General features: G+C 57.4%; 4 protein-coding genes across 7 annotated transcripts in view; 2 read left to right on the forward strand and 2 right to left on the reverse strand.

Annotated features, from left to right (window-relative positions):
- The window catches only part of EIF1 (eukaryotic translation initiation factor 1), a 2,639-nt gene extending 2,603 nt beyond the window's left edge, over positions 1-36 (forward strand). Inside the window, exon 4 of the mRNA XM_050935247.1 lies at positions 1-36. This exon is cut by the window's left edge and continues 802 nt beyond it. The gene's annotated coding sequence lies outside the window, so the exon portion shown is untranslated.
- A 9,823-nt stretch (positions 37-9,859) lies between these two features.
- Positions 9,860-11,699, forward strand: LOC127040718 (gastrin/cholecystokinin-like peptide). The gene is made up of 3 exons (XM_050935248.1): positions 9,860-9,960; positions 10,883-11,104; positions 11,495-11,699. The coding sequence occupies exons 2-3, from the start codon at positions 10,885-10,887 to the stop codon at positions 11,617-11,619; spliced, it is 345 nt and encodes a 114-aa protein (XP_050791205.1). The 5' UTR covers positions 9,860-9,960; positions 10,883-10,884; the 3' UTR covers positions 11,620-11,699.
- A 1,531-nt stretch (positions 11,700-13,230) lies between these two features.
- Positions 13,231-47,632, reverse strand: HAP1 (huntingtin associated protein 1). Of its 3 annotated transcripts, XM_050935218.1 has the most exons (20): positions 47,415-47,632; positions 46,778-46,867; positions 43,060-43,254; positions 38,963-38,968; positions 37,349-37,626; positions 34,737-34,931; positions 24,779-24,855; positions 24,333-24,449; positions 23,890-23,990; positions 23,317-23,425; positions 22,495-22,573; positions 22,167-22,297; positions 21,983-22,057; positions 21,632-21,760; positions 21,197-21,267; positions 20,728-20,934; positions 19,838-20,151; positions 17,619-17,837; positions 16,863-16,968; positions 13,231-15,306 (listed from the first exon to the last, which is right to left on the reverse strand). In XM_050935218.1, the coding sequence occupies exons 1-20, from the start codon at positions 47,564-47,566 to the stop codon at positions 14,832-14,834; spliced, it is 3,126 nt and encodes a 1,041-aa protein (XP_050791175.1). In that variant the 5' UTR covers positions 47,567-47,632; the 3' UTR covers positions 13,231-14,831. The 3 variants fall into 3 exon arrangements, with proteins under 3 accessions (XP_050791175.1, XP_050791173.1, XP_050791174.1); XM_050935217.1 differs by lacking the exons at positions 34,737-34,931; positions 37,349-37,626; positions 38,963-38,968; ... (1 more) ...; positions 46,778-46,867; positions 47,415-47,632 and adding exons at positions 16,671-16,735; positions 30,123-30,373 and having other exon boundaries at positions 15,243-15,306; XM_050935216.1 differs by lacking the exons at positions 34,737-34,931; positions 37,349-37,626; positions 38,963-38,968; ... (1 more) ...; positions 46,778-46,867; positions 47,415-47,632 and adding an exon at positions 30,123-30,373.
- Positions 47,633-62,286: 14,654 nt separating this feature from the next.
- JUP (junction plakoglobin) lies at positions 62,287-112,277 on the reverse strand. Of its 2 annotated transcripts, none has more exons than XM_050935219.1 (15): positions 112,214-112,277; positions 80,596-80,819; positions 78,849-79,105; positions 77,755-77,993; positions 76,787-76,988; positions 74,263-74,407; positions 72,883-72,986; positions 68,636-68,974; positions 67,915-68,070; positions 67,240-67,359; positions 66,823-66,973; positions 66,089-66,210; positions 65,087-65,126; positions 64,150-64,308; positions 62,287-63,145 (listed from the first exon to the last, which is right to left on the reverse strand). In XM_050935219.1, the coding sequence occupies exons 2-14, from the start codon at positions 80,810-80,812 to the stop codon at positions 64,175-64,177; spliced, it is 2,226 nt and encodes a 741-aa protein (XP_050791176.1). In that variant the 5' UTR covers positions 80,813-80,819; positions 112,214-112,277; the 3' UTR covers positions 62,287-63,145; positions 64,150-64,174. The 2 variants fall into 2 exon arrangements, with proteins under 2 accessions (XP_050791176.1, XP_050791177.1); XM_050935220.1 differs by lacking the exon at positions 112,214-112,277 and adding an exon at positions 81,509-81,595.
- Positions 112,278-121,896: the final 9,619 nt, after the last annotated feature.

Raw genomic sequence — 121,896 nt, forward strand, 5'->3', positions numbered from 1 at the left:
AAACCCTTATTTAAATAAAAATGGTTTTCAAAAACATCTGTCTGGTGGATTCAATTTCCTGTTTGAGCCAGAGGGTCTCTAGTTGCTGCTGTCTACATTGGGGCCATATGTACTGGATGCTAGTCAAGCAAATTGGCTTGTTCTGCTGGGGGTGGGAAATCACCTTCAAGAGGTGAGTCGCCAAAATGTAGGTGGCTTCCTTTGTTGCATCAGCTCCCATAGCACTCCACAGCCATCCAACAACCTCCCATTGCTAGGACTGGCAGGAACAGACCTTGACAGTGCACACAAGGTGGATCTTCAATTGGCCCGGCTTCTGTTCACTTTGCATTAGGGGTGACACCAAGTACCTTTCCCAGACCTGAGAGAGCCTCTTTGTAAGTGCAAAACTTTTTGCCCACAGAAGTTAATCCAATAACAATTTCTCACCTGTTTTATAGTCCTGAGACCAACAGTTAAAACAACGCTCTAAACTGACCTTAGGTCAGACAGGAGCTGTGAAGTAGTGAGTAGGGGAGGTCATGTGCCTAAATGACAAGCAAACAAGGGCTTTGCTGTACTGAGCCAGGTTGTTCCTGTGATCTTGCACTGCTGCAAATAGGTCTCTGCAGGCAGACGCCCTGGACATACAGGTGTAGTGTAGCACATCCTTGTGGAGGAAACATGCATTGAACCAGTGATCACGAGCTGCCGTATGGGCATTGCCTTGTTTCTGTAGGTTGGTGTTCACCAACTTCATGCTGATTTAGCACAAAGCAATTATTTCCTTTCCTAATTTGCCTGCCAAAGTGGCAAACAGTGACTCAGCCTGTTGTGTTGGCCTCACTTGTTAGAATAGCAAATCCCACCCACTATTAAAGAATTGAGGCAGCAGCTTGTTAGGGATGTAAAGGATGTTTACACCCACACGAGTACCACAAAGTATCATCCTCTCGTACAGGCCGTGCGTTGGGACTTCATGCCATTCCTGCTTTAATGACCCTGGCCCCTCTGTGGTCTAGTTCTATGTGGTTCTTCTGACTGTTAAATAGCATTACAAAATGATCTTCCTCCAGCTTTGCCCTGTGAGCAATTGATAGTCCCCAGCTGTTGCTATGCAAACATCTGGACAACCCTTCCCAGGGATCAGAGTAGCAGCTGTTAGTCTGTATCTGCAAAAAAGAGTATTTGTGGCACCTTAGACTTGAACAGATTTATTTCAGCATAAGCTTTCGTGAGCTACAGCTCACTGGATTCATAGAATGGAACACAGGGAGTTGCTCGGGTTGGATTTCTATGAAAAGCAAGTGAGCCCTGCTGGGGGCAGTGCCTCAGCCCTTATGGGATTGAGTGGGAATTTCCTCCCACTGTTACCTCACAATACCGTAGCTAAGTCACAATGTGGCAGCCATGTTTGCAGTGTTGAATTGGTGTGGACAGAGGCCTGAGTTGTTAGCCTGACCCTGTAGTGTGATATGCAGTGTAACTAGCCATGTTGGGCCCTTTCCCAGACCCGAAGAGGAGCTGTGTGGCTTGAAAGCCTCTCACCAACAGTCCAATAAAGGAACTTGCCCAACTTTGTTGTAAGCATCCAAAATGTTGGAGTTGGGTAGTGGTGGCTTGTGGGTGCGTCTCTAATACAGATACTCAGGAATGTGGCTTGAAGTGTAGCTGGAGCACGACACGTTTTTATCTAGGGTGAGAGGCTCTTTTGAGTGGAGGAAGAAGTGTTCCAGGGTTTGACATCTGCCAACAGAGTTCAGAAGCTACAGAGGTTTTACCATAATAGATCAGACACTGCCTGGCTTGGCTTGGCAGTTTCCTCACACCACTGAGGGGGGATGTAACCTGAAAGGAGAGAAAGATGGAGGTTGTGTTGGGGGTGGTGCTGAATCAGCTCCACTTCCATGGAACAGGTATGACTGAAGGCAGAGCTGGGAGCTGCGTGCTTTTAGCCTGACTTTCTTGTTAAATTACAGCCAGGTCTGACTGGCTTCCCTGAAACAGCCTTTGATGTCAGATCTATTTCCCCAGTGGAGGCTCTGCCTGCTTTGCAAACCTCTCCTGAGAGCTTGGCTACAGTTACACAGCAGCAGGGAATCTCTTACTAAAGCAGTGAGTTAAACAATGACTTTCTGTTCCTAGGGGAATGACTAAACGGTGTGTGCTTGGGCAGGATTGAAATCGGGGAGGAGGTGTTCATTGTTCATTGATGGAAGGGCTGCACTCACTCAGCTGCACCTGTGCACAAAATCAGTGTGATGCAATAGCCACCTCTATGACCTGTGCTCTAATTAGTGGAACAGAAGAAAAATATTCTCATGCTAAAGTGGAGAGAGGTTGGGAGCGTCTGAAGTGGCAAGGACTAGCCTTCGCACAGGGTGGCTACCATGCAAATGAGCTTTTATGGAGTAAATTACTTCTAGAGCACCCGTCGTGCGGCTGAGTGGTGACTGCTCAGTCCGTACCCTGCTGATGCCTGGCAGCTTTGTTGCTTGTCCTTCTGTGTGAGCTCCCTGCAAGGCAGAGCCTAGTGAGCAGTGAGAGGCTCAAAGCCTCCTGGAGTCTGGGATCAGGACGCTCAGCCAAATTTAACTGTTACGTATTAAAATAGATCTAGGACCATTGCCAGTGTTAAGCTGCAGCTGAAAGTGTGGTGGAATGATGGACACAGCCCTGGTTCCCTTCCCTCTGCCGCTTGGCGTCTGATGAAAACTCAGTGTAAGCTCAATGGCTTGTCTTGCCAATGGAAAGTGGTCCAAGAAAAGCTATGACCTCCCTGGGACTCACAAGGCTACAACAATGTCTCTCTTAACCTTCGTCCCTCAGTGGCGCTGCCAGGGGCTGGAGGGGGAGACCTGCCTTGGGGAGCTGTAAGGCTCTGTCTGCCACAAAGGGTGGGAGCCATTTTCCTGCGGTTGGGAAATGGGATGGTCCATATGGTGGAAACTTGACTGCACAGGTGTGAAATCAGATCTCTGAGACCTGACCCCCAACCTCAATCCGAGATTCTCATGTGAGAGTAATGTGTGGCTGCAAGACACGAACGTCAGGCAAATGGCTAATTGTTACAGGGTTAAAAACCACTGGGCTAAGGCCCTTGTTAACATGGCTCTCTGATTTATAAAGAAAGCATAGAAGGTCTTTTCACCTTTAGAAATTCTGGTCTTTCATGAGGTGGAGAGGAGTGAGTTTAACCTGGGCTGCTTAAAACTCTGGCTCAGATCCTGGCCTTATTTAAGTCAATGAGAGTTTTGCCATTGATCCCCGTGGGACCAGGATTTCAATCTATTTTAACCACTAATGGATTTATGGCAAGGAAAAAAAGTCTTTTGTTGGAGATTTGATGGCCTTCAGTTAATGAGCAAACTCTCAATTAACATCCCTGTGCTTACCGAGGGAGTTGCCAGCAAACGAGAGGAGGGCTGACTTGATATTTTAAAGTTAAAGACCCAATCAAGAAGAAAATCTCTTTCCAGGCCTCCCATGACTTATAAATATACCAGAACATGCATCATCCCAATTTTAATTATTTCCAAACAAGCCCCACAAACCCCCTTTGCAGATTTTAAGAATTTGCTAGCCGTGCTGGCTGAAACGGACGCTGCTCAGTGCTCATAAAAGCCTGTTCTCCACCTGCGCTGCCCTAGCCGCGATGCCGTCTGCTAATGCTGGTGGAACCGGTGACCTGACTTTACACGGTCTGTGGCAGCCTGACACAATGAGATCCTGTTTCTGCTGCTGGGCTTCCCTGCTGCAAAAGTCAGATCCATCAGGTAGGGCTTAGCTAGGTGGGAAGGTTATTCCAGTTATAGCCGTGAAGTTAAACAGGTAGCAATACACTGGTCTGACTCCCATGAGGACGCTCTTATTCCTGTATAAGGGACTTTTGATTGTTTTTGGTTTAGTTTGAACCCCTTCCCAAGGGACATTAGACAGGGCCCTTGTCATTGGCTGCAGTACTGCTATTCGAACAGAAGAGGGAGCCGCTTGCACCCCAGAAGAGAGTAACTGGGACGTGATTTTCACGTCCATTCTGAACCCTGCACCTGGGTCTGTGATCTGTCCACCTGTCTGGGGAGAGGGCCCGGCTGGCTGCTTTCGCCACCAAGGGCCTCTGGGAACTCATCAAATGGGGACAGTGCAGGTGGCCAAATATTTACTTACCTGCTGATGAGCCAAAGGGAAATGAGCAGCGCACGCCCGTGGGTCACTCCTCAGATGCAGCCAGTATCACAGGGACTTTCCAGTGAAAATTGACAGAGTCGGTGGCAACAGCACTTGACTCAGATCAGCAGAAAGGCTCATTTAGCCTGGAGCGGCGGCATTAGGGGCCGATAATGGCAGAACAATTTGTTTGTGTTGCCTGTAGGAAGTGCTCCAGGGAGCCAGCCATCGATTGGGGCGAAGCATTAGCACTTGATACCTTCCCGGTCAGTCAGAGCCTGTTTGGCCTGGGAGCCAGATGGGAAGGATTTTGTCCAAAGAACGTGTGCGCTGCTTGGAGCCTGTTTTGAGTTGGAGGCAAGCTCCCAGAATGCACCTAAGCCAACGCCGTATCCTTGGCCGCTAGCTACCCAGCGATACCTCAGTTAGCGTGGCACATCAGAAGATTTTCCTCCTGGCCTTAGCTATGGGTCAGTACATGTCTTAATGCACAGGCAGAGCCAGAGGCTGGGAGACCAGCTTCAGTTCCCAGGTCTTTGTCTCACCCTGGAAAAGAGGCTTCATCTCCTTTTGCTCTTCTGGGAGGATAATGCTCCCGCCCCACCTCAGAGGGGTTGGGTGACGTCTTTCATTCTTCCCCTGTATCTTAGCCTGATCCCTTTCCACAGCACCTGGCTCTGGCTGCACCCAGCTGTGTTTCTAGCACAGCAGCTGGAGCTGTCTCCAGTCTTTAGTTTAAAACACCATGGAAATGGAGAAAGAGCCCTGAGAATTGGTGACATGTCATCCTGGGAGCAGAGCAGAGACGTGCACCAAGACAAATGCCCCATTCAGAATATTGCCTCCTGTGTCCTGAGTCTGCCTGGAGCTTTTCTCCCTACCCCCGCCAATTAACACCCCCCATCCTGATCCCAGGTGTCCCTAGGGTGACCAGACAGCAAGTGAGAAAAATCAGGATGGGGGTGGGGGGTAATAGGAGCCTGTATAAAAAAAAGACCCTAAAATCGGGACATCTGGTCACCCTAGGTGTCCCAGACAAGTTCTACCAGCCTCATCCTGGCCTTTTCAGTGCCACATGGGAATTGGTGGGGTGGGTGGGATGTGTGTGCTGGGGGCCAGCTAGTCTGGGATCCTGTCTCCAGAGAGAGCTGCTGCCAGAGGCTGGCTCGTCCGAGGAGGAAAGTCTCTGCACAGCATGAGACCTGCTGGCTGAAGTCCCACTGATGGGATGTGACAGATCCTGGAGGGGCACGAGACCGAGGTTTAGGGGCAAACGAGTCAACAGGAGAATGTCAAGAAACAGAGGATCAAGGGAAATCAGGGAAAAACTCCAGCCATCCAAAGGGTGCAACAGCTCCTCCTCCAGCAGGAGAACGGCCTTGGCTCCCACATGGTGGATGCGCTGCCATCGGACCCTGCAGGAGGGATTGGAATAGCAGCTCGGCAGCGAGCGTCCCAGCAGTAATCCCTAGCTCTGAGCAGCCGAGCTCAGGGCAGGGCCGCCCAGAGGATTCAGGGGGCCTGCGGCAAAGTGGGGGAGCTGTGGCGCTTGTACTCATCTGGGGGCTGTATGGGTCTTCGGCGGCGGGGGGCCCTTCAGTCGCTCCGAGTCTTTGGCAGCACTGAAGGCCCCCCCCCCGCTACCGAAATGCTGCCGAAGACCTGGACCGCGGCCTGGCCGGGGTTCACAGGCACCTGCAGGGCCTGGGGCAAATTGCCCTACTTGCCCCCCCCCCCAGGTGGCCCTGGCTCAGGGCACAGAGCAAAGGTGCTCAGCAGCGTAAGAACCAGACTGATGGGCCGCTTAGCCCAGTGTCCTGTCTTCCAGCAGTGGCCAAGGCCAGGTGCCCCAGAGGGAATGAGCAGAGCAGGGCAACTGGCATGTGATCCAGGCCCTGTTCAGTCCCACATCCCCATTTAGCACAGGGAAGACGTGACTCTCAGCCGGGAGTAGGACAGTTCTCCTGGGTCCCCACCCATTGGCCGACCCTTTGAGGCTAGGTGTGGGGAACGACAGCAGTTCACGCACATGGGCAGGGCTGCCAGCTGCAACCACTCGGCTCTGTAACTTCTCCAGAGTCCCAGACAAGCCCTGGTCTCTGGCCACGTCCCTCAGAAGTGGGGGAGGAGGCCCTCAAAGAGGCTAAACCCGGCCAATATTTTTCTCCTCATATGTGCGCCAGCGAGGGGCCCTGGCCCAGCAAAGTGCCCCACTTAGGGCTCAAGGATCAGAGGGGTAGCCATGTTAGTCTGGATCTGTAACAGCAGCAAAGAATCCTGTGGCACCTTATAGACTAACAGACATTTTGGAGCATGAGCTTTCGTGGGTGAATACCCACTGTGACACGCATCCGACAAAGGGGGTATTCACCCACGAAAGCTCATGCTTCAAAACGTCTGTTAGTCTATAAGGTGCCACAGGATTCTTTGCGACTTAGGGCTGTGTGCGAACATGGGATGAGCCCGGAGCTGAAGAGGAGAGTTGCGTGGCCCTGGCCTTCGGGCTGAGAACGAGCCCCGAGGCCTGGCATGCAGGCTCTGAAAGGCCTTACTGGCTCCTCCAGCTGCAGCTGGCATCTAGGGTTGAGCTGTTTCTGGTGGCAAGGGGGCTGAGGGATGCGTCTCCGCAGAGGACAGGGGAGGAATTCAGGCTAAACAAAGGCTTGTGGCAAAAAACAAAATCCAGCTCTGGTTGCGCAGCTGTGGGTGAAATCCTGCCCCACCGACTTCAAAGGGGCTTTGCACTGAGTGGCTCCAGCTTTGGCCGAGTGATCGGCTCACTCCTGCTCCCAGCGCAGCTCAGCTTTCCTGTAAGCCTGCCAGGCCCGCTCCAAAGGAGAGGCAGGCCCAGCGGCTGGCTGAAATCTTGGCCTGGACCCTGGCCCATGGGCGCAGCGAGCGTCAGCCCAGGGTGGCGCAAAGGGCCGGGCGCAGGTGAGCACGGGACAACCAGGCAGCCTGTGTCCCTTTAGCAGGTTGTTTCAGGGCAGCCAGGCAGCGAGCCACTCCCGGCTTTCGGAGGCAGGTTCATCCTGCGTGTGAGCCTGGTGCCTGGCAGGGCTGGCTCGGGAACGGAGCTCCCCCCGTTTCACGCCCAGGCCACTGACTGGGCACAATGCAGGCCCAGCTGACACCCCGTGGGGCAATCACAGGCCATTTTGTCATGGGGCCGGTGCCCACATCCCACTGGCCCCACTTTCCCGGCAGCCTCAGCAGCGAGGCCGCGGAGTGACGGGGTCCCAGAACGGGCGGGAGGAAGGGAGCTGGGGAGCGTGCCACGCGGCCCGTGCAGTCACACTGGGTCCCTCCCTCCCCAGCTGCTCCATTGGTGATTAAGTGGACGGGGGCAGCTGCTGCACTGACCCGCGGGTGCTGTGCGGTTAGTGGGCTCCTGGGAACAGCTCCATGGGCTTCGCTTCGCGTCGATTCTCCAAACAGCTGCAGGCATGTGAGCGTGTGTCTCGCCCCATTGATTGCCAGAGTCAACAGGCCCCCGGTGACAGCCTAGGGGCAGGGCCGCCTCGAGCCCTTAAAAACTGCCATTTGAAAAGGTCGCTGGGGAATTAAAAACTCATCTAGGGCTGAGCCCCCCCATCGGCTCCCAAGGATGCTCTGCGTCACAGGGAGGTGAGACAAGAGGGTGCCTCATCCTGCAGCCTCCTTGCCGGCTGCCCGGTGTGGTGCTGGGGCGATGCAGCAGCTCCAGCGTGGGTGGGCGGGGAGGTCACACCCAGCACGGACTGAAATCACTGGGGGCCGATGGGTTTGTCCCTGTGGGCAGGGTCCTGCAGCTGGGATCCATCCTGCATGTCACCTCTCCCGCTCCGCGGAGCATGCACGCCGGCGGGACCCATTGCTGCTGCCCTTGAACAACGCGCCCGCGAGGGGGGGGGCTGCAGTAACGAACCCAGCAAAGCAGCCAGGGATGGGCATGAGACTGCCACGTGCACACTCCCCTGTGCCCGAGTGGCGCTCGCTGCCATTCCAGCCCCAATGGCGCTTGGCATGAAAACAACGGGACGTGCAAGCGCCCCATCTCCCCCCATTGTGTAACCCCTCCCTCGTGTGTGAGCCCAGGCCCCCCCCGCCCTGCACACGCCATGAAGGAGCGAGCTCACCGCAGGGGCCCTCAGCCTAGTGCGCCCATCGCCGCGCCGCCCTGGGGCCCAAGCCAGACTGACGTGAGCCCGGCGGGGGGCACAAGGGATCTGGTGCAATGCCTGGTCCCTCCCGTGACCCCTGACCCACTGCTTCCTGCTGTGCCCAGTGGGTGGGGGCGTCGCCTCGCCCGCTCTGCAACGCGCCGTTCACCGGGCGGGGGCTGGAGATCGGTGCCCGTGGACATGCTGCCTGGCCAGGACGCCTGGGTCCATGCTGCTGAGTGGACATGTCACTGCACCGAGACAGACAGGGAACCCGCTGACGGGCGTCCTGCCGCCCCGCCTAAGGGCCCCGCCTTGAGCCTGGCTCAGCTGGGGAGGGCCAGGGCCCTGGGGTGGGTCCCTGTTTGGGGGAGTGGGGTGGGGGGACCCTGCACCTCTGACTGCCCCAATTCCCTGGCCCAGCCCTGGGGTGTCGGATGGCTCAAGGGGTGGGGGGGGGAGAGTTCACCTGCCCAGGTGCCCCCTTGTGAAGAAGTGGAGGGGGGTTCTTGGTTTGGCTTTGTTTTCCAGGGGGTTGCACACAGAGGGGTGGGACTCGGTGTTACTGGTTTAATGAGGGGAGGGGAGAGGGAGTTCGTTGGGACACAGGATCAGAGAGGGAACTTGGGACCCTGGCGATGGCCTGGAGGATGGAGACCCCAGCGACTGGGGTCACGGAGACCCAGCCAGTTTTGGCCAGTGGGAGGACAATGGGCTGCGAAGACAGGATCCCGGTGACCTGGCCAGCCAGGGGCCAGAGTGGAGGGCTGAGAGGAGAGGAGACACTGTTTACGACCCTGTTTCCCTGGCGAGAATGGACAGAGGCAGGGCCTGGGGTTAGGGGTATCAGGTGCCCAGCTGGGAAGCAGGGGGGCGAGGCCGACCAGGATGCAGCAAGAATGGGATGTGCTGGGCTGGGGGAGGCCAGGCCTGAGACCCTGAGAGTTTCCTGTGCTGGGTTCAACCCTCAATAAACCTCGAGAGAGAGGGGACCCCCAAGAAGGGCTGTGGCACTGAAAGGGGCCCCCCCCCCCCCAGACCACACGGGGCCATGACTGGGCACGAGCTGTGAGTCCATGACACTCATTTGTCGGGGAAACTGAGGCGCGCTGACTGGGGCACTGCCTTTGCCTTTAGCTGGAAAGGCAGTAGAGTGGCTCGTACGTGGGATTAGCCATCGGGCCACTTCTGGCTCGGCTCCCCCCCACACACACACACACACAACTGACTGGGTGGCCTTTGACTGCTCGCGCTGCCTCTTTTCTCAGCCATGGCTTGGCTGCTTTGCTGGCCAGCAATTTGGGGTGGGGGAAGGGGAAGCATCTAGCACAATTCCACCCCCCACCCACCCTGCAAAAAAAAAAAAAACAAAACCACACGCACACACACAAACAATAGCCTGGCCACAGCCTGCCGGGCCTTTCGGGCTGGCCCAGCCCAGCTGACTGACGCCCCCTTCCATGCAGCAGGCCACATGGCCTGTGACGCAGGGTACAGCCAGAGGGGGCGGGGCTGGGGAGACAGGAGGCGGGGCTTCGCCCCATGGGGGTGGAGCCTAGGCCCCTGCACCTTTAAAAAGCAGGGGCTGGGCCCCTGGCAAGACAGAGGTGAAAATTGACCCCGAGGTGACACCTGATTCCTTCGTCTGCGCCTTGCCGCCGGAGTCCAGCAGGTGAGAACACTGGGGCGCCCTGTGCACGATGGGGAGGGGGCTGCTAATGACGGGGGGGGGGGCTCACAGACCTGGGGCTCGCCTACAGCTGGGCACCTTTGTGCCACACGCCACCTCTAGGGTCCCCCTTAGCTCACGTCCCACGAGTGCGTTCCTGCCCCAACCCAGCTTTTTGTGTCACTGGCTCCACTGTCAGCTGGCCGGGTCCCTCGTTCTCCGGCCGGGTTAAAATCCTGCTGACGGGGCACAGGGAGGGGGCTGAGCACAGCTCCCCTCCCTCGCATGCCAGGGGCTGGCTGCTTAGCACCCAGTGCCTGGCCCGAGCTTTGGTAGGGCTGAACCCGGCACCAGCATAGGCCTTTAGGTGCCAAGGGCAAGACAGGCCTGGCAGCTCATTCGCCAGGGAGCAGGGCAGGCTCAGCTGTGGGCACCACATACCCCCCCCCGCGCCCCGTGCTAGGGTGGGGGTGGGGGTGGGACAGACCCAATGGGACTGCGTGTTTCACGCCTGGCACGATGTCGTTTGTTCTCACTCTGAAAGCTCCTGGTGCTGATCGCGGGGCTGGGGGTGGGGGCCTGCCCTGACCCTGGCGGGGGGCGGAGGTGGGGACTCAATGCCTGGGGCAAACTCACCCCACTCTGCACGCCCCTCCCCCCCATCAGGAATGCATGAGATCTGCTGTGTTTGACCCACATAGCACCAAGTGGGGGAGGCGGAGGCTCTGTCTGCACTGGTGCGGGCGGGGGGGGCGAGGAGCAGGTTAAGGGGCCATCTTAGGGCTTTGCCAGCTGTGAGGCACAAAGCACAGGCTGGGGGGAGCCTTGTGCTGGGCCCAAAGTTACCAGCGCCCCCCCCCAGCCACGTGCTGCGCGTGCCCTCAGCACCAGCACCCCCCCAACAGCCCCATCTCCTCCCTTGCAGCCATGAAGCGGGAGCTGTGCCTGTGCCTGCTGCTCGTCGGCCTTGCAACCTCCTGCCTCTCCAGGCCAGACGCCCACCAGCTGGGCAGAGCGCCGGGCCCCGAGGAGCGCAGGAGCAGCGGGACTGACCCTGGCCCTGTCCCTGTCCGGAGAGACTTGCTCGGGGCCCTGTCTCAGGACCAGAAGCTCCTCATGGCCAAATTCCTGCCCCACATCTACGCAGGTAGGAGCTGCAGTGGGGCCAGCGCCAGGCAGATGCCAATCCTGGGCCTTCAAGCCCTTTTGTAACTGCATGCCAGGGGGGCAACGTGCGCGCGCACACACACACACACACACTCTCTCTCTCTCTCTCTCTCTCGCTTTTAAATCCACGTTTCTCTCGCACCGTCCAGCCTCCACTGATGGGCAACCACCTCTGGGGGTGGGTGGGACATGGCTGCTGTTCACGCAGCCCAGGATAGTTAGGGGGAATTCACCCAACTGGATTGGTGCTGCGGGTGGGTGTGGGGGAGGTTGGCTGCCCCAACCCAATGCTGCCGGGCTGCTCAGGGGGTGCCGCCAGCAGGCTCTGGCCAGGGGGGTTAATCGGTGTCTCTGCTCCCACTCCTGGTAGAGCTGGCAAACCGGGAGGGCCACTGGCACGAGGACGATGCCCTGCGCTCCCCACACGACCACGACTATCCCGGCTGGATGGATTTCGGGCGCAGGAGCCTGCCCGAGTCAGACGAGGCCGCCTAGGAGCAGCATCCCGCGTGGCTCAGCTCCGCCCTGCGGGGAAGGGGGGGGGGCAGGAGCTGCAGGCTCCACCCCCAGGACCTATTTTTAAGCGTGTCCCACTTGACCTTGTCTTCAAAGCCCTTTGCTGTTGCTCCCCAATAAAATCTGCTCAGCACAACCCCTGTGGTGTCTGTTCTCGCTGTGCCGTGATGGGGGCCTGGGCACCTGGGTTCTGCCCCATGTCCCCTCCCAGGGCCTCACTCCCCCCCCCCAGGTGGATGGGGCTGGACGAGTGGTTTTAGGGGCTGAGGGCACAGCTGGAGAAGGCAGCCAGCTGCTGGAACTCAGGGCAGGCTGCTGCAAAGGCCCTGGGCCTCCTCCGGTCCATGGCACCATCCCGTTGCCAACACCCCATAATTTATGTTAATTTATTCTGCTGAAGCCAGTGCTTCCTTTCACCACCACCCCCCCCCACTCACTTTAAAAATAAAGAAGGAGGGGGGAGCTACAGCTAGGGAATCTCCCCCCAGCCCCACCCTAAATTAAAAAGCCAAGGCCCAGCCTGGGGCTCCAGTCCCTTCTATGGCCACAGGGGGGCAGCCTGCAGTGGGGCGGGGGCTGGTGCCCTAGGGAACAGGTAATGCTGGGGGTGGGTGGAGTGAAGATGAGGTGGGGAAGTCGAGGGGGCATCAGAGGTTCCCGGCTCCGGAGCGAGGGCAGGAAGAGCAGCAGCAGGTGGAGCTGGCAGCAGGGTGAGGTCTGGTCATGCTGCAGCTCCCTAGACAGCAAGGCCTGAAGTGGAGGGGGAGGGTTGCTTCCCCCCCAGGCGTAGGGATCCTCCCCCGCAGCAGCTGCCCCCACCCCTGCCCCATTGCTTTTAATGGCCACTAGCCCTGCATGTTCAGGACTCACTGGTCAAGCTCTGAGGCACCAGAAGAGCTCCCAAAGAGCAGAGCGCATGGTGAGAAAGCCCAGCAATCCCCTGACTCCAGGAGCTGGAGCTGGAGGACAACAGTTGCAAGACTGGTAATAAAATTGCCAGCGCTGGCCCTAGACATGTGGAGGATGCCCGAGCTCAGCTGCTGGGCCAAGTCCTGTCAGGGTAATTGCAGCTGCTCAGAAGAGCTTTGAGCTCAGGCCCAAGCAGCTGCAGAGCACAGGGGTGTAGGTGTCTGTGTCTCTGTGTCATGCTGGCAGGGGGGCTTCAATCAATCCCTCCAAGCAGCCACCCTCACTGCAGGATGGGTCAGCAGCAGGAGCTGCTTTAGTCCAGGCCCCGGGGGGGGGAGGGGTGGGTGATACAAGCACCATCCTGCCCCCCACCCGCAGGTGCCTGCAGCCAGGGCAGGTTCAGCTTTGCACCCTACGCACAGGGCAAGAGGGAAACGAGGGCCCAGCCTTTGAAAAGCAGCAGCCAAGCAGCTGACCCTGCTGACCCCCTGCCTCACCCCGGCTTTGCTGAGCCCGTGGGGGCAGTTCCAGAGACCACCCCACTGCTGGGCTCTTGTCATGGCCAGGCCCATCAGCCTCAGCAAACCCGGTGCTTGAGGTGTCAGGAGCCCCGGGCCCCGCCCTGCTCTGATGGCGCCGCAAACACCAGGCTGGAGCCAGTTCTGATCACGTCGTGTTTATTTCACCAGAAAGACACAGCTAGGGGGGAGTCATTGGGGGGGGGGGGGACGGACGACCCCAGCTAGCGCAGAGACGTATCGAGAACAGCGGGACTTTGGGAGCAGCAGATGTGCATGCAACAGCCACTACCCCCCAGCAGCATGCAGGCCCCGCCCCCCGCAGGGAAGGGGCGGAGCCTTCTCAGTAGCTTAGTTTATTGGTACAAGACAAAACAGTTGTTTAAAAATCTCAGTGTTTTAAAACGACAGGTCGGTCCTGGCCCGGGGCCACGTCCCGCTGGGGGGCAGGAAATCACACAGCCCAGCCCTGCCCTGCCCACCCGGGGATTCGAGCAGAGCCCAGTCCAGGGCCTCAGGCCAGAATTGCTTGGACAGGGCGGGGCAGTTCTGCTATTGTCCAATATTAACAGCTGAGCAGAACATCCTGCATTGACTCCCTCCCTGCCCTCCAGGGGAGCAGATTTCCTCCCCCTGCAGCCAGGTCCGGCCCTCAGTCTGTTCCAAGGGCCTGGCCTGTCCCTAAGAGTGTCACTGCCCCCTCCCTGGCTGGAACAACACTGCCTGTTTCTCATCTAGGTCCTAAGCCCCCCTCCCCTGGACAGGCAACGCCACAGGACCCGGCCTTCCCCCCCACCCCGCGTTCGGCTACGAGCGAGTGTGGGGAGGGGGCTCAGGCAGTGACAGGAGCCACCGGTACCACCTCACATAAACCACAGATCTGAGCCACTTCCCTGCCTGCAGTTCCAAGGGCAGACACCACCACCCCCCAAATCTGTGCCCACCAGCTTCTGCTGAAGGCAAAGTTCAGGGCTTGGGGAGGTGGCTAGAGCCCCTAGGAGCAGGGGCTGTGCAACACTTCCCTCTCCAGCGCCGCTGGCCTTCAGCCCGAGCTTCCAGACCCAGTTTTGTGATCCTGACCCCCCCACAGCCCCTCAGGAGCAGTGGAGGCTGAGAGGCTGCTGTCCTGCAGAGGGAGGACAGGCCAGTGGATCACTCTGAGACAGGATGGGCAGCACTAGCTGCACCCAGGCCCCCCCGGCAGGCAAGGCCCTCTGCTACTGCTGGGGAAACAGCCCGGCTCCAAGAGACCAGAGCCAACGTTACAGGCCAAGGCTGAGTTCCAGCTCAGCAGTGTCCCCACCCTCACCCCCTTAGCACAGGGCATGCGGGAGACCTACTGCACTGGGGGGGGGGGTGCTATGGGGCAGCCTGAGCCCCAGGGGACACGTCCCCTACTCCCAGCTCAGTGGCAGAGATCCCAGGTGCCTATTAAACTGCAGCAACTGATGCACCTGTTATCACAGCCACTCAGAAAACAGTCACCTCACCCCCATCACCTGTGGCCCCCCCATCACCTGTGGCTGGAAATAAATTAAGACAACAGAGCAGACCCCTCTGCTGAGCCCAGCTCCCGCCAGCAGCCAAGACCCAGACAGATCACTGCTCTCACCCCCCACCACACGCACACCCCTCTGCCAGCTCCTGGCTGGCTGGAAAGGGCTCTGGGGAGGCCCAGGTGGGAGCCACGTTGTTCTGCAGGGCGTCATGTCCCAGCCAAGAGGCTCACGAGCTCCCAGTCGGGGCAGAGTCCCAAGAACCAGCTCATGGCTGTGTGGTGGGGGCCAGAGCCCCGGCGGGCTGTCTGCCCTCCCCTGCGCCCTGGAAGGAAGCCTCTCCTCTGGCCACCACTTTGTCCAGCCTGAGTCTCTTCAGCTTCTCCACCAGGTTCCAGCTGAAGATGTTGCTCTTGTTCTGGGCTCCGCTGGGCTCAGCAGCGCTGCCGTCATCCAGCTCGGGGGCCCTTGGGAAGGGCTGAGCCAAGCCTGAGCTGCCCTGAGACCTTCCCCCCAGGCTGTCCCACTGCTCCCTCAAGGGGGAGAGCCAGGAGGGGGGCTCTGGCGCCCGCAGCGCAGCCAGGGCATTGCCAGCCCACACCGAGGCCGAGATGCCATGTTCCAGCAGCAGCGTGACGAGTCCGAGAGGTGCTCGGGGGCCAGGCTCCAGCGCCTGGGGCATGGGGTCGGCGGCTCTCAGCCTCTCAAAGGGCCCACAAGAGGGCACGACTGTATTATAAAGACTGGGAGAGGAGAGAGGGGACAGAGCTGGTCAGTACAAGGAGGTGGCAGCCCCACAGGCGGAGCCGGGGCCAGGAAAGAGGAGCTGACTCTAGGGTGACTTTCCCCAAAGTGCCCTGACCTGGCGTGCCCCATGCCCCATTCTCTCCCCTACACACCTGACTCTGTGCCAAGCTCTGGACTCCTGGCTCTGTCCCCGACTCACTCTGGGCCCTGACTGTCCAGGTGCCACCGGCTCCCTGCCCGGCGCAGTGTGAACAGTTTGCTCCAGCCAAGCCCCCTGCAGCCCTTGCAAACACCCACTGCCAGCACTGAAGGGATTTGCCCCGGTGCAGCCCTGGGTGAGAACTGGTCTGTTCAGAGTCCCTGATCCACCCCCCACCCACAGCTAGCTCTGCCCTGGGCAAGAAGCTCCTCTCTCCAGGCACCGGTCCCGTTAGCTCGTATGCTTAACGAATCCTTTACCATTAACCTGCAGCAGCCAACACCCCCCACCCTTTAGCCAAGTCACAAGGTGCCGAGAGTCCACAGCGAGTTTGGGACCCCCTTGCCCAGGCTGGGGGCAGCACCTCCCGCCTGGTGCCAGCCATGTTAGTCTCTTTAGGCCTAGAGAGAAAAGGGAGGGTGGGTTAATGGCACATCCTGTGTCCAGGCAGCTACTGGTTAGTGGGTTAGTTGGTGCTCCCCAGAGGCAGAGGCTGGACCCCCAGGCTGCTCCTGCCACGTGCAGGAGGGGCACGACCTACACACTGCATGGCACTGCCAGGGCCCCTGGCATGTTGGGAATCTCAGCCCGGGGGGGCCTGGCTCCTGCTGTCCAATCACTCATTCATGTCACAGCCAGTGCCAGGTCTCTGCAGAGATCTGACTCCTGGGCTGCACAGAACTCCCTTCACCTCATGGGAGGCAGCAGCTGCCCGTTCCCAGCTCCAACAGGCTCGTCGGTCGGCCAAGAGCAGCCGACGGCTGGTTCCTTAGGGAGCAGGGTTTCTTAGCACCTACCCACGTGACAGGGACACCCAGGTGTGCCAGTTCCCGAATCCCCATGCAGCCATGGGGCAACGCAATGGGGCATGTGGGGAGGAGCAGCCTGGCCCAGCCTCTGCAGTCCAGTCCAGCGGTAACCCCACTCACACCTCGCAGCCTGCAGGGGGGCAGACTTGGGGGACAGCGTAGTTCTGACCCAGAGCAGGGGCCAGCTGACAATAGCCCTCTTGGTCACCCTCCAGGAGCTGCCCCCTGGGATCCCACCCAGACAGCCAGCTAGGGGGGATCCCTCCTGCAATGTGCACGCGCCCTGCTCCCGTGCTCGGTGTCTGTGGGGCTGCCGCGCCCGGCTCTGCCAGCGTGATACAGGGACTCTTACGTTCGCACTGAGCGCCTCAGAGCGTCAGGGATTGCAGGAGGCGCCTGCCCCAGGAGTGTCGCTGCCTAGAACCAGGAGCCATAGAGCAGCCCGAGGCGGGGGCGGGGGGGAGAAAATGAGACCGTTAGAGAGGGGGTGATTGGTTCGCAGGGAGGCGATGGGGGTGGGAGGGCAGGGCCCTGGCTGCCTTACCTGGGCGTCACCATGGTGATCTCCTTGCTGGGGTGTAAGATGCGGCAGGTGGTGATGGTGAATGTAGATGGAGTCTGGGGAAGGTTGTTAATGGAGGAGTGGAACACTGGCATGGACAGGAGACACGGGGTTAATGTATGGGGGGAACGGACAGACAGACCTGGGCACAAAGACAAAACCCAGGGGCCCAGGGCTCTGCCTGCAGCACGGCACAGGCCCCCAGTGCGTCGACACGGAACAGGGAGGCAGAAGCAGGCCGGTGCAGGGACCCTGGCTGGCTCAGAGAGCCACGGGCTCTGTAGGGCTCCACCGGGACCCCAGCTGGGGGCAGAGATTCGAGGACCAAGGCTGATGTTTCCGCACAGCCCATTTCCTGCAGCACCAGGCACACGAGAGTAGCTCCCTGGGTAAGAGAACAAAGGCGTCTGGGGAGCCAGAGTGCCCCATGGGGACTGGGGGGGAGAGTCTCTCGGGCCCTGGCACGGCTGCCCAGCAAGAGACTGGAGAGACAGCCAGGTGCAGCATCCACATGGGGATGACCGAGACAAGCTGGACGTGCAGACAGACACGGGAAGGAGACACAGTGGCAGGGGTTGGGGGGATGGGGCAAGTCACCCAGATGGGTTGGAGCAAAAGACCAGCCTTGTCGCATCCCAGCAGGGGACAGGGCGAGTCCCACTAGCCGGGCAGGGCCAGGCCAATACCCACCAGCTGCTGGCTCAGGGTCCCCTCCCCTCCCCATTGGCCCCCGCTCACCACTGGAGCAGCCCTTGGCTTTGGATGGTGTGGAGGCAGCGAGTGCTGGGAAGGCGCTCAGGTCCACCTCGTCCTCCTCCAGGTCGTTCAGGTTGTAGACCTCCTCCAGGTCCACGTCCAGCTGCCGGAAGTCTTTGGTGAGCACGCCGGGCCGGGGGTCCAGGATCCCGCCCAGGTTGGGCTTTGCCAGCTGCTGCCAGTGGTGGAGAGTCACCGAGCCTGGGGACAGACCAGCCATGCAGATCTCCAGCCCTCAGCTCTGCCCCATGCCGCCAGGGGCCCCAGTGCAGAACCCTCCCCAAGCCCCCTCCTGCGGCAGGGGAATGTCCCAGGCTTGCAACACAGGAGCGATGACACAGCCCTGCCCAGCCCAGCCCTTGGAGGGCAGCAGTGTTCACAGCACCCAGCTGGCTCCCGGGGAAGGGGAGTGGGGGGGACGACACCAGGGGGAGAATTTGGGTCTTAAACTGACTCAAATGGTGAGCTCGGCTGGGAGTGAAAGTTCACCTAGTGTCACAGTAACTGAGGCTGCTGACTGGTGACAGGAGAAGGCCACAGACAGACAGACCGCCTGGCCTGCAGACAGACCGGACTGGCCTCCGGACAGACCGGCCTGCAGACTGACCTCAAGGACTGCATTGAAACTGGTCTCATTAAAAACAGAAGATGGTGGAACCAGAAATGAAGGACCCAAAACGGGGCGCTGGGTATTAGGCATAAGTGTGGGACAAATAAGGGGACAGGCTGTTCCCCTCCCCTCCCCGATACCCTTTTGGGGCCTCAAGGAAATAATTTTGGGGGAAAGACATGAGAAGAAAGGGGCTCCTGACGCTAGTTTCACCATTACGGCTGCTATCCCCCCCACACACACACACCCCTCTCCAGGGACCCTGGGCCATCTGCATCCTAATGCAGAGACCGCCTGAGCAGACTGGGCCAGAGACACCACCACCTTTCCTGGCTCCAGCTGAATCCCAGAGCTCCTGGGATGAAACAGTGTTGGACTTTCACAGCAGCCACAAGGAAAGCTCCAGCTCCTTGCTGCGGACTTCCTTCCCTGCTGGACAGGTGTTACCCACTGAGACCCTGCCACACTAGAGGGGGTCCCTGCTAGAACTCCCCAGCCAAAGGGAGAGAACAAAAATTGTTCCACTGAACACCTCACTGACCCCTTCCATGTCAGAGGCTTTAACCGGTTTGCCACCTCCTGTAGTGGGAGGATTTTTATGTTTGTATTTTGTATAATTTAGAATAAAGGCTAAAGAATAATGTAGCGTGCATTAAATGTATTTATGTATGATCTGATCATATCCTGCCAGCCACCCTTCCTGAAAGCAGAAAGAAATGACGGAGGGTGGCCATTGGTAAAGATGCATCAGCCAGAATCTGAGCCGATTTCAAGGCAGTAACAGACCTTTCAGGGTCACCACTTTGTTGTAGGTTTAGCATTTTAAAATACATAAAACAACGCAATGATTGATGTTCCTGTCTGAATGCTCTGTGTGAACCAAGCCTGAGTTGTGTGAATGAGGAACGTGGGTGTTGGAAGATAAGTGTAAAGGCATCACCAGGCCAGAGGTTCGGGAGGAACCGAAGACAAATGTAAGGGCACCAGGAGATTGCAACACGTCCCTATGGAAATGTCAGAGGACGACAAATTAACAACTCTAAAAATAAGACCGGCATCTACCAATGGGGACAAAATAGCTGTGATCGAAGCCAGCCTGGAGTAACTCCCTAAACAACTTCATAAAGAAAGTTTAAAAACAAGCACTCGTCAAACAATTAATTACAGCATAACAGTGCAAAACTCATTAGTCCCAATAAAAAAAATTAAAAAGAAAAAAATCACTAAACAGGGTGTGTGTGTGTGTGTGTTTCCCTCTCCCTCTCCCTCCCTTTCTCATAAATGCGGCACGTTGCCTTTTCCCCTGAAGAAGATCCTGCCTGCTGTTATAAGCACGACACTCATCTGTCCCTTCGCAGGCTGCGGGCTCTGGATGTCCAGCCCCGGACCTCATTCAAGGCTGTTTAATGCTGTCCAGTGACTGGCTTATGCAACACCGTTGGCCCAGTTAGTCCATCTCAGTTAACACAGCAGACAACTCTCAAGGCTGATGCAGGGGGCTCTGCCAAGCTGCTCCCCTTGGGCCCGAGCCCAAATCTGGCCTGTTCCCTCTGCGCGAGGTGCCCCAGGCCCACTTGCTCCCCTCACTCACCTTCCAGGGGCTTGACGATCTGCAGCTTGTCCGGCAGATAGGAGAGGGAGCCGAGGGAGAAGCTGGAGGCCCCGGTGTGCTCCGAGCTGCCCGAGTAGTTGGTACCGGTGGACAGGATGCTGTCATTGGGCGTGAGGAAGCCGCTGGAGCTCTCCACGTCCCCAGCCAGTTGGTTCAGCTTCTGCTCACGCTCTGTCTCGAAGAAGGAGCGCTCCGAGGCGTGGCTCTCCTGGCGGGCGGACAGACGCTGCAGTGCTGCCTCCAGGTCATGCCTGCCTGGGGTGCCCGGGGTGCCCCGCAGCTTCTCCTCACCCCTGCCGCAGGGAAGCAGGAGATAGTTGGGATGGGCCCCGAAAGCTCAGCCCTGCAGCCGGGTGTGCCCTGAGGAGGGCCAAACAGTGCCCTGGCTGGAGCACCCACACTGTGCCCCTGGGCACCACCCCAGTGCAAGGGGCACTCACACCATGGCCCAGGGGGTGAGAAGCTGCCTCAGCTGACTAGTGCAGTCATCATCTATGAGATAGACCCTTCCTCTCCATTAGCCCCTCGCTGGGTTGGGTCCTGGCACCAGAGCCAAAGGGGCCACCTGCAACGATCTCACATGCCAGCGACACCCCACTGGGGCACAGCCAGACCCAGCCAGGCTGCTCCAGTCCCCTGTCGGGGGTCCTGCTCCTGACACACCAGTACATCATCAGCTAGGGGACCCAGGAGAGCACCTCTCCGGAGAGCCCAGCAGGGGTTAGGTATGGGGTGGGTGTGGATGTTTGCACCCCCGCCGTCCCTCCCCAGCACAGACTTTTCGGGGGGAAGCATGGAAGCTTCAACTGACCCCAGCCCACCGGTGCACGGCACCCACCCTCCCAGCTGCCGGGGGGGGGGACACTTACAGGCCGCTTTCCAGGTTCTCCAGGGCCAGGCTGGCGCTGTCTGACCCGTAGTAGCTGGTGCGGGGCGTGCTGACCCGGCTGCACCCTGCCGAGGGGAGAGCTGAGGACGGCTTGGAGCTGGGCAGGTTTTGGGGTGACTCCGCACGCGACTTGGCTTTGACTGCCTGGTTCACGACCTTCACCGTCTCGAAGACCCGCTTGTAGCTCCTGGGAGGGGACAGTGCCCGTCAGTGGGATTCCCTGGCCCGGGCCTCTGGCCCTTCCCCCCACACCAGACAGCATCAATGGGGGGCTTGGCCACCCCAGGCCTCATCTGGGCCCAGGGGACACCCCCTCAGCCCCCATCCATCACATGGATCCACTCACGTCAGGTTCACTGCGTCCATAAGTTGCAGCTAAGCCTGTACCCTGGGAGACAGCTGGCTCCCCCGCCCCACGGGCCCAGCCCCACAGCGCGGAGGAGACTCACTGGTACTCCGAGGACGACGAGCTGTCGGCTCCTTTCCTCATGATCCCTTTGATCTCCGCGGCCAGCGAGTCCTGCGGGCAGAGAGCACATGGCGTCCCAATGGGGCCGGCGAGGGGAAATGCCAGCTGCCAGGCAGCCCGGAGCCAACCACCCCTGGGCACCAGGACCCAGAGCTCAGCACAGATGTGCCCAACATGCCACACTCGTGCATCCCTCTCATCCCTGCAAGGCAGGGCCATGCCGGCTTCCCCTGGGGCTGGTGCAACAGGCCCGGGCAGTTCAGTCACGCACGTGGCACAACGCCCGGCTCACCCTGGGGCAGCAGCCCCCAGGAGCACAGCTCCAACGCGCCCAGCACTGCCAGACCCACATGCGGGACCCAGGATGGGAGTCTCCCCGTGGCGGTGCAGCCCAGTGCCCCACGGCTGTACTCACCAGGGGCAGCAGGCTGTAGCGATTCAGGCTGCTGCTGGGGAGGTTCCGGGTGCGCAGGCCTTTGATCTCCTCCTGGGCCTCGTGCAGCATGCCCTCGCACTCGGCGTATTTCTCCTGCAGGTCCTGCATCTGCGCGGGCACAGGATGGGGGTCAGGGCGGGGGGAGCAGGGCCTGGCAGCCCACCACCCTCAGCATGGCAGCTGTGCCCACATACCACGCTTTGTGCTCCCCCACCCGCAGCGCTTAGAGAGCGAGTCTGGGCCTGCCCAGAGATCAGGCTGGTGGATGGAGCAGCAGCGGCTGAGCGCTGAGCTCTGGGGACTCAGCACCGCCCTGCCCAAGGGACTCACCTCAGTGCGCAGGTTCTGCTGAGACGCCTTCGTCGCGGCCAGATGCTGCTGCAGCTCCTCCAGCTCCACGCCGTACTGGGGGAGACACAGCAGGTCAGGGCGGCCGCCACCCCCACACTCCAGGGAGAGGCCCCAGCAGCCAGCCAGACACAGGGCGCTGCCCGGCCCCGGGTCAGGCACTCACCGTGCGGCACTTCTGCTGCAGGTCCACGATCTGGGCCAGGAGCTGGCTGATCTCCTCCTGCTGCCGGGCCGTGTCCTCGGTCTTGCGGGCCAGCTCCTCGGAGAGAGAGGCCACATGCCGGCTGGCTTCAGCTGGAGGGAGGGGGCAGGAGATTAGCTACTGAGCAGGGATCCAGGCCCATGGGGGCACCTACCCAGCCTGGCCATGCCCCATGGAGACCTGGGGTGTCTGAGCTGGGGAGAGCTCACAGCCATGCATGGACTGGCCCCTGAAGGAAGGCCACTGCAGCCCCTCCCCAAAGAGCCCCCCCGACCCGGCGCCGACGTACAGAACTGTTCCACACAGTCCAGCATCAGCTGCTGCTCCTGGTCCTCGTACTGGCAGGTTTCTGTGGCGATGCTGGTGGCCTGGGGGAGAGATAAGGAGCGTTAGCCACACTGTGACCAGCCCACGCCCACGCCGGCTCCACAACACGTCCCGGCTCTGCAGGGCTTCCAATGGGGAACAGCCCCCGGCTCACCTGCAGCACCAGGGCGGGAGCAAGGGGGCTCAGCTGCCAGCTAGGGGTGGGCAGGGAGGGCGGCTGGGACAGAGCTCCCTTGGGGCCAAGGATCCCCCACCCGCCAGGTCACCGGCTGCCTGTTCCTATGAGCCACAACCACCTGCCTCGGCCATCGCGAGCCCAGCCTGGCCCAGAGCACCACCATCACCACCCCTTGCCAGCCCAGCCCGGCCCAGAGCACAACCACCACCACCACCCCTCCTTGCCAGCCCAGCCCAGCCCAGAGCACCCCCGGCCATCGCCAGCCCAGCCTGGCCCAGAGCACCACCACTACCACCCCTCCTTTCCAGCCCAGCCCAGCACAGAGCACCCCCCCACCCGCCTCGGCCATCGCCAGCCCAGCCTGACCCAGAGCACCACCACCACCACCCCTCCTTGCCAGCCCAGCCCAGAGCACCCCCGGCCATCGCTAGCCCAGCCCGGCCCAGAGCACCACACCACCCCCGCCCCCCACCAGCCCAGCCCGGCCCGGAGCATCCCCCCACCAGTCCAGCACAGCACAGCCCACCGTGGCACAGAGCACACACCACCCCACCCCAGCCAGCCCAGCCCAGCTCGGTACAGAGCACCCCGTCCCCCAGCTCTCACCTCCGAGCGCAGCTTCTGGTTCTCTTCCTCCAGGCCCCTGAGTTTCTGCTGCAGGACGTCGTACTGGATGTGCTGCTGCAGGGACAGGGAGGATTCGTTCCGCCGCAGCCTGGGGGGCAGAGGGGTCGTGAGCAGCCACAGCCCAGGCACCCAGCCCCCTCTGTCACTGGGCAAGGAGGCAGCCCGTACAGCTCCACAACCCCTGCCCCCGGGAGGGGGCAGCATCCCGGAGAGGGGCCCACAAACCCCCAACACCACTCGGAGATGGGCCAGGCCCCATGCGGGAGGAAACGGGACCCAAGGCCCTTCCTGTACCCAGCTGATGGGAGAAGGCGGCAGAGCCGCTCCGGTCTAAGGAGCTTCCCCTCAGGGCAGGTCCCAGCTGAGGGCAGCTCCAGGGCCAGAGGCTTTAGGGTTCAGTCACTGAGCCCGGGAGATGGGGGCCCAGCTGCAGGCCAGGCAGGACGTGGCTCTGTGGAGCGAGCAAGGCACGAGCCGTCCTGCAATGAGCTAGCTAAGGACAGTCTCCCCCCCAGCCCCAGCCATAGGAGCAGGGCCCCCCGGGTCACTCACGGCGTGGCAGTGACTGTGGCCGGCTCGCTGTCCTCCACGGTGTTGGTGTAGAGATGGAGCAGGTCATCCCGCATGGAGACCTCGTGCCGCAGTTGGGCAACCTGGGAGGAGATGAGAGGGGAAACTGGGCACATCAGGCGGTGAGGCATGCTGGGCAGGGTCCCCGGGGGGCTCCCACTCATGTGGGGGAAGCAGCTGGGCCAGGTCACCAGCCTGACCTCAGCCCAGGGTGGTACCAATACATGGGGCCCCTGCACTGCGCCCCTCTAAACTCTCCTATCACATACAGTTGCCCCCACACTGGGGACACTGCAGATGGGATGGGCCCCAGGGGGCAGGGCTGGGACAGGCTTGCAGGGCAGCCTGGGGGAAGCTGGCTCACTGGCTGGTACGTGGAGCATGGGGGCCCTGCTTCCCACCCGAGCCTGTGGGGGGGCCTTTACCTCCTCCTTGGCCAGCTCCAGCTGCTCCTCCAGGAGCTCATTTCGCTCTGTCAGGCTCCGGTTCTGCTTCAGCAGGGACTGCCCGATCCGGGCCGCGAGCTCCAGGTCCCGCTCCTTCTGTGGGGACGGGGGGAGGGGACAGGCTGCTGTTAACTGGGGCAGGCAAGCAGGTTCCCATCCCACCCCTAGACTGGCCCCTCTCCACCTTACCCAACCCCCTACCCCTTACACACTTCCTCCCTCCCCACCCACATCTGACCCCTCCCTGCCCACTGACCAGTCTCCAGCCCATCCTCCCAGAACTGCTGCCCCATGCCCACGGCCCTCTTATCCCAAGCCAGGAGCCTCATGGCATTTCTGACCCAGCAGGGCACCATATGGGTTTGCCATCACCTCTGGGGACGAGCAGAGACCTCAGCCAAAGAGGAGGAAGCAGCTCCACCTACCTCCTCCAGCAGGCTGGTCACCGCGTCAAGATCATGGTAGGTTTTTGTGATCCTGCCGACCCGCTCGGAACAGAGAACTATGAAACAGCAAGAAAGAAAGAGGGTTGGTTCCCCATCACATCAGCTCCACCAGCCCTCTTCATCTAAGGATCACCAAGCCTCCTAGCTCCCCTGGAACCTCCCACTGAAATGCAGCCATCTCTGGGGTGAAGCTATCAGCTGCCCAGCCACTGCAAACTACAGCTTCAGGACAGGATGTGCAAGAGCAGGAGTGCCCAGGGAGGCAGGAAGGCGATCCCTGGGGTGCATCTTGGAACAAGGAGAGGGAAGCCAGTGCTCCCCCACAGCACGCTAGAAGCAGGTGGTGTTCAGTGAAACAGAGGGAGGAAGGGTGGTGCAGTGGTTAGGGCACTGATTGGGGACCAGGTTCGAGTCCCTGCTCTGCCACAGGGCCGTGTGTGCTTGGTCCAGACACTTCACCTCTCTGTGCCTCAGTTCCCCATCTGTACAATGTGGATAACAGGGCAGGGTCTGAGAGGATAAATGCAATGAAGATTGTGCTGTGCTCACACACCATGGGGATGGGGGCCAGAGTCCATTTGTAACTGAAGAGAGGGAGCATGTTATTTGTGCAATGCACAGTTTGCCTGTGGAACTCACTGCTGCAAGGGAGACCAAGAGCTTGGCAGGGAACAGATGTTAGATGTGGCTACTAGGAACCTCCGTCGCAGATTAAGACAGATGCTTGTACAAGGATCTAACCCCTCACACCCTGATGCCGCTGACTTGGGGTGGGGGGGGGTGTTAAGGAGATGGGTCCCCCATGGGCAGGTAGCTGAGCAGAGGGGTCATGGCAGGAGCCACCTGCCAAGGCCTCAGCAAAGCCCAAAGTTAAATAGAACCTCCTGCCCCCCTCAATGTTCTTCCCCTACACACACTTCACTGGTGGAGCTTGGTTGGTTCCCCCCGCCATCCACACACACACTCCGGATGCTGCGCTCAGCTGGGGTGTCAGGCCCCCCTGCGGGACATCGGTCAGACCGAGCTCAGTGGGGCTGGAGGGAATGGAAAAATCCAGGCCGCGGAGACGGGATTGGAAGCGACATCCCGGCACAGGGCCAGGCCGGAAACTGCTCGGCTCCACTAGCCTCTATTTATAGCACTGCCAGGCTCCCCAGGCCACGCCACTTCCCATCCGTCTCCCGCCTGCCCCATCCCCCAGGAGATCAGTCGCCCTCGTTTCTCCCCGGACGGAGCCAGGGGCAGGGGCAGCCAGGAGACCTCACCTGGGTTCCAACCCGGCTCAGCTCTCTAGTGCAATGAGCTTTGGCAGGTCTCAGGCCAGCTCCATTGCCAGACCAGTGGGATGGGTGCAAATGGACACAGACAGCCAGTTCCCAGCCAACGGCCCAGCTCCCCCACCCCAGAGGGCCCCTGCAGCTAGAGGGATGCTCGCTGCTCTGTGCCAGCCCCATGGGCGCTCACCCGGCCTGCTCTGCCAGTAGGGGGACCAGGCGTCCCGATAAAATCAGGACCATCCCGATATTCAGGAGTTTGTCCCACATCACCCCATCTGCCAGGCAAGCCGGGAACGCCAGGCAGGACTCTACACGCCCAGCTGCTTGCAAAGCTCCCACTGCCTGGCCTGCAGAGGGTCCCAACTCTCGAGGGAGTGCCAGGCTCACAGAGAGGCTGGAGCAGAGGCCAAAGGGTAACTGAGGCAGGGAGCAGGCCCCACAGCCTCCCCTCAACCGCACGGGACACAAACCTGTTCCCCAGCAAGCACCTCCCCCAGCTCTGCTCCAGCGCCAGCCATCATGGGATCTCCCAGACCTCACACAGAGTTCGGGAGGCTCCTCTCTCTGGGGGCTGGGTCAGGATTGTCCCTGCTCTGTGCATGGAGAAACTGAGGCACCAAGCAGGGAATTGGACTTGCCCAAGGGAACAGAATCAGCAGCCAGGAGTTGAACCCAGGAGTCCTGGCTCCCAGTCCCCAGCTCTCCCCACCCTCCCTACCCAGAGATCCACCTCTCCCTATCCTGCAGCACCACAGAACGGCCCAATCTCCCAGCCAGCCAGACCAATTCCTGGCATAGCCCCCCATTAGAGACCCCCTCGGCTACACCCCGCTGGATCTCAGCACGAGCCAGCCAGGCCGATCGGCCCCTTTCTGGCCTGTGCTTGCCGCCATCCCTGACACCTGCTGCCCTGAGCCCCCAGCCCCCCAAGCTGCTGCAGAGCAGAGAGGTGCCAGCCGAGCACCAGCCCTGCAAGCTGCCACGGGCCCAGGCAGACGTGGGCAGGTTGCCTAAGCAACAGTCACTGCCTGCCATGCTGACATTAAGTGGAGCCAACGTGTCCTCAGGACCTTCCTAAGCAGCAGCAAGGAGGCTGGACACAGCCAGGCGCAGGGGAGAGACGCCCCAGAGAGGCAGGCAAGCAGAAGGGGCCTGCACCATGGCGAGGGGCCGGGGGCTCTGACCCACCAGCACTAGCTCTGCTGACACCGCCAGGAAAACCTGCCAGGGCGCATGTTGGGCTCCTGAGGGAGGAGCTAGAGAAACAGGAGGCGCCCCACCAAGGGGCATTGGAGCCAGGACTCCTGGGTTCTATCCCCGGCTCTGAAAGGGATGTGGGCTCTAGTGGTTCCAGGAGGGGCGCTGGGAGCCAGGACTCCTGGGTTCTATCTCCGGCTCTGAAAGGAACATGGGGACTCTAGTGGTTCCAGGAGGGGCGCTGGGAGCCAGGACTCCTGGGTTCTATCCCCGGCTCTGAAAGGAACATGGGGGCTCTAGTGGTTCCAGGAGGGGCGCTGGGAGCCAGGACTCCTGGGTTCTATCTCCGGCTCTGAAAGGGATGTGGGCTCTAGTGGTTCCAGGAGGGGCGCTGGGAGCCAGGACTCTTGGGTTCTATCCCTGGCTCTGAAAGGGACATGGGGGCTCTAGTGGTTCCAGGAGGGGCGCTGGGAGCCAGGACTCCTGGGTTCTATCTCCGGCTCTGAAAGGAACATGGGGGCTCTAGTGGTTCCAGGAGGGGCGCTGGGAGCCAGGACTCTTGGGTTCTATCCCTGGCTCTGAAAGGGGCATGGGGGCTCTAGTGGTTCCAGAAGGGGCACTGGGAGCCAGGACTCCTGGGTTCCATTTGAAAGGTTATCACTGACTTGCCAAGCAGACCGTGGAGACAAAGCATCCCAGCTGCGTGCCTCGGTTTCCCCACCTGTTGAGCAGGGACTCTGCCTGGGAGGGGTGAGAGGATCAGCAAGCAATCTCTCCGCCCAGAGCACTAAACCCAGCTAAGCCCGGCTGACACAGGGCCCGGGGTGCCTCTAAAATGGGTTAGCAGGAGAAGCTCAGAGATCCCACAAATCCCATTACGTTGCCCTGGTCAGCGGTGACGTAATGACGGCGCGTTGCCATAGCAATGCCCCCACACCCCCTGATGCCCACCCCCGCTGACCCTCAGAAAAGCCTGTCTCATTCCACCCAGCTGCTGTCTTGTCAACAACCTGGCTAATCCCGCAACGCGGCGCCCCCATCCCCGCCCCCGCGGGCACCGCGCCCTGCTCCCGACACCCGGCCCGCGTGCAGGCTGGCACGTCCGCATGGCGGGCGGGGGCAGGATCCAAGAGGGCGGCCCCCTCGCCCAACAGGGCCTCAGTCTCTGCAGCAGACCCCCCAGCACCTTGTCAGGCTGCTGAACCATAATTGGAAATAATTAGAGCATGAACTTCGTTAAGGCATAAGTGACGGGCCATGGGCTGCTGCTGGGGTCTGCAGGCTGTGTGGCAAGATACAGACCCACCCCCCAGATCGGGAATGGGCCAGGCATAGGGTGGGTGCCTGCCCCAGCAGTGGGAGCCCCAGGGGACCCAGCCCCTGGGGATAGATTCGCTTGTCAGCCATTATTTGGCAAGAGAAAACCATCAGGCTTGGGAATGCGAAAAGTCGGATACCGAGCCCCATCCCCTGGCTGCACCCTGCCCCCCCAACTCCAGCCCTGCCCCCGCAGCCATGTCAAGATCAGCTGCTCTCTCCCCCACTGCTCCTCCAGCTCTCAGCCAATCCACACCCCCAAGGAGCCCCTGGGCCTGCGCTCTTGGGGGAAGGACGATCTTCCTCCTTGGGGTCATGGAGATACCACTGTAGCCCCCCAGCCAAGGGTCTAGGGCGCCAGCTCAGAGCTCTGCATTCACCGCGTCATCCTGACAGCACATTTCCCCCCACTCACCCCACCCCTGAGCCCCTCAGCAGTCGGGACCCAGGGGCCTTCCACCCCAGGCCCCGTGACCCCCCAACAGCCACCCTGCAGTGAGCCAGAGGGGGGACCAGGGCAGCGGCTGGGCCCCACATGATGCCAGCCTCCCAGCCAGGTGGCTGGAGTGGGAATGTGAGTGCATCCTGCATCCCCCCCAACATTTCCAGCTGGGCTGCCAGTGCCAGCACCAGGAAGGGGCCCCCCAGCCTTATCGGAGAAGGGTCTGGGAAAACCTGGCACTCCCCGGGAGGGGGAGCCTTCGGCTGGAGGGCGGCCCACAGCCCCTGCTACTCTCTAGGGCCAGTCGGTGCCACACACACCTCGCCCGGACGACACGGTGCCCACCCTGCAGCCAGCAGCCCTGGACAGATGCAGGGGGCACTGCCCAGGCATCACTGCCAGCCCAAACCCTTGGGGAAGCAGCAGCTAGGCCGGATGGACCCCACTTGCCACCCACCTCTACCAGAAGAAAGAGCCCAATAGCATCCGGCGGAAGACGAGGCGACAACGAACCGGAGCAGCCTCCTGCCTGGGGAGGGCAGACGCCCAGAGCAGTTCAGAGGCTCTCAGACCCGCTCCATGCCTGCAGCACCTGCTCTATGAGAGATGGCTCCAGCCCAGGAAGCTGCCCCACAAGGGGAGAGCAACAGGGGGCACCCCACCCCGAGGGGCTCTGGCACGGCACAGCTGAGCCACCGAGGCGCTTCCCTCCAGGCGAGGCTGGAAGCCAATAGTGGCGGGCGAGCAGCGGGCAGCCACCCCGTGAACACACTGCCCATGGGGCCAGGCGCACCAGGGCCACCGCAAACTCACAGCGGGAGAAATCCAGGCACCAGACAAACCATCCACGCAGCACGACCAGGCACTCACCCCAGCACATCACCCGGGCAGGCCCAGCCACGCCGGAGGGGCAAGCTGCAGCCACCCTGGCCAGGGCAAAGCACACGGCACAGCCCCCGGGATGGGGCCTGGGGGATTTAACTGTAGCCAAGCTGGGGGGTTACATACAGCAGGGCAGGATCACCGCAGAGCACGACGGGGGCTCTGAAGGTCAATGCTCCCACCACCCCCAACTCGCCCCGGCTCCCACCTTCCTCCAGCTCGTTAGCGATCAGATCCACGGGGCTGTCCAGAGCCGGGCTCCCGGGCACCTCATCGTAGGCTGCAGGGCTGCTCCAGAACTCCATGGCCTGGGGCCCGCGGAGCCCCCCACCCTCGCACAGCGCAGGGGGAAACATGCAGCCAAGCCCCAGCTCCCGGAGCAAAGGGGTGCAGCAGCCTGTTAGCAAGAGCAGCTGTGCAAGGGGGGGCTGGGGGTGTGTGTCAGCCAGCCCAGCCCAGCCCAGCCCAGCCCAGCTCCCTGCCCCTGCCCCTGCCCCTGCCCCTGCTCCTGCTCCTGCTCCTGCTCCCTGGCAATGGTCCCCCCACTGCTCTGCCTACCCCTATTTATAGGGTCTCCCTTGTTTCTGCACCTGGCTGGGCACATCTCATTCAAGCCGAAAGGGGGGGGAGCACAGACTAGACCATCTACATGGAAAGGGAGGGTGTCCTGTTTAGAGAGACACAGGCACTGCTGGGGATAAAAGGCTCACGGATGGGGGGGCAATGCTGGGGTTAAGCCTGCATCTGTGGGAGTGGCTATGGGGGGGCCAGTAGGAGCTCCCCCCCCTTCCCTGCAGAATGGATCAGCTCTGACAGAAGCCCGTTGTTCTGCAGCTGCATCCTTCTGCAGTGACACCTGGCTCGGAGCAGCCCCTCTTTGGGGGGGGCAGGAGCTGGCCCCCCCCCCCATATGCCGACTGGACAAGGATCCCCTGCTGCAGCGCCAGCCCCTGGAGGCCAGTGCAGCCGCAGGCGTCCCCTGGGAGCCAGGGGCAGGGAGGGGGCAGGGGCTGCCCTCCCCAAGGCCAGGCTGTGAAAGGTCCCCAGATTGGAGGGCTCTGCGGACTGAGGGATCGGCCTGGAGCTGTTTGAAAATCTGACCCTGACCGGACTCCTCTTCTGGCCCCACAGGAGGGACCAGGGGCTCAGGGGGTCCTGCTTCCTGGATGGTTCCCCAGTGCTCAGGGATGTCTGCTGAGCCCACCCCTACTCCATGCCAAGAGGAGGGGGAATCCCGGGCCAGACCCTGCAGGTGGGTCCCTGTGCAGGTGGGGGCTCCGAGTTGTTGCTTTGGCGGGACACAGACAGAAGCTGACGGCTGGTGTCAGAAAGGGGGAAGCATGGCCCTGTGGGGCTGACAGTCCTGCTGCCCGGCATCTGCACCCCCCCACCGCCTGGAGCTGCATGACAGCAGCTCCCCCATCCCTGCCCAGTACGCACCTAATGAACCAGGGCACTTGGGGCTGATTCTCAGCCCACCTGCCGCATCGGCTGCACCCCGGGAGCAGAGCTCCTCACCTGCCCAAACCTGCAGCCTTGAGGTGGGACGGGGAAGCCTGTGAGGGTGGGAGGTGCTGGGGGAGTCTGGGGCCCGTGCACAGGTCTCCAGCCAGTACTTGGAGCATAGGGGTCTCTCCCCACAAAGGGAGGTGGGTGGGGAACTCTAGTCCAGGGGCTGGCAACCTTTCAGAAGTGCTGTGCCAAGTCTTCATTTATTCACTCTGATTTAAGGTTTCGCGGGCGGGTAATACATGTTAATGTTTTTAGAAGGTCTCTTTCTATAAGTCTATAATATAGAACTAAACTATTGTTGTACGTAAAGTAAATAAGGCTTTTAAAATGTTTCAGAAGCTTAGTTTAAAATTGAATTAAAATGCAGAGCCCCCAGGACTGGTGGCCAGGACCTGGGCAGTGTGAGTGCCATTGAAAATCAGCTTGCAAGCCGCCTTCGGCACCTGGGCCATAGGCTGCCTGCCCCTGGCCTAGTCCATCGAGGTGGTGGGCTGGGGGCAGCAGGGGCCACACGGGGCAGGTAGCAGGGGAGGTCCATGCTGAGAGGCAATGGGAGGACCTCCCATCTTTACCCCAAATGTGCCACGTGCACTCTGGGAGTTGGGGGGTCCTGTGACCTGGCCCAGACAAGTCCCTGATTTCCTACCACTCAGGTTCTTCTCAGCTGCAATGGTTTGAATCCGGGCCTGTCTCACGAGCTCCAGCCCCAGAGCAGCGATGCTACAAACCAGCCCTCAGCTCCCAGCCTCAGCTCAGGTGGGACCAAGCTTTTTGGGTGGGAATTTCCTTAGTCCTGAGACGCCCCTTGGTGCTGAGGGAGGTGCTGTCACCTGGGGCGGGGGGCGGGAACCCTGCACAGCCCATCTGCTCGCTGCTATGCTCAGAGCTGGGGACCTGTGACGGCGCTGCTCCAGCCGGCACGGAGAGTCCCATAGGCAGGCCCCAGGCCACGCGCTGTCTGTGCCCATGGTGCCCCACATCCCCTGGCTGGCTGGCAGCTGTAACTGGTCTGGCTCCCTTGGCAGCTCTGCCATAAGCACCGTTGGGTGAAGGCAGCAACGAGGCCCAAGCAGAGGGAGACTTGAATAATTTATGATGGTGCTTTAATAATGGACGAGGTGCAGGGGGGAAACTGCACTAGCAGGGGTTGCAAGCACCACGGGGGGGTCCAATGGAGCACGGGCAGGGGACGCAAGCACCACGGGGGGGGTCCAATGGGGCACGGGCAGGGGACGCAAGCAAATCCAGTGAGACAATGAACAATGGGCCAGCTCCCGTCACAGAGCTGGTCACACGGACCCCCCACGCCCGCTGCACTCCCTCTTGCTGAGTCTCAGGGCAGGGAAACCGGCCCAGGAACCCACCCAGCACCGAGGCTGGATTGCTCCTGCCCTTCACCCCAGAGTCCCGCCACTCCCAGAATTAACGCTCTGAACCAAAGAGAAACCGAGGCATAAGGCAACCTAGCAAAGTGACTTGGCCACGGAGGGAACCTATGGCTTCCAGCCCACCCCTAGCCCCCACTCCCCTCCCCCAGCCAGGACTGGCACCCAGCCGCTTTGCTCTAACCACTAGACCATCCCATGACTGGCTAGGTTCAGCGAGTGTCTGTGAAGCCCGTTTCCACGAGCGAGCCTCCCTCCTGGGCACAGACCAAGCAGCCAGACCCTTCCCCCCAAGGCGCAGGGAGCCCCCAGGGCGGATCCAGGGCCAGGCGCCCAGCGGGTTTGCACTCGTGGCCAGGGGAAGCTGGGCTGAGGCTCCCTGCAGCAGGGCAGGAGACGCAGCCTCTGCCTAATCCCACCCCCCCTCCCCCCGCCGCAGGGATTTGCTCCTCGGTTTAGGTCCCACAATCAGATTACATGGGGCTCGTTTCGATGGCAGCTTAATGGGCCAGGACGCGGGATCAAGGAGAGGAGCCAGCACCCCCTCCCCCTGCCGCCCCCAGCACACATGGACCGACGCGGCGGGGGGGGGTCAGAGACACGCAGGCAGCTATGCCCCTTGGTCTGGGGTGTCCCAGAGGGGTGGGGCTGCTGCCATCTGCACGAGGTCCCTTACCGGAGAGGGCCCGGTGGGACTCGGCAAACTTGGCTAAGTTCCCAGTGGCCCATTTATACTCTCTCCTCACCCCACCTAGACCTCCTCCTCCCTCCCACCTACAGTCCCTGTCTCCCCGTAATTCCCTCCCTGTCACCCCCACCCCGCTCTAATCTGCCCCCTCCCCCTTTGCTCTTGCAACACGTGGACAATAATCACAAACGAACCAGAGCTAATCCTGTCTGTGCCCCATATGGAACCTCTGACCCCAAAGCCCCCAGGGAGGGGGAGCCACCTGGCCCCATGGTGCTTCCTTTCCTGGCCCCCCAACTTTGCCAATCCCAAGGGGTCAAAGGTCATAAGTCCCCCTCCCCCCGAGAATGAGGGCTCTGTGAATGTACGTCCTGGTCCCGGAGTTCCAGCTCCTCTGTGCATGGGCTGCTCCAGGACTCCAGCAGCTGGGGGTCCCGCCTGCGGGCAGCGGAGCTGAGGGTCCCCCAGAGGGTGGCAGAGCTGGGGGTCCCGCCTGTGGGCGGCGGAGCTGGGGGTCCCCCAGAGGGTGGCGGAGCTGGGGGTCCCCCAGAGGGCAGCGGAGCTGGAGGTCCCGCCTGCGGGTGGCAGAGCTGGGGGTCCCCCAGAGGGCTGCAGGGGGGGGGGCAGCTCTTACCAGTTCAGGCCAGGCGGAGGTGACACTGAGTGGGGAACCACGCCCCAAACCTCGGCCCCAGGGCTCTGCCCTGAGCCCCGAATGGAACTGGAGTGGGTGCAGGGTGTGGGGCCCGCACAGCAGCCAGGCGCCCCATGGGAGGCAAGACACGTTTGGCACCAGCTGGTGGTGGCCTGGGTCCCATGGGGAGGCCTGAGCCTGGAGGGAAAGGCCACCAGCCCCTACCTAACCGGGGGCAGAGGGAGTGGGGGGTGCACCGAGGCTCCTCCTAACCGTCCTTGCTGTCCCCTCCTTGTAAACCCCCCTCACGCTCTGAGCAGCCCCCGATCCCAGCCCGCAGTGTGGGGGTCACTGAGAGAGGACGGAGGCTGCAGCTCTAAGAGATTCTGGGCCTGGAAATCCCCCCACTGCACCCGGGCAACCTCATTAGTTGCAATTAACTCCCGCATGGCTCTTGTGTCCTGGGCATGGGGGGAAGCTGCCCCCTAGCCCTGTGGGGCTGGCCCGGGAGGGGGCACCCCCGAGCCCGGCCCCCTGCCCTGGTTCAGCACCTCTGCCCCCCAGTGGGACCCCCAGTACCCAGCTCCCCCCACTGGCACTCACGGAAGTACTTCATGGTCTCCTCAATCTGCTGGGGCGTCAGGGGGGTGGGCGCCTCGGGGGGCAGCAGGGGCGTGTGCAGCCAGTCGTCGTGTTCGTACCCGAAGAGCGTGTCGGCCCGCAGGGTGTAGTGGGGTAGCTGCTCCCCCAGCAGGCTGATGATCTCCACCTCGGGGACATTACCGCAGCTACACAGGTCTGGGGGGAGAGGAACGGGGGGCAGTGAGGTGGGGAGGGGGTGGAGCTGGGTGGGAGGCCTGGGCTAGGAGGAGGGACAGCTGTGGGGCAGATTGAGGGGCACTGGCAGGGCTGTGGGGCACAGGGAGCCCAGGACTGGGATAGCAGGCGGTGTGGGTCGGGATTGGGAAGCACCGGCAGGTCTGTGGGGTTGGGGATTCTCAGGGCTTGGGGGGAGCCCAGGGCTGGGCTAGCAGGGGCTGCGGGTCAGGAGTGAGGGGCATCAGCAGAGCTGCAGCGGGGACACTTGGAGCTAGGATAGCAGGGGCTGCGGATCAGGAGTGAGGGGCATCAGCAGAGCAGTGTTGGGGGGTACCCGGGGTGGGCTAGCAGGGACTGCGGGTCGGGAGTGAGGGGCATCAGCAGAGCAGTGTTGGGGGGTACCCGGGGTGGGCTAGCAGGGACTGCGGGTCGGGAGAGAGGGGCATCAGCAGAGCTGCAGGGGGTACCCGGGGGGGGCTAGCAGGGGCTGCGGGTCAGGAGTGAGGGGCACCAGCAGAGCTACACAGGGGGGGCGGTACCTGGGGGGGCTAGCAGGGGCTGCGGATCGGGAGTGAGGGGCACCAGCAGAGTTACGGGGGGGCAGTACCTGGGGTGGGCTAGCAGGGGCTGCGGATCGGGAGCGAGGGGCACCAGCAGAGCTACACGGGGGGGGGCGGTACCCGGGGGGGGCTAGCAGGGGCTGCGGATTGGGAGTGAGGGGCACCAGCAGAGCTACACGGGGGGGGGCGGTACCCGGGGTGGGCTAGCAGGGGCTGCGGATCAGGAGTGAGGGGCACCAGCAGAGCTACATGGGGGGTGGGGCGCGGTACCCGGGGTGGGCTAACAGGGGCTGCGGATTGGGAGTGAGGGGCACCAGCAGAGCTACAGGGGGAGTGGTACCCGGGGTGGGCTAGCAGGGGCTGCGAATCGGGAGTGAGGGGCACCAGCAGAGCTACATGGGGGAGGTACCCGGGGGGGGGGGCTGCGGATCGGGAGTGAGGGGCAGCAGCAGAGCTACACGGGGGGGGGTACCCGGGGGGGACTAGCAGGGGCTGCGGATCGGGAGTGAGGGGCAGCAGCAGAGCTACACGGGGGGCGGACCCGGGGGGGGCTGCGGATCGGGAGTGAGGGGCAGCAGCAGAGCTATGGGGGGGGGGCAGTACCCGGGGGGGACTAGCAGGGGCTGCGGATCGGGAGTGAGGGGCACCAGCAGAGCTACACGGGGGGGCGGTACCCGGGGGGGACTAGCAGGGGCTGCGGATCGGGAGTGAGGGGCACCAGCAGAGCTACATGGGGGAGGTACCCGGGGGGGGCTAGCAGGGGCTGCACAGAGAGTTGAGGTGACTTCCCCAGGTGCCAGAGGGAGCCGTTGACCCCTCCGGGAGCAGAGCCCGGGTCACTGTGATTAACCATTTATATTCTGGCAGCAGCCAGAGGCCCCGGTCAGGCCCCAGGGCGCAGGCTCCACTCAGAGAGCAGAACCGTCCACGTTTGGGACCCACGAGAGCCTCCCACCGGGTGTCTCCTCGCTCGGGTCCCTCCTCCCACCGGGGGCAGCAACCTCCAGTTCCTGCCCGGGGCGAGACCAGCGCCCGCGACACCTAGCGGGGACAGAGCCCATGCCGATCCCCCTCCCCGAGCCAGCCAGTCCCCCGTCCTCAGGGCAGATTGGAGCCGGTGACCCCTCGAGGGGAAAGGCCCCATGTCCCCCCCCACCCCGAACCAGCCAGTCCCCTGTCCTCAGGGCAGATTGGAGCCGGTGACCCCTTCAGGGGAAAGCCCCATGTCCGTCCCCCCCCGCCCTGAGCCAGCCAGTCCCCCGTCCTCGGGGCAGATTGGAGCCGGTGACCCCTTGATTGCCCGGCTGCCCTGAGTCCGTCTGGCTTCTGCCTCTCTTTGGCTGTGGGTGCACAGGACGAGCAGCCGCTGGAGGCAGGGCACGGAGGCTCCCGGGTGCCCAGGTTCCCCTGTCCCAGCCCTGCCCCCACCCCCCGGCTCCACGGGAAAGGTCCTGCCACCACCTGCTGGCAATGGCCCCGGTAGAGGAGAAAATCTCCAAGGAGAAGTGGGGGGGGGGTGGCAGGACAGCAGCCTGGCCAGGCCCTGGGCACGCTCTGGGGTCACCTGCCCCTGGGCACCCATCTCCCTGACAGGCTGGTGGTCCTGTGCTGGCAGCAGGGACTGGCCGGTGGCGCTCGGGTCCTTCTCGTGTGGCACGCTGGACGGGATCCCCCCAGACAGGAGCCCCAGTGCCCTGGAGGGTGGGGTCCCAGCCCCTCCATCCCCTGCTGTGAACTCTGCAGCCCTCAGACCCACCCCTGCTCAGCCCCCCCATAGCCCAGCCCAGCTCCCCCTGTGTGGTCACCCCAGTGCCCCCGGGTCCCAGCTGGACCCACCGGTGATGGTGGTGGCATCGTGGTATCTGCCCACAGCCGATCCTTTCGGCCCCTGGCCAGCATGGTGCAGGGATGCTGCTGGTGAGTCCCTGCTGGGCTGGGAGTGGTGGGCGGGTGGGCTCTGGCTTGAGGGTGTCTCACGTGGGCCCGAGGCGTCCAGTTTGACTGGCGTTACGGGGGACACCCAGCTGCCATGTGGGGAGCGTGGCACCACCCCCTGCTTCAGGAAGCTGCGATGGGGACCGGGCCAGTCCCAAGGTCCCGTCTCCGTCCCACACCTGGGGAGAAAGAGTTGGGTGTTAGGGGGAGCCATGGAGGACGGGGTGGACCCCACGACCTGGCCACATGCTCTGGACACACATGTCTCTGTGTTGCTCCCACAGCCCTGGCATCCCCCTGTGCCCAGTCGGGCAGCATCGGGCCAGCTGTCCGGAAGCCCACGAGCCGGGCGCGCCCCAGGAGTGACCCCCACTCAGAGCCAGGGCCCAGGGCTCCTGCACACCCTGAAGCAGGCTCTGGGCACAGCCCCTGGCCCAAGGGTCCCACTGGGACTGGAGGAGGCTGAGTGTGGGGCAGCCCGGGGGGATCAGAGACGGTTTCATCTGGAGGTGAGGGGAGATGGGGGGTGCCCCCCATGGCAGTTAGAGCAGCAGCGATGAGATGAATTGGCCACCAGAGGGCGCCAGGGGCTGCAGGCTCAGCGGGGGGGGGCGGGGGGGGCAGAGCAGGTGAGTTCGAAGAGCCGGAGTGAGGAGCCCAGTTAGATACCAGGGTGCGGCCTGCGTGTCGCCTTGGTGACCCCCATCCCGCAGCCCCCTGCTAGCCCAGCCTGGGCTCCCCACTGCTCTGCCGGTGCCCCTCACTCCCGACCCGCAGCCCCTGCTAGCCCAGCCTGGGCTCCCCCCAGCCCTGCCGGTGCCCCTCACTCCCGACCCACAGCCCCTGCTAGCCCAGCCTGGGCTCCCCCCAGCCCTGCCGGTGCCCCTCACTCCCGACCCGCAGCCCCTGCTAGCCCAGCCTGGGCTCCCCACTGCTCTGCCGGTGCCCCTCACTCCCGACCCGCAGCCCCTGCTAGCCCAGCCTGGGCTCCCCACTGCTCTGCCGGTGCCCCTCACTCCCGACCCGCAGCCCCTGCTAGCCCAGCCTGGGCTCCCCCCAGCCCTGCCGGTGCCCCCCCCTCCCGACCCGCAGCCCCCTGCTAGCCTGGGCTCCCCCAGCCCTGCCGGTGCCCCTCACTCCTGACCTGCAGCCCCCTGCTGTCCCAGCCTGGGCTCCCCCCAGCTCTGCCGGTGCCCCTCACTCCTGACCTGCAGCCCCCTGCTGTCCCAGCCTGGGCTCCCCCCAGCTCTGCCAGTGCCCCTCACTCCCAAACTGCAGCCCCATTGCTATCTCAGCCCTGGGCTCTCCCCCTACACCCTACAGGGGGTCGCAACTCTGCAGAAATCTCTCATTTCTGATCCCCATGCAAGTGTTCCCATTCGTGTTCCTCCCAATAACCGCTGGTGTTTTTTCACACCAACACCTTCTGCAGGGGGGATATCTCCAAGGCGCCCTGCCGCCCACATGGGCTGTGGAGCTGGGGTGGGGGGACCCGGGCCATGACCCTCACCTGACCACTTTCTGGCCAGGTCACACCTGAGCTGCACTGTGACCCCATGTGCCAGATTACAATGGCACTCACCTTTGAAGGTGAGTCCCCTGGGCCAGGGAAGGGTCAGGCTGCTGGTGGGGGAGGGGGGCTGAGTGGGGAAGAGGAGGTTTAGGGGGCAAATCTACACCCCCCCCCTTTCAATGATGCTCTGCAGCTCCTGCACCTACATACACAGAGCAGCACTGAAAAGCAGCCACCTCTGGGGTGGGGAGGAGCAGCCAGGCAGGAACACACTGCACAGGGAGGGGGCACTCCAGGATGCTGCAGCATCTTTTATTGCTTATCCATCAACAAACTCATCCCCGCAGGGATGGACCCACCTCATTATCCCCAGGATACAGACAGGGAAACTGAGGCACGGCCTGGGGCCAGGGCTTGTGGCAGAGCCAGGATAACAGGTCCTGGACTCACACCACACCTAAGGTCTCAGCTGAAAGCCATCTCGCAGGATCTAGGGAGACCATGTGCAGCTCTACAGCTGCCTAGGAGGCTCTGAAGGGGTTAAATTAACCCTCACGGTTATTCAAATCGTTAAACCCCCTCAGCCCAGAGCCTAGCAACAGAGCCAGGCAGGACGTGCTTTGCCTGCTGCCCTGGGTTATTATTTAACTCTGGGAAGGGGCGGGGGTGGAGGGGGTCACTGGGATCCTGCTGCCTGGAGCCAGCTGGGGCTGGGTTGCTGAAGCCGAGAATCTCTGACTCCAAACACAAACCCCTCAAGTGGGGGCGTTGGGAGGGGAGCAGTCAAGGGGGTGGGGGGTGAATCTCAATTTGCATTAAACTCTCTTAATTTAATCAGAAGCCTGATAAACCGCTACCGGGGTCCTGAGATACAGGGCCTGATTCTCCTGGTGCAGCCACACAGATCTACAGAGACACCAGTGTCAAACTCGAGTAAGGACAGAGCCCAGCTCCTCATATAGGATGTTTGTAAAATACGTCTTGTATCCACCTCATGGGTTGTTCAGCATACAGGGTAACAGCCTACTACTGTTGCCCAGACAATGGAGCTGGCCCCTTAAGCTCCAGTGGTGCCAAAGGACCCTGGTTCAACACTGCAGCACCCTATGTGGGGCAGGAGGCTGTTGCCAACCCAGGGATCCCAGCCTGGGCCGCCTGCTATTTCCCAGCCTAGCATACAGGCGACTTCCCAGATGAACAACGGTTCCCTCCCCATCAAAGCACAAGACCTGAGACAGCATCCAGGGCTACCCCACAGCCTGGGTGCACCTGAGCCTGCCCCTCACGGGCATTAATGGGACCCTTTCTCCTCCCACCGCCCCAGTGCACAATCAGGAGCGTCCCGGGCACAAGGTGTCTGATGGGCCCTGCAGAGCTGCTGGGCTGAGCTGGGCTCTGGGACCAAAGGGGCAGCGGTGCAGGGCTGCCAGGCTCCAAACCCCCTTCCCAGGACGCTGCATGACCTGGGATTTGTCTCGCCCTGGTGGGCAGGGCAGGGGAGTTGGTTCTGCAGGGACCAGAAGGAGCCTGGGATTTGCAGCTGCAGTTTTGTGTTTCTCATCAGCTTCATTTGCCCGGTCAAGCTCGGTCTGGCCTTCCCCACTGAGGCTCTGAAATGCCCGGAAGGAGCCAGATCACTTGGGAGGCCCCGTGTGCTGCCCTCAGGCATCCCTCTCCCAGGAGAGGCCTGATTTCCACACAGGGAAACTGAGGCAAAGAGGGGCTGTGCCCCAGCCAGTCAGTGGTAGAACTGGGACTAGAACCCAGAAGGCCTGACTCCCCCACCCCCATTCCTACCCCTGGACGCTGCTCCTCTCCCAGAGCTGGGAACCAAACCCAGGAGCCCTGACTCTAGGCTCCCTCTTGCTCTACCCACTAGGCCTGGCTGCCTGAAGAAACGCTGACTCTCCCCCTGCATCCTATGGGCAGGACGGCTGTGACCAGCCAGGCCCCACCCTGGCGGGAGCGAAGTCCAGCCGGCTGCACTTTCCCTGGCAGTTCAGGATGGGCACCTGCCACATCACGTGCGGAGACACGCAGAGCCAAGGCAAGGCGGCTCCCCCAACACACCGTCTGCGGCCATAAAGGGACCACGGGACAGGCAGTAAAACCACTCAGCCTCCCGCCCTCAAGGCTGCCCTGAAGGGAGCCACTGCCCGCCCTGGCACAGAGCCTGCCCCCCCATGATGCACCACACCCCCTCCACCCATAGGGGCCAGGGCCCTTCCCAAGGCCCTGCAGCAGCTTCACCCACTTCTGGCCACCAAGGGGCAGGCAGCGCAGGACCTGTCGGGATGGGGGCGTCCCCCCCCATCCAGGGAATCAGGGCCATGTCCCACAGAGCCGGCTGCCTTCACAGCGCCCACATGGCCTGAGCAGCGACTGCCAGGGGAGGAGCCCCCCTCGCCCCTGGCAAGAAGGGAGGGGAGCATAGGATGGCAAAGGGAGGCTGCTAATTTCAGTGTTGGGCCATCCCCGCCCCAGCCCCAATGCAGAAATCCTGCACAGAAACCTAGTGGTTAGAGCAAGGCAGGGTGGGAGGCAGGACTCCTGGGTTCTATTCACACTACTGGGAGGGGAGCAGGGGCTAGTGAGGGAGAAGGGCATCTTGGCGGCCAGGACTCCTGGGTTCCATTCCCAGCTCCACTGTGTGCCACTGTAAAGGCTTCTTGCCTTCTCAAGCTTTGGTTTACCAGGCTGGGAGTGGGGCAGGGTGATTCTTGGGCCTGTCCAGGAGATGCGTCCGTCCTTCTGGGAGCCCTGAGCTGCTTCGAGATCCCCGAGAGCTGGGGCTAGTGGGGGAGGGGCGGACGCGATTCCTAGCCCCCCCGCCCCGGCCCTGCACCTGCTGACACCACAGCGCAACGCCTGTGTGATCTGTCCCCACCCCTGAGCACCGTGATTCCAGGCAGGGGCAGCTCTCCCGGGTGTAAAGCGTTTCCTCCTGTGGCACGTCCGCCCGCCCGGCGCAGCTGCTGTTGCGTTTGCCAAGCCCACGACTGCCGCGTAATAAACCGCCTGCTACTTCCCCCTTGCGCCTTGTGACTGCCCTGACCTCAGCTCTCCTCACGGCTTCATCTTCCATTCCCAGGACGCTAGGACATCCCTGGCGGGTTGGCAACCCGGCTGCCCTCTGGCGCGCTGCTGTGGGGCTGGGCATGCGCCCTGAGGAACCCGCAGAGACGGCCCCGGGGCCGCCTGACCCCCCAATTTCAACTCAGCCAGTGGCCCGAGAAGCCAGCCCGATACGCTGGAATTGGCTTCGGGTCCAGGGGCTGGTGCCTGGCAGTGGATTCTGAAGGAGACACTGGGGTGGGGTTCTCGGGACAGGGCGATGTCTGGCACCAGCAAACCCTGACTTGGATCCCTGTCTGACCCCTCAGATCTCAGCCCGCACAGTTACACATCCAGGTTCTGCCAGGGTCTGCTGGCGGGACGGCGTCTGAGAAGCTAGCTGGGGCGGGGGCTCCCAGCTCCTCCCTGCTCCAGGCTGCGGTTGCTCCTCTGGGTCAGGGCCGGGGCTACCTGGGTCCCCGGGGGCTCCTGAGGAAGAACGTCCTTATGCTGAGGGGCAGCGAGGGACGGGACAGGAGCCCAGCCTGGGAGCTGGGAACTGGAGCACGACCCTGCCCTGGGCCAGGCTCTGGCAGCTGGGCAAACTGCCTCCCAGGATGGGTTCCTCTTGGCCTCGCTGCCTCCAGGGCACCCGCCCCCCGAGCCATCACTGGGTCCACTCCCACCCCGGAGCCTTTGTGCCGTCTGCCATGGAGCCCCATTGCTCCAGCCAGGCCGCGGTGTCACCGAGGCCCAGTGGTGGGTGGGGATGTTGGCCGGGGGCCGGCGGGATGCTCCGCACAGAGTGCCGCCCACCCGCTGCAGAGCTAGGCAGGAACCCCCTGTTTCCCCGGCACAGGGCCATGGGGGGCAGCTGCATGACGCCCCTTGAGGGGCACGGGGCGGGTGCAGGCTCAGGCAGTGCCCACTTGGAGGGCAAGGCTAACACTCTGGCCCAGGCCCCAGGGGATCCCAGTGCTGCTCTGGGCTCAGGCCCCCAGGAGAAAGGAAACACTGCAGGGACGGAGCATCACCCACCGTCTACCTGCCCCCCTGATGCCTTTCTCTTTCCCAGGGGTGAGCCCGGAAGCCGCCTTCCCTCCCCGGTTTTCCGTGGGGACAGACCGTGCGGTTCAGAGGCCGGTGGCTCCGGGATCCCGCTGGCGGCACTGTCCTGGCTCCACGGCAGGCCAGATCTGGAGGGGAAGCGGGTTCATGAGTCAGCTTCTTGGCCCGGCTCCTGCAGACAGATGAACGCAGCCTGAGAACGGGACCCTGCTCTGACACCCCGACAGCAGCTCAAATCGAGCCCCGAGCCCTCAGCCACCTCGGCATGGAGGGTGCAACCCATAGGGGCTCCAGGGCACCTCTGCTGCTCCATCCCTCCCCTCCAGAGAGCAGCCTCCCCCCCAGGCCCAGCATGGCACAAGCCTGGGCCACGAGATCTGCATGGGGCATGTCCAGACCCACCACAGGGGGTACTGCAGGATCACGGGGGGCTCCCTGCCCTGGGCACTGAGCTGCCCCAACTGGCCCCAGGCACAATAGCCCGGCCTCAGGGATTGAACCTGGGTCTCTTGTGCAGTCCTCTCTGCACCACAATCCACTTCCAGCCCTGCCCCCTTTCCTCCAGTGACTGCCTAGCCCCCTGCTAGCCCGGCCTGCCAAGCAGCCCTCACACGGGCATTTTCTTTGCCAGCCCGCGTGACTCACCGGCTCAGAGCCAACCACGCCCAGAACAAACACGCACAGAGCAGCCTGGGCAGGAGGGTGAACACTGGCTGAGCGCCCAGGCAGCGGGGAGGGGATCCCTTTACTGGATACTTGTTTGGACAGAGGTTACAGCAGCCGGCCGGGGACTCCTGAGTTCTATCCATGGGTGTGAGAGGGGAGTGGTGTCTAATGGTTAGAGCAGGGGGGCTGAGCAGGGAGAGGGATAGCTCAGTGGTTTGAGCAGTGGCCTGCTAAACCCAGCGTTGTGAGCTCAGTCCTTGAGGGGGCCAGTTAGGGATTTGGGAATTGGCTCTGCTTTGAGCAGGGGGTTGGACTAGACACCTCGTGAGGTCCCTTCTGATTCTATGACTCCTGGGTTCTATCATCACTTCAGGGACAGGAGTGGTGCCTGGTAATCGGAGCTGGGATGACATACTCCCAGATGACACCGACTTGCTGTATGACCTTGGCCAAGTCCCATTCCTTCTACCTATCAACTGTCAAATGAGGCCGTGAAGCTGCCTGACCGGCTGGGGACCCCAGCAGTACCAGGCTAGAGATGGGCCCCCGATGGGGACACAGGCCAGGGGCCCCAGACTATGGCACGTGCCCAGCAGGAGGCAGGCTGGAGCAGGCAGACAGAGTCTAGGGGGCATGTCTGACCCTAACGCCTCCCAGCTGCCCCTGCTGGGCTGGGACCAGCAGTGCTAGGAGGGGCTGTGACAGCCTGGGTCCCCTGGGAAGGCCCCAGCAGCTGGGAGTGTCACCGGGAGGCCGCAGGCTCCAAGCCGGCTGCCGTTTCAGAATGCGGCTGCTGGACTATTTATTCCCCGCAGCTGCTGCTGGAGCATGAGGCTGGGCCTGGGGCAGCCAGCTTGCAGCAATCCCCATCTGATGGTGTCAGGAGGGGTCTGGGCAGGAGATCTGGGGGCTGGGCTGGGCTTGCTGGGAGCCGCCAGCTCTGGGAGTTGGGGGGAAGCAGAACGGAAGGGCGGCAGGCACGTAGGTAGCCAGGAGCAGTGGGCATTGCTGAGAGGCAGCCAGGACAGGGGCAGAGCAGGGTGAGAAGACGGCAGGCCCCGGCTTGCCTGTCCCCCAAGTCAGACGCTGCCTCACTCCTGGTGATTGTACAGGTGGCTGGAGCCTGGGTGGGGCCGCAAGCGGCAGGTCCTGGCAGGCTGCAGCCGGTTCCATGCGCCAAGGAGAAGCACCGTCTCCCAGTAGCCCAGGGCAGGGCTGATGGGGCCAGGACAGTTGCATATTGGTGGGACGCAGGGGCTGGGAGAGCCGCCCAGATGCCAGGAAGAGGCTCACACGGCTCACCAGGGACCCTCTCTAGCTGGTGAAGGGGCAGCACTGGCGGGAGGGGTCCCTGGGGAGTCTCATCCAGCCCTGCTCAGCTGGGAGGGTGGGAGCTGAGATGCTCCCGCTTGAGGCCCAGGGGGGACACTGCTGGGGCTGCTGTTTGAAGCCAGGCAGCCCCCACTGCTCCTCCCTCCAGGGTGTGGGAAACGGGCCGTTCCTAGAGACGCCTACCCAGAGCCTTGGCATGGGCACCAGCGCACCCGGCTCACCGGGGGAATCTCAGGCCCAGGGCAAGCTACATGCTCAGCTCCGGGCACGGCCACCTGCCCTGCGGAGAAGCCGAGGCCTCAACATGGAGTCACATGACACTGCGCCCTGCCCCAGCCCTGGAGAGCCGGCACCAGTGCAGAGAGGAGGAGCAATGGACCCGGGGATCCCGAACGTGCAGGCCAAGCAGGACCAGGAGCCGTAAAGGCTCATCTAAGAGACCCTCATCTCCTTATCCACAAGGGGAGGGTGAACCCTGCTGGGACTGGTCCCTGGAACCCAGGCCACTAACCCGCCCCCTCCCACCCATCCCAAGCTCCTCCGGCAGCCGCTGAGAGACATGCAGTGGGGAGGGGTGACCACCAGCATCCCCCCCCAGAGCACCACACGGGCCACGTACAGAATGTCACGCAGGGCAGGCCCAGCCATCACCTCCCATCTTCCCCCCGGCACAGCTGGGAGGCACCAGGCCAAAGGGGAACGTATTTCCTGCAGCGGCTTATGGGGCTGTGAAAGGGATGAAGCCAAAGCAGCCGGAGCTGGGGCATTTGCATGGGCAGGGCAGCCCTGGCATCTGCATCCCTGCTGCGTGTCTGGACAACGAACAATAACAGCTAACACTCACTAACCATAGCAGGGCTGTGCCCGGGGGCAGAGAAACCCAGACCCCAAGCTTTTCTCAGCACTGGTTTCTCGCCACACTCCCCGGGTCCCCTGCTGGACATCATGTCCCATCCCTCCTGCTCCTCTGACCCACCTGAGCTGGCGGTCAGGCCCCCCTGCCCCATGTCTGCACTCTAAGCCAGATGCCTGCGCAGAGTGGCCCCTGGTAAATATAACACAACCTTCACACCTACACCGTGGGCTGGAGCACTGATGGATAAGCCAAGCCCTTGACTGTCCAAGGTTTGGCCCTGGGTCACTGCAAATTTGTCCAGAGACACTGAGGCAAGACTCCAGGATCCCAATGCCCAGGAAGGATGAGAATGGGCACTTGTGGTACCAGGAAGCCAAGTCTCAGACCGTCCCTGGCCACACGCCACTCCCTGCCTAACCCTGAAAGTGGGCTGCACAAATGAACAATTTCTCCTGCAAAAAAAAATATTTTTTTTATTAAAAATGTTTCAACTAAATTGTCTGGGTTTTAACCCCCCAAAATTGAAACAGAACAAAAGTTTTCATCTCGCCTGGTGATTTTTGGTTTGGTTCCGATTTCAGATTCCTGGGGCAGGAGAAAAGCCCCTTCCTCACCTATTTCTTACTTTTTCCCAGTGGAAAAAAAGTACAAAGAGAGAGAGAAAGGGGGAGGGGGACAAATATCTGAACATTAGGAACAGAAACAGAACAAAAATATTAATTAGAGATTAAACAAAAACTTTCATTTTGTTTCATTTCTGATTCCCCCTCCCCCCCATTGAACCGTTTTTGCAAAACATTTTGATTGCAACAAAACTATTTTTCAACAGAAAAACCCAGACCTGTCCGCCCGCTCTTCTGATGGCCTTGAAACGGCTGATTGTCCACCTCTGCCTTCCTGGTTCCTCTCTGTCCTCTGCTCAGGCGTGGAACTGTATTGGGATGAGAGAGGCAGGCAGCACGAGGCTTGTGACACGCTGAGGACTGATCACAGCCATGCGCGCCAAGATGCATCGACAAGGGACGTTATCTCAGCCCGGCCCAGTGCAGGGGCATGTCGGGTTTTCATAGTTTCACAGAGTATGAGGCCAGGAAGGGCCATTAGATCCACTAGTCCGACCTGCACATCACAGGCCGTCAAACATCAGCCAGTTCCCCCCTGCCCTGAGCCCAGTAACTTGTGTCTGGCTAACGCCCCCCTCTGCCAGAGAGGCGCCAGGCTGGGGCTGCAGACCCCCGGAGATGGGGAACCGCTGCCTTGGGGAGCTTGTTCTAGTGCTCGCTCACCCGCCCTGTTCAGAACAGAAGCCCGTGGGGCCCGGATATGAGCCTGTGGGGCCCATGAGCCTGTGGGGCCCGGATATGAGCCTGTGGGGCCCTGTGGGGCCCGGATATTTGCCAGACCACCTGTGGCCTCTCTACAAACACGAGTTTTGGTTCTAATTTGCCTGACTTCACCTTCCAGTGGCCGGTTCTCACCTGCCTTGTTCTGGATTACAGAGCCGGCCAGAATCTGGTATTTTCTGCCCAGGAAGGTATTTATACCATTCACCAGAGCGAGCAGAGTCACCCCTGGGGTTGGTTCTGAGACGCTGAACAGCCAGAGCTCGATAGGTCTCAGTGGCCAACATTCCCTTCAGCCCCTGAATCCCTGTGTCCTTTCTCCACCCGCTCCACTTTGCCAGCACCCTTGAGAGCCCCAGCACCCTTGGGAGCCCCAGCACTGGGTGCAGGACCGCGGTGCGGCATCCCCTCCCTGCCCCGCTCACTACTCCCCTAGGATCCCCCCCAGCCCCTTTGGCCACAGCTTCTCCTCCTGAGCCTCTTGTCTGGGGGGTTCGGGGGCTGCCCTTCCCCCCAGGCACTCCAGCTCTGCTCAGTAAATCAGGGACCAGGCAAGACCCCCCATCAACAGCCCCCCAAAGGCCTCGGATCTCAGCCCCCAGCTCTGGGCGCGTTCCAGGATCGCTCCCCCGCTGCTGTTCCTGCGCGCTGGGCCAGTCCCAGGGAGGTTCGGAGCCGATGGGACCCGGGCGCCTCTGGCGAGCCCGGCCGGCAATGCGGCGGCGCTGCTCAGGCGGAGCCCGGCCAAAGCTGCATCCCTGGCACAGCTCGTGTCCCGGCGCCAGCGGAGCGCGAAACCCGGTTAAATCCACCCGGCTAATGCGCCGCCGGCGGGTCCCTGCAGGGCGCGGAACTTCCAGCGCTGGCCGGGACCCCCGTCCCCTCTCGGGCGGGCAGGGCAGAGCCAGCGAGGGGTCCCCTGGGCCGCCCAGACCCGCTTCTCCGACCCCGGGACCAGGGCAGCCGGGGAGACCGGTCCCAGGGTCCGGTGCCCGGGGGCTGCCCGCAGCGGGCTCGCGGGGGCTGCGGGGGACCCGCGGGGGCTGCAGCGGACCTCATGGGGGTCTGCGGGGGACCCGCGGGGGCTGCAGCGGGCTCGCGGGGGCTGCGGGGGGCTCGCAGGGGCTTCAGGGGGCTCGTGGAGGCTCGAGGGGGCTGCGGGGGACCCGCGGGGGCTGCAGCGGACCTCGTGAGGGTTGCGGGGGACCCGCGGGGGCTGCAGCGGACCTCGTGAGGGTTGCGGGGGACCCGCGGGGGCTGCAGCGGGGCTAGGCGGGGGGCTGGGTCGGACTCACTGTCTCCTGCCGCGGACCGGCCGGCGGCTCCGAGCTGCATTTAACTAGGAAGCAAATGAAAGTTACACATCACCCCCCCCCCCCCATTGATCTGTTACCGAGCCGCTCCTACAGCAGGTGGGGGGGGAGGGGCCGCAGGGCCTGCTGGGAGCTGTAGTCCAGGGCCCCCCCCCCAAAGTTTCCTTTCCAGGAGCCGCTCGAGCAGGGAAGCAGGACTCCATTTCCCAGGGGCCCTGGGGCCCAGCCCCAGCCCCTCCGAGTGTGGGGCCGCAGGCTTTGCCTGCCAGCCGGGAAGCCATAAGGAAGAGCAGGGCTGCGAGCTGCCACGGGCGAGGGGGGCGGTGCCCTCCCTCCCCCAGCGGAACCAAGACTTTGATCCCCCCTTGGGCTGGAGAAAAGCCCCTAAACCTGCCCCGTGGTGCGGAGCAGCCCCATGCCTGCGCCACTGGCTGCCTTACACCGGTGCCAAGCGGGCGTCAAAGCCTTGGCAGGCTGCACGCCAGGCCCAGTGTTCTAGGGTGCCCCCATGTAGGCACCTATGTGCCCAGCTCCCAGCAGGACACAGCCGCATTCCCCCGAGAGCCACCCACCCACCTGCCCTGGGCCCCCACTGGGGGCACTGAGCCCTCTGGAAAAACGGCGGCCCTTGCGCCATCATCTCTAGCAGCGCACAGAGAATCCCAACCACCCCCCGGCTGATCCACAAGCACGGCCCTCCCTTCACACGCCGGCACCCGGAGCAGGCCGCTGGCTGGCTGGCTAGAGGGGCCCTGGGCGAGACAGAGATCTGACTCCAGGCGCAAGTGAATCCGGGACCTGCCCACCCTTGGCAACGTTCCCCGCCGCATCCTGTCCCTGCGAGGGCGTTATGAACTGCGGTGTGTGGTGCTCCTCCAGCGTCCTCGCCTCCGCGCTGTGACAATGGGATGGCAGCTTTGGAAGGGGAGCTGTTGTCAGAGGCACCCAATGACCATCGTTAACGACAGTCACCATACGGATAAGGAATCCTGGAGGCCCAAGACAGGCAGGGGAACGAGCTTGCCCATTGCTGGGAAGCAGCTGTCTCTAGGTTGGCTGCAGAGTTGTGTAGCAGCTCCCGGGAATGCTGCAGGACAGCAAGCAGAACACAGGAACGGCCATACTGGGTCAGACCAAATGTCCATCCAGCCCAGTATCCTGTCTTCCAACAGTGGCCAGTGCCAGGTGCCCCAGAGGGAAAGACCAGAACAGAGAATCGTCAGTGATCCATCCCCTGCCGCACATTCCCAGCTTCCACCGAACAGAGGCTGCGACACCATCCCTGCCCAGCCTGGCTAATAGCCATTGACGGATCCCTATCCTCCATGAACTTCTCTAGTTCTTTTTTGAACCCTGTTGTGGTCTTGGCTGTCACAACATCCTCTGGCAGGGAGTTCCACAGGTTGACTGCATTGAGTGCAGGGTGACCAGACAGCAAGTGTGAAAAATTGGGACAGAGGGTGGGGGGTAATAGGCACCTATATAAGACAAAGTCCCAAATATCAGGACTGTCCCTATAAAATTGGGACATCTGGTCACCCTAATTGTGTGAAGAAATACATCCCTTTCTTTGTTTTAAACCTGCTGCCTGTTCATTTCATTGGGTGACCCCTGGTTCTTGTGTTATGAGAAGCAGTAAACAACCTTTCCTTATCTACTTTCTCTGCACCAGTCATGATTGTATAGACCTTGATCATCTCCCCCCTTAGCCGTCTCTTTTCCAAGCTGAACAGTCCCAGTCATTAATCTCTCCTCAGATGGACGAGTAAATTGCCTGGCTAGACCCAATTTAAACAGCAGAGGGGAGGGGGGCGGAACACAGTTACCTGAACTGACCCTGGCCAGGGCTCCTGGGAAAGTCCCTCTCCTCCCCCAGCCAGAGCCAGGGGATCCATAACCCGCGCAAGCTTCCTTCTGGAGCTCACCTGGAGGGTGGAGCCTCCCGCCCAGAGCTAGCGGGAAGTGTGCTCCTGTCAGTCACCCTGGGAAGTCCCCCGACACCAACCAAGTCCTGAGCCTGGTAGCTGAGGAGAGCAGAGCAGAGCAGCGAGGGCCTGGCCACAGGGGCAGTGTGTGGGGGGCGGTTACACAGACGTCTCGGTTTATGTGCAGAACAAGCTCAGCTCTCAGCCCAGCTTGGCCAGTGGGGCTCGAGGCCTGGGACTCCTTGTATCAAAGGTACCAGCTGCCATCAGGCAGCCATCCCTGGGAGGGGCCTGATAAGGGGGCCAAGTGCAGAGACAAGTGACAGACCCACACCGTGCACACCAGCACGCACACACACCCCAGGGAGGAGGCTGCAGCTGGAAGGGGGGGGCATTGATTCCCATCTCTCTCTTTCTATTATTGTTTCACCTGCTTTGAACTGGCACTAGCCGTGAGCACTCGGATACATGGATTGGGAGACCCAGCTGCTTCCTTCTCCTGTAGCATCCTGCCCCCTCGCTGATTCCCAGCTATGGCTCAGTTTGCCCAGGGAAAACCCTCCCCGTGCTGAGAGGAGAGAGAGGATGAGAGCAGCTGTCAGCTGGCATTGGGCTGGAGCTGGAGCATGGAGCGGAGTTTGCAGGTGATAGGCCAGAGCTGTGGAGGAGAAGGGTCTCACACCAGGACGGTAGCGTGGTGTGAAGGGACCATGACCAGCTGGGCAGGCAAAGGGAGGAGGGAAGGGAGCAAGACAAGATCTGGGAGGTAGTTTGGAGAATGGGGGCTGAAGACAATACTGAGCTGGCTCCTGAAAGGAACAGGGAGCCAGGTGGGGGATCCGTCCCTCGCTAGCTGGTTTCTCTCTGCTTTCTGCCTGGGCTGAACCCTGGAGAGCAGAGACTGGAGCCACCCAGCGAAGGAAGCGGGATAGCCCAGGCCAGAGCCAGATCAAGGTGCTGTAAAGGGGGAATATCACACCGGGGGGACAGGCCGCGGTGCGCACACAGGAGATAGTGGCGGGGCAGGTGAGTCACAGGGGCCGGGAGGACGGGAGCTCAGAGCTGAGGAAGGCAATGGAGGAGGAGGGGGAGCTGAGCAGGTTCCTCTGGCCCCAGATCCTCTTCTCCCTTCGAGCCCCTCAGTGAACAGATGCTGAGCTGGAGTCGTGGTGAAGACGCCGGGGGGTCATACAAGCGTCCAAAGATCCAGCCAGCAGAGCAGCCGCCCCAGGCACAGGTTCCCCATCGCCGGCTGGGCTCACACCCCAGCTGTGCGGGGGCAGGCCTGGGCTGACACCAACTGACCCTGCTCCAAGTGCTTATAGACACTGGGTGCCCGGGGCGGGCAGGCTCCCCAGGGGCGAAGGCCCTGGGCCACCGCTAGCACAGACTCCCCGTTGCTCGGAGGAGAGCCAAGTTCAGGCAAGTGATGCTAAGGGGGATGCAGCGCGTTCTGGCTTTTACGGCTCCAGCCCAGCGTGCTCATGTTACCCACAAGCCTCAGTAACGCACAGGGGCCCCTGGCTCCTTACCCCCCGCCCGAACCCAGCAGCAGGGGCAGAGTAGCAATTGGCCACACGGAGGCTCCGGGTTTCACTACCCTGCATTGGTCCCTGCTGGGAAGGTCCCAGGGGCCAGATGGCCTGGAGCTGTGGGAAATGGGGCTGGAGCCACAAGGGGCCCTGCTGGAGCTGCCTCCTCCTGACCTGTGAGGGAGGAGACTGACCCAGGCAAGGCCTGGGGGGGAGGGAGAGGGTTGGCCTGCCCCGGCTTTACAGAGCTGGGGCAGGGTCTGCATGGATACAGGGAAATGCAGGGCAAGGAGCAGAGCCGGCGGGGTCAGGACAGGCATGGATAAGGGCTGGGTATGCTAACCACCACCCCAGCTCTGCCTCCTCCATGTCCCACCCTCAGCGGGGTGAAGCCACCCACAGACCTGGTGCAGGGGCAAAGAGATGCCTGCCACCCTGTGCCACTGCAGGTCCCAAACACACCTGTACATCCCCAAGGGCACAGCCCAGCTCAGGGGGCAGGGGGCTGAGCCGGCTCCATTCTACAGAGACGCTGGTGTCCAGCCTGCATGACAGGAAGGGGCCGTGTCTGAGCGTCGCTATGGGGTGGGGCGCACAGAGAGCAGCGCTGCAAAGCTCACCCAGCTGGGCAGGGACCCAGCTATTGTCGTGCCCCACTGCAAATCACAGCCAGGAGGGGGCGTCCCACAGCACCCATTAGCCAGAGAGAGACCTGGCAAGATGGGGCCAGGTCTTCCCATCACCTTTGCCGTGCATTGTGGCCCTTCCTCTCCCTGAAGCTGCAGTGAGCCACTGGGGCGAGGGCGGTAATGGGGCCTTGCCATGGGGAGGATCAGGCCCAGCAAGCCATTCTGCAGCACAGACAGGGCACGCTGCATGGCAGAGATTCATCACTGCTGAGCCCCGAGGGACCAGCTGGCTCGCGCCATGGGCTCCTGTCCAGAGCAGGTCTGCAGTGACTGCACAGTGCTCCCCACCCAGAGGAGCTGAGTCTGGTGGGGCGCAGCCCATGCTGGCCGGGAAAGCCCCCCCTTGCCATGGGGCTCAGCTCCTAGGCACGGGCGAGGCACAGGAGGAAGGGACTGGTGCCCGTGGGGAATCGTGCCTGGTGCTGCCAGAGTTGTGAACGTGATACCTGCCACCTCCAGCTCCCTGGCCATCTTGGGTTCTGGTCTGGCCCCAGCCCCATAGGGTCTGAGCACCTGACACTGCTTATACGGTTTATGCTTGTAGCCCCCTTCGCCCCACCCCAGGAAGCAGGGCAGGACTGGGCTGTTATCTCCACTCTACAGCTGGGAAACTGAGGCTAAGGGAATCACCCATGGTCACGCTGGGCATCAGTGGCACAGAGGGGAACTGAACTCCAGCCCCTAAAGTCCTGTAAGAGCAGGGCCCACCCCAGAGGCAGTGCGAGTCCAGTGGGGGCCCTAAGCATGAATATTTTGGGGACCCCCATGTGATGCAGTAGGGACTGTCTGTGTGGGGAGCGGGAGAGCAGGGGAGGACTTTAGGAGATGGACGATGCCAGAGCCTGTAACCTGAGCTAGGTAAGGGAGGGGAAAGGTCAACACCTTTGCCCGGGAAGGGGACAAAGGAAGGGAGTGGCAGGAGGGAAGCAGTTGGAGTTTGGGGCTTGGGGCTGTGTGGGCGGAATTCAGGGTATCCTAGCTAGGATCCAAGCACCCTGAAAGCCCAGAAGGACTCGGTGGAGGGGTCCTGACTGTGCCTGCAAGCTCTGCTGTAACCTGCGTTCCTGTTGTCCAATAAACCTTCTATTGTACTGGCTGGCCGAGAGTCACTGTGGGTCCCAGGAAGAGGGGTGCAGGGCCGGACTCCCCCACACTCCGTGACAACTGGTGGCAGCGGCGGGAGATACTGCACCCCGTGGACGGCGCTTCCTGCAGTAAGTGACTGGGGAGCAGTAAAACGAAGGGGTGGTTAACCCCTGGGAGTGTGTGCCCAGTGAGAAGGACTTTGCAGTAACAGGGTCCCCCGGGGGATTGCAGCGAGCGGTCCCAGGGGCGGAGGAGTCTGCAGCTCGACCCTGGCAGAGAGGTGGTGACCTCAAGAAGGGCTGGTGCACTAGGGGTCCCCCTGGAAACCGTGGGGAGCGGCGAGCACCCCGGCCTGTGAGTGGTCAGCAGGAAGATGTATGCCAAGCGGCGCAAGTGTGACCTGGTGGAGCTGTGCAAGCAGAGGGGGCTGCACCCAGGGAGGCTCAGCAAGGACCAGCTGATTGCACAGCTGGAGCAGGGAGACCGCATGAATGAATGGAGCCCTGTCTCTGAGGGAAGCAGACACAGTGGCAGATGCGCTGCTGACAATTTTCAGCCGGGTGGGGTTCCCCAAGGAGGTCTTAACGGACCAGGGGTCCAACTTCATGTCGGCCCTGCTCCGGTCCTTATGGCAGAAATGTGGGGTCCAGCACAACTGGGCCTCAGCGTATCACCCCCAGTCCAACGGGCTGGTAGAAAGGTTCAACGGGACGCTGAAGATGATGCTAAAAACATTTATGAACCAGCATCCGCAAGATTGGGACAAGTACTTACCTCACCTGCTGTTTGCGTACAGGGAGGTACCCCAGGAATCTACCGGGTTTTCACCTTTCGAACTGTTGTATGGAAGGCGGGTGAGGGGGCCCCTAGACCTGATGAGGGACGAATGGGAGGGGAAGGCCTCTCCCGAGGGAGAGTCAGTGGTGGAGTATGTCCTGACCTTCCGGGAAAGACTGGCCGAGCTCATGGGCCTGGCCAGGGAGAATCTGGCCCGAGCCCAGAGGAGGCAGAAGGTCTGGTATGACCGCACAGCACGAGCCCGTGCCTTCGCCACCGGGGATCAGGTGATGGTTCTTATCCCCGTGAGGAGAAACAAACTCCAGGCCGCCTGGGAAGGGCCCTTCAAGGTTATCAAGCAACTGAATGAGGTAAACTATGTGGTGGAGCTGTCAAACCGGGCACATCACCGTCGGGTGTACCATGTGAACATGATGAAACCATACTATGACAGGGGGAATGTGGTGTTGGCCGTGTGTGGACATTGGGAGGGGCAGGGAGATGACCCCTTAGTGGATCTATTCCCTGGGACAAAAGCTGGTTCCCCCCTGGAGGCGATCCCCCTCTCTGAGCAACTGACCCCGGGCCAGCATGCTGAGATCAGAGGGGTGCTGCATCTGTACCGACAGCTGTTTTCCAACCAGCCTGGACGCACTAATTTGACTGTCCACCGGGTGGAGACGGGGTCACACCCCCCTATAAGATGCTCCCCTTTTCGGGTCACTGGTAAAACTGCCCAGGATCTTGAAAGAGAGGTCAGGGACATGCTGGCTTTGGGGGTGATCCAGCCGTCGTCCAGCCCTTGGGCCTCGCCAGTAGTGCTGGTTCCCAAGAAGGATGGGTCAATCCGGTTCTGTGTGGACTATCGAAAGCTCAATGCCATCACCGTATCTGATGCCTACCCTATGCCCAGGCCTGACGAGCTCCTAGACAAGCTGGGAGGTGCACGGTACCTCACCACTATGGATCTTACCAAAGGCTACTGGCAAGTGCCGCTGGACGCAGATGCCAGGCTGAAATCAGCCTTTATCACCCCTCTGGGGCTCTATGAGTTTTTGACCCTGCCCTTCGGCCTCAAGGGAGCGCCGGCCACCTTCCAGCGCCTGGTGGATCAGCTACTGAGGGGGATGGAGAGTTTTGCCGTGGCGTATATTGACGACATCTGCGTCTTCAGCCAGACCTGGGAGGACCACGTGTCCCAGGTTAAACAAGTCCTGGACCGACTCCGGAAGGCTGGGTTAACAGTAAAGGCTGAGAAGTGCAAGGTGAGGATGGCTGAAGTATCTTACCTGGGCCATCGGGTGGGGAGCGGCTGCCTGAAGCCGGAACCAGCCAAGGTGGAGGTGATCAGAGACTGGCCTGCTCCCCAAACCAAAAAGCAGGTCCAGGCCTTTATTGGGATGGCGGGGTACTATCGAAGGTTCGTGCCCCACTTCAGTGCCATAGCCGGCCCCATCACTGAACTGTGCAAAAAGGGGAAGCCAGACAAGGTGATCTGGACTGAGCAGTGCCAGGAGGCTTTCCGGGCGCTGAAGGAGGCTCTGGTTAGCGACCCAGTTCTGGCAAACCCAGATTTTGACAAACCCTTTATGGTGTTCACCGATGCCTCAGACACGGGACTGGGGGCGGTGTTAATGCAGGAGGATGAAAAGGGGGAGAGACACCCTATCGTGTACCTGAGTAAGAAGCTGCTACCCCGGGAACAAAGCTACGCGGCCATCGAGAAGGAATGCCTGGCCATGGTGTGGGCCCTTAAGAAGCTAGAGCCATATCTCTTTGGGCGACACTTCACCGTGTTCACCGTCCACTCTCCCCTGACCTGGCTGCACCAGATGAAAGGAGCCAACGCCAAGCTCCTGAGGTGGAGCCTGCTCCTGCAGGACTATGACATGGACGTGGTCCATGTGAAGGGAAGTGCCAACCTGACAGCGGATGCGTTGTCCCGGAGAGGGGGCCCTGAACTTCCCCAGGTCACTGGGCAGAGTGACCCCGCTCAGTTCAGTCTCGAAGGGGGGAGAGATGTGATGCAGTAGGGACTGTCTGTGTGGGGAGCGGGAGAGCAGGGGAGGACTTTAGGAGATGGACGATGCCAGAGCCTGTAACCTGAGCTAGGTAAGGGAGGGGAAAGGTCAACACCTTTGCCCGGGAAGGGGACAAAGGAAGGGAGTGGCAGGAGGGAAGCAGTTGGAGTTTGGGGCTTGGGGCTGTGTGGGCGGAATTCAGGGTATCCTAGCTAGGATCCAAGCACCCTGAAAGCCCAGAAGGACTCGGTGGAGGGGTCCTGACTGTGCCTGCAAGCTCTGCTGTAACCTGCGTTCCTGTTGTCCAATAAACCTTCTATTGTACTGGCTGGCCGAGAGTCACTGTGGGTCCCAGGAAGAGGGGTGCAGGGCCGGACTCCCCCACACTCCGTGACACCCCAACACACAAAAAGTGAATGGGGGTCCCCCTTGAGCTGCTCGGGGCCCTGAGCAATTGTTAGGCTGTTTATGCCTAGTGCCAGCTCAGGACCACCCAGCCAGCTCAGGCACTGAGCAGGCTGGCACCTGCCAGGCCAGCAGGGCAGAATCCACCCCAGGCTGGCACCTCCCAGGCCAGAATCCACCCCAGGCTGGTTGGTGCCAGCTGCAGGCACAGAGGGGCCAGCACCGCCCAAACCTCCACGAGGTGGCAGTAAAAGGCCAGAGATGGGCAAAGCCAAGGGGGGAAGCGGAGCCTATAAATCCACTTGGGAGGTTGCTGAGAGTTTCCAGGGGGCATGTGAGGGGCACCCCAGGCCCCTGGCCAAGGCTCTAGAGTGACACCCTGTGGACAGTGCAGGAGCAGCCCTGGCAACTCCCTCCCCAAGACTCTGCCTGGTGAAAACTCAGTGCAAATTCCAGCAGCTCCTGGGCTAGCGCTGCCCGGGATAGCAAGTCCGGCCAATGGCATCGCCCTGCCAGCCCCATGCCATGGCATCGCCCTGCAAGATTGCACCAGCCCCACACCAGCCCCCACCATGGCATTGCCCTACCAGCCTCCTGCCAGCCCCTGCAAGATTGTGCCAGCCCCCCACCATGGCCTCACCCCGCAAGATTGCACCAGCCCCCACCATGACATCACCCCACCAGCCCCATGCCATGGCCTTGCCCACAAGATTGCACCAGCCCCCCACCATGGCATCACCCTGCCAGCCCCATGCCATGGCATTGCCCACAAGATTGTGCCAGCCCTCTGCCATGGCATCACACTGCAAGACTGCACCAGCCCCGTGCCATGGTATCGCCCCACAAGATTGCACCAGCCCCACACCAGGCATCAACATGCCCCAGAATTATCAGCCCAGAGAAGGCGAGAGAAGTGGCCCTGGCTGAGAGGAGCAACCCCAGTGAGGGAACCTGCCTCTCCCTTCATCCTCAGCCCAGCCCATTCCTTGCCTCCCCTCCCCGTCCCTCCGACGCTGGGAGAGAAAGTGCCAGCTGGGCCTAGCTCCTGCCCCCAAAGGCCCCCAGGGGGTGGAGCATCCAGTGTGCCCGGCTCCCGACCGCTCGGCTTCATAACCCAGCCCAGCAGAGACCAGGGCTGCGCAGTGTTGATTGTCTGCAACAGTAACAACCCCGGGGCCAGCGGTGAGAGCAGGGCCGGGAGTTCTGGGGTCACTTCACGGGGCGGGGGCCACATGCCACAGGGCCCAGCCAGTCACCCCCTGGAAGCTCTTGGCTCAAGGATGTCCTGACTCCCCTCACACACACCAGCTGGTGTTTGGCACTTTCCTGGTCCTGGGAAGTGATGAGACAGGAACCGAGGCCTCGTCCCTGCGGTGCAGCCGGGCTGGGGTGATCCTCCAGACCCCGCAGGGCTGCGTTCAGCATCAGGATTTCAATCCCTCCACCCTGCGCCACATCCAACAGAGCCACCCTCAGCCCCAGCTGCCAGGCCAGGCTGCTCCCCTGGCCCCACTCCCTCTGAGCAGGCAGGTGCTCATCCCAGCTGGCCCCATCACAGCGAACAGGGCTGTCAGAGCAGGGGAAGCAGGGGTGGGCCTGCTCCCACACCCAGCCAGCAGCTGGGCCAGGCAGAGCCACCATGCTCAGCACCAGGCCAGGCTGGCAGGAGGCTCTGGGCACTGCCAGCTCCCACCCAGGGGCTGCCCATTGTAGCAGAGCCTGGGAAAGTCTCTACTCCAGGCACTGCCCAGGGGGATTGAGCAGCTACGGTGGGGCAGCCCCTGCTCATCAGAACAAATGGGCCTTACGCAATCTCCTGGAAGCTGCCTCCCTTTGAGAGTTACAGCAGCAGACAAGGCCTCTGAGTGCTGTGAGCCAGGAGGGGTAGAGCTAAGGTGCATGGGGGACCCCGGGGCTGTGACAGCCCCAGACCCAGCGCGCGGAGGGGGAGCAGACAGATTAAGAGACATGCCTGGTGTCAGGCAGAGGTAATGGGACTCAAGCATCCTGTGGTCAGGCTCCTGCGTACCCCTCAGGACACACACACTCCCCGAGCTGTGCGTGGAACCCAACCCAGCAGCCCCTCGGCTACCCACGAGCTCCCTCCCCGGGGCCATTTCATCTTCTCCCCCCAGCTTTGTTCCTGGCTCAGGCAGAATACAGGACCCTGGGTGGCAGAAAGCGCCGAGCTGGAACCAGGGTTTGATGTTGAGAGTGAGACGGGAACGGCTGCTGCTTCCCTCCTGCTGCCTTTGATCATGGCTGGCAGCCCGCGGCGCTGAGCGCGGGGGGCAGATGGACCCCGCTGATAAGCCTCACTGGGGGCTGCGTGAAATGGGCTTTGCTACGGCACAGTCGGGGCTGGGACCAGCATGGGTGGGGAGGGAAGAGAAGGACAAGGGGGAGCTAGGAAAGAGTGGGCCCCTCAGCTGCCTATTCCCCCGAACCCAGGGCATAGGCCTGTGAGTCTTTGCCTGTGACTCACCCTTCTCTTCCGCCCCCCCTGCCCACACACAACCTGGGGCCAGAGATTGGACTTAACGCTGCGACTGTGTCGAGCTGCCACAGCCTCCCTGCCCTCCCAGCGCAACCAGGGCCTGGCAAAGGGGGAAGAGAGAGGAGGTGGCGAAGCTGGGAGAGCATATTGCTCATGACCCTCCCTTGCTGGGGCCCAGGCAGGACTTACCCCAGGAGACGGGTGGTGGGGCTCAGGCCAGAGGAGAATAAACCCATGTATTCAGAGTACCCATATTCCACATCACTCAGGTTACCGAACACAGGAGGGCACGGCCCAGAGACCGTGGGCAGCACAAGGAACCACACAAGGGCTTTGCTACTGTCTCCCTGTGCCACGAACACCCCAACAGGACAGTGCCCTCTGCCCTTCCCCGGTCCTGAGCACACTGTGGAGCTGAGGGCTGATCTGCCCTGACTTGGCTTACAGGGAGAGACCCTGGCATCACCCCTTTGCCTACAACAGTTCAGGCAGCAGGGGCAAGGGCAGGGATCGTGGAGGCCCCACCACGAGGACTGGATGGTAGGAAATGCTCTGCATGACAGGTACACCTTGGCTGCAGAGTTCATCTGGCTCCTATTGCCTCTTCCAGGCTCTGACCGCCATCTCGCCTTCTCCCAGTAACCAGGAAAGGCCGAGCTCCCAAGGGCCACTCAGCAGCACCAGCCCTCCTCTGCTGCGTGCCCGAAGGTCTCCCTCTCCTCTTCCCTGGCACTAGTGGAGATGGGGAACTGCCGGAGACGCAGCCCCAGCTCAGCAATGGAGGTGGTGGTGGTTAGTGGTGAGCAGGGGGACTCTGGGAGAGTCCAATACTTTGGACTTGCTGGAAATCGTAGATTCCAAGCTGACCACGTCCTGAAGAGGGGTTGGGAAGGGAAACCCTCTCCTACAGCTGGAAAAACTTTGCTCTCAAGCCCCTAATCCCATGACCACCTGGTGCCAACTCCCTGTGCTGTGATCCAGCTACGGGTGTCAACACAGAGCCTGCGAGCAGCCAGGCAGCTGCTCCGTTTGTCGGTAACTCTGCAAATAGCTGGTTTCTGGCCTCCGGCACCCAGGCGCACCTTCATGGGGCAGCCTCAGGCAGCAGCTGGCATTTCAGGGGGAACGTTTCCTCTCGCTGTCTGTCCCCCAGAACACAGCAGCTAGGTTAGGCTGGAGTGAATCGGCTTTTTAAACCCAGGCTATTGCAGCTCCATCCCACCTCAGTCCTATCAATCACGGGAGCTGACGCTGGCAACGAGCACGTTTCTCCCCCAGTGCTCATCACACAAGCCATGAGACACCGCGGAGATGCTGCCTAATGAACAAACATCTGAATTATGGGACTTTTACCTCCTAACTTCTTACTAAGCGGAAGAGTAGCTTGTACAGTCAGCAGGCTGATGACTGAGTGCTGGGGGGGTGGGGGCAGTGGGGGCCAAGCACAGCAAGCGACAGTGCAGCACTGCAGCCTGCCACACTCGCTGCAACGGGTAGACTCTTCCCCCACATCCCATTGTGACTCTGCACCCCATACTCTTCAGTGATAGGATAGGACGACGGCATAATGACAACGCAAAATAAGGCAGGTGAGGTCACTGGAAAGGTTATGATTTGCTGATTATGATTATCCTATTTGTATGCATGTAGGATTTTTGCCCCCCTGGTTATGAATATTGACTCTCTATTTCACACGTATCTATTCCTGGACAACGCCCACTAGGCAAAAGCCTCTCAGTCTAGATGGCTGGCTGGGAAGGGCCCATCAGGTTAACGAAAACAACAGGCCTTAGGAGACACTCATCTCCTACCTGGGGAGCCTTCCTGAGGATGCTACAGGGTAATGGCTGCCGTGACACTACAGGACATGTGACCAAGTCAACTGGTGCCAGGCTCCATCTTGGGATGTCAGTATTTTTCCCCACTGACTGGCATGGGACCCAAGATTTGAAACAAAGGGTTCCTGCCATATGCAAAAGCTATATAAGGCAGGGGAGTGACATCATAGTTCTTCACTGACTCCCCACTCAGGAAAACTCCTGGAAACACCTGACACAGACTGAACAGAGGGAAGGGCTGGACCCAGGCGAAAGGGATTTCTAGCCTGTGTATGGAATGCCTGGGGATTCCAAGCTGTGAGCAAGTGCAGTTTGCCCCTTCAGAATCGGCAGCCTGCTTGTGTCATCACTTACGGGGAGGATCTGCTATTCATAGCCAATCCACTTAGTGTATTTGTATATTTGCTGGGTAACCTGCTTAGATTATAAGTGATAGCAAACAGATTAATCTTCTGTAGTTCAACTTGGTTTTGCTTTATCTAACACCAGTGTGTGGGATTCATAATTCAGGGAGGAAGCTGTTGCATATTCCCCACCATGCTGAGGGAGGGGGTGAATTTTATGAGCTTATGCTGTACAGTTCCCTGGGCAGCACAAGATGGCATAATTTTGGATTTATACTCCTGAGGGGGTGCAGGCCTTAAGAACTGGGAGGTGCCCTAGCTAAAGCCTTCCCATGCAGGGGCTGGTTAAAGAGCCTGCCTGCATGTTCTGCAGCTGGGTGTGTCCCTACCTGTATGGACACTGGTGAAGGTGCAGGCTGAAGCCTGGAGGGCTTGTCAATAGCAGTACAGTGTAGAAGGGAGCCCAGGCTGGTGGGTCAGGGGCACTCAGTGGTACCCCAGTTCCAGGTGGCAGCCGTTACCAAACAAATGCCAATGGCCCAGGGGCTGGCGCAAGTAGAAAAATCAGCTCACTGCAGCATGGGGTTAGGGTGTTTTATTCTTTGCTTTGGTCTATACAAAAAACTTACAGAAATAATAAAATCCTCAGTTCCTGAACCACATTCCAAGAACATCCATTCCTTTCCAACGGAAGCAGTAAGCCATCAGATCTAGAGTTGCTTTAAAAATGCATGAAGAGAGGGGAAGGAAACACCACTCACCAGAAAGGAGAGAGTCAGGTTAAATTGTGCAATAGTTGACTGCTACAAGGACACATTTTCTAGCGGTTAGAGTCACTCCTCTATCGTAAGGACAGTTACACTGAAATTCTGCTCACCCACGTCTGATCGGAAGGAATAAAGCCCTTGACACATCCCTTGGGCTAGAACAAAGATTGCGGGAAAACACAGCACCTTTTGTTTTCTGCAAACTCACTGGATTTGCTATTTTTAATTTAAAGTTCGTGGAAAGCAAAAGGCTCACTTTAAAATGTTAGATCATTTTTGTTAAATGCTAAACACAGAACAGGAAGTGGGAAGTTAAAAAGCATGAACTTAAAATCAGACAGCAAAAGCCATTTGCACCATATTAAAAAATAAAAGAAATATATATTTATAGAAAAGACTATTACTATTATGCCAATGGAGTTTGATAATGACGCAGAAGTCGCGTGTTTTAAAGCTTCAGAAACAGTATCCTGGCTTGGCTGGAGGGTGTTTGAAGCAATCTCAGGAGGAAAGGGCCTTTTTCACAGACCCACAGCAAAAAAGAAATAAAACAAATCTAAAAATAAAGCCTCTGGTGGGAATGGAAAAGTTTGTCTCAGGCACTTCTGTCTCCCGAGTCCCTCTTGCAGGCGCTCGGTTCTGGAGCCACCCTCTTCTGGCCAGAGAACACACCTGCAGCAGACCAGAAGGAAGGGCCGTGTCAGACAGCTGACGGGGTGTGACGCGGGAACAGCAGCTCTATCAGAGTGGGGGATCGTTTCGAGGACTAGGGGAACCCCAGGCACTTGGATTCTCTGGGGCTAGACTGGCCAAGGCAGAAGGCATGCTGGAGGGGAAGTCCGGCTTAGCCTCGCCTAGGTACTCCACCCAGTCTCACGGTAGAGCAGGCAGCCATGCCATGGCTTGGCCATATTTGCAGGCAGCTGGACAATGGTTCCCATGCCACCGTTCGCTTGGAACAATGGAAGAGAGGAAACTAACCCAGCTACCCATGGCCAGACTTGTGGGGAAGGGGCTGGGAGGGCATGGAGACCTCATAGACCTTAAGGTGAGAAGGGACCATTATGCTCATCCAGTCTGACCTCCTGCACAACGCAGGCCTGCTCTGAGGGGTGCACAGCTCTCAGTACCATGGGACTGTCTGGAGCTAGCACTAGGGGGCAGAAGGGGTGATTTCCCCAGAGCCCCCAAGCAGCCAGGAACAGTGGAAATGCTGGTCTGCAGGATGGCAGCAGCCATGCACCTCAGCTCTTAAACCCTCCCGTTCCCTTCATCCCGGCCAGCCACTGGCATGTGGACTGCAGCTCGGCCAAGCTCGTCTGCTGCCCTCTTGTTGGAGACGAGGAGTGTCCCATCCCTGGGAGCCTCACCCCAGACTGCGCTACATACTCTCTTCATTGCTTGGGGACTGCTGACCTGCTAAACCCCCTGCCAGGCCCTAGCCCAGGAGCCCAGAGGTGGGGAAGGACACGCTGGCAGAGCAGATGTGCTCTGGAACGCCTGGCAGTCCCAGAGCTGTGCACCAGACACCAGGCTATCAGCCACAGCTCAGCACAGCCATCCTCCTCCAGTCTCAGACAGGAGCAGAACAATTCCCTCCCTGCTGCCCAGGTCAAGGCAGTCCCTCCTCCCCTCCCAGCTTGGCTCCCCCATAGGCAAGGCAGCGGTGGCCATACCCTTGTGCAGTGCCTGAGGAACGGGTTAGGCAAGCATGTGTTCGGGGTAGTGCCCTCGGACGCCATCGCTGTAGGTGTCCATGGGGTAGTCTCCGTCCATATCCATGTTCATGTCCAAGGCGTCGTCACCCGGATACATACGATAACCAGCGTCCATATCTAGCCAGCAGAGGGGAGAGGGCAGCTGTCAGCCTGTACGCCAGCCACTGAGCAGAGAATTAGCACCAGCTCCGTGCTCAGGTGGGGACACTCCAGCTCCCATCCGAGCATTACAGCCGCCCTCCCGGCCACCAAGCCTGCGTCAGAGCTGGGAGCCATCGAGGCCAAGGCCTGACAGGTGCCAGCACCAAATACTGCAGGAGACCCCCACCATGGCCAGATATGGAATAACCGGCCCCAGGGAAAGTGTCTTCCTGACGCTGTTGGAGGCTGGTCCGTGCCCTGACGCAGGAGGAATTAAAGCCCCAGCTGGCCTTGGCCGGGGGGACAGCAAAGCTCCCGGCGTTACGCTTCGCCTACAGGCAGCAGCACCATGTTCCAGAGGGGAGCAGACGCTGACAGGACTCGAGTTTGCTGAGCCATCCTGCTCCAGTTCGAGTGAGGCTGTGGCTCCCAGGAGGCTCAACGTACGGAGCATGGCAGCGCCACGCTGCCAGCCACCTGGGGCCTGCGTTTGTTCACAGCCCAGTGTTGAGTTCCCCTGTGCCCGGACACTAGCACCTGGCCAGCCAGACGTTCACAGAGCCCTTGCGGCCCTGCTGCCAGCCCAAGTGATGCCATGCTGAGGAGCAGAGGCAGAAGGCTGCAGCAGCCTGACGGATGCTTCCGGCCGAGTGGCCCAGCAGGGCCCCCAGCTCAGACACACCGTTTGGACCCCCGGCAGGCACCGACCCTGCCGAGCTTGGCATTCTGAACTAAGCGCACGCCCAGCACTTACCCTCCGGGTATGGCTCGTTGATCGGGATCATGCTCTGCGCCTAGGGAGGAGAGACACACCGGTAACCCGAGGGCGCAGATGGGGTCAGCCTTCTCATGGTGCTTGGAACAGGCCCATGCTGGGAATTAGCTCTTCCTGGCAGCAAGGGCTTTTGGGAGGAGAGTAACATGACCCTGTGGTGCTGGGTCCCTGCAGTCTCTGGCCAGCTCCCTGCCTGGAGCAACGAAGGCTCCTGGAGCCCCTGGGGTGGTGCCAGTGCTGAGCTGTTTTACTGGAGGAATCACAGTTCCTGGGGCACGGGGTGGGGCCAGGGCCTCGCTACCTGGGGATGCTGCATGCGCATCACTATCTGTCCAGCTCGAGCTGATAGCAGCCCCAAGAGGCCACTTGTGGCCAGGATTCTGTGCCAACAAAAGACGCCTGCTGCAACAGGGAGCCCAGCTGCCACGGTGCCCCTTTGCCCACCAGCCCCAGTGCAGGGAGACTCAAGGGTGGTGGCTGGAGCACGTTGGACCAGTTTCTAAATGGAGCTTAGATGTTCCAGCCCTGAGTCCCACAGCACAAGCATTAAGCCCTCTGTTTACTAACCCCTCCCACCTAGGAACAGGCACCCCCATGCGCTGCCTGCCCGGCCCCCACCCTTCCCACTGCAGACAGTCACGCGCTCAGGGCTATGCGGATGTGGCTCACGTTCTTCCCAGCCCAAGTTCTACGACAGATGCATTTAACCAAGGAGCCTCTAGAATCCCCTGAGGAGGGACCATTCCCTTGGGCCTTCTGAGCCACGGAGGCACCCGCGGAGCCGAGCAGCCTCCCAGACGCCCTGGGTACAAACCCCATTCGTGGGCAGGGTGGCAGGAGAACAATCTCATGGAAGACAATAGCGCTCAGCTCCAGGGGAGGGGAGAGCCCCTGTGGCACTCCCAAGGACCATGAGCTGGCCCCGAACGGCTCGAGAAGGAAAAGCAGCCCCCAGCCCTTCCCAAACAAACAGGCACTCACAGCTTCCCAGGCGGCAGGGTCATGTTTGAAGAGAGAGTTGGTGAGCTCCACGGAGACGCGTTTCCTGTAGTCGGGGTTTTTGTCCTCGGAGATACGGAACAGCACGGCCGCAGCGTAGGTGGCTGGACAAAGAGGGGGAAACGTTGAAAGGGGAAACGTCTAGATGCCAGCAAATGGCAGAGGGAACCGCGCTCCTCTCCGGGCAGATGGTTGAATGATTTTCACTTCAGTGGGGGGCTCTGCATGTAATTACGTTTCCTGTCGCCACGGGACTGTCACAGTAGCTCTCCCACCCCATTCCCAAAAGCCTCCAAGCTCCAGAGTCCCCGGTGCCGCAGCACCATTTCATGGAGCAGGGCCTGTGCGCTGTCCTCCAAACCCTGGGGCTGGAGTCTAGTGTGAGAAGGAATGTTGGGGGGGCGAGGTAACAGCACTTCCTTTACGAGCGTTTCCTGGCCTAGCAGCCCTGTGTATTGCAGAGAGGGCCACAGAGAGGGCACCGAGTGTAGGAGACAGTGGGACCCTGTCAGCTGGCTCGGGGGCCTGGTGGTGGCACGCTGGCTCCGGGAGCTGGCATGCCACAGCACCCACTCTCCAGATGGAGGCGGCCCCGAGGCAGCCAAACGAGAACGGGACAGAACCAGGTACTGCTGAAGGCGCTGACTGAGCAGCTCGGTGTGAACCCTGCTGGGAGTCCCAGCTCCGAACGTGCGGCTCCAGCTGGCTTGGCTCACCTGTGCCTTCGTTCCTGGAATGCAGAAGCTCCATCAGCGGAGCAGAGGCCCCCTCGGCATCAATCGTGTCAGCAGCTTCCTTGTCCTGGGCCAGCTCGCACAGCACTCCGGCTGCCACTCGCTGGATGTTCTCCACCGGGGAGTAGAGCAGCTGTCGGGGGAGAAGAAGAAGCAGTGTGAGGTGACAGGAGCTGCAGCCGCCTCCCCACTCCTGGCACCGCGAGCTCTGCCACTGCAGGGCTGTTCACGAGCCGCTTCTCCGGCTCCCTTCACTCAGCCCCGAGGCAGCTGGCAGTTCCTGCACGTGCCAATCAGACGCACAGGGGCTCAGAGCAACCTGGACCACCACAAGCCACCGGGGCCTCCCGAAAGCACCACACCCCCACCTTTGCCTTGTGCTGCAACCCGAAGCCCAACCTGCACAAAGAGAGGAATCGTGTTGAGTCGGAAGATCTCCATCCGGTTCATTGGGTCCCGGGCCAGAATATGCAGGGCTCCTGTGCACCCCTCCACTATCTCCTCCATCTTCACTCCATCCTGCAAAGGGAGCAGTGATCAGCACTGAGGGGCGACAGGTGTGGAACGCACAACGCCACAGGACAGGCCAGGTAGATGGCCGGAGGGGGAGGATAGCGCACAGCTCCTCTGCCCCACACATGCCTGCTGACAGAGTAGTTACATCCTCCAGGGATCACCCAGCAGGGGGCGCTCTGAACACCAAGTGGCCTCTGCTTAGAGACCAGTCCTTGTACGGAGGGGAGGGCCTAGGCCTGCCATGCCCGCAGCACTGTGCGGAGGGCCTGGCCAGAGCTCACAGGAAGACAACTGCACCACTGCCCGTTCTGGCGCGCACACGGCCGCTGCTGCTGCCAGGGGCAGTCACCGGGGGCAGGAGCAGCTGCTGTAGCTACGGCCCGGTTACAGCAGCCTTACCCACATGCCGGGCAATACCCAGGGGGTGTCCAGGGGCCGAGTGGAGGCTTCATGTTCCAGAATAAGCCAACTCAGCAATGCCCTGTGCTCTGGGAACCCTGGGACACCGGGCAGGCGTTCCCCTGCTCGGCCATTGGCCCCTCCCGCATCTGTACTCACTGTGTACGGCTGCTGTGTGCCAGCTGCTACATGGCGCTGGGCGTCTTGGTGAGCCTTCACCAGCAGCTGGACCAGGCGAGGGATCACGGCAGCCTCCTGCAGCGGAGCGTGGTTAGCCGGGCACAGGGCCAGGTTGCGGATCAGACCGATAGTGGCCTGGAAGAGAGGAGGAAGAGGCCATCAGACAGAGCAGCAGCAGCTGTAGGCGCTCAGGACTTCTCCATTCGAGAGAGGAACTTGATGTGCCAGGAGCAGGACTGTTGGCGTTTTAACCTCCTGTGCCCCCAGCAGGAGTCTGGCTGCAGAGCCTATACGGCACCAGCTCTGTACACACTCGGCAGGGGGTTCAGAACCAGCCGCCCCAGCTCACCGGCGCCAGCCGCTACCTGCCAGCACCTACAGCGAGAAACCACCTTCCTCCACTCACACAGCTCATGCAGCAGGTGGTGGCTTTTAAGCCTCTAGTCAGCCTGCAGTATTTCCATAAAGGGATCCACCTACTTCCCTGCTGCTGGGAGCAGACAGACAAATACTGATTCAAGAGACCAGCCCCAGCCCCGTTCTCTTACTGCCTGCAGCACGCGATTGGGGGCAGACAGGGAGCCAGAGCGCCCTCTCCTCCGCAGGGAGTTCAGCAGGGGACGTTAACATGGCTCACTGGGCATCAGGCAGAGCTCCTCTGAGCCCCAGCATCTCCCCACAGCCCCTCCTGCAGTTTTACCTTGACCAGCGGCCACTGGTTGGGCTGGTTGAGGAGCTTGACGATCGCTGGGATGCCGTAATTGAGCCGCACTGAGTTCTGAGCCATCTCTGCCTCCGGGTGCCGGCTGGTGAGGTGCCGCAGGGCGCAGACAGCCGGCTCAGTGATGTCCTCCTTGTCACCCGCCCTCAGGATGGTGTGGATCAGGGCTTCCACCCCGTTGGACTGCGTGACCAGGGTCTTGTTTTTGCTGTTGTTGCAGGTCAGGTTGGAGAGGGTGCCGGTGGCACAGGTCAGCACGTTCACGTCGTCCGAGCTCAGCTGGTTGACCAGGATCTTAAGGACACCATCTAGACCCTCCTACAGAACAGGGAGTAGGTGACAGTAGAGGCAAGATGTCGCCACATTGTCCCCTTCCCCTGGAGACCACCAACCGCAGCACGGACAAGCCAACAGACTAGGCCTGGCCTGTCCCCTCCTCACTGGGCTCAGCTCTGCAGCCCCCACAAGCTGCATCGTAAATAGCCCCAGGTCCTTTCCCAGAGCTCTGCTCCCTCCTGCCCCACTGCGTGATAAGGTGGAAGCAGGGCTGCTTGTCTGTTCACACAGCTGAGCCATCCCACATCAAGCAGGAGCCTCCGTGCAGTGAATCCTCTGCCAAAGGGGCTGCATCAGGCCACGGGGAGCTGGGAAAGCCATCTCTGCTCGGATTGGTGGAGGTGCCACAGGAGGCCACGTGTCACCGGATTCACCATACACCTCACTACAGCTGCACAGGAGCCCTCATGCCAGCTCCCAGCAATGCAAGCTGGCAACAGCCCTGGCCCATGAAGGCCAATAGGCCTGGGAGTCAGCAGCCCAATGCTTTGGAGATATCCCACTCCACGTGCCATGAGAATGCTTAGCTAGCCCGAAGCCTGGCAAGCTGGTTTCAGGGAGATGGCAGCTCTGGCATTGGGGAACGTAGCCAGACTGTGCCAGGCTTCAGGGGAGAGGGGAGAAGTAAGGTGAAGTTAGCAAGTGTTGCTGTCAGAGCATGCTGGCAGGGGAGGAGTCAACACACAGTCCCTGCTGCCTAGGCACAAGCAGCATTGGATGACCACACGGGTGTCATTGCAGAGGGCCTGGCGAGCTCCAGTCCCCACCCTCAAGCGAGCTAGAGGAACATGATCATTTTAGGGTCAGGGATTCAGAACCCCAATTGCACACCATCAGGACACAGCCTCAAAGGACGCGTAGCCGCTTGGTAGAGACAATGCACAGCATTGTACAGATGAAGGGGAAGACAGTGAAAGACTCGCATTCCTCTGAACAGCATTCACACCAACCAAGCCCGTTCACCCACACCCTCGTGCCAGGGAGATTAGAATGGTAGAGGGCAGAGCGCCCGTGGGACCGAGACAGCCATCAGCTGGAATGTCAGGCAGACAGCGACACCTCAGCAGGCGGGAACGTTTCCTGGAGGGCCCTCACAAGGGAGAATTATAAAGCTGAAAACTATCCCCCCACCTCTCTGCTCTCCCTCAAACCCTGCTTGGAGCATGCAGCAGGAAACTGGCGTGTTTTTATCTGGTCACACCAGAGATCTGCCCATTTAACTCCTCAGAGCGAAGCTTACAAGGTACCACCCAGATGCTGTCCTTCCCCTGGGAACCAGGCTCCCTCTGGGGCCCCAAGACTGTGCTATTTGGGTCTACGGCTTGGCAGACTCTAGCAGACCTGAGAACATGCACAATTCAACAACCCTTCCCCATACCAAAGGCCAACTATTGTCCCAGCTCAAGCAGGGTGTCCCAATGCAGTAAGAGTCTTGCTCGCGGCAATGTTTTCTTAGAACAAGAGTCCCAGGCCTCTGGACTCCTGTAACCATAGCTAGCTCTCCGTACTGTTTGGACAGCATGAGTGACAGATGTGCCAGACATGTGCAGCTTTACTTAGGAGTTTAGTCTCTTCGCCAGGTTTCCCTGCCGGAAACATGCAAGTGATACAATCCCCAGCTGTTCAGAGCAGCATGGCAAGCCAGCACGCGCACATTGGGTGATCGGGAGGGTCACTAGTGGCACGACTGTGGGATTTAAGAATAGCCAGAAGGACAGTGGGAGATGGGATGGGGGTCTTGGGTCCTGGTTAGACAGAGGACATGAAGGAGTTAAGTCAGTAGACAAAGCTGCATTCCTATTTGCTATTCGGCAGAGCCTGACCACCAAATGTTTCATTTGTTAATCTCACTGGAGACTGAGTTACATGCCTTCCAAAAACGATCCGAAATACTTTCCATGCTGCATCAGCCCCTAATCCATGGAGAGGGGAAGGCCAAGCACCATGTGGGGAACACATCAGGAAGCAGTGGAAAGGCGGCGGAGGGGGGGCATGTCTGTCAGCGGAACCCCTGGTGTCAAAGCAAGGAGCTTGGGGAAACTTTGGGGGCGTCTTCCTCATCCGGACTGCACCCCGCCCTGCCCAGCCTTGCTCCCACTCTCCTTCCACAGATACTATCAGCCTGACAAACAATGGCTTCCTCGCCAGGTGTTGGAATAGTCTGGCACCAGCCCTGGGAAGTCAGAAGCAAGCCCCAGCACCGGTTCTGCAGCAGAGGAACACAGACGCCTTTCCAAGGGTGCTGACGCCTTGGCCTGGCTCCTAGCCCCAGCCCAGTGGGCGCGGTGAATGGGCTGGCAGCGCCCAGCAGCATGTTCTCACAGGCTTGCAGCAGGGGAAGGGCTCGCCTTCTCCCCACTGGGTCCTGGAGATGGAGTGCAAGTCAGACAGGCAAGGAGAGCACAGACTGCCATCCTCGTGTGAACTGGCCCCCAACGGCTGCTGGGAGATCCTGAGCACTACCCTGTCAAATGCTGGCTTCCTAACCAGCCCAGTGGACGGGGGAAGCAGTAGATGGGATGTACCTTGATTTTAACAAGGCTTTTGACAGTCCCGCACAAGAGTCCCATAAGCCAACTAAAGAAAGGGTCTAGATAAAGTTACTATAAAGGTGGGTGCCCAGCTGGTTGAAAGCTACTCGCTGAGAACAATCTATCAATGGTTCACTGCCAAACCGGCAGGGCACCTCTAATAGGATGCTGCAGGGTTCAGGCCCAGGTCCAGAACCATTCAATATGTTCATTAATGACTTGGAGACTGGAGTGGAGAGTCTGATGAGAGGGTCTGCAGATGACACCCAGCTGGGTGAGTCACAAACACTTTGAAGGACAGGATTAGAATTCAAAACAAATGGACAAATTAGAGAATTAGTCTGAAATCAATGAGATGAAATTCAACAAAGACAAGTGCAAAGTACTTCAGCTGGCAAGGAAACAAATCAAACGCGCAGCTGCAAACTGGGAAAGAACCGGGTAGGCTGAATTAGTGCTGAAAAGGATCTGGGGGTTCTAGCGGGTCACCTATTGAATCTGAGTCAATGTGACACAGCTGCAAAAAGGGCTGATCTCATTTCGCGGCGTAGGAACGGGAGTGTTGTACATTAGACACGGGCGGTAACTGTCTCACTCTGCTCTGTGCTGGTCAGGGCTCAGCTGGAGTCCTGGGTCCAGATCTGGGCACTGCGCTTTAGGTAAGCTGCGGACAAATTGGAGACAGCCCAGGAGAGAACAATAAAAGGGATCCAAGGTTTAGAAAACCCGACCTGTGAGGAAAGGTTAGTTAAAATCTGGGCATGTTTAGTCTTGAGCAAAGGAGACTGAGGGGGACCAGACAATCTTCGAACACGTTAAGGGCTGGTATAAAGAGGACGTGGATCAATTGTTCTCCATGGCCACTGGAAGTAGGACATGTTATGGGCTCACTGGACATTAGATATTAGGAAGAACTCTCCGGGCAGTTAAGCTCTGGACACGGTTCCATGGGAGGCTGTGGAATCCCTGTCACTGGAGCTGTTCAAGAGCAGGTTGACCATACACCTGTCAGAGAGGGTTTAGGTTTACTTGGCCCTGCCCCAGCTCAGGCGGCTGGACTTGGATCTCTCAAGGTCCTTCCAGTCCCACATTTCTAGGATTTCCATTACTTCCTGCTGGCCCCATGGCAAGCATACCATAGCAACCAGATTGTGAAGGGAGCTGCTTCTGGGAGTCAAAGCTGGGAAACATCATCCCCTCTGGAGTGTGGATGTTGGGCTCAGCGCAGAACAGGCTAAGATCAGGTATCCCCCCTCAGAGCACCAGGCAGGTGATTAATGCTCTACAGTCTATTCAGGAACAGGCCTTGGAAATGCTTATTTGAGGCCCCTACAACGCCTGGGATTCCTGTGCACTCACCTGCTTGGTGGCCACATCAGAGAGGTTCCTCAAGGTCCACAGGCAGTTCTGTACGAGCCTCGGGCTCGAGCTGGTGAGATGTTTCCCCAGAGCCTGCATGCCACCTGAAGGAGGGAACACAAAAGCTCAGTCCAGCTGCAATTAGCCCCAACAGCCGAGCCACCCAGCACCGTCAGCTCTCAGAGAGAGGCTACACATGGGTCTGGGCTCTTCAGAGAGCCCTTTGCAACACTAAGTCTGAGGCCACCCTCTCTCCTTGTACTGTACAGACACAAAGGCAGCAACACAGCTGGCCAGCAGGGCCAGGAGCAATTCTGCCCCCTCGCTTCTGGGGGAGGACATGTGTCTGCACAAGTCTCAGCACAAAAAACCAGCATCTGTCCTCAAAAAGTTTCCACTGGCCTGTATAAGAAGCCAGAGAGTATGAGTGCCCAACTCGTGGCAAGGCTGGGATGGCAACCCTGACACAAAGACACTAATCAGAGATTAACCCATCCCTGTAGCTTCGCTACTGCACTGGCTGCTTCCATAAAGGGCCCGCGCCTCAAGTAAAAGCGCTAACAGGTCCACCTCCCGTCAGAGGCGTCTGTGCACCAGAGGAACCAGTTACTACGACCTCTGGGAAATGCCTCTCCTCCATACGAGCTCTCTGGAAACAGGTGACGGCCATGGGAGCAGAGACCCAGCCAACATGGCAAGGGATGTGCCAAGACAGACTGTCACTCCGTGGCATTCGAGCGAGTGACAAGCGTGGGCAGCATCCTGGCAGCAATAGCGGGGACTGTAACCGGGTGGCGTTAGAACACGAAGTTCTAGACAGTCGTACGGAAACCTAGAGGGACCAACCCCACAGCAAGTGCTCAGGGAAGCTGCAGGGATGGAAGGTCACACGGGGGACATGCGCACGAGCACTGGGGGACAGGTGCTGTTTGGGGAGAGCTGCCAGAGGTGCTTTTTAACTTCACTGCAATGGAAGGGGATGAGAGAGCTGGGAAGCTTAATAAGGGGAAGTGTTAGGATGTTACAACTAACACTGTCATCTTAGAGGGTCTCTGATGAAGGCCTCATTAAGAGTAACAGGCAGCACAGCTGAGAGCAAAGTGATGTGACAAATCTAAATTAAATCCACATCACATCTTGCTGAATCAGAGCACGGTACAGAGCAGCTCAGGGACTTCTCAAGCCATAACTGACATCAAAGTAGGAGCCCAATGCTGCTGGTTGCTGCTGGCCCGGAGGCTGAGACAGGGCATGTGCCTTGGAAGAGAGCAAGTATCCAGCGGTGCCTGGAAAGGGCCACAACCCAGTTTGCTCCAGCTACAGTCTGAACCAGCCCCCTCCAGCTCAGGCCCACCCCCCGCCTTCGCAGGGCTCACTCACCGGCCTCCACAATGGCAGGCTTGTTGCTGGGACACACAGACAGGACCTTGAGCACCCGGCTGGTGGTCCAGAGCAGCTTCTCGTAGGTGTAGCTGCGCATGATCTGCACCAGGGCTTGGGGTCCCCCATTGGCCAAAATAATCAGCTGCAAGAGAAAGCACCGTTAGCTCTCCAGAGGGTGGCCACAAAGAGTGTCTGCAGATATCAGGTGCTGCCAGAGAACTCCAGTTAACCCCTAACATTTACACTTAAGCCACCAAGCAGGGCACTACTGCATTAGCAGGAACATCTGCTCTGCTCTCCTGACTCAACTGGATCCAACTCCGCGTGAATGGGAGCCTCACAGCTCGGTTCCGCACTGGAAGTCAAAACACGTCAAAATTGTTCCCCCGCTCCCATGCCCAATATAACAGGGCTAGTGGCCTAGGGGGTGGCAGGAGCAGTAGATGCAATATCTTGATTTTAGGAAAGCTTCTGACACACAGTCCCCCATGAGGTTCTCATAACCAAACTAGGGAGATGTGGTCTAGACGAAATGACTTGAAAGGTGGGCGCCCAACTGGCTGAAAGACCAGACTCAAGAGTAGCTATCAATGGTTTGCTGTCAAACTGGCAGGATGTGGGGTCCCACAGGGGTCAATCCTGGGTCCAGTGCTATTCCTGATGTTCATTAATGACTTGGATAACGGTGCAGACAGTATGTTTATGGAATGTGCAGGTGACACCAGGCTGGGAAAAGGTTGTAAGCACTTCGTAAGACAGGAGCAGAATTCAAACCAACCTTGACAAATTGGAGAATTGGTCTGAAATCAACAACAGGATGAAATTCAACCAAGACAAGTGCAAAGTACTTCACTTGGAGGGTGTGGAGGGAGGGGGGTGCGTGTGTATCAAATGCACAGCTGCAAACTGGGGACTAACCAGCTAGGTGGTACTTCCACTGAAAGGCAGCTGGGTTCTAGCAGATCACAAACTGAATAGGAGTCACTGCCGTGACGAAGCTGCGATAGAGACTAATCTCATTCTGGGGTGTATGAACAGGAGTGTTGTGTGTAAAACCCAGGAGGGAACGGTCAGGCTCCACATGGCACTGGTGAGGACCCAGCTGGAGTCTGGTGTCCAATTCTAGGCACCACATTTTGGAAAGATGCGGACAAATTGGAGAGAGTCCAAAGCAGAGTAACAAAATAGGTTAAAAAGGTTGAGGAAACCCGGACTACGAAGGGCACGTTTAGTCTTGAGCAAAGAAGACTGAGGGGGTACCTGAGAACAGTTGGCAGACATACTAAGGGCTGTTATAAGGACAACAGGGATCAACTGTCCATGTCCACAGGAGAAGCTGTAACAGGTTTAGTCTGCAGCAGGGGAGATTTGATGAGCTATTAGGAAAAAGTCTCTAACTCTCAGGGTCGCTCAGCTCTGGAACAGGCTTCACAGAGAGGCTGTGGACTCCCCATCACTGGAGCCTTTTAAGAACACCTGTCAGGGATGGTCTAGGTTCACGTGGTCCTGCCCTAGTGCAGAGGGCTGGACTTGACTTCAAGGCCCCTTCCAGCCCCACATTTCTGTGATTCTATAACCAGGGCACCAGGATAGTCTGCAGGTCCATTGTGCAGTTTAAATCTGACTCAAACTTTCAGGATTAAAGTCACAGGACACTAGACTAGACGGCCCACTGCACTTTGTGTGCAGCAAATTCAGTGCAACTTCCCCACCCAAACGCCAAGAGCCTCACGCAGACCAGCCACTCGGCCCGAAAAGGATTAAGACTTAGGCCTGGTCTAGACTCAGTACGGTCAACACAGCTACGGCACCCAGTGGTATGAGAAATTCCACCCCTGAGCATTGCAGTTCAGCCCAGCCCCCCTCCCTCCTGGTGTAGACATGGCTATGCTGCTGCAGTGCCCACAGCGTAGACTCGGCCTAACTAGCAGCCCAAAGGGTTTGCTACTATTCCCTGTAAGTAACTTCTCTGGCGTCTGTAACAGGAGATCCAGTTTCCGCTGCACACGCAGCAGGCAGTACCTGCTGGCAATAAACGCTGTGTTTCTGTGCTACTCCAGGCAGACAAGCCTTTGTCAGGAGTGTTTACACACAACTACCGTCACATAGGAGTAGGGAAAAAGAGGGTCTTTACGGCTATAAACACATTTCTGTACTGTCCTTCCAGCCTAGACAAGTCTAGCAGGAGAGCGAAACTCGCCATGGGAAGCAGGATGGACTGAGAGGGTTGGGCTAGAACCGCTCACCTGCTGCAGCTGAGCTGAGCTAGCGCGGCATTCAGCGCTGCGGTACCAAGTATCCAGGCTAGCGGGCCCTGCACGAGCGGACAGGGAGTGTTCGAACCTTCCACCCTCGCTCTCACCCCAGCAGTTTCGCTGGTTCTAATTGAAGGACAAGCTGAGAATGCAGGCCAGGCTGTCCACTGACAGCAGCCTCCACTTCCCACCTGTTCCCGGATCCTGGCAGCCACGGGACAAATGCTACAAGGCAAGGAAGGAGCCAGGGCTGGCAGCAGGCTCACCTTGCTCTCCTGGTTCCCGTAGGCTAGCAGCTGAAGGCAGTCAGTGGTGATGGCGAGGAATTTCGGGTTGTTCTTGTTCAGCAGGGGAACCATCCTCTGGAGGCCGTCGGCCAGGCGCACCGCCATCTTGGCACCTTCCTGGTACAGCAGCAGGTTGTGCAGGGTGGTGATTGCGTAGAACAAGACCGACTCGACCGGAGAGCTAGGGACGAGAGCATGAAGGGGAATCAGGCCACAGCAGGAGGTGGCTGAATGCCGAGGGACGTCTGGGCGTCTTCGTGCTTGCTACAGGGAGGACAGCCCATGGGAAGGCAGGCAGGCCGCAGAGCAGCACCGGGCACTGCATGCTGGAATGTGTAGTTCTGGCAGACTGCACTGCCATGTTAGGAATGGAAGGGCTGCTGCAGGCAGCACCATTTTATGCCAGTTGGGTGTGGCCCCCTGGCAGGCGGCCATCGAAGCACGGTGCCTGGAAAAGTTCAGTCCCCCTGGGATCCACATGGAACAGAAGCGAGCACTGTGCTGTCCCTAGCTCGCGCCTCACTAGCCCAGCAGGCACTTGGAGAGCACCGCTTAAACCACACTGGTGAGCACAACACCAGGAGGGCCCAAAGCAGATGACTGTGGCATCCCCACTATGGCCAGCTGGAGGGAGTCCCTGGATTTCGCAAAGCGCTAGAAGCCCAGGAGACTGGGTAGTCAGCTCGGCAGAGGAGCGGCCAAGCGAGAAAGTAAAGATTCCTCTTTGACTAAGGAATGGGCTCAGCTAAGCCTGCAGAAGTTGTCAGACAACGAGCTTTGCAATGCCAGTAGACTGGCCACGCCAGAGCGCTGTCAACACCTCTCACCTGCCCTGGCTCTGTTCCCTCCCACTTCCAGCCACCCTATACAGCAAGCAGCTGTCCTACTGAACAGACTCTGGGTGAGCACAGCACCAGCAGTCACTCTAGCACATTGCTGCCTGGTACCTGAGCATCCGCACGAGAGCTGGGATGCCTCCAGATTTGAAGATGGCCAGCAGCCCCTCACGGTGGTGCGAGAGGTTGTGCAGGATGCTGGTGGTGCAGCGGGCTGTGTCCAAGTCGCTCGTGTTCTGCATGGCACGCACCACCGCTGCCACAATCTGTGGGGACTGCATCAGGGCGCGGCGCGAAGCCTCCTTCTTGGACAGCTGGTTCACGATCATGGCTGCTTTGCTGACCACAACCTGGGGAGAGAGAAGGCTGCTGATGGGAGAGGGGTCCCAGCCAACACTACGAACCAGGAGATTACAGAGCAGCGAGGGAGCTCAGTCTCCCACTAAAGAAGCCAGAAGAGGTTTCCTGCCTTTCAGGTGGATAGCGTTGCACGTGCGACAGCTGGATCCACTGTACTTTACTGATATGCTGGGCCAGAGCGGTAGGAAAGACTCTGCTCAGGGGGCTGAGAGCCTGCACAGCTAGAACAAGGAGTACTTGTGCGAGGGCAGCTACTTAACGAAATGGTACCACAACGCACAGCAGCAGGACGGGCTGCAGCCAGGGCTCAGATGCTCTGGCACAGCAGGGGGGTGGGAAGGGAGAAGCAGCCAGGGGTGCAACGCAAAGCATCAGGGGGTTTCTAAAAGCTCTGCTCTAGGAGTTAGTTTGGGGCAGTTCACTGGCCTGCACATATAGGAGCTCCCAAGGGTCCCTTCTGGCCTTGGAATCTATGCAGCACTAGGGTGCAGGCTGCCCTGCCTGGCCATCTGGCCAAAGCCAGGAGCACTAAGGTCACATGAGGTATTAAAGGGACAGGAGGGGGAGGGGAAGAACTGAGTACAGATGTAAAAGGACACAGCTGTCCTGGGTCGGGTTCCCCCTTGCTGCAGCAGGGCTGATGGGCCACGTGACTACAGTGCTTTACAAAGGAGAAGGGCGTTGGTCAGCATTGGCTGGATCTCCTCTGAGGTCCCAGGCACGTTGCAGCAGCCTCCCCAGCCAGAGCTACGCTCCCAGGCAAGCACGCAGCTAGGAGGCTTGCAGCCTGATCCCAGAACACACCCCAGACAAGAGCGCGCACTGAGCAGAGTTTAATCCCTTACCGGGTCCTCATCATTCAGCAGCTTGGTGAGCTCCGGGATGGCCCGGGTGGCCAGCTCCGCATCATCCTGGTAGTTGATCAGGTGCACAATGGCAGATTTCAACATCTGCGAGGGCTCAGCCAGCCTCTGCACATTGGTCTGCTGGCCCTCGATGTGAGTGGTCATGAGCAGGGATCGGTCCTCCACAGTCTCTGGGTACATGGCAGCCCGGACACGCTGGGCCCGTGTCATGGCCAGCTGAGACTCCATGTCTGCTGCTGCAGGGAGGAGAGGGGGCAGGAATGTTAAACTCCCAAGCTCTGCAGAGTTCACTGCCAGGCCTCCAGATTTTGAGCAGGAGCTTAACAAAATAACGCCCGTAAAGTCAGCATCTCCCCGTCCCCCGCAAGGAGCTGGTGCTTCACGGTGTAAACAGATACAGCAGCACAGAGATAAGGGAACACTTAATTAGGCAGCATAATTAGGAAATTGTCACACAAGGCCGGTTAATTAAAAAACATTAAGCATATTTGCAAGTTGGGACCAGCTGGCTCAGGGGATTGGAATGGCATCTGGAGGCCTTTCACTGTGTGGTTTGTTGGGACAGATCCAGCTCTTACCACCAATTGCCACCTGTAGCCTCTGGAAACAGCTGGTGGCTGTGGTCCAGTTCCTAGCAGACAAACTTACCCCAAATCACACCATTGCCTAGGTGCAGCCTCAGGACCAGAGTAGGGCCTGAGCTACTCCACTGTAAGGCCTGGTCAAAGGGCTGTGAAAAACGATTCTTCCGCGGACTTAGCCACAGCCCAGGAGAGGTGGGTTACCTGCCTGCATGGAAACCCCCTTCTGATGCTGCAGGAAATATCTAGGCTGAAGCAGCACAGCTGCAGCTCTGCTGCTGTTGTGTGGAAATACCTTTCGCTTCCCCTCCTCTGTCAGCACTGTACCTCTTCTGCGGGAAGGGAGATGTACCATCTGGGGCCAGTAACCTGATCCCTTTACTCAGAGATAAATACAGGGCAGAACCACTAGAACCGAGTCCAGCATTGGCAGGTGAGAGTTCAACGATTCACTCTCTCCTTAGAGAGAAACAGAGCCAGGGTCTTCTACTTCGTGTCACAGAAGCTGTCCCTCCCCTCCTCAGCCCAGCCCAGCCTGGGTATTGTAGCTGCTAAGACAGCTGTCACTCTGCTGACAATGTGCAGGTGCTTGGGATACAGGGAAAAGGGGGAGGAGGGGAATATTTCTCTAGTTTTCTTCCCCTCTGTTTCAGACATGCCAGAGTTGCAGCATCACCAGCTACTTTTGTGCAAACGACAAGCTGAATGCCTGGGAACAGTTTTGCAAACAGTCCCTGAGCAGCCAGGTAATTGAGAGGCACAGATGGCTGATCACTAGGCTGGGATCAGACAGCTCCTATCTTGAGAACGCAGCTTAAAGCGCCGTTGAGGCATACGTGGAGACTGAACTCGGAATTAGAGATGTGGTTATGCCATAAAACACCCTCTCTGTAGGAGATCCTTCCTGCACTCAGACGTGCTGCCAAACAGTTCACGTGGGCAGGGAGACAGGGGAAGGTATTTTAAGCTGCAGCGGCCGCCCAGGCATGGAGTAAATAAAGGATTTATGGAGCGGAGTAGATCAAGTATAGGACATGGGAGATTTTGTGAGGGAGATGGAGAAAGGCTGGGATGGAGCACTAGAATTAATGCACAACCCCCATCCTCATCACCAACTTTATATCCTGGCCCTCTGTGTCCCCTACCTGCCGCTGGGCCCAGGCCCTGGCCCCCTGCCTCTCTGTAGGTGGTTGTCTTGATGGTGTACTGCTTGGCGTAGAGGTCCTCATCATCCGCGATGCATTTGCTGCTGACCGACGGCACCTGGGTGTTCACCCCAGAGTGTATGCCAGAGTCGTAGGTGTAGGTCTGCTGCCACTCCGTCACCTTGATCGGCTGCTCCATCATGTTCATCACCTCCATTGCTGCTCTGCAGGGAGAAGGGGAGGGAAGTTACGGACTCCATCCAGTACATGGGCAAAAGGAGCCAGATTCTGAATCCCAGCAGACAGCTTTCCAGGCCAGAACCCCCCTCCCCTCACAGACCCAGGCTAACACAATCAGTAGCTAAGTGCTGCTTGCCCGTGACCCGCCCACACACGCGGAGATCACTATCTGCAGCTTTTCTTATTAAGCAGATGAAAGGATGAACCAAGATGACGAATCCCACAGCTCAGCACTTTGCCTCTCGTGTTGCAACATGAAAGGAGACTGTGGCTGAGTAAAGCTCCTGCTCCCCATGGCCATTACTCGCTGCAGAAGAGGGCGGGTCATTCTCGGTTCCTGAAGGCGTGTGCAGAACGTTCCGTGCCGAGGGACAGATCCCCTGCTATTCCAGGCAGCACAGAGGAGCTTTTTAAAGAGCTGTTTCCGGACAGACGAACTGGCAGAAAGCTGAAGCCAGCCACAAGGGTTTGGAGTTCAGAATAAAAACAGGCTTTTCAGAGATGTTTCTGGGACAGCCTGAGTGCCTCTAAAAATAAGGCAAGCCACACTAGCCTGTCCTAGTGAAATGACCTCCAACTGGGTGCCGGACCCAGGGCTAAGACTAGCTGCTGTATCCATGCCACAGGAGATGCCCAGGAGAACAGGTACCACCATCCCAGGGCAGGTACTTACCAGGATGCAATAAGCCAGGTATCGGCACCTCCAGGCAAGATCTTACACCCCTAGTGATGGAATTCGAATGGAAACAGCTCTGCAGAGTCTCCTCTAAACTGCCATACAGGAGAGCCACTCTCTTTCCTGGGGCTGGCAGCAGCCGGCTCAGCTCCTGGGGGAGGAGACGCCAAGCTCTCCCGCCCAAGCAGCCACCGCCCCATGCTGCTAGAAGGAGTGGCTCGCAAGGGAGTGCCAGATTCCAGCCCCATACCCTGCTCAGACATTAAGGTGGGGACGGCCACAAAGAACCTGCATCAGGGTAGGAATCCCTTGTGCTGACTGATTCCAGCATTTCTGCCAAGTGCGAACTGGGAATCCAGCCTTTCCCACAGTGGAAATGCACTTTGTTCAAGTATAACCCCTGCCCACCCACACCCTGCACAGCCTCAAAAGATTCCACACAGACTTGAGGTCAGGCTGCTCAGGATTCACGTCAGACTCAGGCCCATGGCCCTCACAGATCTGCCTAGAGCAGTCACATTTCCAGGAGGGCAGACAGCTGCTACAGAGGTATTCGGAGAAACGCAGGGCAAGCAAGGAAATGGACACTGGCAGGATGGGATCTGGATGCAGGGTGACCATATAGAAGGGTGAAAAATTGGGACGGGAGTGGGGGGCAATAGAGGCCTATATAAGAAAAAGCCCCAAATATTGGGACTGTCCCTATAAAATCAGGACAGCTGGTCACCTTACTCAGATGCACATTCTGTATGCTGCAATTGAAGCCAGTGCTGCACTGAAGGGTTAATGGAGAAGAGCAGCTGCAGCTGGGTGCAGACACACCCAGGATAGGAATGCGGGTTAATCATGGTGGCTCTCTGGGTAGGGGGCTCCTTCAGATGCTGGCAGACAGGAAGGACGCATTCCTGAGAGAAGCTGGCGAAACAATGGGAACATCGGGAGCCGGGGCGAGACTGATCTCGTTAGTCACCTGAATGGGTGCTTTCAGCTGAGACTTGGCAGCTCAGAGGCTTGGGAAGAGGATATGGAGCTTTCACCTCTAGGTCACTGGCTTGAATCTGGCACATGCTGCTAGCAGCTAAGTGAGTCTAACAGCTGCTTGGCCTACACCCAGTGAGTTGGTGGGTCTCCGGCCAGCTCGGAGGGGGAACGTCTGTTTGCTCTCTTAGCAGAGCACAGCCATTCAGCGCTTGACCTAAGATGGAACCTGCTTCCTCTCAGAGACAATCCCAGGAGGTTAATAAAGCCCAGACCGGTGCTGTGGGCCAACCAAACCCACAGCCGAAGCATACACAGCGGCTGCGCATGCTCAGCCGGCTCAGTAAGGAAGTGTGCTTCCTTGCAAGCCATGTTTACCCTACTTTAACCCAGCATTTCTCTTTATTTAAAGCTCCAGCTGGCATTTGTTTCTGCTCCGCCCAGCTGTGCATTGAGCCAAATACCAAGAGGTAACAACAGCTACTTATCTCGGAGCTGACAGCCCAGACTCTATTCAGGCCAGCTGAGCGGCTGTCCTGTGATCCTCTCAGGTTAGGGGAGAAAATTATCCTCTAATCCTAATAGGCACCTCAGGTCCACAGAGGACAGGAGGGTCCCCAATTCCAAGCAACAGCCAGACCCTGAGGAAGGAATTCTGGAATCTCTGCAATCCAGCTGTGTTATTGGTGAGGAGTTGGCAGCATGTGGAGGGAGGCGGGAGGTACTGCAGGTGGTAAAGCAGGTTTCTCAAACCCCCACCCCAGCACAGCGATGTCTGGATGCTAACAGGGCCTATTCCAGAGTCACTTGCCTCCTTCCCATTGGCACAAGACTAATGGAGCCATCCCTATGGTCCTTAGGACGGGGTGGGGGGGGAGGTTTCTGCAGTGGGCTGAGTTTCAGCCCAGTGCTCCAAACAAGCGATGAGCAGTAAACCAGACCCCAGCCCCGTCTGCATATGCAAGTAGGGCACTGTCCAGCTCACCTGGAAAGCACCTAGCATTTCTGGGGCAATACCACAAGGAACTGAGTAATGCTTGGCCTCCTCCCTGCCCAGCCCTGCCAGCCTCACCCCTTCATAGCTCTTTAAGTCCCACCTTGCCAGCATGCTGCAGTGGGCTCGCAAGCAGGAGTGCCAGGCTAAAGAATTTGGGCAAGAGAGTTTAGCAGACAGCAAGGAGCTTGCTGCTTATTGTCTGGACTGCATGTTGGCTTGCAACAGAGTGACTTCTCCAAAGCAAGTGGAGTACATTATAGCCAGGGCTGATTGGGGTGGGAGGGATCAGTTGTACTGGGGCCCGGAAACCTCTGCAACTGGGGTGAAATGGGAGGAGGGCCCCACTGAACTGGACATACCTGGGACACAAATTTCTCTCGAAAGGCCCGATTATAGCCCCAGCCTTTGCACTGAGAGCAGGACACCGTTCTGCAGAGCTATTCCTCAGACCCACCCCAGAGGGTCTACGGGGGACAAGGCTCAACGGGCTGGAGCATGGCTGGCTGGCAGCAAGGGCAGCTCTAACCCTGCCTGCTTCCAGCTCGTGTCAGACAAAACTCTGTGCCTCGCTTTCCCCACATCTGCACAGATCCACTAAAGCATTTGACGCTTCTATACGGGGCTGCTTACCCCCAGCATCAGCATGTGTTTATGCCCTCTGATTATTTGAGAAAAACAGCCCATGCCACAGATGACTCCAAGCAGGGCCCTGCCCTGGGGACAGCTTAGGTAAACACATCGGAAGCTTTCCAGGAAAAAGCCCGGGTGTGGTTTGCACTAGGAGACAATGAAGGCCATTCCCCTGCTGCTATGCATTTCCCCAGTCCCACCAGGCATCCAGGGTGGGGTTCTAACACTCCCAGATGGAAGGAGTCCCCTCCTCTACCCCCTTCCTGGGCTCCTCAAAGGAACCTTTCTGCTCTCCGGGGAGAGGGGAGATTGCTCAGGACAACGCTCAGGTCAAGAGTGACCCAGGCTGACACACAGAGGCAGGAGAGCTGCCTTTTATGGCCACGGTAGGCTCCACTCAGACTTTAATCCCACTCCCAAGGTTTGGGGGGCCCTTTGAGATCAGGAGATCCGTAGTCCGCCCTCCGCATGGCCTGTGACCCAGACACAGAGTCACAACAAGTCAGGGAAGGGAGGGATGAGTCACAGTTTCAGACTTGATAAGAGAAGTGAGCAGCTATTCTGTTGGCTCCACTGGAGCACGAACTTTGACTGGTAGAGGCAGCCACATGCACGTCCAAAGGAGAGGTTTAATTATCACCTTCCACTAATACTCTGAGTCATGCGTGGAAGGAGCTGGACCAGGAGCTCTCTGCTGACTGCTCCCCTCCACCCAGGAACAGGTCCAAGCCAAGCAATTTCATGGGACAGCCCAGCCCGCGAAAGCTACAATGCAGCCTTAATCCATTTCGGTGCCTGAGCTGGCAGGAAGTTAGTAAAACCCTGACTCCCATTTCCCTCGGCCGGCTGACTTAGTGGCACATCTGATGTCTGAGTCAGGGCGTTGGGTGGCAGCACCAGATCTTAATTGGGGGTTGCACCTTGCTGCGTCGGGACGAGGTCTGCTCAGGATTCGTTACCAAGGTTGCTTTTCCTGCAAGGGCTTGGTGAAAACATGTCTGAGCACCACCAGCAGTTCCCAGGCAGCCCTGTGCTATAATGAACAGCACAGAACCACGTTCAAGGGGGAACGAATCAGACCCAGGGCCTGGCAAAGCATTCAGACAAACCAACGCAGGGACAGAATTCAAAGAGAAGTCCAAATGAAGCTAAAAGTGTTGCCTAGTCGAGTTAGTACAGGAGTCAGGAAATCTGGGTTCTACTATTCCCAGCTCTGCCACGGATTGAATTTGGACAAGTCGCTCCACTTATGCACCTCGGTTTCCCCACCTATAAAATGAGTGAACCACACTGAAAATTAAACCTCATCAGCTTAGCACTATGGAAGTCTATTAGCTCGCTGAAATCCACACAAAGCTAGTACACAGACACACCTGCTCATCATCTTCTACCTCCTCTCCCAGGACCATCCCAGGTACATTTTAAGGGCAGTTTTCTACTCTTGTCTGTCTGTAATTTTAAGCTATAAAGTTGTAATTGTATTTACTGGTTAGGTTACAACTGTAATGACTTGTGCATAATGTCTGCGTATGCAGTAGTAAGAAAGGCAAAGAGAACCACTAATGGAAGCTGCTTGAGCTATTTACTCCCCACCATGTGTCAACGGGATATGCTGGGGGGTGGGGTGGAGATGGGGTTGAACTAATGTAAAGCACCGGGCTCAGGCAGAACACAGGACGTGGTCTCCACACAGCACAGGAGCATTCAGTGCTCAGTGAGCTGTTAAAGGTAAGCACAGATCCAAATTTCCAGAAAAAAAAGGCAAGAGTCGATAGCGGACTCAGTGCTGAAAATAGACTGGTCTTACATTCAGCATTTCAGCCCACGTCTCTTGTTATCCTGATAGATTTGAGATACTTCTGTCCCTCTTCCTGCATCTGCAAACAAAGTGAACAGAAACCGCTGGGTACGTAAATACAAAAGGGTCAGTCTGAAAACTGCGCCAAGGTGTGTGAAAAACAATTCTCTTTGCAGCGTCAGGTGGGCAGGATGTAAGTTGCAGGCTGACAGTGATCAGTCAAGGGGATAAATGAAGCAGAGGCAGCCAGGAGACCCTCGGAACAAGGCACTGAACAGTATCCAGAGACAAATGACATTGTCCTAAAGTAACCACTTGTCATGGAAGGGCACCTGAAGGGCTCATCCCAGGGTGAGGCGTGCTACCAATTCCATGTCACAGCACGCACGCCCCTCTAAATACACAGCCCTGGTCGCTCCCCGCGAGGACTTCCCCCGCCACAGGGAGGTGGGCCTTTAAGCCACAATAAAAGCAAGGGAATTAGTAAGCCCTGGAGTGAGTATCGACCTACTTCTGTTCCACAGCTTGGTCAGTTGTGTGTGCCACAAAGAACCCACAGCTAGTTCCCAGGGCACCAGACAGCAGGAGCAGATGGAGGTTTCGCAATCTGGACAGCAAACTGGGGGTATCTAAATACAAGGAGATGGGAAACACTTGGCGCTTCTCAAATCTTCTCCCACGCCCCAGTGAGGTAGGTGGGGAAAATGGCAGGGAGGTGAGGTGAATCTCACAGCGCCATAGAGAGCGTCTGGGCCACAACGAGGAACAGAATTTACAAAGGCGTGGCTCATGTGTTATCCCAAAGTGGAGGCCATCCACAGAGGGAGGAGATAGCCATGAGCATATGGGGCCAAACCCCCAGAAAGTAAGTGTTCCTAAACTGTCTGAGTACACGCACACACACACACAGGAGGACAGGGGGTCAGAAAGAACAGTGGAGACAAGGGGAGGGATTTTCATAGCAGTCTAGGAGATTTAAACACCTTTCAGCAGGATTAACTGAAGTGTCTCAATCCCTTCGCCTACTTTGACAATCTCAACCAAGATGAGGAAGCAAAATGCAAGTGGGTGGTAGTTGAGGCATGGGATTGGAAGCGTCGACTGGAGCCTATGGAAGGACTAGGAATGGGTCCGATCAGCCACTGCATGTTAACTCTGCATTGAAATTCAGGTTTTGCTAAAGAGGGGCAATTTTCTATTTAAGGAAAAACAAGGTGTCCCTAGGGTGACCAGACAGCAAGTGTGAAATATCAGAACAGGGGGTGGGGGTTAATAGGAGCCTGTATAAGAAAGAGACCCAAAAATTGGGACTGTGCCTATAAAATCAGGACATCTGGTCACCCTAGTGTCCCCCAAGGCCAGGTGTAACCCTGAGGGGAATCAGACCATCTGCCTCCCTCCAGCACCGCACAGCATGAGCAGGATGCCCAGCCAGTGGCCAGAAGAAGGAGCAGGTTTTGTTAATTCAGTCTAGCACGTAAGGAGTGCATGAACTATGAGGAGGGGCTGGGTACAGAGAGACTGAGCATATATGTGGACAGTAACTGCTGCTCCGAGAGCTGAAGGAGTCGGACAGGCACTTATTTTCCAAGTATGCCTGGATTCAGCTGGAACACTTACTGCTCAGAGCCGCTGTAGTTTTTCCAGTGTAGATGGCAATCATTTAAGCTTACAAATCAAAAGCTAGTCCAGGGGTATTTTACAAGCTTAAATGAGCTGGGCCTGAGAAGTTTTGGCTGCAAACAGGATAACAATTTTCAAGGCACTGCATGTGACTACCTGCTCTAAGAAGCTTTGTACAAACAGTGGGGAAGCCAATGTCCCTGGGACACAGCAGCTAGTCCCTCAACACAGCTAGCCACTCAGAAGTGCAGGCAAATCATGTTGGCTAAAGTACCAGTCTCTTTGAGAGTAGCCCACGGAGTCTGTTTCCCAGATTAAGACTTCAGGACAGATGTCTGGCACCAGCTTTCTTCCATTCACTCACAGCACTCACCAGGAGGCTTCAGAATGCGCCAGACACAGTCTTCCAACTACCCAACTGTTACAGGATAGAGTTAATGGCAAGCAGCTGGAGTGCAGCACGGCCGAGCAGCTTCGGGAAAGGTGGGAACAGCTGCAGGAGCATGCAGGATCAGTACTGGTTGGGAGGCCACTGGAACAGAGGGGCCAGAGATCATGACAGGGCCAAAAGCAGGTTCTCCTGGCCTCCGTTGGCAAGGTCCCTGCTAGACAACAGATGAATGGCAAGGGAGACAGCTGGGAAAACTGCACACTACAAGATTCTACTTGTTTATAGTGTGGCCTTCCTGGAATTCCTTGCAAGTGTATTCAATTAGGAATTAGTATTATTCAGAGTGAACATGCATCTCCCTTGGGGAGCAGGAGAATGGACTTCCCCCGACCACCACTCACCTCTCTGGGGATGGGGATGAGGAAGGAAGCAGGTTCTATTAAGTTCAGAGCGGCACTGGAAATATGAAATGGGATTTTAGCCTTTTGATGGTTGGAGTGAAAGCAAATGAGGTATATTAATGCAACAAAGAGCCTTGCAAGCAGAGACTCTGTTTGTACTTTGACCTAATTTTCGCCAGAGTTTCATCCATGCTACAGAATAAAAAAAGGCACATTTCATCTGCCCATCTGGCAGCCTTTGGTCAGAGGCAGGGAGCAAGCTAGTCATTCACACCTTGAGCAGTGTCTTTGTGGGTTTAGGAAGTAATGCGCTCAAGCAAGGAGTGAGCCTGCAGCAAGTGCGCTTCTAGGCACCTGAGCCAGCAGAAAGAACGTCACTGGTTGACTAAGGGTTTGGGAAATGTCACCAGCGCCAGGAACTCTCTACTCTGTGTGGTCCTGCTGTGCTCCCCACGGTATGAGTGCATTGTGAGACCTGGGAGTCCCCGAGGAGAATCCAGCTCTGTCCCCTTGTCAGATCAGGGGGGTTAGCCCAGGAAGACTAGTTAAATTCATTCTGCAGGCAGCAAGATACATGGTTATTCTGGCCTCCCAGTTGGGATAACATGCCAAGTGGGTGGTCAACAGTGCACACTGCGGCAGAGACGCCTGACCGCTGCTGCAGCAGAGGTGGTCAATCGAGAGGTTTGGGCCAGTAATTTGGAGGGACTGGAAGAAAGGACGCCTTTGTCTTCACCCTGTTAATGCAGAGAGATGAGCACAGGGAAGGTATGCTCTGCGCTGCTGCAATCGGAACAGAGAACAAGGTAGCAATGCAACACATTTGCTCAGCCTTGAGAATCTCTTTCGGTGCCAGGCTGCTCTGCCTCTTGCCCCTCATACCAGCTACATGGCCTCCTGCTCCAAAGCAGCAGATACAGAGTTTCTCTCCATGCCTTCCAAGTCAAAGAGAATCCTTTCCCCAGGATATCAGCCCTGAAGAAGTCTCATAGGAGAGCATTCGCTGTCACAAAGGAAAGCCGACCTACAGAGTGCAGGCATGTAAACCAAGATTAGCTTAATTGGTCTGTACATAAAAGGGTTTCCAATACCACAAACACCCTGCTCGGATTTGGAAAGAGCCAGAGAACTTGCGGGAAGATGGGAGGGCAGGCACCAAGAGGAGCTGAAGTGAGATGTGATAAGAGGATCCAGGCAGTGACCACTGGTGCCAAACACTCAGTCTGGTGTTTACCTTAAAGCCATGGGAACATGCTACCATCTCCTCCACTCCTGAAGTGCTTAGCCTTGTTGCTGTGGAGGACAGTTTGAAACTGTGGCCCTGAAGGCGTAAAAACCAGAAGGCAAATTAAAAAAAAAAATGGAATTTAAGTCTCGTGATTTTGGAGGTCAGACTCATGAGTTCTGAGCTGGCAGCACTGCAAGGGCCCTCAGGGAAAGCGGAGCACGGACAGGAGCACCACACAAGCGACAGGGTCCTCCTTCCTTGTAACAAACAGGAACCAAATTTTGCTACCAAAAACTTCTGCATTCAGAGATGGGGTCATTACATCAGGACTCATCCGTTAAAAAACATGATTCAGGTACCTGCTAGGCTGCTCCCCATGCCCTTGTGGGGTGGTGTAGCAATGAGAAGCCAACAGGAAATGCTTATTATGAGGGGCGGGGGGAGTTTTCCCATTCTATTAGCCTCTACAGCAGTGACACCAGATCTCTCCCAGGAGATCACATGAAGGTCAAGCCCTGCTCCTTTAATGGAGCGCTGGACACTAATACCCAGCACGCTCCCATCCATCACGCTGGAAGTGCTCTGCTGCCAGGAGCTCTAGACATGGGCTTGCCACTCAACAGTAATGCAGCTCCACACCCTTTGTTGTGCCAGCACAGGAGCTGGAGATATCCAGATAAGAGGATCCACACCTGCTAAGCAACCACCTCCGGACCTATACAACGACCCTGGGCAGCTGTCTGAAGGGTGCGAAGCACCCACTGAACACAGTACAGACGGGTAACTGGGAGACAGGGACCAGATCACACTGTGGCAGCTCTGTACATTGACCGGGTCATGGGGCTTACGGCATGAATACAGTGGTTTAGTTTAACAACAAGCAGTTGGTAAAAAACAGGAAGCAGAACAATGGCTTGAGATTGTTGGCAGATGGGCAGCTCTTATGGGACATCACAAGAGATGTTCCCTTTGATGTTCTACCTCTGACCACCTGCTGAGCTCCCCCAACTAGTCTGTCCCGGGAGGGGCCCAAGCCTGGGAACACAAGAGAAAGAAAACCCACCCTCAACCAGGGAAAGAAAGTTACAGGGAGAGGGACCAACATCTGTCCTAGAACCCATGGCTACAGGCACCAGGCACAGAGAAGCTTCCCTCGGTCTCCACCAGAGGATGGCAATGCTTCTGGGAAGAGTCCAGTCCTGCATATAGACAGTTTAAGACCTTTTTCCCCTTCCCTCCCTCCTTACTGCTGCTGTTACAGATTCAACACTTGGCTTAAGAAGGCTGCTAGTCACTATATCTACCACTGGTCACAGACTCTGGAAGGGCAGAACCATGGGTGCCGAACCCAATCAGAGCTGATGGTTAAGCTCGGTTAATACATAGGATGCTGCAGCTCAACGCCAGGTCTCGGAGTGGAAGAACTGCACGATTCCATACCAGAAGTCATGGCTTGAGGCCTGGCGCCTATGGTGCGCAGTCAGAGAGGACAGAGTTGCAGTGAGCTCTGTACTTGTGACCCGGGAACCAAGGAAGATGCTGGGAGACTATCCAGGAAGCCGAGATCATCTACTGGACTGTTCCACATCCTCAAAGGGGACAGCAGCAGCGTGGAATGAAAGTGGACTGTCACCTGGCTTGATCACCGGAAAGATTCAACAATCACACAAAATACCACCCTACTGAACTGGTTCAATGTAATCACTGCAGAGAAGCAGGGCCTAACCTGTGCCTTTTCAACTGCAAGTGTTTGGCTTGGTTACAAGGGCTACTGCTATGCTGACCATTAACCATCAATGATCACTAGCAATAGGGGAAAACCATGGAGATTCCAGACTGGCCAACTGCATGCGCATGTTAGGAGGACATGACACTAGATGTGAAAAGTTTAATAAGGGCACAAAAGTGTCAAAACAGAACCAAGTATAAGCTCAGGCCAGATGGTTTAGCCATCCACTCCCCCAGAGCAATGATTTTCTTAAAAAAGGTTTAATTATTTCCTACTACAATCCTGGAGTCAAGGAGTTAAGAATTCTGACAAGGAGCAGAGGAAGCCACAGCTGGAAAGAAAGAGACTAGAAGCCTATCTCCAAAGTTATTTGATCTGCATCCAGACAGCTTCATCTTTGCACAGATAACGCCTGACAAGGAAGTCTCCAATAAATATGCATCTATTTGCAGCTTGAATGCCTGCGTCTAGCCCTTTCTTTTTGCTCCCTGGGATAAACTTGCCCTTCTTTGTGTTGAGCAGGCAGCAGAATCTTTATTAGAGTTCCAGCTTTAAACTGATTTACCGTTGAGTGACCCCCAAAAAAGCAGCAGAGAAGCTGTAAATATTGTTGCATTAAAAAAAAAAACAACCAACCTATCCCCAGAGATGCTCAGCTCCTGGTTGTGACACTTGCAGTTGTCAGGCTCAAATCACTCAGAGCCAGCTTCACATGCGGGGGAGATGGGGGGAAAGCAGGACTGATGGGGAGGAGCTATGCATATCAAGGCACAACAAGAGGACACTGTGCCCCCATGCTGGAGTGCGTGACTGCATCCTACCCCACCTCCTTTCAAATCCCAGGCCAATGTTGAAAGCCAGAACTGCCAGCTCCAGTTAAAAGGATTTGAGACTAAGAACACAGGGCTTACCAGAGCACTATCTAACCACTAAAACAGGTTAATTGAAGCTCAGGGATATTACATTAACCTCTTGGACAACACAGCAAAACCTGCTAAGCATCCTCTCAGCTTGGAGGCTGAAGAGCCGCAGTGTTTAAGGGTTACACAGTCTAGTTACACTTAGAAATCTTACCTCGTGCTTAGAATTTTTAGAAGATTTCAAACTAAAGGTGTTGACACTGAGCATCCTAAAGCACTATGCTGCAGAGGCAGGCCAGTAACTTTAAACACACCTTTGAGTAAGATGGTGTTAAGATGGGGGAGTCCCCCAGTTTCCCCACACTTGGGAGTTTTCAGGGTTTCCTTTGCCATTCTACACAGAAAAACCCGAAGCGAGCTGAGCTGCTCTCCCCTACAGATGAGCAAGGTAGCGAGCAGCCTCAACTACCTAGTCTGCACACAAAAAGCAGCCCGGGAGAGAACAAAAGGTCAGAAGAGCTGTTGCTCTCCCCATTCAGGAATCGCATTGTTCAGAGCTCTGTGCAAGTGGGATGAGCCTGAGCGAATGTAATTAGTTACTTAGGCCTTTAAAAGAGGCATTTAAGGCAGTTTGACAAACATATGTAGCAAGAGGCACAGATTCTAAGGCAGGTGATCTCAAATCCTCCCACCAGGAAATTAGATAATACTTAAGGTACAACGAGGAGTCCTCATGGCACCTTAGAGACTAACAAATTTATTTGGGCATAAGCTTTCGTGGGCTACAGCCCACTTCATCAGATGCATGGAGTGAAAAATACAGGAGCAGGTATAAATACATGAAAGGATGGGGGTGCTTTACTGAGTGTGAGGTCAGTCTAAAGAGATACATTAACTAACAGCAGGATACCAAAGGAGGAAAAATAACTTTTGAAGTGGTAAGAGAGTGGCCCATTACAGACAGTTGACAAGAAGGTGTTAGTAACGGTAGGGAGAAATCAGTATTGGGGAAATTAAGTTTAGGTTTCGTAATGACCCAACCACTCCCAGTCTTTATTCAGGATTAATCTGATGGTATCCAGTTTGCAAATTAATTCCAGTTCTGCAGCTTCACGTTGGAGTCTGTTTTTGAAGTTTTTTTTGTTGAATTGCCACTTTGAGGTCTATTCTTCAGTGACCAGAGAGACTGATGTGTTCTCCTACTGGTTTTTGAATGTTAGGATTCCTGAAGTCAGATGTGTCCATTTATTGGCCATGTACATAGCAGAGGGGCATTGCTGGCACATGATGGCCTATATCACACTGGGAGGTGTGCAGGTGAACGAGCCCCGGATGGTGTGGCTGTCACCTGCACATCTACCAATGCGATATATGCTCATCCCCAAATAAATGTGTTGGTCTCTAAGGTGCCATAAGGACTCCTGTTCTTTTTGCGGATACAGACTAACACAGCTGCTGCTCTGACACTTAAGGTACAGAAAGCAGGGAAGAGAGAAAGAAGCTAGAGACAAGTGCTGGTCTCTAGAGCCCCCAGGAACAGTGCCACACCTAGGGGAAGGAGAAGGGCTTTTCCCTTCTCTCTCCATGTTCACGTCATAGCCCAAGTCCCAACCTGCAGAGGGTTGCACATGTCCAATTCACACTACACTTCCTGGAGGTGATCTGTAGGCCCCAGAGGTCAGAAGAGTCCATCACACCTCACTATCTCCTCCCCTCACACAACAGTGAAAGTATTAGACAAAAAACCAATTTCTTCTTAGTGCTGAGCCCTGATCCCAGCCTGTCTGTGACCTTACACACACACACACACACACACACACTGAATCCACTCCCATTTGGGGGAACCACCCACTCCACCCATCAATGTCATGGATTGACTCAGGGCAGTCCTGAATCCATGAGCCCCCCTCCAGCATTTCTGACTTTCATGTGGCCTGGCCTGGCATCCCCTTCCTCAGCCCACAGCAATGGGAGAGGTCTCCAGCAGGGCTTCTTTAGCATGGAAGATAGCAAAAAGGCCTATGCATTCACACACAGGGGGAGCAATCAAGATATCAGCCATAACAGGGGATTAAAAACAGGACATTTTGTCCTGCAATGAACACAACTTCCTGCTAACTCTGTGGCAAATAATCAGGGATACGATTTGGCACTGAAGGTATCCCAAAAGCGTGTAGAGCAACCCCACTGGAGCACCAGTCAAATCCTTTCTGTGAGGTACAGAAGCCAGGAAATCTTTAGGATCTCATGACAGCATTTGTGGCCCTGGAACAGCACTTAACACAATCTCTCCACACCCCTCAGAGGGAGGTAAGTGTCTATGGGATGTATATAGGTGCCTAAAGATGCAGACAAGTGCCTAGGTGCCCAGCTCCCATGGGTGTTATCCCACCACATGCCCAACTCCGGTGAGCTCTGATGGAATTTTCAGAAGTGCCCAGAGGCCTAAGTACTTTTATAACTCTGGCCCTAAAGCACTGTGTAAGTTAAGGTGATCTACAAGGTCTGAATGGAGCCCATATTGCTGGGGGGGGGGGGGGTCAAGAAGCATGCCCATGCCCTGTCCACACCTTCCTATGCCACCCTCTAAGGCAGAGATTGGGTAACTTCAGGAGTAGGTCAAAACTGCTTTTCCTCCTTTTTTTTTTTTTTTAAAAAAGCTGCAATATTTACAGCTAATGAAGCTCAGATAGAAAGCATGGCAAATGCAGTGTTCTATAAAAGACCAGTTGCTGAGGTTATGAAAGGGATACCTTCCCAGAAGGAGAAACAAGGATGGGACAGAGAGAAAGCAGCTTTTCAAGATTCCATCAGCATCAATGAAAAATAAAAGTATTACATATATAAAGAGTCAGACCTTCGATAGTTTAAACTATTTCAATGGAGGCTTTACAGGGAAGGAAAGTGGAGGAATTCAAAGGGAACGGAGGGATCTTTAATGAGGAGACTTGTGTGTTACAGGAGCAGTGATCTTTTAAAGGAAGCTGAAATAGCACAACGTGATTCACTCCCTCTCCCCACAACCCCCGCTCTGCTAGCTCTGTCCTGATCATCCACACAAACAAAGGAAATGAATTCCTCTGTTCTCCTGGCATGTTCATACTGTACTGGAACCTTCCCCCAGCTTCCCATGTCAGATAGATGAACAACGATCAACAGGCTCTTGGATAACGTCATTCTGAGTTGCGCAGAAAGAGGGGAAGGGGCCTTTGGAGACGGGTCAGCTGACTGGGGGAGGTTATTACAAAATGGTATTTTTTAAATGCCATCACTCGAAGGCAAAGGTCATTTCCAAGACTGTTGATAGAAGGCTACAACAAAGCAGCCTCCCTCATGCACACAGCGGTGTGCGCATTTCTCATGCATTCCTTCACACAAATCGCAGCTGACACCAAGAGCCACCCTCCAAACTGCGCCTTTCTCTGCAGTTACTTGTTTTGCTTGGTTGCAGCTCTCCATCCATGGAGCTCACAAGAACAGATGCAAGAGATGCGTGCATGCTTCAAACTCTGGAAGTGCCTTGGCTTCACCTAAGTTAATAGTTATTGATACCCCCCCCCCAAGTCTAGTCAAGGCTGTAATATTTCAGCACCTCCTGTCATATGATGACAAGGGATTATGTACAGGCGAGTCTCATCTTACACGCATTTAACATACGCAAACTCAGCTTTGCGTGGTCGGCAAAAGAGAGAAACAACAATTTCAATACTGTACCTGTAGTGCAGGCGATTCCGCCCACCATTACACTCAACGTAACTTTGACTATACGCGATTTTCGCTTTACGCACTGACAGCGGAATGTCACCCCAGTATAAGATGAGACACGGCTGTATGAATAGCTTCCACAACTCTCCCTTTATAAGAATATGCAGGGCTGGTCATCACAAGCATCTTCCCCCAGCAAGTGGAGTATACAACCCTCCTGAAAGCTGTTTGAGACACACATCTCCTTTAGGTCTTTTGCTGACGTTTGGTTATTGTAGGTACACAGCAAACGACGAGCTGAAATGGCCAATCGTTGGGCCACCACTGCGGTAGCTGTCTGCATGTTTTCCTTACCTCTTGCAACTTGCTCTGCTTTCTGCCACACTGAAGCAAAAGCCCCACACAAGGGAAGGGCAGGGAGCTAGCATCTGCCAGACAGCATGCAGCTCAGCGCATTATCTCACTGCCATATGTACACGTGGGCACGCTCAACACAAGAAGCCGATCGGCCTGTTCTATTGTGTCTCATGCTGATGATATTTTCCATTGGATTAAGCCTCGGAAGCAGTGAGTAACTCAGCCATGAAGAGACATTTCAGAGATGCCAAAGCCAGAAGGACCATTAAATGATCCAAGACTGAGGGCTCGTTTTTCAGAGGACGTTGTATTTCCTCCAGTTACTGAGCACAATAACGTGTTCATTTGTGTTTGGCTAAAGCGTTTTCTAGAAAGGCATCCAGAGATTAAGAACCCAGCACTGCCCTTGGCCGTTTGTTCCAATGGTTAATCAATCACCTGCACTGAAAAATTTGTGCCCAATTTCTAGCCGATTTCAACTTCCAGTCATCAGTTCTCGTTCTACCTTTCTTCGCTAGATTAGAGACCCCATTACTACCTGGTGTTCTCTCCCCATGAAGGCACTTCTATTAATCTAAATCACCTTTTTGATCAGCTAAGCGGATTGAGCTCTTCAGGTCTCACTGGAAGGCATTTTCTCTAGGCCTCAAATAATTTTTGTGGCTCTTTTCAGCAGCCTCTCCATCCTCATCCTATAAAACATGGACACAGAACTGGACGCAATATTCCAGTAGCGGTCTCACCAATGCCATAGGCAGTGGTAAAAGTCACCTCTCTGACCCTATGTGCTACTCCCCCGGTTTATCTGCAAATGGAGAGTGAGGGAGCCACACAGGAATAAGGTGCGATGCCCAGATACGTGCAGCGCTGTAATGATGGAACACCCTCACATGGTCCTTCCTTGAGTGGCTGAGAAACTCCATTTTACATCTCCTCTCCCTGCTCCACCCCAGCTGGGGGAGGGTGGAGTGTTATGCATGTTCTTTCCTGCCCCCACTGCTTGGAAGGCAGGGACTCCTGGTAACACTGGGTGGGGCACGGTTGCTAACATGGTTGATCTACACACTCAGCAGCATCTCCTGTGCAAGAGGGAAAGTGCTCCTGCAATCACAGCTGACTGGGGCACCAGTCAAACCAGGCCTCTTGGCCTGCATGCAACTTGTGCTAAGTACTGCTGTACCAGGGGACAACAGACAATCATGATTAATGCCAACTCCTATGTGGCACTCATGCAGGTCAGCTACAGTCATCCCCAATACTGCATCAGGGCAATCTTTAGACCAATCAGCAGGCCTTTGCCCACGGGGAGCTGGTTAGAACCCAGCCTGCTAACCTGATTCCACTCTACCCTGTGAGCAGAACGAAATGCGAGTTCTTTTCCCAGTGGGAAGGCTGAAGGAATCTTTAGCAATTTTACAGAGCACCAAGGTGACTGGCACACCAGAAGCACACACGTTCTCTGAGAACACCATACACAGAACCCTCCCACACCCTTCTGTTAGCTACTTACCAACCATTTGGCTGAAAGAGGTCACTGCAGAAGTTTCCACTTTTGAATCATAACTATTCCACTGCTCTTGCAGGCCAAACCTGTCGCACCCCAGGGGCTCTCGTAAGCTTTGGTAATATATTTTTGCTTTTAGATGTGTAAAGGAAAGGAAGCCACTCCCCTTCCCTCTATTTTCCTCCAGCCCACACTCTCTCTTCCCAGGTTAAGAACCATGGTGCCACCTCATTACTGCATCTTCACTTTGGCAGCAGCATCACCCTCCCCAAGGTTAAGAGTCAACAGGGACTAGTCTCATTTGTTTTAATTGTGCATGCATGCCCCATTATTAAGAGCAAACTCCAAAGGCTCTGGTAATTACCACATCACAATAACTAGAGGCAAAATTACATTAAACGTGTATGCTTCTGTGTTAAGCCCTTTCCCCACCCCCTGACCTGCTTTCCCATTAACAAGATGTTTGGGAAAGAAATCGGTTTATATTAACAAAGCTGGAGAGAATCCCTGGGACGCAAACCAGCTCTTCCAAGCCAGTCAGCTGTGCTTGGGGACTTCCCAACATCCCTGAAAACAAATATGGGGCCCAACCTTCAGCATTTTAGCGGAGAGACTAGTTAGGCATAGAGCAGCACCGCCTGAATCCTGGGAGCAGACATGACACCTCACGAGGAAAAGCACCACGTCTTCCTTACATCATGGTGCAATGTTCGAGGCTGTCCCCACCTCAGCTGTCTACGTAAGACACTTGCAACACTCACCTGCCTCAGTTACAAGGAGTTCTGGTGATGCACACCACAGCTTCTGCTGCACAAGAACAGAAGAACCACGTTTGTGCCTCCACACCTACTATGCTGCTAGAAGTGCTGTACCGGTGCTTTCTGGGAAAGTGTGGCCGCTCAATAGTGCCTCAGTACGTGTCGAATGCCCAGCAGGACACAGAGCTGCCCCATGTGTTGCTGGCATCATGCCCTGTCCTGCCACAGACAGCTGGCAAGAGTATCGGCCAAAGCAGTAACCCAAGCACAAGGAGGGAGGGGCCATCCATCTACACAGCGGTGGAAAGAAGCAAGCCAGACCAGCTGTAGAAAGACAACCATGCGCCAGATTAGGCCACCACCTCCTAGTCTCGAGGTGGGCAGGGACACAGCTGGATTTAAAGCCAGACACGCTCAATTACAAGCCCAGCTGAAAGCTGTAGTGGGGACAGGATCTAAGTATCAGAAATGCTGCCTCCACTAGAACCCCCATACAAACATGTTCTAGATACATCAAAGTCTGGAGATCTGCAGAACTGTTCTATGGAAACACCAAAAGATGCTAAGATCAGAACCCCAGTGTGCTAGGTGCTGCACAGACAAAGAATAGAGTCCCAGCCCCAAGGAACAGAAATAGATAGAGGAGAGATCTACCCCATTGCAGTGTCAGGGAACAGACAGAGATTAAGCAATTTGCCCAAGCACATATAGGGAGGGTTTGGCAGAGGCAGTAAATGAAATCAGAGCTCTGGAGTCCCAGTCCAGACCCTTAACCACAAGCCCATCTTCCTTCTCCGCAGAGCAGCACAGAAAGGCAGGGGGTAGATATTTAATAGCACAAGGCAATGGTTGAAACGAAAACAGAAGAGGTTAGTGGTATACAGAAACATAACATGGCTAGGATTCATTCAAACACATACCGAAGGGGCAAGTTTTAGGCAGGGGCTTAAAACAAAGGCAATTAAAAATAAAGATGCCACTAACGAAACGTGTTCCTGTCCACCCCTCAGTCGCCTAGCGTGCAAGTGCTCCCCATCCCCCCAAGATGTGGCAGACGGCTCTTTAGGGCAGGGGTCGTCTCTTCCTCTATTTGCACGGAGCACCATAAGGCTGTATCCCCCAGGGATTACCCCTAGATTCACAATAGACCCAGCATTTCCCACGGCCTCCTCGAAGCCACACTCAGCGCTGCTCCTTGTGTAGGATCGGAAGAGCCATCTGTGCTCCTCGACAGGAAAGGCATTTGATTTTAAAATTTAATAGCAACCCTTTCTGCATACAAGGATGTTCTCTCGTTGGCAGGAGAAGCTGAGGCTTCTCATAGGGACGCACCTTCTGGTGCAGGAAATCACTATTGGTGCTACAGCATGAGGCTCCGCTTCCTTCTCACCATTCACATTTCCTGGAAAAAAAAATCAGCGGTAGCTACACTCAGCTGTCACCAGTGAGTTTTATCAGAAGGAAACAAGCAACAGCACTTGGCTCAGAGCTTGATACCACGCCAACAGACTCTCTACAAACCTGGGATGGGCGCCTTGGAGAGTACATTTCTCTACGTCATTAAGGTCACAAGGCTGAATCTTAGTAGGTCTCAGCTGACATTAACAGAGGTGCAGTTGCCCTACACGGTGACAAAACATTCTCCCTCTGCGGTCCAGCAAGGACACCTGGCCATCACCTCTCTCAGGCAGAGACCTTTGTCTCTCTCACTGCTGACCAGAGGTTTCTCCTGGCTGTACAGTTTCCCACCAACACTGATATCCCCAGCAAGCCAGACTGTCTAACCAGGCCAGCATCTGCACTTTGTTTACTATTCGCAGGCTCTGAACAGCTTAATTTCCCACAGCTGTGAGTTACCACACAGCTGTATGCAAGCACATTTATTCTTAAGGTGAAAACTTCAGCAAAACACATCAAACCCAATAAAAGAATCTACAGACATGCTAATAAACGTACCAGAGGTCACCCCACAACTCTGCAGGGGCTCTGGTAAAGGCCAGTCTTTCAAACCCCACCAAAGGGTTCTTCTGTGCTTACAAGCTCAGAACTGCTTTAGCTCAGAAGCAGCACCCCCACGCAGGCGTTAAGCTTTCCGCTACACAGCCTGAGCCTTTGAGCTTCAGATGCCAAAAAACAGGTAATCAATAGACACTGGCCCCTTCCTCAGAGGGGAGCTTCAAAAGGCTGGGTTTGTGCATAAATGAGGGGGGGGGGGGATTTCATTCACCTCCCCCTAGACATTTCCCAGTAAATCCATTTCACATATATTGTCCCCGAAGATCATTCTGGTCTGCACATTGTTCGCTACAGTCCTTTCACCAACCAGGCCCCCCAATAATACAAAACCTTCGCATTTAATACAAAGATATTTAAACTAATTCAATAAGGCTTTTCAAGAATATTGCAGAGAACTGCCACAACTGTCACACTTTCATTTAAGGAAACCAACATCAAGTGTCAGGAACAGAAACCCTATATGCGCCGATTCTCTCATTAATGACAGTTTGTTCTTGTTGGAAATATCAGTGGGACAGATGAGAGAACTTGCCATTTGCCCGTGAATAGGAGATTCTGGCATGCTTGCTTGAGCTGCCCATGACTCCAGAACAATACAATTAATCACAATAACTCCATCTGGAGAAGACAGATTTTATTACTTTTAAAAAGCTACAAACAAATAGCTCCCTAAGAACACAATAATTGCAGGCTTTAAATTTAGGTTTTGAGGCACTCGTGTGCTATTTCCAGCTTGGATAATGGCAAGAAAAACACAGTATTTCTGCAGCACAGTCCCCATTTTACAGCCAAGAAAAGAATTCAAGAAGGGAAAACAAAAGAATTTGGGGGCTGTTTCATTTCTACATGCAATCCACATTACATCTGCAGAGTTCAGATGTTTCATAAGAAATTATAACCAACACCAGTCAGCGCCCAGCCTGTCCAAGCAAGTTAATGGTTTGCCACTAGTGCCCCGCCTGCATGTCAGAGTGATTACTAGGACGTTATTTAAAGTGGCCAAAGGTCTTTTTACCACCAGCTAAGCAAACGCACTTCATGCAGTGATATGGCTAAGTAACTCAATGCCACAAAGCAACAGTCTGTCCAAATGCAGCATGGCTCCACATTCCCGATATAGCAGCCGCAGACAGATGCGACACCCGCAGAAAACTATACAGCTGCCCCCTTCTTACACCACAAGTTTGCTAGCAAAAGGATGCAACTGACATATGTGGATCCTAATTAGGAATTTTAGCTTTTTCCAAAACCAAATGAGCCTTCAAAGAATTCACAACAGCCACACTCATCTGTTAACAAGTCTCATCTGTCTTCAGTGCACTGGAAAAAAACTTGAGCAGAGTTCACCCTTTCCAATTTCATCGTGTAGCTGGAGAGAGAATTATCTTTCTGGAACTGGAAGTGGTCTCCCACCCCTGCCAAGGTCTGCTGCAGAACAGTAGCAATATTTTTCATCGAGAGCGCTCAAGGCGCTTCACAAGGAGAAGGCAAAGTTGGGAAACTGAGGCAGAACTGAAGCAACTCGCCAATGGTCACAGCAGACACAAAAGATTCTAGTTTCAGCTTCTAGACCAGTATTCTCCCTCCCCACTGACAGCGCCATGCTGCCACAACATCCCAGGCCTGGTGTGAAGTATGGCTGCTGTTTTTATTTATTTTTACAGCTGTTCATGAATAGTGGCTTTGGTCAGCCGGGTGCAGAATATTCAAGAAAACATTTAGCAACCCAGATCACTTTCATCTGGCTGTCCCATTCTGCCTCAGGAGCGGGCACAAACCTGGCTCTCCCATTCTGCCTCAGGAGCGGGCACAAACCTGGCTCTCCCATTCTGCCTCAGGAGCGGGCACAAACCTGGCTCTCCCATTCTGCCTCAGGAGCGGGCACAAACCAGTCTCTCACTCAATATGCTGAAAAGAACCTTGAGACACATTTGGTTTAAGTACCGAGAAGCCAAAACTCTCAGTGCACTGGAGCTAATGACGCAAACGCATCTGTAGACAACAGCATCTGTATTAAGAGTTTCAGATTGAATGCCCCACCCCCTGCCCTTTCTGTAGAAATGATTTCAGAATAAAGTGACTGAAGCATTATGAGATGCCTGAAGGCCTGACAGAATCTGCAGAAAAACTAATCTGGGATGGCAGATTTAGAGAGATATTTCAAACCTCCATCTAATTAGAAACATCTTTGTGTCTGACAACTGTTTCCCCAGCATAGCTGGTTATGAAATATACATTATTCCTACACAAGAGAAGTGGGAGGTCTGTTTGTCAAAGATTTCAGACAAGAGCACAGCAATATTCCTAGGCTGCGTATTAAACTTCAAAGCTAGAACTGCAGTTGTCACTTACGTGTTTGTTTCAAAAGAGGTCTAAGTGCCGAAAAGAAAATTCCTGCTTTGCAGACGCAAATGTGTTTTATTCTGTAAACATCTGTAGTACCAGTATGGTTCAGTGCGGAGCACTAGATCATCCTAGGACAAAATCATGGATTCAGTTTCAACCAAGGCTATTTATGCAGCACCACTAATGCTTTACAGATTGGTCATTGGTGATCCCTGTCCCAGAGATCTTCAGATACTAAGGTGACGGGCATGAGGCAAAAACCTAGACCGTGGAGAAAGAACTTACAACAGAAAATCAGATCTCTGGTCTTTCTGAAACAGCTCTGCAAGTTAGAAGATACATTAGGAGCACTCTCCAAGGAGAGAGGCTGATAACCCCCTCCCCCCCCCCATCACCCAGCTAATGCTGTTCCTTCACTAAATGGGTCCTAATGCTCTTGTCTACTACGCACTTAGTGCCTGCGCTTCCCATCCACAGATCCCAGAGCACTTTGGGAAGGCGGGTCCGTGTCTCCCCAAAGCCACACAACAAGCGCGTGAGAGAGTGGAGAAGAGAAGTCCAACAACTTTGTGTTTCATCATGTACGACTCCTGACTACCTGCACCCTTCACTACCACAGCTTATGTCTTATTGCAAAGCACTTTCAGGTACTCTGAGAATGAGAAGGATCATACAAAACCTAATTCTATTCCAGCTACCAGCTTACGTGCCTAACCTGAAACATTTCCCCAGCACTTTCAGATTCCAAAATTAATGTGACATTCAACTGACGTTTGACAAGCTAATTAGACCAGGCAAGCTTATGCCTGAAAACATTTACATCTTTAGATGAGATCAGTAAAACAGTCAGAGCCAGGACTTGCAGCTACCTGCTATGTGCTTTTTGGTTATACGCTACACCAGGGTCAGGAAGGAGCAATCGCTGCAGCGAAGCAGGGCAGACTTCTTTTTTAATTTGTCAGTGAAGAAAGCACCTCCCTTTGTGAGAGCACAAACAGTTTCTACAGAATTCCTCTCAGCCACTACTGTCAAGAACCAGCAAAGAAACCCAGTCTAGCCAAGCCAGATCTTCGCTATTCGCCAGGGAAGCTTCCCCGCTAGGGCTTACCACAACCAGCTAACGTGTTAAACTATGACCTTGCCTTGTCCACACTGGGATTTCACACGTGTTTGATGATATGTTAGGTAACATGTTAAAACACTCGCTTTTCTCCTAGTGTGGACATTGCTTAAAGGAGCAACAAGCAACTCATCCCCTCTTCACAGCAGCCCTGCCACACTGGTTTTACTCCACAGCCCCAGGGTTCCAAGCTCCTGAAATATTTTGCACTTGGTTTTGGCAACTGCCGCTGTGCAAACGGCGCACACACTTTTAAAGCTGCTTCCATCAGGTTTTGAGGATTCCTTTGCCAGTTTTTCTACATGCAGATACAATACTCCTGCTACCCCACATGATCATCAACTCCAACTGCTCCTCCGAACCACCTGCTATGTGTGTCATGCTGGATGGGGGAAGTGACAGCTAGGAACTTGGCGAAGAACTACTGGCCCCATGAAACTACAGAAGGGCTGCCAGTGTTCTGAAACAGCCTCAATTCTCAGACATGAAGGTGGGAGTCAAAGGTCTCTAATCAGATCCATAATGAGCGCACCTGGACTAACGGTGAAAAGCAGCGCAGCCTTGTGGATCAGGCACTAGACTGGGAGTCCGAAGAAAAATTCTGTTTCCAATCCTGCCACCTCTTGGGCACCGCACATCACTCTGCTTTGGGCTTGTCTTGGGGAAGAAAGTTGCACTAGATTAACGTAAGGGAGCGGGGGAGTTAAGTTGTGTTACACCACCACTAACCCCTGTGTGGACACGCCTGGTTTAAGAGTGACTTCTTTTGGTTTGGCTGACATCAATCGGGAATAGATTGAAGTGCAACAGAAACAAACTGATGCAAACAACTGTGTGGACACTTAAATCTGTGCAACTTTTTTTTTAAATGTAGAAAAGACATCGGTTTCCCTATCCCTACAGGGGGATGCCTTCCTTTGCGGAGTACTTTAAGAGCTCTGATAAATGGGCTAGGGAAGACCCAAGTATTTCTGAAACCGATCCAGAGCTGAAGTGTCATCAAAAGCCAAATCCTACACTGCGCAAAAACAACACAGGCTTAGAGATAAACTACAGAAGCAACAGGACCAAACTCAAAGTTGGAAAAGCCTCACAATCATTAAAACCTTGCTGACCCCAGCTCCTGAACCTGATCATGGATTTGTGGGGGGGAGCCAGCTAACGCAATTAGGACTGTACTGAGCATTACCAAGGATAAATACTGCCTGGGATTAGAGGGGAAGCTGTTCAAGGTCTGCAACTCTAAGGAAGGAGACTCAGCTTCAGAGGCAGTAGACGCAACTGACCTTCCCAACTGGAAGCTGAGCACTGGGGAAGCTGTAACATGAGACACAGCTATAACCTCTCAACTGTGTGGAGTGGCCATGGATTTGGGAGGTGTTCAACCCACTCCAAGCGTTCCCCCAAAAGATGCTTTTTTGCGCCCGGAAATGCAGCTCTGCACCAGCAGGGTTGGTCATGCCCAAGTCACGATTTAAGCAACACAGCGATGCTATAAATGGGTTTCCGCTCCCCCCAGTTCTGAAGGAAGTGGCCTTTTTCCTCAGGTGTGCAGGATTGCTTCTTCGAGACCGGCCTGGGGTTGCTTTAGTGGACTTACGGCACAAGTTACTTTGGAGAGGTGTCGTCACGTTTAATAGGTCTGTTTTAAAATCCTTTTACCACTACCCAGCGGGGAGGGGACGACACAGAGAAATGCAACTGCAACTCTTAAAACTCTCCCCACTTCACCACTGGCGTGCTCCAGGTCTGCAGTGACACTGGGAGCTTTCAATACCCTGTTCTCATGAGCAGGCAGAGGGTGTCTGTTCTTCCTGACACCCGTTATCCATGGCACCAACCTCCCCCCTCAGCAAGTTGCTCCGTTAAGTTTTCAATAGCCGCGCAGCCCTCCTTCTGGAGGACTGCTGGTGGAAAGCACAGAGAGGTTAAGCACTGGCCTCTATGGAGCCCCTGGAAGCCATCGAGTCTGAGTCAGCAGACTTGGGCTAGCAGGGCTCTCACCAGCACACTGAAAACACCAGTGGAGAAAGAATTTTGAAGTTGCAGCTCAGGCTGGAGCCTGGGCTCTGAAGCTAGGGAAGGGGGTGGGCTTCAGAGCCTGAACTGCAATTTCAAAGCACTGTCTACACAGCTATTCTTGGAGCGCTAGCACGAGGCCCACTAGCTCAAGTCCATCCTGTCCCAGTCCCCCCCTCCCCCGGGCTGGGAGGCTCACTGCAAGGGCTGTGTAGACATACTCCGAGTTTATTTTGATAGCCCTGTTTGAAAGAAACAGACTGGGGGAGGATACGCCCATCACTCATGGGTCTGTGAGACAATAGAAGATAAAATTCTATTGTTCTAAAGTGGCCGCTGCGCAGTGGCTGTTTTGCAGAGACTCTCTGGCAAGCCTTAGAGGGGGAGGTTACTACATGCCATAAGTCAACTTGCTTTTTTAAACTTAGTTTCCCCCAAAATGGCCCAAGCAATTTGCTCACAGCCACCTAAAAAACGTAAGACAATTGTGAAGTTGCAAAGCACAAAAAAAAGCCATTTTAAACAACAAGGTTTTGCATTCCTATAGCTTAATGGCCAAACCCACTGAAACCAAATTTGCAGCACAATGGGTATTTCCATGACATTTTAAGGAACCCTTCCAAGCTGATAAATAGTTACAGATTTAGGATGTACAAAGACAGTTTAAATGAGTATTCTGTACTTTTATAGCCCACTTCAATAAACATTAACAAAGGACATGAAAATGGACCTTTAAACCTCTCCAAATTCATTATTGAAGAATGAACGGATCTACTGGAGTCTTCTGCCTCTGCTATAAACAGCTGGGACCCCCACAGCGTGCCACCTCCATTTAGGAACACAGCTGGAAACCAAAGGCTCCATCCAATCACTGAGGAGAAGAAGATTGTTGTTTTTAAATCCCCCTGGAAATTCTCACATCGCTTCACAGGCACGGGAACAGAGAACTAGAGATTCTCCAATCCCAAGGGCAAGTGAGAGTGCCCAGATGACTACCTGATGAAATACTGGAGTAAAGAAGTGCTAACACCAACACTCAAAGGGCAGATGTGGAGAAATAAAGGCTGGACAGCAGGACTACTGGAGACAGACAGACAGACTTCTTTTTTTTGGTTCATTACAGCAGAGTCAGACTATAACAAGGCCACTTTATGCCCTCAGAGTTACCGTCTCCAATGGTAGAAGAACCAAACAGCATCATTGCTGGGTTCTGAACTTCACCTCCAAGCTGGGACGTGGGGCTTTCACTAGCCGGTGGAAGGACCGTGCGTGCTATGGGTTCACTACTCTAGGAGAACAAGTAGCACAAATACCAGAGAAGCAGGGTGCCAGTTGTGCCAAGGTGCAGTGGTGGGTTTGCTGGATCTACAACCGGCTATTAACACTGCAATGCAGGAATTAGCTACAAGTAGCAGCACTATGGAGTCTTCATAGCTTAAGCAAAGGTTTTGTTTCAAGAAGAGCTTATGTCACATGCACATGGACAAAACCACTTCAGCTTTAGCATCAATGCCTCTAGAGAGGCAGTGCCCCTAGGAGGGGAAGGATTTCAGAGAAAGATGGTGCAGAGAAATACCGACCAGCTTCATTCAACTGCATGTGGAAGGGATCCAGTGTTGGCAGGGGACGGAAAAGTCAATGCTCGGCACAAAGCCCACCTAGGTGCAGAGATCCACCTGTTACAGCAGCTGGCAGGAGAGAACCTTTGTTTTGTAGTTAGAGAGGCAGGAGAAATGAGGGTCAGATTTGACCTGCTACAGGTCCAAGTATTTGAATAGGAAAGGGTCACGCGTTGCCCAGAGAGCCTGCTACTGCTTGGGGCACACACCATAGGAACTCAAGGGCTCACGGGCAGCTGTAGCTACTACCGGGTGTCGGGGGAACTCCAGTTTGCAAACAAGTGCCTGCTTGTGGGACTTTCAAGGGGATTCCAGTACAGAAGAACACATGTTAGTAGGATCATGCCCCTAACATCTCCTTCCAGCTTCTCCTTAGTCCCTCTGCTCTTCTCTAACCTCGCCTGCCCCAGTACTGGTGCGCCTGCGGACAAGACACAGTGGTTTGATGAAGCTCTTACCGTGCTCCAGAAAAGCCGGCTGAGCATCAGTATCCCCATTTTGCAGATGGGGTAACAGACACAGGCGAACAAAAAACGAGGAGTCCTTGTGGCACCTTAGAGACTAACATTTATTTGGGCATAAGCTTGCGTGGGCTAGAGCCCACTTCATCAGATGCCTGGAGTGACTCACTCAAGGCCACACAGAGAGAGTCTATATTAGAACTGAGAACAGAACCCAGGAGTCACTACCCTGCCCTCTGGAGCTCACTAGTTCCCTGCAAGGACATGTCTACTTTAATCAGGCGCACAAGCAGGTGCAGCGTGGGCAAGACACATAACCTGCTACTTCACATTTCAAACTGACATGCCTTGCTTTCTAACTGGGACTGGCACAGCCAGAGTTGTTAACGCTCGACTTGAAAGTCGCCCTGAATGCACTAACACCCGACCCGGGAGCTCAGAGTGCTCACTGACGTCACCCCCAACATATTTTTAGAGACCTATGGAGCTAACACACAAGGGGGCACTTTGTTTCCCAGGCAGAGATCAGAATGACTCATTTCAGAAGGTTCCCAAGACACAGCCCCAGCAACTGAACACACTTAAGTGCCTCCCCTCCTCTTTCAAAACTCTCATAATGCTGTCATCCACCCCGGTGAAGGAATATGCTGTTCTGCCTGCTGGGAATACACCCCAGGTGAACACCGCCCTCCCTGAGAATTCAGAACGTGGACACTGAGATCCTGGAAATAAACAGCACATTGTCAACATTGCCAGGCTTCATACTGAGCATATGTATTGGCCTGGAAGAAAAGGGCGTCTTAAATACTCTGCAGAACACTGGGACACTGGCTGATTTCAGAGCATTTGGTATTATTGTGAAAAGTTGTTTTTATTTCTTTTGCTCTTCCTAAACTTTTAATTTCTACCCAAGAAAACCACAAGCACAAGAAGTCTCATCTTTCACATGCGTCTTGTATTTTCTGCAGTTCGGGTCTAAGCAGGCTTTGCTATAATGTTCTCTGAGAATAGAGGGTTTAAATCAACGGTACAGCATCACACCCACTTCAAGATTCCCACCAGCCACTTTTTCCATGCCTGATACTCGCTCAGTTTTCCGCACTGGGGTGAACATCAGCCCAGGATGGAAAGTGCAGAGACACAATGCTGTGTGTTCAGTTACTTCACACCAACAGAACAGTCTGAGGCCAGGTGTGGTGTGAAAAATCCACTCCCCTGAGAAATGCAGGTAAACCAGCCTAACCCCTCATGTAGACAACCACCTAGCCCACCACCCCCAGGGGTGGATTAACTACATGGATGGGAGAACCCCTCCTGTGAGTCCTCACGCTGAGGAACTATAGCAGCACAACTGTAGCATTTCAAGAGCAGACAAGGCCTCAGACTTTTACAAAGCACAATCAGGTCTATATTCTGTTGTTATGGACAGCACCAAGCACACTGCAGGGACTCCCCTTCATGCAGCCCTCACTGTATTTACATATAGTTAAATATGCACCCTCCCTGCTGAAAGCAAAGTACATCAGGGCGTTTACACATACATGTTCACACTGATTTTATAGCAGCAATTTTCTACTGAGATTCTCTTTTCAGGTTCCTTATACAAGAGCTTTTTTCCCCCAGGCAACTCCCAGCAACACTTTGGTACTGTCCTTTCATCTTAGCTAAATGATTAGCTTAATTAATTAGGTTTGCAGCAAATGCAATTAGAACACCCTCTCCTCTACCAGTGCCAGGGTTCCCCCAAAGCATGACAGACTGAACATGCTTCTAATTTTACCCCATGGATTCCTTCCTTTTGCAGACTGGCATCCTCCATTTTTACCTTCAACTCAGATCTGAGGACTGGGTGTATTCCTTCACTCTTTATCCTCACACTCAAAGTTCTGCGTACTTCCATACTCAACTACTAACTCCAAGGACAGTTCCCGGCGATAAGATGAGAACACACAAGATTTTGGGCTCTAAAGTTACTTCACCTCAACATGCTGCAGAGTGTAACAAACAGGCTCAAGCTCTTATAAATAGGGCCCTACCAAATTCATAGCTGTGAAAAATGTGTCAGACCATGAAATCTGGTCTCCCCTGTGAAACCTGGCCTGGGGATGGGGGGGAAGGGGAAGACAGTTACTGTATTTCTTTACTTCTGCCTTCAGAACTGGGCTTCCAGCCAGAAGCTGTCACTGTCTGGCCACCCAGCTCTGAAGGCAGCACAGAAGTAAGGGTGACAATATTGCAACCTCCCTCCCTTAATAGCCTTGTGACCTCCTTTTGGGTTGGGACCCCCAGTTTGAGAAACGCTGCCTTAAAGGGCTTTACATGTTTATACTTTTTTAAAACAGCCATGCTTTGTGACAACACCATGAAATGTAAGATTGAAATCTCTGAAACCATGGATTTTAAAACTGACCGTGAAATTTACCAAAATGGACAGTGAATTTGGTAAGAACCTATTAATAAGGGCTCAAACTCAGCTGTGAAGGGTGTGACAAAGGCTGTGCAATCACCATGCGCTCTAAAAACCAACACGGGACACCAAGGGTGTGTGCACACCAAGGAGATTAGACCAGCATAGCTATGGCAGCATAGCCCTGCAGTGTAGACACAGCCTTCTTGAAGGAGTTTTGCTGTCAGTGGAGGACCACCTCCTCCCAGAACTATTTCCATCCACATAGCTGTACAGTATCTACACTGGGGTGTGGTTTTTTCAGGTCCCAACCTGCCTAGATATGGCAATAGATTTTTCAAGCATAGGCCAAACCTACGTTGCCAACTGCATGGCAAACAATTTTAACCTGCAATCTAGATGTCAACTTGCTTGCAAATCAAGTCTCTACCACTACAAGCCATGTGACTGCAGGGACTTCAATCAGGCAATTTAATTAGAAAGAGTCAACACTGTTCACTTGTACAGGATCTTCCTTTCAAAGATCTCAAAGTGTTGGGAGCTGAATGCCCAAATCCTGCCTGCACCAATTACTGTGTTTGCAAGAAACAACACATCAGTCACAGAATCACTGCATGCTAAGTAAGAAAGCATGTTGTGATCATTTTATAACAAATACATGAACAGGATTACAGCAACCTCAGAAAATGAATATGTCAAACACTTATAAGCAGCCACTGCAACTTCACCCTGAAAGCTGGTTGCATGTTGATCCACACGACTGTCAATTATACAGAGGGATGATTTTAAGTGCATGTTGGCCATGCCTCAGAAAGAAATTGCCATCTGATGTTAGCATATGGAGCGCTGAGTGAACACTATCACAGCCTCCCTCCCGTAACAATTAGGGGAGCAGTGACTGTACTCTCACCCAAAGGCCAGGCAAGGAGACAATTTGTGAACTTGCTCCCAGGGAATCAACAGCCACAGCAAGACCCAAGCACGAGAGCACGAAACCCCCATTATGAGCTCTAAAAAAAAGTCTAATTTCAAGGACCGGTTGAAGTGGCTTCGCAGAACATCTTGCTCAGTGATTTTTGTAATTTGCCACTCAAGAGGAGAGCAAGCTGCATTGCTGCTCCAAGATTTCCTGAATTATAAGACAGCTAATTAAGCCTGAACACCCAAGACAGCTCCAGTTAACCCCACTTGTCTTCGCCCTTCCGCTTTAACGCCCAGAGCAGCTGTCCGGAGCCAGGGCACAGGGCTGGGCAGATGAAAGGCTCCAGATTCCACCAGGATCCAATTTCTCCTTGAAAACCAGCTCCCCCCTGCAGCTCACCCTTATGTCCCAGCAGGGAAGCCAGGCCCCCGCCAACGAGAGTCTCAGAGGCGGGGGGCGTTTCCCACCACCCCACACGCTGGCGGCCTTCGGCAATCAACTGCCCCGCTCCCCAGTGACCGCGGGGTTTATTCTCCACGCGCTGGGGGGATCCCAAGGCGGCTAGTCAGCGCCCCCGAGGCACCTGCCCGGACCGTGCTCGGGCAGCAGCACCGCCTCGCGCCCCCCCCCCCTTGCACCAACTTTGCTAGTGTCAGACCCCGCCGGGAGCCCCCGGGCGCGGCCCCTCCGAGGAGCTGGGGGGCGGGGCGGGGCTCGGAGCAGGGGCCGCTGCGCCCCCCGGGGCACGGGACCGGGACCGGGACCGGGACCGGGACCGGGACCGGGACCGGGACCGGGACCGCCTCACCCCCCACCCCCCGCGCCAGCCTCACCTGCGCCGCGCTCCCTGCTCCGCCCGCTGCTGCCCGGCACTGGCGCCCGCCCCGCTCGCACCCAGCGAACAAAAGGCGGGCGGAGCAGAGCCCGCAGCCCAGCCCCGCCCCATCCCCTACGGTCCCCATGGACACAGGCCCCGCCCGCTCAGCGCCGCCCATTCATTGGCCCGGTCGCCCTTCCCTCACCCCGGCGGGGGCGGGGTCTCCGCCGCCACCTGGCCCGCTTGACCGCCTCCCCATTGGCCGCCGCGCGAGCAGAGGGCGGCCGGGCACAAGGGCCGGACGCGGATTGGCTGCTGGCTGGGGAGCTGGGAGGCGATTGGACGTCAGGGATGGCAGTCAGGGTGGGGGGAGGCTGGGGAGGGTGTGTCCCTAAGGCAAGTGGGGAGGTGCCCACCTGGATGAGGTCATGCAGGTGAGGGAGGAGCCTGCGAAGGGGGGAGGGGCGGGAGCAGGGGAAAGCCTGGGGGCGGGGAGGTCTGGGCTAGAAGCTGGGGCCTGTTCAGCCCCCTAGGAACATCCCCTGTGCACCTCCAGCCAGCTCCCCCGGAGCCCCCCACTCCCCGTGCACCTCCAGCCAGCTCCCCCAGAGCCCCCCACTCCCCAGCAGGACCCCCCCACTCCCCGTGCACCTCCAGCCAGCTCCCCCAGAGCCCCCCACTCCTCGTGCACCTCCAGCCAGCTCCCCCAGAGCCCCCACTCCCCGTGCACCTCCAGCCAGCTCCCCCAGAGCCCCCCACTCCCCAGCAGGACCCCCCCACTCCCCGTGCACCTCCAGCCAGCTCCCCCAGAGCCCCCCACTCCTCGTGCACCTCCAGCCAGCTCACCCAGAGCCCCCACTCCCCGTGCACCTCCAGCCAGCTCCCCCGGAGCCCCCCACTCCTCGTGCACCTCCAGCCAGCTCCCCTAGAGCCCCCACTCCCCGTGCACCTCCAGGCAGCTCCCCCAGAGCCCCCCACTCCTCGTGCACCTCCAGCCAGCTCCCCCAGAGCCCCCACTCCCCGTGCACCTCCAGGCAGCTCCCCCAGAGCCCCCCACTCCTCATGCACCTCCAGCCAGCTCCCCCAGAGCCCCCCACTCCTCGTGCACCTCCAGCCAGCTCCCCCAGAGCCCCCCACTCCCGAGCAGGACCCCCCCCACTCCCCATGCACCTCCAGCCAGCTCCCCCAGAGCCCCCCACTCCCCATGCACCTCCAGCCAGCTCCCCCGGAGCCCCCACTCCCCGTGCACCTCCAGCCAGCTCCTCCAGAGCCCCCCACTCCCCGTGCACCTCCAGCCAGCTCCCCCAGAACCCCCCACTCCCCGTGCACCTCCAGCCAGCTCCCCCAGAGCCCCCCACTCCCCATGCACCTCCAGGCAGCTCCCCCGGAGCCCCCACTCCCCGTGCACCTCCAGCCAGCTCCCCCAGAACCCCCCACTCCCCGTGCACCTCCAGCCAGCTCCCCCAGAGCCCCCCCTCCCCGTGCACCTCCAAGCAGCTCCCCCGGAGCCCCCCCCTCCCCGTGCACCTCCAGTCAGCTCCCCCAGAGCCCCCACTCCCCGTGCACCTCCAGCCAGCTCCCCCGGAGCCCCCCACTCCCCATGCACCTCCAGCCAGCTCCCCCAGAGCCCCCCCTCCCCGTGCACCTCCAAGCAGCTCCCCCGGAGCCCCCCCTCCCCGTGCACCTCCAGCCAGCTCCCCCAGAGCCCCCACTCCCCAGCAGGACCCCCCCACTCCCCGTGCACCTCCAGCCAGCTCCCCCGGAGCCCCCACTCCCCAGCAGGACCCCCCCAACACACTCCCCGTGCACCTCCAGCCAGCTCCCCCAGAGCCCCCACTCCCCGTGCACCTCCAGGCAGCTCCCCCAGAGCCCCCCACTCCCCGTGCACCTCCAGCCAGCTCCCCCAGAGCCCCCCACTCCCCAGCAGGACCCCCCCACTCCCCGTGCACCTCCAGGCAGCTCCCCCAGAGCCCCCACTCCTCGTGCACCTCCAGCCAGCTCCCCCAGAGACCCCCACTCCCCGTGCACCTCCAGCCAGCTCCCCCAGAGCCCCCACTCCTCGTGCACCTCCAGCCAGCTCTCCCAGAGCCCCCACTCCTCGTGCACCTCCAGCCAGCTCCCCCAGAGCCCCCCACTCCCCGTGCACCTCCAGGCAGCTCCCCCGGAGCCCCCCACTCCTCGTGCACCTCCAGGCAGCTCCCCCAGAGCCCCCACTCCCCGTGCACCTCCAGCCAGCTCCCCCGGAGCCCCCCACTCCCCGTGCACCTCCAGCCAGCTCCCCTGGAGCCCCCTACTGCCCCTGCACCTCCAGCCAGCTCCCCCGGAGCCCCCACTCCCCGTGCACCTCCAGCCAGCTCCCCCAGAGCCCCCCACTCCCCGTGCACCTCCAGGCAGCTCCCCCAGAGCCCCCACTCCCCGTGCACCTCCAGCCAGCTCCCCCGGAGCCCCCACTCCCCGTGCACCTCCAGCCAGCTCCTCCAGAGCCCCCCACTCCCCAGCAGGACCCCCCCACTCCCCATGCACCTCCAGCCAGCTCCCCCGGAGCCCCCACTCCCTGTGCACCTCCAGCCAGCTCCCCTAGAGCCCCCCACTCCCCGTGCACCTCCAGCCAGCTCCCCCAGAGCCCCCCACTCCCCAGCAGAACCCCCCCACTCCCCATGCACCTCCAGCCAGCTTCCCCAGAGCCCCCTACTCCCCGTGCACCTCCAGCCAGCTCCCCTAGAGCCCCCCACTCCTCGTGCACCTCCAGCCAGCTCCCCCAGAGCCCCCCACTCCCCAGCAGGACCCCCCCACTCCCCATGCACCTCCAGCCAGCTTCCCCAGAGCCCCCTACTCCCCGTGCACCTCCAGCCAGCTCCCCTAGAGCCCCCCACTCCCCATGCATCTCCAGCCAGCTCCCTTAGAGCCCCTCACTCCCCGTGCACCTCCAGCCAGCTCCCCCAGAGCCCCCCACTCCCCAGCAGGACCCCCCCACTCCCCATGCACCTCCAGCCAGCTTCCCCAGAGCCCCCTACTCCCCGTGCACCTCCAGCCAGCTCCCCCAGAGCCCCCCACTCCTCGTGCACCTCCAGCCAGCTCCCCCAGAGCCCCCCACTCCTCGTGCACCTCCAGCCAGCTCCCCTAGAGCCCCCCACTCCCCGTGCATCTCCAGCCAGCTCCCTTAGAGCCCCTCACTCCCCGTGCACCTCCAGCCAGCTCCCCCAGGGCCGCCCATTCCCCAGCAGGACCCCCCCACTCCCCATGCACCTCCAGACAGCTCCCCCAGAGCCGCCCATTCCCCAGCGGGACCCCCCCCACTCCCCGTGCACCTCCAGGCAGCTCCCCCAGAGCCGCCCATTCCCCAGCAGGACACCCCCCACTCCCCATGCACCTCCAGGCAGCTCCCCCAGGGCCGCCCATTCCCCAGCAGGACCCCCTGCACTCCCCATGCACCTCCAGCCAGCTCCCCCAGAGCTGTCCATTCCCCAGTAGGACCACCCCCTCCCCAGACACCTACAGCAGCCCCACGTCAGCCCCCATGACCCCCCACCTCTCCCCAGACACCTACAGCAGCCCCACTCCAGCCCCCATAACTCCCCCAGACACCTACAGCAGCTCCACTCCAGCCCCCATAATCCCCCCTCCCCAGACACCTACAGCAGCCCCACCCCAGCCCCCATAACACCCCACGGTCCAGTTAATAACCATGGGGGTCACCTACCTGTGAGTGAAAGGGAGACGCAGGCTGTGCCTAAGTTAGGACTTGGAGATGGAACTCACAGTGGGCAGCACCCACGGCTCCCTCCTGGGTGGCTGCACGTGGTTTAGCTGTTTGAGCGCAACAGGCCATGCCACGTTCAATAACCTTATGCTCAAACTCCTGCCTTGGCTACTCCACTCCCAGTTCAAAACTGCCTTTTTTATTCTGCAACCCATAGGTGCACTAGCTCCAGCTAAGCGTGATGACTTTCTTGGCTCCCTTCTCTTCATGTAACATTGGTTTCCCTTCTGGCCCCAAGTTCCCAAAACAATCCCCCAAGCCATATGCAAGAGCCTTCTCTTCTGCCTCTCCTCCTGCCTGCACCAGGTTCCTTGTGTCACTCCATTTCTCTCCTGACATCCTGTGAAAACATTTGTTTCTCCCTTGCATTCCCTGCAGCACAGCACAAACCCAGACAGGAACAACCGTGCAACCAATTTGACAGAGGAGAAATTGAAACGGACTCACTTTTCTACTCCAGAGTCCCGGGGTCGACAAAAACGATATTTCCTCCAATGATCAGAAATGATAAAAGACTTCCCATTAAAAAGCAGTGAGGAGAACCTGTGCCTGGCCTGCAGGGAAAGGAGCGAGTTGATAGGAAGAGCATCTCACAGTTTAACACCCGGCCACCATCATGGACAGAAGATAACCCCCAGCAGCTTCCAGATACTTGCTACAGCAACCAGGGACCCAGACCTGAGGCTTCTACCTCAATCACTCTTCGATAACCCTTTGTCTGGCTTGAAACACCGATAACATATCTGAATTTGAAATATCTTGGGACTTGGATTCTTGACCTCTTTGAAGTGTTTGCAGAGATACTGTGTGTCTGAAAGCCTCTATAGCTAACCAGTGGTGACACGTGTCACATTAAGAACTGCCAGAAAGGGAAGAAGGTGGGATGATGATACATTTCTTATTGTTACAAGAAAATAGCAGAAACCTCTGGCTGGGGGTTAAGAGTGAGACCTGAGATCTGCTCCTTGCTATGCCCCAGACACCTTCAGGAGTCACTTGAGTCAAAAGTGGCCTCTGAGTTTGGGGTTCTCTGCTTGGGGCTAATTTTCAGAGGGGCACTGCTCCAATTAACGTCATTAGAATTGTGATCAGCACCTTTGAAAATGAGGCAAAATTGTCACAAGTTGGACACCTGAGATCACTAGCCACTTCTGAAATGTTCCACTGGTCACTGTTTCTTCTTCAGGTGAGAGCACTCACCTGGCCCCCGGGGGAAAGGGCAGGCTTTATTCCTTTACTGCTGGAGTGTGCTTTGAGATCCTTGGCTGGAAGGCATTATTAGAAACACAAAGTATTATGTTTATTATCATTTCTTAAGTATTATTATTATTGGAATTAATGCATGTTTGTAAAGAGCTTTGAGGGCTTCAAATGAAAGATGCCAGAATAGAGCAAAATGTTATTACCGAGTTACTCATTGTTTGCAAACACTGGAAACAAATATAGACACATTATAACTAACTAGCCCTATCTATGGCTAAAGGGACCATCACACCACTCTGAAGAAAGCATGGACATGCCGGGCAGCCCTGGCTGAAGGAGTGTATCCCCCAGGAGCTGCACACAGATGGTTGCAAGACAATGCATTTGAGTCCTGATATAACCAAGAGCTGGTTCCTGGAAGCCAGGAGTATCACAGCCAAGTTGCAGGTCGTCTGATGGGAGGGAGCTTAACAGCTCAGCGACCCAGAAGGCAAAGGAAACACCTCTGCTCCCATCTCCTTCCATCTCCATTCAATTACGCATTTTCCTTTGATTTTTACACCCTCTGGTTGAGTCTCGTGTTTCCCCCTCCTCACACACACACACAACATGCTGTGGATCAGGCCCAGATTTCAGTGTCAGCGGGGATCCTCCAGCTTCACACTGCAGTCACGGAAATCACCCTTCTCTGTATCACCCTCAGTGCCCATTTCTGATCTCTCATTACACCTTGCCTGGATGCAGCCCACTGATCTGCCTGATGTAATCACCCCACCCTGTGCCCCCCTCCTCTCTCCTCATCCATCCACGGTCACCTGGGGGGGGTCTGGATTAACCTTGTCCTCCGCCTGCAGGAGCTGCTGTTAACCCCACTCACCCTGCTGCTGATCAAATCCACCTCCTGGCTCCATGCACAGGCAGCCTGGTGTGATTGCTGCTCCACGAGAAACTAGAAGCCAAGTTTAACTGGGACAAATGGGGCTTTGCTGCTCTGCACTCAGGGTTTCCACTGGGCCATCTGTGCACAAGACCAGGTTCTTCTGGGGAAAAACAGGAGCAGAAAAGATCTGGCTCAATCAGATTAAGCAGAGTACTCAAACCAAAACCCAAGAGGCCTTTTCTGCGCATCAGAAAGGTGTCCGGGAGGGGGGAATAAGTAAAGGGGGCCCATGTCCTTTCATCACCCATAACGAATTCACCAGCCAGAGGCCCGATTAGCCCAGCTGCAGCCAGAAGGAATGGACTTGAAAGGCCAGCTTTGGGGTTTACCTGCCCCTGCTTTGGAAAGAAGGCAGGAGAGCTGGGAACTAACGGGTGAACCACACATCCAGGTCCTGCCCTCCAGCACAGCTGCCTCCCCTCTCCCTCCCTCGTGGGACGGGTCAGTTATTGGGACTGCTTTTCCTCTCCGTGTTACTTACACCGTCACCCTCTCATTGCGGCCTGTCAGCGCTGTCGCTTCTCACCCAGCCGCCTACCCCTCCTTGCTGCCCTGGCACCACATTACCGGACTGGCAAAAGTAACAGGTGCTGGCCAGCTCCTGGGGTGGGTTTCCCGGTCTGTAACTCCTGCCCAGGGATTAGGGCACAGACTGGCCTCCTGCATTCAACACGACTCGAATAACACAATTATCTGCCACTGCCAGTCCCTCGGCAGCTCCTTTCCAGCCACCAGGAGAAGGGTTATTATTAAAACTCCATTTCCTGAAAGTGCTTCCAGGCTTGGTTCGTACCCCCATTAAAAATATCAATGCACCGCGCTTTCTGAAAGCCATTCGTGTGACAAGCCCAGCTGCACTTCCCTTCAGTTCCCTCAGCACAGCTCAATTGACGCCGCTAATGCACAGCGGCTACGGTTTGCAGCTGTCCTATATCTAAGGGCTGTCGAAATAATGATCAGCTCAGAGAGTCCTTCTCCCCGCATGGCAAGGCAAGGAGACAGGATGCCTGGCCAAGGCCGTTCCTGAGTGCCCTGGACCATCCCCCATCCCAAGGACAATCCCCTCAGCAGCATAGACAGCGTCTGTGGTGATCCAGGGCCAGGGGAAGCAGGAATCGACTTTATTTGCGTTGTCCCGTACAGCAGCACTAAGCGGGCGCAGAGCAGAACGGGCACAGCTGACACTTGCGTTGCACACGGCGGCTGGGAGCTCTGCGCCACAGGAACAGTGTCTTGCCTTCATGTTTGTACAGTACCTGGCGCAGCAGGGTCAGGTCCATCGCGGGGGCTGCTGGGTGCTGGACCAATACAAACAGCAACAGGGTGTCTGGCCACAGCACCTCCGCGGCCCCTCACGGGATTAATACAGACAAGGGGCCAAACCCAGCCCTGCTGTAAAAGGGGGGCAGCAAAGTGTCAAGGCCGCCAAGATGTGTCTGTCCCTGAGAGCAAAGTCACCCCCATCCTTCCCCTCTGTCTGCTAATGACCCTGGGGCTCTGCAGAGTCTCACCAGGAGCCCCCCCAGGACAAGGGCTGGGTCACTTCCGGCTTGTGGGAGGCTCCTGGCACGACTCTGATACGGGGGATTTTTTTGAGCAAATCCAAAAAGTGGAATTACAGCTGATTCTCCCTGGGCACCTCACATGCCCGTCCCTGCACTCCAGCCCCGTGCAGTGGGCAGTGCCTGCGCTGGCTCTGCCGTCCCTCTTCTCCCAGCACAACCCCCACTCCTGCCACGGGGAACAGAGCTGAGCAGCATGAGAACCAGGCCACGAGCGCGGGGCCCTCACCTGCTGAGTGCAGCCTGTGGCAGGGAGAGACACGCAGGCGCCCCGCCCCGGCCCTGCTTTAAAAGCTACAGGGATGGGCTGGGGAGGTGCCATGGCCACCTCAGCTCACAGAGAAGAGGCCTCCACTGACCAGGGGCAGCTGGAACCATTTCCTTGGGAGGCCAGAAACCCACAATAATGCCGAGTATCTGAACAGGAGTGAGCACCAGGCCCCTGGGGATCAGGCCCAGTTCTGGCCCCGCTGCTGCTTTTGGAGATTCCACGACGAGTCATTTGAAACCAAAATCTGTTCCTGTGCTAAACTGCACTTTCCTCCCTTGTGTGAGCCGGGCACGGTGAGGAAGGGCTGCTCACGCGAGTTGGCTGGTGCTCTCCAGCTTGTTACCGTGAGCTCTGGGCTGCACGCTCTGGTTTGTTATTCTAGGGTTGCCCAGGAGCTCTGGGATTATTAGTGGCAGGTCCCTGCAAAGTGCAGAGCAGAGCAGTCACCCCAGCCAGGCTAGGCTGAAAGCTTCCTGCCTTGTAAACGTCCCTGGCCCTGAGGTGTGGTCACCTCCACACCCAGGTAGCACCAGCTGAGATTCACCTGAGCTGGTGCCCAGGTTGCAGTGAGCTGGAAAAGCACCCAACCAGGCTGTAGGAGTGGGGGGTGTGCCCAGGGGAGCTGCAGACACTGGGATCGTGGCCCAGTGGCAACCCTACAATAACAAATGATGGGAGGGGCACTGGCTGGACTAGGGTCAGGAGGGCTGGGCTCAATTCCTGGCTCAGCCAGACTCACTGGGTGAGTCATTTCATCTACGACAGGCCTCAGTTCCCCATCTGTAAAATGGGGGTGACACTTCCCTGCCTCCTGGGGTGCTGGGAGCGTGATGAAGCCAGGTAAGTGCCTAGACAGAGAAGGGGGCAGGGCCATCCACCTCTGCCCACAGCTACCCACCACTCCCCAACGCAGGAGCAGAGGAACCGCCAGGAACGCTGCCTGCCCCTGCCCAGTGTGCAGCGCAGCGAGAAATCCCTGGATTTCACATGAACCCCGCTGGTCCAGGAATAAGCTGCCCTGGGTCGCAGCACCAGGAGGGAGCTGAGAACTGTCAGGCACCCCAGGTCCTTTGTGCTTTGCTTTTCTCTTCACAGACCAGGCCGGCCGATTTCATTTCCTGTTTCTTGCTGGTTACACTCCTGGCTTCCCAGGAACAGCAGCAGCCTGGCACCGACCGCAGCCACGCTGAGGGGGGAGCATACGCCCACCCCCCTGACACTCAACAGCTGGAGTCCAGTGCCCCCCTGCAAGCTTTCACTGCATGGCAACTGGGCAGCCTGAGCCAGCTGCTGGATCCGGGCCTCAACACCCTCCCACTTATGCTGCTGTAAATCAGGAGTAACCCCACTGCTGGCAATGCCATGGCACTGGGGTAAAGCTGGGGTGAGGGCAATCCGAATCTGGCCCAAGGGGCAGCATAATGGTTGGCTTTGGAGCATCGCCCCTGATCTGCGCCGCGGTGAGAGGAGAACCAGACGGCCTGTGGTTTTCAGGTCTCTTGCCACACCCAGGCACACGCAGTGGCTGCTGGCTGGGTGTGGATCAAGCTGATCCCTGGAGCCCGAGTCTGGCCACGTCCTTGCAGAAGGGCGGGCTCCACGGGGCACGGGGCCTCGCTCTCTGGCCCTTCCCCTGTGCAAATCGAACCCCCCAAAAGCCCCACCACAGGCCCCACAAGGAGATGGGGAAGCAGGGCGCCAGCTCCATGAGCGTCGCACATCATCCCCAACGCCTGCCTTTGCTGGAGCACAGAGTCAGTCGTAAATATTTCAGCAGTGCATTAGGTGCAGTCGATTTCAGGGAAGTGTGCGGCCAATTCATCTATAATTCACCGGCTCAGCCCTGCAGCCAGAGCCGGGCTTGGTCCCTTGAAGCGTTACTGTTTATTAATAACGTGTACTGGAAAGGAAAGGGAGGAGGAGGCTGCACTAACCTGGTAGGTCTCACCCCTGCACTGGGCTT

This window comes from Gopherus flavomarginatus, chromosome 25 (assembly GCF_025201925.1).
Source record: "Gopherus flavomarginatus isolate rGopFla2 chromosome 25, rGopFla2.mat.asm, whole genome shotgun sequence".
Taxonomy (NCBI): domain Eukaryota; kingdom Metazoa; phylum Chordata; order Testudines; family Testudinidae; genus Gopherus; species Gopherus flavomarginatus.

What these genes read in the sequence shown, in the direction of transcription:
- LOC127040718 (XM_050935248.1), top strand. Translation starts at nt 10,885, where the DNA reads ATGAAGCGGGAGCTGTGCCTGTGCCTGCTGCTCGTCGGCCTTGCAACC. An exon ending in CCTGCCCCACATCTACGCAG is followed by an intron (nt 11,105 to 11,494) that starts GTAGGAGCTGCA and finishes CACTCCTGGTAG; the next exon opens with AGCTGGCAAACCGGGAGGGC.
- HAP1 (XM_050935218.1), bottom strand. Translation starts at nt 47,566, where the DNA reads ATGTTGGCCACTGAGACCTATCGAGCTCTGGCTGTTCAGCGTCTCAGA. An exon ending in TGACCAGCCTGCTGGAGGAG is followed by an intron (nt 24,450 to 24,778) that starts GTAGGTGGAGCT and finishes CCGTCCCCACAG; the next exon opens with AAGGAGCGGGACCTGGAGCT. An exon ending in TGGAGCTGGCCAAGGAGGAG is followed by an intron (nt 23,991 to 24,332) that starts GTAAAGGCCCCC and finishes ATCTCCTCCCAG; the next exon opens with GTTGCCCAACTGCGGCACGA.
- JUP (XM_050935219.1), bottom strand. Translation starts at nt 80,812, where the DNA reads ATGGAGGTGATGAACATGATGGAGCAGCCGATCAAGGTGACGGAGTGG. An exon ending in GCCTGCCATTGTGGAGGCCG is followed by an intron (nt 72,987 to 74,262) that starts GTGAGTGAGCCC and finishes TCCCTCCTTCAG; the next exon opens with GTGGCATGCAGGCTCTGGGG. An exon ending in ACCCTGCCGCCTGGGAAGCT is followed by an intron (nt 65,127 to 66,088) that starts GTGAGTGCCTGT and finishes TCTCCTCCCTAG; the next exon opens with GCGCAGAGCATGATCCCGAT.